At 32.1% G+C, this 144,179-nt stretch overlaps 12 protein-coding genes across 17 annotated transcripts in view; 3 read left to right on the top strand and 9 right to left on the bottom strand.

Annotated features, from left to right (window-relative positions):
* Positions 1 to 4,192, top strand: part of LOC117906394 — a 5,134-nt gene extending 942 nt beyond the window's left edge. The window contains exon 2 of one of the 2 annotated variants that reach the window (XM_034819400.1): positions 4,167 to 4,192. In XM_034819400.1, the coding sequence (XP_034675291.1) occupies positions 4,167 to 4,174 (8 nt within the window). In that variant the 3' untranslated portion in view covers positions 4,175 to 4,192. Of the gene's footprint in view, positions 1 to 3,202; positions 3,543 to 4,166 lie in introns of those variants that run through there. The other variant, XM_034819399.1, reaches the window with a different exon arrangement.
* An 11,821-nt stretch (positions 4,193 to 16,013) lies between these two features.
* Positions 16,014 to 21,632, bottom strand: LOC117905325 (probable sucrose-phosphate synthase 4). The gene is made up of 13 exons (XM_034818235.1): positions 21,494 to 21,632; positions 20,781 to 21,004; positions 20,565 to 20,628; positions 20,201 to 20,400; positions 19,625 to 20,105; positions 19,307 to 19,435; positions 19,069 to 19,200; positions 18,782 to 18,958; positions 17,926 to 17,979; positions 17,726 to 17,788; positions 16,727 to 17,563; positions 16,512 to 16,639; positions 16,014 to 16,438 (listed from the first exon to the last, which is right to left on the bottom strand). Exons 1-13 carry the CDS (start codon positions 21,533 to 21,535, stop codon positions 16,255 to 16,257), a joined length of 2,715 nt encoding a protein of 904 aa, XP_034674126.1. The 5' UTR covers positions 21,536 to 21,632; the 3' UTR covers positions 16,014 to 16,254.
* A 1,217-nt stretch (positions 21,633 to 22,849) lies between these two features.
* Positions 22,850 to 23,335, bottom strand: LOC117905830 (probable sucrose-phosphate synthase 4). The gene is made up of 2 exons (XM_034818694.1): positions 22,978 to 23,335; positions 22,850 to 22,859 (listed from the first exon to the last, which is right to left on the bottom strand). Exons 1-2 carry the CDS (start codon positions 23,250 to 23,252, stop codon positions 22,850 to 22,852), a joined length of 285 nt encoding a protein of 94 aa, XP_034674585.1. The 5' UTR covers positions 23,253 to 23,335.
* Positions 23,336 to 34,757: 11,422 nt separating this feature from the next.
* On the bottom strand, positions 34,758 to 35,896 carry LOC117905829 (probable carboxylesterase 18). Its single transcript, XM_034818692.1, has one exon. It carries the CDS (start codon positions 35,894 to 35,896, stop codon positions 34,898 to 34,900), a length of 999 nt encoding a protein of 332 aa, XP_034674583.1. The 3' UTR covers positions 34,758 to 34,897.
* A 9,975-nt stretch (positions 35,897 to 45,871) lies between these two features.
* LOC117905828 (probable carboxylesterase 18) lies at positions 45,872 to 46,729 on the top strand. Its single transcript, XM_034818691.1, has one exon. It carries the CDS (start codon positions 45,872 to 45,874, stop codon positions 46,727 to 46,729), a length of 858 nt encoding a protein of 285 aa, XP_034674582.1.
* A 2,872-nt stretch (positions 46,730 to 49,601) lies between these two features.
* Positions 49,602 to 50,728, bottom strand: LOC117907498 (probable carboxylesterase 18). The gene has a single exon (XM_034821046.1). It carries the CDS (start codon positions 50,712 to 50,714, stop codon positions 49,752 to 49,754), a length of 963 nt encoding a protein of 320 aa, XP_034676937.1. The 5' UTR covers positions 50,715 to 50,728; the 3' UTR covers positions 49,602 to 49,751.
* A 7,624-nt stretch (positions 50,729 to 58,352) lies between these two features.
* On the bottom strand, positions 58,353 to 59,352 carry LOC117905827 (probable carboxylesterase 18). The gene has a single exon (XM_034818690.1). It carries the CDS (start codon positions 59,350 to 59,352, stop codon positions 58,363 to 58,365), a length of 990 nt encoding a protein of 329 aa, XP_034674581.1. The 3' UTR covers positions 58,353 to 58,362.
* A 5,368-nt stretch (positions 59,353 to 64,720) lies between these two features.
* LOC117907503 (probable carboxylesterase 18) lies at positions 64,721 to 65,757 on the bottom strand. The gene has a single exon (XM_034821051.1). It carries the CDS (start codon positions 65,724 to 65,726, stop codon positions 64,734 to 64,736), a length of 993 nt encoding a protein of 330 aa, XP_034676942.1. The 5' UTR covers positions 65,727 to 65,757; the 3' UTR covers positions 64,721 to 64,733.
* Positions 65,758 to 67,032: 1,275 nt separating this feature from the next.
* On the bottom strand, positions 67,033 to 81,400 carry LOC117907921 (eukaryotic translation initiation factor 2D-like). The gene is made up of 9 exons (XM_034821601.1): positions 81,171 to 81,400; positions 77,611 to 77,722; positions 72,830 to 73,020; positions 72,626 to 72,720; positions 72,119 to 72,538; positions 71,259 to 71,367; positions 68,990 to 69,635; positions 68,112 to 68,246; positions 67,033 to 67,339 (listed from the first exon to the last, which is right to left on the bottom strand). The coding sequence occupies exons 1-8, from the start codon at positions 81,303 to 81,305 to the stop codon at positions 68,125 to 68,127; spliced, it is 1,830 nt and encodes a 609-aa protein (XP_034677492.1). The 5' UTR covers positions 81,306 to 81,400; the 3' UTR covers positions 67,033 to 67,339; positions 68,112 to 68,124.
* Positions 81,401 to 92,274: 10,874 nt separating this feature from the next.
* Positions 92,275 to 110,091, top strand: LOC117906745 (dynamin-2A-like). The gene is made up of 22 exons (XM_034819917.1): positions 92,275 to 92,765; positions 97,017 to 97,067; positions 97,169 to 97,289; positions 98,357 to 98,449; positions 98,958 to 99,019; positions 99,575 to 99,692; positions 99,771 to 100,113; positions 100,943 to 101,090; positions 102,006 to 102,107; positions 102,207 to 102,326; positions 103,537 to 103,620; positions 103,750 to 103,877; positions 104,284 to 104,368; positions 104,590 to 104,728; positions 105,423 to 105,499; positions 105,652 to 105,708; positions 107,195 to 107,342; positions 107,449 to 107,609; positions 107,908 to 108,021; positions 108,109 to 108,176; positions 108,432 to 108,607; positions 109,340 to 110,091. Exons 1-22 carry the CDS (start codon positions 92,616 to 92,618, stop codon positions 109,588 to 109,590), a joined length of 2,796 nt encoding a protein of 931 aa, XP_034675808.1. The 5' UTR covers positions 92,275 to 92,615; the 3' UTR covers positions 109,591 to 110,091.
* Positions 110,092 to 111,522: 1,431 nt separating this feature from the next.
* Positions 111,523 to 117,040, bottom strand: LOC117907944 (SUN domain-containing protein 4-like). Of its 4 annotated transcripts, none has more exons than XM_034821628.1 (5): positions 116,915 to 117,040; positions 115,613 to 115,833; positions 113,387 to 114,651; positions 113,211 to 113,296; positions 111,523 to 111,814 (listed from the first exon to the last, which is right to left on the bottom strand). In XM_034821628.1, exons 2-5 carry the CDS (start codon positions 115,770 to 115,772, stop codon positions 111,565 to 111,567), a joined length of 1,761 nt encoding a protein of 586 aa, XP_034677519.1. In that variant the 5' UTR covers positions 115,773 to 115,833; positions 116,915 to 117,040; the 3' UTR covers positions 111,523 to 111,564. The 4 variants fall into 4 exon arrangements, with proteins under 4 accessions (XP_034677519.1, XP_034677520.1, XP_034677521.1 ...); XM_034821629.1 differs by lacking the exon at positions 116,915 to 117,040 and adding an exon at positions 116,707 to 116,830; XM_034821630.1 differs by lacking the exon at positions 116,915 to 117,040 and adding an exon at positions 116,225 to 116,653.
* Positions 117,041 to 129,849: 12,809 nt separating this feature from the next.
* On the bottom strand, positions 129,850 to 139,842 carry LOC117906899 (disease resistance protein RPV1-like). Of its 2 annotated transcripts, none has more exons than XM_034820169.1 (7): positions 139,178 to 139,842; positions 136,677 to 137,763; positions 136,207 to 136,518; positions 134,803 to 136,113; positions 134,126 to 134,720; positions 132,137 to 132,336; positions 129,850 to 130,424 (listed from the first exon to the last, which is right to left on the bottom strand). In XM_034820169.1, exons 1-6 carry the CDS (start codon positions 139,675 to 139,677, stop codon positions 132,203 to 132,205), a joined length of 3,939 nt encoding a protein of 1,312 aa, XP_034676060.1. In that variant the 5' UTR covers positions 139,678 to 139,842; the 3' UTR covers positions 129,850 to 130,424; positions 132,137 to 132,202. The 2 variants fall into 2 exon arrangements, with proteins under 2 accessions (XP_034676060.1, XP_034676061.1); XM_034820170.1 differs by having other exon boundaries at positions 136,677 to 137,627; positions 139,178 to 139,261.
* Between the last annotated feature and the right edge of the window lie 4,337 nt (positions 139,843 to 144,179).

Genomic DNA, 144,179 nt, shown 5'->3' with positions numbered 1-144,179 from the left:
TTCATGTTACCTATGACAAATCTCTTTTCAAGACCTTTGAAGATGCAAAGGGAGATCAAGAGGTTCAAATGGGCAATGAAGGAAGATCCAAGGTGCTTGGCAAGGGCACTATTGAAGTTGTTTTTACCTCCGGCAAAAAGGTTACCCTTACAAATGTATTGTATGTCCCCGATATGAATAAAAATTTGGTTAGTGGGGATTTGCTTGGCAAACCGGGTATCAAAGCGGTGTTTGAATCCGGTAAGCTAATTTTATCCAAATCGGGGAACTTTGTGGGAAAGGGGTATTCTTGTGATGGGATGATCAAACTTTGTACCAATGACAATATCAATAAAATGGCTTCTACTTCCGCTTATATGTGTGATTCAAATTCTTTATTTTTGTGGCATAATAGACTTGCACATGTTGGTTTAAGCACTATTAAAAGGATTGTGAAATGTGGTTTGATTACTTGTGATACCAAGAAATTTGAAAAGTGTGAAATATGTGTTAAATCAAAGATGATTAAAAAGCCTTTTCATAGTGTTGAAAGATCATCTAATTTGCTTGATTTAATATATAGTGATCTTTGTGAACTTAATGGCATGTTAACAAGAGGTGGAAATAGGTATTTTCTTACATTCATAGATGATTGTTCTAGATTTACCTATGTGTTTTTGTTGAAAAACAAAAGTGAAACTTTCAATGCCTTTAAAGTTTACAAAGCCGAAGTTGAAAATCAACTAGGAAAAAATATTAAGGTGCTTAGAAGTGATAGAGGTGGTGAATATTTCTCTAGTGAATTCAATTCTTTTTGTGAAGAATATGGCATAATACATGAGTGCACCGCACCCTATACACCTCAACACAATGGCATAGCGGAGAGAAAGAATAGAACATTCTTGGAAATGGTTAATGCTATGTTATTGCATGCTAAATTGAATTTCAATTTGTGGGGTGAAGCTTTATTGACTGCTTGCCATATTTTGAATAGAATTCCTATGAAGAAAAATGAGATATCTCCATATGAGTTATGGAAAGGAAGGAAGCCTAATATAGGTTACTTCAAAGTGTGGGGGTGTCTTGCTTATTGCAAGAAAACGGATCCAAATAAAACAAAATTGGGTCCAAGAGCCATTAAGTGTGCATTTGTAGGCTATGCCTCAAATAGCAAAGCTTATAGGCTATTAGACTTGGAGTCTAATGTGATAATTGAATCAAGAGAAGTAGAGTTCTTTGAGAATTTGTTGAGTGATAGCAATTCTCAAGTGCCTACTAGTGTTGGAGAGTCTCAAGAGGAGACACCTTCAAAGGTTGTTGAGCAACCCATTGTGCCTCGGAAAAGCCAAAGAGCTAGAAAAGAGAAAGTGTTGGGATCGGATGAGATTGATTCTCAAAGAATTTCCTTTTACTTAGTAGAAGGAAATAGAGAAGATATTATAAGAAAAATTCCTATAGTACTTCAAATAGAGGAGGATCCCAAAACATACAAAGAAGCTATGGCTTCTAGAGATGTTGCTTTTTGGAAAGAGGCCATCAATGATGAAATGGATTCAATTATGTCCAACCAAACATGGGAATTGGTAGACCTTCCACTAGGATCTAAACCAATAGGGTGCAAGTGGGTATTTCGAAGGAAATATCACACTGATGGTATGATTCAAACCTTTAAGGCTAGATTAGTAGCTAAGGGGTTTAAACAAGAGAAGGTATTGATTATTTTGATACCTATGCGCCGGTGGCTAGAACAACATCGATTAGGATATTGTTTGCTTTGGCATCAATTCATAATCTATTTGTTCATCAAATGGATGTCAAAACGGCATTCTTGAATGGGGATCTCAATGAGGAGGTCTACATGGAACAACCGGAAGGTTTTGTTCTACTAGGGAATGAAAACAAAGTGTGTAAGCTTGTCAAATCATTATATGGTTTAAAACAAGCTCCCAAACAATGGCACGAAAAATTTGATCATGCTATTCTTTCGGATGGATTTAGACACAACAATGCGGACAAGTGCTTATATTCTAAGACTTGTGATGACTATATGGTCATAGTGTGTCTATATGTGGATGACATGTTAATCTTGAGTGATGACATGAAAGGAATAATAGAAACGAAAAGGTTTCTATCCTCAACCTTCAAGATGAAAGATCTTGGAGAAGTTGATACTATATTGGGTATCAAAGTGAAAAGAAATAGTGGGGGTTATGCTTTGAACCAAACCCACTATATTGAGAAAGTAGTTAGCAAATTTAGTCATCTCAAGATTAAAAATGCTAATACTCCATTTGATTCAAGTATAAAACTTGAAAAGAATGATGGTAGATCGGTGGCTCAACTTGAGTATGCAAGTGCAATTGGAAGTCTTATGTATGCTGCTCAGTGTACTAGGGCTGACATTTCATTTGCAGTTAGTAAACTAAGTAGGTTTACTAGCAATCCAAGCGTGGAACATTGGAAAGCTATTGGTAGAGTTCTTGGTTACCTAAAGAATACCAAAGAACTAAGCCTCCAATATTCAAAGTTTCCTGCTATACTTGAAGGGTATTCAGATGCAAGCTGGATATCGAGTGTGGGAGATAATTTATCTACCACAGGTTGGGTGTTTACACTTGGTGGTTGGGCTGTCTCTTGGGGATCCAAGAAACAGACTTGTATATCACACTCAACCATGGAGGCAGAGTTTATAGCTCTAGCTGCAACTGGAAAAGAAGCTGAGTGGCTTAGGGATCTCATGATGGACATCCATTTTACTGCAAATAATGTGTCAACAGTGTCGATACATTGTGACAGTCAAGCCACTCTAGCTCGTGCGTACAGTGGAGTGTACAATGGGAAGTCTAGACATATAAGCATTAGACATGATTATGTGAGACAATTGATTCAAAATGGAATCATCTCAATCTCATTTATGAGGTCAAGTGGAAACTTGGCGGATCCTTTTACTAAACCTCTTACAAGAGATTTAGTAAGGATAACATCTAGAGGGATGGGACTAAAACTCCTTAAATAAAACTCACCAATGATGGTAACCCAACTTAATACTAAGAAATGACTAGTCTTAAGTTCAATGGGTAAAACAAGTCATTGATAAGTGGGTTGTGGCAGCATTAGAACATGTGAGTTCCATCCGTGATGATTAATGCTGGTTGTTACCGTTGGAGGGTTAAGCTTAAAGCTTTTAATGAAATTCAGTCTATGTGTGACAAGCATCTTAAAGGTAACAAGGATGCTGGAAGAATTTCACCTATGTGAACTTAGGGGTGGTGCCGCCTCTCATGAGAGTTAGAGTTTCTTTCAAGAAAGTTCATGAATGGATTGAGCACATGGCCATAAAAGTGCTAAGCAAGAAAATAATGGGCACTCGTGTGGTTAGTGGAAGTGTGTGTGTTGTTACCGGTTTCGTTACAAGGAATAACTGGTTCAATGCTACAAGCAACCTGGGATTTCAACGGAGCTTTGTGACAATTACACTAAGGTAAAATTCAAATCGAAAGATATTTTATTTTATGCATTTTCACTGTTAAGGTTATAAGGGTTGATGTTTATTTTTAACCAAGTGGGGGATTGTTATATTTATATAAATATATATATTGTTGGTTAAAAATAAAGTGTAAGAAGAGTTACACTTTTGAAGTGTGAATTAAACACATGATTAAGTTTTGAAATGTTACAAAACTTGAAAGGTTAAGGAAGACAATGAGTCTTCTCATCTTTGTAACTTTACAAAACTTAAGAGGTATTTACGCATATGATTAAGTTTTGAAATGTTACAAAACTTGAAAGGTTAAGGAAGACAATGAGTCTTCTCATCTTTGTAACTTTACAAAGCTTAAGAGGTTAAGTGTAAGAGAGTTACACATTTGAGATTAAATCATGTTTAATGTGTGAATTAAACATATGATTTAATTTTTGAATGTTACAAAGATGAAGAGATTGAGGAAGACAATGAGTCTTCTCATCTTTGTAACTTTACAAAACTTAAGAGGTTAAGTGTAAGAGAGTTACACATTTGAGATTAAATCATGTTTAATGTGTGAATTAAACATATGATTTAATTTTTGAATGTTACAAAGATGAAGAGATTGAGGAAGACAATGGGTTTTTTCTCATCCTTGTAACCTTTTTTCAACCCTAAGAGTGCTATATATATATGACTTTTCTTCTTTTGAAATCTTATGCAGAAAAGTGAAAAGGCTTGATCAATCCCAAGACTATTTCCATTAGTTCCCTAAAGATTTCTAGAGGTGGGAGGAAATAGAGTCTTTGGACAAAGTTCCAAGAACTTGTTTGAGCCTTTTTTGTGTTCTTCTTCTTGTTGTTCTTATTTTGTATCTTTGAGAGTTTCATTGTATCAAAGTGAGTGTGTGAGATTGTTTCTTTTCTCCATTGTATCCAATTTTTTTCAACAGAAAAGTACCATTCCAATCAGTTCAAGCACGTTCAGGCTTCATTTTGTGCTCACACTGTTGGTGATATCAAAAGTTGCGGGATCCATCTTATATACTCTCAAGATCATCAACAGAAAAATACCGCATTACTAGATTTTCCTGCCACTCAAGATGATGATCTTCCCGACAATTTTCAGGACAATACTGAATCGATAGCAGAAGATTCAAATGGTAATGTTGAGAGAAGCCGTGATGATGTAGAACAAAACCAAGCAGAGGAACCACCCCATAAAAGATTGAGAACATCCATAGTTAACTCCTTCACTCAAGCTGTCATGAAAATTTTTCCATAAGTTATCTTCCTTTCTGTTCTTAGTTACTAGAACATACCAAGTTCTTCAAATTTAAAAATGGGAAGTTCCAATAGGTACACCACAAAGGTAAATATTTCCATTTTATATAGTTTGAATGTCACAAAGTGATTCGAAGGGGTTGAAGTTCTTTACCATATCTTTTTCTTATTTTTCTTATTTATTTTATCGTAAGATTGATATAAAAATATTTTAAAGGACTAAGGCCAACTAAATTAGAAACTCAAAGGCTAAAGATATACATTTTTTTTTTTTTTTTTTTTTTTGCTTTCTTCTATTTTATTATTATTTTTTAAATATTTTTGGAACCTATTTTTAGAAACTCATATTTGAAATGTGTTATTAAACTCAAAAAGAAAAGCATATATAATTTAAAATGCAAATTTGGAATATATTTAGGTTATATTTAGGTTATGTTTGTTTCCTACAAAGTATTAAAAAAAGAAAAAAAAAATTAAGGAAAATGATTTTCTTGGTTTGGTTATTCTGTGAAAAATATAAAAAAAATAAAATATAATTAATTAAAATTTATATATTTTTAAATTATTTAATCTTTATGTTAAAGAGTTAAAATAAATTATTGACTTTAAATATAATTTTTATTTTCCTTCTACTTTCCTTTTCTATTTTCATTTCTAGAAACTAAACATAGCATTAGAATTAGGTATATATCAATCTCCACCCACTAATCTTAGTTAAAATTTAGATGATTGATCTTGCTCAATCAAAACTTTTATCTATAAAGATTTTGTATTAGTAGTTAACAACCATGACATAATTATTAAATTTCTTAGCATTGCTTTATAATTTAAATATGTTTTAATATATGACTTATATGATCTAATAAATATCAATTAATTCATACTCAATTTGCTCTTATCTTTATCCACCATTAGGATAAAAAAAATGTGGGATCATGATTATGATCAAAGTTTTTAAAGACGAAAGCATAAGGCGAGGCGTTTTTGTGTTCGTGAGGCGAGGCGTAAGCCTCGGGACGTTGAGGCATAAGCTTTTTGAGCCTCACATTATATAATTAATTAATATTTTTAAATATATAAAATAAAATAGCATAAATAAAAACATGAAAACAATTCATTAGAATCGTAAAAAAAAAAAAAAAAAAAAAAAAAAAAAAAAAAAAAAAAAAAAAAAAAAAAAAACATACTAGTTCCTTACTTTCACAAAAAACCATAACAAAGTCATAAAATAGATTATAGATTCAACTATACTAATAGTTTCAAACTTTAACAAAAAGTCATAACTAAGTCATGAAATAGAAAATAGAGTCAACCATAATAATAGTTCTAAACTTTTACAAAAAATCCATAACTAAGTCATGAAATAACAACTAGAGTCAATTGTTTCAACTTAAATCCTCATCTCCAAGGTCATCATCATCCTCATCCAATGTATCAATAGTAGGAAAATGTCCACTATCATGTATCCCCATTTCATGTAAATCTTCATCTTCATCTTCATCAATTGGTGTCAAATTCAACTCCTTCTCTTTGCCTTTGCCTCCACTTGTACCTAGCATAAAGAATTAATTAAGTGTAAATATTATAAGTTTTTTTATTAAATTTAATCAAATTTATGACTTCAATTTTTTACTACTTACTTGGTACTTCATTATGTTTCCTTTTGTAGGAATGTAAAGAAACCATGTGATCCGATGATGCTTCAGTCTCTTGGGAGTTGGATGACATAGCTCTAATAGCATAAACACTGAATAACTCATTATCTTGAAGCCAACAAAGATCAAGAGGGAGGAGGGGATCTTCTTTCTCCGAAATCCATTCATCATCCGAATCAATCTCCTCTACCAAAATCGAATCAACATTTTGTTTCCTTTGTAGACTTCACTATCTCAATCTAGTGTTGTACCTTACATACACTAGAGCATTCAACCTTTGATGTTCAAGTCTATTTCTTTTTTTTGTATGGATCTACAAATAATAAAAGAAACAAATTTATGTGTTAAAATGAAATAAGGTTCTCTAACATTGAAATAGAAATATATGTATAAAAATTAACAAAAATAGAAATATTACTGACTCAAATGTGCTCCAATTTCTTTCACAACCCGAAGCACTACAAGTAAGGCTAAGGACTCGAATAGCAAACTTTTGCAACTCCAGTGTTGAACCCCCAAAACACATCCACCAACTTGTAGGACTTCTTAATGTTCGAGAATCAATTGCAATACGACTCCCAAATTCACCCATTGCTTGGTCATACGAGTCCAACTGAATGTCAGCTTTTAAACGTTCTTGATAATCCAACATCCTATCCATGCATTCAAATAATCCCTTCCTCACCTCATCAGCATTAGAGAACTTATCTCCATACCGCAATTGAGGATTAAGATAATAACCCGCTGCATGTAAAGGTCGATGAAGTTGCGGAGTCCATCTTGCATCAATTTTTCTCCAAATTGGGCCATATTTCCTCTCCACACCCCGACAATTAAATGCAATCTTCTCCTTGGTTGAATCCATCAACTCATAAATATAACCCATGGCTGGTATTTCCTCTGAATCAACCTCTCTCAAGACACTAACTAATGGAACAGTGGTCTTTATGCAAAAAGCAACATGAGGCCAAAAATTTGGATCAAACAACACTGTACTTCGAGTTTTCACACCTTCTACCTTTTTAGCCCATGTGCTTGAACACCATTTTTCTGAGGAGAACATTGCTATAAGAGCTTACTTTTGCTTATAAAGACTTTGGAGAGTAAGAAATGCAGTAGCAAATCGTGTAATTGTTGGACGAAGAAGTTCATGATTTTTTGTAAATGTTCTCATCAAGCTAAGAACCCAAGTATGCCCATATATGAACTTTACTACTTGCCTAGCTCGAGAAAGTGTAGTAGCATGAACATTTAACTTTCCAATATCCTCCAACATCAAATCAATACAATGAGTAGCACAAGGAGTCCACCACAATTTTCTCCTTTTTTCCATAAGCCTCATTCCAACATTCACATAATTAGAGGCATTATCAGTGATGACTTGCACAACATTGTCCTCTCCAATTTCTTCAACCACTTCATCAAAATATTTGAACATCAATTCCCCATTTTTTATTGTATCAGAAGCATCAATTGATTTCATAAACCAAGCGCCAGCAAGACTATTCACCAAAAAATTGATAAGACACCTACTCTTTCCATCTGTCCAACCATCTAACATAATTGAACATCCATATTGTTTCCAAGATTTTTTGTGATCTTCCATAATGATACTTAGGTCATTCACCTCTTCTTTAAGAATCCATGTCCTCAATTCATGCATAGATGGAGGCTTAAACCCGGCCCCAAAATTTGCAACAGCATCTATCATAGGAAACCAATAAGGATCATTCACAGTGTTGAATGAGAGACCTTTTGAATACATAAACCTACCAATTTTTATGCACACTTCCTTTCTTCTTGCTTCCACTTTGAATTCAAAGTACTTTGTCCAGGTTGTGAAGTGGTAAATTTATCCATGGGTCCCCTAGGAATAGGTTCCCCACTCCCACTTACACTCTCACTCCCACTCCCTAATGTCCTTATTGTTTTAGACAAGGCACTCTCATGCATTAAAGTTGGATCCATACCAATTTCTTGGAGCAATTCATTTCTTTTCATTTTTTCATCTTTAAAATTGGTCAATGTCTCTTTGCATTCTAATCTAGCATCTTCACTAACTTTGTTGCATGATTTCATACTATAATGAGTTCCGGCTAAGTGATGCTTGAGTCTATTCACCCCTCCCGTGCATCTTTGATTGCAAAATTTACATCTTAAATATTGTTCCCCGACAACTTCAATAACATACTTCCACACAAAATCTTTTCTTGAATTTTTCGAATCGGAGGAACTCATTCTAAAAAAAACACCAATAATAATATTCAAATTTCTATATAATAATATAATTGACTAAAAAATAATAACAAGACATAATTGAGAGGAATTTAAAATGAAATACAAGATTTAATTCTTTTAAATTAAAAAAAAAAACCAATATTTTTTTAGAGGAATTTAAAAATTATACATATAAATTTTAATTGGAATTTAATAATGAAATAAAGAAAATTTGGGTGAAAATTAAAATTAAACCAGAAATAAAAAAATACTTTTAAGCACCCAATTTACCGAAATATTTAGAAAAAAAAATGGATGAAGGGAGCTTACTGGCTTATGGCGGAGACTATAGCATGGTCAAAATTGGTTGAGAGCTTGGTCAAATGATTTAAATATATATAGTTATATGCATATATATTGGATGAAGAGGCATTTGATTAAAAAAAAAAATTGATGAAGAGGGAGACTAACCGACTGCCAAAAGAGAGACCAGCCTCTCTGTCGACTCTCTCAACTACCATGGAAGATGGAGAAAAAGATGAAGAGATGAAGCCGAGAGGGGGAAGCATGGGAGACGCGAGTTCGCGACATACCTGGAAATGAACGAAAGGGATTGCCGCCGAAGAAGATGCTCTGCAATTGGTCGCCGCCTGAGGTTGAGCTCTCCGTCGCCGCTTCAGGTAGGGTTTCCTTTTGGAGTTTTTCTCCCAATTTCTGTTTGCCTTCAATCAGGACTCGGGTTTTGCTTTAAGGATTAGTTAGGGTTTTTTTTTTCCATTCATGGCCACATCAGCTCCTACAAGGCGTGCGCCTTCTTCTCGAAGCGTAAAAGGTGTGATCAAAGCGCGCCTCAGACACGCCTCACTGGAAAAGGTGTACGTCTTTCAGGTGTTGCGTTTTTTTATTTACACGTCAAGGCGTTTTTGGCCCGCCTCGCCCTAAGGCGCGCTTCAAGGCGCGCCTGAGATACGCCTTTGAAAACTTTGATTATGATATATGCTCATTGAATCTTGGATGATCATTGGTCAAGGGTAGAAGATGCTAATATTAAAAGCTACTACAATGACGCAAGTTCTAGTGGAATTGGAATTGGAATCGAAAGTGGAAGCGATAGCTGCTATGAGGAACAAAAGGACTCATCAATTAATGACACTTCGCTTAAATTCAAGCACTTACTACTACATTCACAATAGCATCACACAAGTTGGTTTTGATTTGCATGCATCTTCCGACCATAGAGAATTTTGCATGTTTCAAGTCATTCACAAGCTGTGCCAAGAATGTCTCCAAACGGTATCCTCAAAAGATTCATGGGTATGTCAACTTCCCTTCTTTAAGTTTCAATGACAAAGGGATTAAAGTAGTATAATTTATTTATGTATTTTCATTACCAAATCTTTCTTTTTTGAACTTTTTTTATATTTCTTTTTAGATTAAAACACATGCTTGCTACAAAAACCTTACTCATGTCACCAAATTTCTTTCCCTAGCCACCCCTTATGACATCTTAGATTTTTAGATAGGAATTTTTATTGATTTTTGAAAAAATACATAAATAAATAAAATAGTTTAAAAAATAATTAAATTAAAAATAATTAGAAAAATTAAATAACCTCAAAATTATACAAACAAGCTAGAAAATTAAGTTTAACTAATTTCGGAATGTACTAGAAGTGATGTCACACTTAAGTTGGGCACTACAAAACAATGGAAGTATACCTGAAATTTTGGTAGCAACAAGGTATTTGGTTACATCCTAATATAGATAAAGGTAGTTACATCAACTTATATTTGAACAGGAAATATAAAAGTAGGAAAATATAAATAAAATCATTTCTCTTCATTTTCCTTAGGGTTCTTCGTTCTCTTCCTCTCTCTCCTCCTCCTTCTCTTTCTTTGAAAATATATCTAAAAAAAATGATGTAGAAGTTGGGTACAAACATCAAAGAGTAGAAATTCTTATCTCTACTTAAAGGAGACAATAGAAGTAAATAATCTCATATTATATTTTTTCTTCTTCTATTTTTTTCTTCTTCTTTACCTATTCCTTAGGAAGTGTTGTTAGAGATTAGGTTTTTGTATGAGTGAAATTTTTTAATATTTTTAAACCATTTTTCTTACTTTTTGGTGCCAAGAAAATGGAGGAAAATATTTTATTTTAAGTTTGATTCACATATAAATTATTAGGAAGTAAATAAAAATGATATCCTATGGTGTTGCTACTAAGGGGTATTTAGTGATACCTTTCAACCCATAATACATTAGAAAGACCCAAATCAAGCTCAAACAATCTAATATAATAAATTGATTTGGGTTTATGAAGGTAACTTCATGGAAAAAAAAAAAAGATTTCCCGAGAATGAGGAATACCCTCTTTTTTTCTTTTTTAATATTCTTACTAGTTACCGATTTTATTTTTGGGACTATTTGAGAAAGTATTAAAATCATAATTATTTTTACCAAACAGTAGACTTGATAATGAGTCTAAACACCGTTCAAGTCTTATTAAATTTGAATCATATTTTCCCCATGAGAAAATTTTGAAAAGATTGGGAAACACGAGGGAATGGTTCACAAAGACAATTTAGATTAATCATGTTTCTCAAAATTTTTGTGATTAGATTTGAAGAATATTATGCTCCAATTTTTTTTTATATAATATTAGACTCCATAAGGAATCTAACCTATAAATTTCACCTCATTTAGACTTTGATTACTTAGTATGAAAAATTACAAAGCAACTGACAAGAAAAAATAATGATTCAATAGGTTTCTTAAAATTTTGGAATATTTTGACCAAGTATCATGATTCTTAATTATTTTTATATGTTATTGAACTCGGAAAGGAAACTATAGAGTTTAATTTCATATGATTCCAAATTTATTTTCATAGGAAAATAATTAAGTAAACCTTAATGTATTTTTAGTTGGGTACGATGACATAGTTTTTATTCAATTTATTTAACTCCTTTATTTAATCTTAAAATGATCAAACCAATTATCTCCTATTTAATTTATTATTTTTATATTTAAAATTAATATATATATATATATATATATATATATATATATATATATATATATATATATATATATATATATATAAATTAATTAAAATAAAATTATTGTAAATAAATTAATTTTAATTATCTTATTACACCTTTTATATAATAATTAAATATAAGATAAATATAAATTTATAAATAAAATAAAAAAATTAAATATATATATTTTTTTATGTTATTCAATATATCCAAACTAAATATATTATCATTTAATTTTAATGTATTTTCAAACTAAATATATTATCGTTTATTTTAATGTATCTTAAAACTTCTATCTGTGAGTTATTGTTTCGCTTCTTCTATTATTTTTTTAAAAAAAATTCTTAATATATTAATAAGTTTAGATTAATTTTTGTGATCCTAATACTATCCCTAATATAGATGTTTTCAATTATAATGCAATTAACATTATTTTACTTTTTTACAAAATAAATAAATATAATATTATCAAATTACCCGTTAATCCTTATCGCATGGTATAAAGAGAGTTTAACTCTTTTCACTAATCCAAATTTGCTTTCTCACCATAGTGATTGGAATTGCTTTTATTTTTGAAAGTGTTTTTAAAAATAATTTTAAATATTAATTTTTGAAAAATATGTTTAAAATTTATTTTGTGATATTTTTATTGAATAAAAATATATTTAATAATTTGAAATGTTATTATCTTATTTCTAAAAATAATTTTTATGATTTTATTTTAATTTTAATTATTTTTTTCATTTAAAAAATAACTATAAACGAAAACAATTAAAATATAAAACATGGTATTTTTTCCTCTTCTTTTTTTTTTTTTTTTTTTTTTTGAAAATTGAAGACAGTAGTTCATAGGTCTCTGGTGTCCTTTGTTCTCCACAATGACACTCTCGTTTCTCTCTGTAGCTTTGTAGAATTTTCGTTCAAATCCTGAATTTGCAGAAGAATCCAACCACGTTTCTCTCTTTCTCTTCAGGTTTCTCAGGAAACTTGGAAAGTGAGGAGAATCGATGTGCATTTGCAATATCAAACGGTACATTTCTCTCCATTTAGCTTTGCCTCTCTACAGTATAACTTGATTGGGTGAGTGATCCGAATTTTTTAGTGATGTTTTTTCTGTCGGAATGGCGCAGATGTCGGGACGAACCCGTGAAAAATCTCTGTCGGAGAGCAGGTGCGCATTACCGCCATTCATGCAATCGAAAATGACGTTGTCGCAGGTTCTCTCTGTAGCTTAAGGCTGTGAGTGTGATTTGGAAAATAGTGATTTTCGAATTTTGATTTATTTGGCCTTTTTTTTTTCCAATTTTATGATTTGCTGCAATTTTGTGACTCTTCCTTCAATTTTATGAGTTACTGCAATTGTGTGTTTGGGTTTTTAATTATGTGATTTAGATTTTAGGCAAATGGAAAGTTGTGAATTCTGAGTTCTTTTCTCTCTCTTTTTCCCTTCTTGAATCGTAAAGAATAGCTAGAATGTTGTTCCTGACTTCAGTGACCTATTAATTAGGGGCATCCTCTCTATGAACATAGGGTCTGGCAATATCAAATAGGCAAAATCCTTGATTTGATTAAAAAAAAAAAAAAGAAAAGAAAAAATTGCAAATAAGGAGTATTATCCACATGATAGTGTTAAGTTGTTCAAATTGCAGACTACAATGGATTAGCATAAGGACATTGAAGCTTATTCAACAAGAAAGAGTACCCGACCTGTTTGCCCACTCATTGAGGAAAGCTGATTCAAATTGCAAACTAAAAAGATGGAAGTGCACGTAGTCTTATATATACCAATCAGCCTTTTTCTGCAATATTACTTACTATAATATGGTGTGGAGACAACAGATGGAAAATTACAAGAACAATAGGTTTAATTCCCAAGTTTACTTCTTAAATTTTTTGGGTTTTGTACGTTAAACATTTCTGATGTTAAAATAAGGGTCTCTTTGCTGTTTGTTTTGAGTTGCAGCATTGGATCAGTACTCACAAACTTAGCATGGATGTCAGAGACTGTGAATTGGTATTTTCTTACCTATTCCACCTTTTCCTTTTTAATGAAAAATGAAACTTCAATGTAGCAATGGACTCTGTAGCTAGCTGAAGGTGATAAACTCCAGAGAACTGGATATTGTCTATTGAAAATTGTCCATTCTATATCACCTGTTTGGGTTCTCTTGCACATATTGTCTTGTGTTCTTTTTAAATGCTTGAATTAAAGAGCGAGGCTGAAGAATAATATTTCATTCTTCACTGAATACTAGTCAACAAGTATTTTAAAAGTGACAAGCTAATTGGATCTCATGTTGTTTTTATGTTAAATGTAATCCAGAATTTCCTTTGGATATTTTGCTTCCTCTGAAGTTAAATTATTAATAACAAATTCCTCTGATTTTGATGTTATTTAGACTGCTGTTCCATCAAATAATATCATAACCCACTTACCGTATTCTTTTATAGAACCATTGGAGATTTATACTTTCCCTATAATTTGGATTCAATCTAATGTCTGCCTAATTGGCTCTTGAAATAAATATGATCATTTAGGTATTTACAGTGCATTATCTTTTTGTTGCTCTTTCATAACAATTGAGTTCTTGCTTTTTACTGAAGAAGTTCCTTTAACTTGCTGACTAGAATTTCACACAGGTCAAGGATAAAACTGTTGAGTCAATAGGTGATACTGAAGGTATGACCTCTAGACTTCTTTAATATGTATTTCTTCTGTATTTCTTAATTTAAAATGGCCTTTGCAATCAAATATTTCTGTAAGGTTTTATAGCCATAGTTGACGGGGCATCTGATCTTTAATTTTGGGATGCATTTGCTAAAGCAGTTAGTGGTTTCTATTGCCAAGAGGAGACTTGATTCATGCATGCACATATTACTTGGAAAAAGGGAATTACCTGCATTGACCTTACCCTTTTAACTCATCAAAAGGACCTTTCCCTTTTGACCTGCTATATGTTGCACTCATCCCAAACTTTCAAGATTTTTAAAAACGAAGAAAGAGCTTAAAGCACCATATATTTATTTTTCTGCATGCATATCATATCCAAACTTGCTAGAGGGAGGACATGAGAGAACCTATTCCAACATACAAGACCATTTTATATATCTTTCTTCATTGAGCAAAACACTGCAGTGAAAATCCGGATCGTCCAATCATATTAATTTTAATGAATAGATATTCATGTGGTCCAAATTGCAAACTAGGACATTCTAGTGTTGCTTTTACAAATGTGCATGCACAGTATGTACCTATGACTTTTTCCCTATAAGTATTATTTTAAATGGGTGTGTAACTGTAGCCTAAGCTTAAGACAATGGAAAAAAATGAATATGGAAGAGGAACACAAAGCTGTCTTATTGATAAAGCTGGAGAAGCTGAGTATTTGCACTCTCTGCAGGGCCAAATTGAGAAAGCTAACATAAATGCATTTAGCTACTTGACTAGATAGATGTTTATAGAATTGACTTGGACAGATGTTTACAGAATTGAGAAAAAGGCAAACTAGCTGGGTTCCTAGTAACAAAGATCTTGACTAGACAAATGTTTATAGAAGTGATCCAGCATTGTGCTTTATAATGACTGAAAAACCATTACTGAGAAACAACAAAAATTGAAATAGCTTAGCATTGCGCTTTGCAGTGATTGAAAAATCATGACTATGATCAATGAAAATCGAATAGTAAGCTATATCAAGTATAAATTCATTGATTTCTCCAAATTTATATGTTCATATTGCAAAAGACAGTTGTGCACACATGTTAATTTGTCTTTTCCATATGGAAAATGTCCCACTGATCCATGGATGCCTCTTCTTATTTTCAATGTATTTTTCACATGCTTGAATGTCTTTGTAGAGCTAAACACAAGGTAGAATTGGATCTTTGTGCATAAAAAAATGCCGATCAGTTCCATGATCTTGGACTTCTCCAAAGGGCTGGAAGAAAACTAGCACTAGTAGTTTGGAATCCATTACATGAACATATGGAGACACTGAATGAGTAAATGTTTTACTCAGATGCTCAACACTAATAGATGCTCAACAAGCATGAAAGAATTGATAGACAATTGGAGTAACTTGTATATTGTTTCCATGAAAACTATGTTAGGCTTGGTAATGCCCTTATCTGATGCTATACATATGCTGATTGAAATAGTGCATACATACAATTACCTTTCCGTTGTTATTTGGTTTTTAACTCTAATACTTGAGGCTGAAATATATTAGATGTGCTAACTTTTATGATTCATCACAGAAAAAATATCATATGAGAGTGTACACACATCAAAGCACAGATTACCTCCTGGAAGTTAGACATTTCATTTTAGGTGCCTTATAGTCTGAGGAATGATGTAAAAAGTATTTCACTATGCACAACTTGTAATTTTATACACAAGTTTAGATATATATATATTCTTCTTATATCAGGTATTCAGATTTAGGCTTTTACAATATATATGAAATCTACATGCATCAAAACATGAAAAAGGAAAAAATGTAGTATAAAGGGGAAAACAGATCACTTGATCCCGAGAGTCAGTAGAGCTGCTGAGATATTAAGAGCCTCGTAACCCTCCTCCACAAAGGCAATGTTCGGACTATCTTGTGGGATCATGTCCTCCCTTTGAAACTCTCTTCATTGCGAAGAAGCTTCTCACTGCCATACTCCACTAAACCTCTGAGAATGATGGTCTTGTGCAGGCCAACAAGCAGATCTTCATAATCTGTATCCCCTTTTTCCCCAACAAACACCACCATTTTAGAAAGGTCAATTCCCCATCTAACTGAAAGATACCTGCAGAAGACATAAATGCAAAGAGTCATTAGTGTTTTTTATGTGTGCCATATGTATGGGAAAAAGATCTTACCTTAGTGCTTGGGCCCTTGATGCAAATAAGGGTACCACATTCAACCTTGATGTAGCATGCGTATAGACAAGGTTGCAACGGAAGCCTCTCATCCGCATCCTTTGGCGCAAGTCATCAATTCTCCGAGTCTGCCATTCATTTATTTAAATAGGATCAAGCAGTGCATACTAGCCTCTACAAAAATTTTCATAGGAAATGGTTAGCAACAATCTTACCTTAGCTCCTGGTTTCACTCCATAAGAGTAGCACCTAGTACTACACACACCTGCATACTCCACAATGTCATCCTCAGCCCCCCCTTCTCCCCGAGCAAGCCTCGTCACTACTGATCTAACATTCTCACCAGGCCACCGATACTCCACGTGGGCTTCATACTCCAAATCAGCTATCAAATCCCTCCATGGATAGTAAATTTCACTCCCACTATTGCAAACCAATGCATCGATTTCTTCTAAGTTCACTTGGCAACACCTTAACTTCTCTAATATCTCCTGTAAACTCAAACCGGTCAACAATACAAATCCTATTCGGTTTAAACCAGAGCTTGTAGATTTCATCACATTTTTTATAATTGCTGGTAATCTCTCAGTGCAATCTCCATTGCTATCATAACAATCTGCTGCTATTACAAATAGCCCTTGCCTTCTTCCTGAATGATAGCTAACACTAGAATTGCCATTAGAGGAAGCCATGCGGGTTAGAGCTTCAATGAGTTCTTTCTGTCTAGTTGCTACATCAAGCTCTCCATTAAGCTTGAAGTCTCCATCAACAGAAAACTTTAGAGAAAGGTCTTCTAAATCCCTTAGGGAGTCGCTCATGGGTTCTTCAATACTAGGTATGATCCCAAGATGGGTGTTGGGGTGCCGGTTCCGGCAATGCTCAACATGGGACAAGTAGTTACGACAGTGTTCCGGCCATGAAAACCGGTGGATGTTCTTTAGCCCATTTTTACGGCACTCAAACCATAAGTTCTTATCAGCAAGGAGCTTTAGAAGGGCATCTGCTATGCCTTTCTGGTCATGTGGGTCAACAAGGAGGCCATTGTTGAGTGCCTGGTAGATTAGAGTCCCTTGTTAGATAAAACAAATAGGTATGTAGAAGAAAACTAGTGAAGGTCCAATATATAAATTCTAATGACCATGGGTCAGGATCTAAACAAGCAAAATCCACAGGGTTGCTAGCCCAATAATTACCTATACTAGTCTAAAATTTACCTTGATAATATCCACAGGCCCACCGTTTTTTGTAGCAACAACAGGTAAACCATAAGCAGCTGCCTGTAAGGCAATAAATAGATTAGAATAGCAATCAGGAATTCATTATTATTCTTCTGTTAGAAAACTTTATATAGGTCAGAATGTTGTAGATTCATTATTATTTAAGCTAATAGGCTGCGAAGAAACTCAAGCTGTACCTCTATAAGTGTGAGACCAAATGGCTCCACAAGAGCAGGGTTGATAAAAACTCCCTTCAAAAGAAACCCGCCACAGAAGTGTTACTGTTAGGAGTTTGTATATCACAATGAAAAGACAAAACAAGAAGGTTAAGGCATGGAAAACCATAAGTAGGAACCTAAGCGATGATATGTGGGTAAAAAGCTAGAATGTTATGGCTTCTGATCTTCTCCCTTTTTGGGGTGCAATGGGTGATGCACTCCTCTGTGAAAGAAACCTCCTGGGTTGGCATGGTTCTTTGTGGGCAAGAAAGGGAGAAGCTTGGAGAGCTGCCCCCTCTGCCTAATGTGGACCATTTGGAAAGAAAGGAATAGAAGGGCTTTCGACGGTATTGAGAGGAACGATCAAGATATTAAATCCATTTTTTGTACACTTTTGTGAATTGGGTTAGGGTATACATAGAGGAACACACATTGTCTTTGATTTCGTTGACTGGCTAGCCACCAAGTAAGGGTCAGGCTTGTCCTTTTGTTTTTTGCTGATTTGTACTTGGTATACTACGTGTATACCCTTACTTTAGCCTTTTGGCTCTTAATGAATTCTCTTTACCTATCAAAAAAAAAATGTGGGTCTTGCTATTGACACAAAAAAGCTTAACCAAGCCATTTACACATAGAGATGATGGACCTTAGTTTTTCCGTTATCTTCTCCATCAATTCATATTATAAACTTTTAGCTAACCATTACCAACATCAATTGTTTGGATCGTAGTAGCTCTATTTTGGATCCTAGTCATCACAAAGTAAACCAGGGCCCACTACTGTTCTATCATAGTTCTCAGTGTGTTGAATGTTCCACAGGGGTTATGAAATTCACCTTGGTTTTAGCAGCCAACCTATATATCTCAGGAACTTCAGACTGTTTGTGATGCTTGGGATAGGCCACTTGACCATACAAGTCATACTTGTCTATGAACTTGAGTGCTGTTGTAAGAACAACTGAGCTGCTGTTTGACATTTCTTCTATGTCATCTCTGTTACCTAGAATCAAAGTCTGCAGAAACAAGACGAAATCAACAAGAAATTCAGCTCAGAATGAATGTTAAAATTGTATTTATTTTATGTTCGGATAATGAGAAAAGGCTTAGAAGTGAAACTTTTTACCAAGTTGGCTAGCTCTCGGAGCTGTCGACACTCTCCAAAAGCCTTGAGCAGAGTGGTGACATTTTTCTTAGGATCTGGCCGGGACAGTGCAAGTATCATGGGCTTGTGTGGATTTGTGAAAAACCGCATAATCTGCATCATACTCAATTGAATAATTTCTCTTCCAGTTCAAGGGATTAACAACAGAGGATGCAAAATAAAAAAAATAAAAAATAAATACAACTAAAAGAATGTCTACCTCAGACCAGATTGGAGGTAGATGCCTTTTGTTTTGAGTTTTGTCAGAGCCGATTAAGGACTTGAGGTCACTGTCACCTTCTGAATCTTGGATTTTAACATAGCTGAAGTCCATCCCCGGTGGAATAACCTAATTCCAGGAAGGTTCGTACCATTTGGTTTAGTTAGTTAAGCTATGGTTCTGAAGGGTTATCCAATTTTAGTAAAGCGATGCCATTTTAGAGCTCGTTTTTCTCTACCTTAGGCACAACTAGGTGCAGTTGGTTTTGTTATTTTAGGTCATTGTTGTGAGCATAAGAAGTAAAGAGAATGTCCATACCACCATCCTAGGCATGTTCCTTCCAAAGCAACTCACTCCTCGACGTCTCCTAACCCGAAGCTTCCTCTCCAACTTGAGATCAAACCCATCATACAGTCCCCATTGCTCTTCAATCTCTTGCCTTGTGCTAGTCACCACCATTTCAGCTGCATCCAACCCCAGCTCCTCAGCCTCAATTCTCCTCATTATCTTGTAAGTTGAATTTATGTCCTCCCTGGATAGCCTCCCTTGTTTGAGTAATTGCTCAAATTTGTTCCTACCCAATGAATGTCCAGTTAGCACCATTGGCACATTCAAGGCCCCAGACAAGTGTGCTGCTACCTCCCCAGCATCAGCATAGTGACCATGAATGACATAAGGCCATATCGGCTTCCCTGCATCCACTTGTTCACCCAAAGCTCTTGCCATGTTGACAATGTGGCCTAGAGCCCCATCCACAAATTCAGGTATGTATGGCCATAGTGACTCTTTTGGTATGTACCTACATCAAAGTTCTTCTCATTAAGCCCATGTTTTCACCTTGTAATTACTCTAAAATCACAATGAAAACAATGCCAATATTGATGATATAGTTACCTATCACGAGGACCACACGGGATCCGGATAATATACGCTCCACAACTGCCCCCACCATCTGAGGGGCATGACAACATCTCAATGGGCTCACCATAGCTTGAGTCAACCTCTGTTGAGGTGATTTGTCTAGTGAGGAGGTCCACCCGATACACTCCCTTCGTATTTGCCAGAGCCCTTGCTAGTTCTACAACATACTTCACCTGGAAATTTCAACAAGACACCAAAGTTAGATTCATTTTTAGGCTCCAAACTGAGATAATTTAAACACCCTCTGGACTCAATTTGCGTGAGATTGGCCTTGAGTTATGTGAAATAAAGCTTTAGTTATTTCTATGTCACAGAAAAGGACTCTTATACAACTTACTTGACCACCTGTATCTGAATCTCTTCCAAGTTCCATGTTTTCTCCACGTACTAACCCATGAATACTACACAAACAATAAACGTTATTTCTCAAAATCACATCATATTCAAAACTTTTGGCATTGTACGAGTATAGAGAGTATCTCATTTATATCACCATCATGATTCACATTCCATTTTGGTGATTATGCTTATGACAAAATACTGTGTAATTTACCTGATTAAGATAATATATAAGTGTCTGGACTTGTCATCATCTGACCATATATGCATATCGGAATTGATTCTGGTCATTTGCTCCTTGACTGGTTCTATTTGGTTGGCATCTCCTTTCTCCTTTTCCCCTTCAGAGAGCTCTGAAAGGTCATCAGCAGCATCATGGCGACCTTGCTCCCGCTCAAGACGCCGCTTTGTAAGCCTCTGTGCATCATCCCATGCAATCTACAAAACATAATACGTACTTCTTAATTCAAAAAGTACATAATTTAGAACTAAACTTATAGACACACAAATACAGAAGATTAATGTGGAGGCACTATAGCTCTTTAATACCAAAAGGGGTGATTGTTTTAGAATGAAAAATGGTGCGTGTAAGACTTTGTGGTCCTATGTTTTGTCAAGTTTTGAAGCAGCCCAGACCAATGGCCTGTTAACATTCAATTTCATTTGGTTCATGGCCCGGCTCATGCTCAACTCTGACAAATTCTAGGACAGTGAAGCACCTAGAGAGCTTGAGACAAACCTTGTCAGAGACAAGGATTTTGCTAAATTTTCTATAGGGCTATGCCCAACTGTGGGCCCAAATTCACCAATTGAAGCCTTTTTTTTTCGATAATTCAATGAAATTTTGAAGCTAAATATTTATATATCGTGATTGGTCAGATATTTCTTAATATAAAGAGCAAATGGTAAGAAGTGTGGAAGGGGGACCTGCTTCTTTTTGCGAGCAAGATGCCAAATGCGCCAGCACATATTCTCAAGCCTGTTGCTCCTATCACGTGAGTTCCTTGTTGCTATCACCTGTCATTCACAAGTTATTTCCTTTCATTTCTCCTTTTAATTAAAACTTCTTAATAACATCAAAATCCACCCCCCACCCCAAACCAAAAAAGAAGAAAAAAATCCTGGATGATACAACTCCCATCTCTATTATTGATGTTTCTTTCCCTTCCTTGTCAATTTTCCATGAGTCCATGTTCAAACACATTTTGTTATGAAATTTGTGCTATAAAGCATAACCCTAAATCACAATTTGTTTATTTAGAATCTTTCTACTGCCAAAACTTAGAATAGGTATAGATAAATGTTTTAGACCCCCAACTTTCCTATAAAAGGAAATGACCTGACTTGAAATAAACCTCTTACTCTTTCCCCCTCAATAAATTTTCAGCAGATTATGTTTACTCTTTTGGAATGAAGTACTTTTTAACTGTTTTATTCAATAACACAAATATAAAAAATATACTTAATTATAAAAAAACAGATTCTTTTCTGGGTCAAAAAAGGACAAGCTTTACATCAACCTCACTATAACCTTTATGTATATCATATATTTTTCTTTTTTTCTTTTTTTTTGTGGGGTGGTGGGGGGTATGCATAATTATTTACTTTAGATGGGATGAGACACTTTTAAGGATAAGAAAGTTGAGTTTGTTTTGAATAAAGGAGAAGATATGATGCCCATGCAATCTCATAACAACTGTAACCAAATTCTACGTGTATGTATTCTCACTTGAAGACAGTGTAGGTCACTTTACAAGGTGCTAAATATCTTGATATAAGTATCTTCTTTTTTAGTACCATAAATTTAAATTAACATATATTTTACTTTGATGAATGAAAGAATCTAAGGGTCGTGATAGTGGTGGAGAGTGGGGACAAACATGGTGATGCAAAGCTATGGATTCTCTCCATTGCATTTTAACCATCTTTGGCTTGAAAACAACCCACCCATAATTTGTCTACAAATTAAGGGATTAAAGTCAATATAACTTAACATACAAACACTTCATTAAGGATGATTTTGAGTTCAACAAAAATCAAATGATTAATGTCAAAGCTTCGACCTTAACGATATAATACAATGTATAAATATTCTTGATTTTATGAAAGATTATATCCATGTCTATTAATTTTTTTTTCTATTCTCTTATTATGTTTTAATAAAAAATATATATATATATACTAAATTCCATAAAATTAGTAAAATATTTTGGTTAGATTCTCTTAAGTGACTTTCTAATAAAGTATCATGAATAAGTATTCTTAATTTTGAAAAAAGTTATATCACATCAAACTTCAATTATTAAAAAGGAAAGGAAAAATAGGGAAGAAAAAAAACAGTTAGAAAAAAAAAAACCAACAAAGGATTATGGAATTGAAAAAATAGGTGAGAGGAGAAGCAAGGAGCAAACCTTAATCCATGTCCTTGGAGATCAGATTCATCAAAGCTATTAACAACTTCTTCTACAAAGTACTTGGTGGGATTAAACACCTCCTCCTTCTCCTTCTCCTTCTCTTCCAACCTTCCAATTCTCACCTTCCCCTCAACAAATCTTCTCCTCCTACTACCATTATTCTTGCTGTTGCTCTTCTCATCACCATCTTCAACAACTCTCAGCCCATTTCTGCTACTTCCGGCATCCAATATCGCTTCCAAGTACCCGTTAATCCATTCATTTCCAGCCATTTTCCCACCCCTTCTCTGCTTCTTGGTGAGAAAGAGTGGCTTTGAGAGTCTGCAGTGCTTTCAAGAGAGGTAGAAGAGAGCGTTGGCTCTTTATAAGGCTTGAAATGTCTATTTTACTATATATTGTGAAAAAAATTGACTTAAGATGTGAAGAGATTAAATAACTTGGATTGGGTTGCTTTGGTTCTCTGTCTCATCATTTTTTTTCCTCCCTTGTAGAGCATATTACTCAAACATCCTTATTCTTGTATTATTCTCTACAAGACACCTTATTCTTCTAATAGCCTCCACCACCCACCATACCTTTCTTTTTAAGAAAAAAAAATTATTTGAACAACTTTTCAAAAAAATAAAGGGCAAAATTAATTAAACACATTGAACGGTTCATGTGGTGGAGAAGGGTTAGCCTCTTATATTTTATAATAACAATAATAATAATAAAGCTAATATGGAATATTCTGTGTATTAAGTGTGTTCAAAATTTTTGTGGTTTGACACCAGTGATTTGTATGCGCAACAAAGTAATAATAGTGTCATTGTTTTTTTGGTGGTGTTAGACATGGCATTGTAGTGTTATATATTCTTTGGGATATCCTTGGATGAGAATAGAAGAATAAAAACAATTTTTCCGTGGTGTATTCTATTTTTTTTAATTATTTTTTAGTCTGAATATGTTTAAATTTACCTTAAATTTAACTAAAAATTGATATAAAAGTATCATTGAGATGAAGATTTTAAATGGAAGTTAAAATTTGAATATTTGAAATATATTTTAACTTAAAAAAAATGAACAATAAAACAATGAAATTGATTAATAGTTTAGATAAAATAAATAAATAATAAATAATAATAAATAAAAATTAACCTAGTAACTATTTATGGGAACAATTTCTATCCTTCGGAATTAAAAAAAAAAGATAGGAAAATATTATTAACAACTAGAAAACAGAAATTATGGTATGTTCATATAACACTTTATTTGTTTTTAATTATTTTAACTTATTTTTTATGATATTTTTAAATAATTATATAAATATGATTAAAAATAAATATTATATATAAAAATTATTTTTAAAAATATTTAAAAATATTTATATTAAAAATATTTTAAGCTCTATTAAAATACAGTTTAAAAATTATTCTTAAAAGTTGGTTTTTATAATTGCTTTTAAAAATCTTCAAATTAGTTTTTTTTTTTTTTTTTTTTTGGTATGCTACAATGCATTTCAATGAAAATAACAAGCTTTTATGCCTTTTCAAGCCCCTAAAACCCAATTTTCTTTGCTTTTGAATTTCTTCAAACTCCAAACGATAACTATATATGATCTCAAAGAACAACAATTGTCTATAAAAATTCAAAAGTCTCAAGTTTAAATTATGGAAAAATTGGAGGTGACAACAAAAAAATGTAAGAAGACATTTTCACTTGTGGGAGAGCCCATGATAGATGGGCCCATCCTCCAACAACAATAACTAATTGAGAGCACCTTTCGGTTGTACATGGAGATGTATCTTTTCTTTTTGTTTTTTTTTTTCCCTTTTTTTCTTTTTCTTTTTCTTTTTCCTTTTTAATGGTTTAATTGATCAATAATAATGAGATTATTTTTCCTTAGCAAAAGATAATTTCTCATAAACGGATGAAATGTATAAAGATCATAAAGAGCTCTAACAAAGAAGCAAATTCATATCAATACAATCTTCATTCATTTTATTTATCAATATTTTATTCGGTTTTAGATTTTTTAAAAAAGCTAAATCAATAAAAGAAAATATACACAACGAAACCAATTTTATTTTTTTTTAAATATATATATATATATATAATGTGAATAAACATTACATCAATGGTTCATTGGAATCTATGGTATCATTTGCACATTCATTTTCATGGGCTTAAGTCTACATCAAAAGGAATATGTAATTTTAACTAGAAGAGGAGGGTCCTTTTAGTACTTTTCTTAAAGTATTGTTTTGTTTTTTCTACTTTTCATAGTTTTGCAAGTGCTTGCATGATGCATACAAAAACACATTCATTAACTATTCTTGTCCCAATATTCATAAGAGGACAACTCATTTTCTTGCCAAGTTGGTTCCATTCTTCTATGATCATTTTTCCCTACCATCATGGCAACTATTAGTTGTTACCAATCAAGAAGAGTGTCATTTCACATTATGGGGACTTGCAACTAATTTCACAAATCTTAGCTGTAAAAATCCATAAATTATATAGCAAAAAATGTATGTTAATTTATGGGATGAACTTGACATTGAAGTTTTCTTTTATTTGAACGAAAACCCCATTCATTAATACCGGGTTTGGTTTTAGTGATTTATGTGAAAAGTATTAAAAAAGAACAAAAAAATCGAACAAATGAATAGATCTTCAAATTCTCTAATTTGATCTGTCTTTAAAAATACAAAAAAAATAATAATAATAATAATAAAATATAATAAAATTATTTTAAAAAAATGTTCAAGCTTCAATTGTATATTAAATAAATTTTTAATTTCTTTTTTCTCTTTTGCTTCCCTCAAACTTTCCAAATTCCAAAGGGGCTTATAGAATTTGGCATGGAGAGTGAATAGAATTTGTTTAGCATGATATTCTAGTATCCTTCCATTGAATATGTATGGCTTGTGTTTGAAGTATACCAATTTGCTTTCAAACATGACATGCTTGTGGCCATTCACATTCGCCAAATAATGCAATGCTCCAGCCAAAAGAAAGAAAGAAAGAAAGAAAAAGACTCACTCAAACGGCAGTAGGAAGGCCCCATCACCATCCATGGACCATGGTTGAATAACCTCTACATTATTCATTATTATTGTTATTTATTTATTTATTGTTGGAATCAGATACCTACAAGGCATCACAAGAACAACCCATTTGGGTGATTATGACAGGTCAAGGAAAAAAATAAAATAAAATAAAGGTTTTGCCAATAATGATTATCTAGAGAAGATAGAAGAAAAGAATCTAAGGGAAAGAAAGAAAATGATAAATTAAAAGGGAAAATGTTAATTAGACACGTATAATCCTTCTTTATTCTTGCTTATTTTCATCTCTTTTTTTTTTTTTTCTTCAAATAAAAGGTTATGTGGATGGATTAAAATATCTTTCTTTTTTTCCCGAATTTCCATCAAAATCGTACTCAACTCACATGTTCTTAGTTTTCCTTTTTTGTTTCTCTCATCTTCTTCTTCACATTTTTTTAATTAAAACATTAAAAAGAAATTCGATCACAATACTAAATTGATGTGCATGGAAAGGTGTAATCAATTTGGTCATACCACATATATATTTTGGTTTCATTTCTTTGTTCGTCATATTATTTATGCCTAATAATCTTATTGTTCATGCTCTTATACTATAGTCTAGATTTTATCATGGCTTTAATAACCCAAATGTAAAATTTAGTAAATACCTTTTTGATAATTTAAAATTTTTCTAAAAACTAAATTAAAAAAGAGAGAAGAAATGGGGGTTCAGACTAGTTTTTACCACCGGTCACAAATATCTAAAAGTAGAACTTAATTTGAAAAAAGAAAATCTATTTGGATTTATTACTATTATTATTTTTTGTTTTGGCATCAAATGCCGAAAGGCAAACCATGTGGGTAATTAAACTACGAAAACGTACACATTCTTTCAAAAGGATTATATAGAAGAGATAGAAGAAATGAATCTAAGGAAAGAGGTTGGATAAAAACAAGAGAAAATCAAAGGCTATGGTGAGAGATTTTGGTTTATGGACATGGTGGGTTGGGAGGATTACATCATGGGGTGTGCACATAGAAAATGAAGTAGGCATCATTCAGAATGGGGATGAATTGAGGGAGGGCGAACACAATGGATATTTCAAGGAATATCCAATTTGGTATAGACTCTTATCATCATATTTTGTGGTCATTCAAACCCCTTTTCTTTTCCATGTTCTTTGCCACCTTTTTGACACTACAACCACTTGATTTGGGATTTTTTTTTCTTTGTAAGTATTATTTAAAAAATAGTTATTTAAACAAATAAATATAAAAATATAATATTTTTCACAATTTGTTATATTTTTACATTAAACTTATCTTTTTAAAAGACGAATTTACTTTTTTTATTGAACTCATCTTTTAAATAAACGAGTTCAATTTTTGTATTAAATTTGTCTTTGAAAAAATCGAATTCATTTTTTACGAATTTGCCTTTTAAAAACATGTTACTTTTACGCTAAACTAATTTTTTCAAAAAACGAGTTATACTTGAAATTAAAAAATGTAGTAATTTTAGAATTATTTTTTATAATACAATAAAAAGCCCCTAGGCTCACAATCCATGCATTACTTTCTATTATTATTATTATTATTATTATTATTATATAATTGAATGAGTGTCAGGTCAAAGATGGATATTTTTATTTATTTATTTTGTAAAAAAAAAAAAAAAAAAAAACAGACCCAAAAAATTATATAGAAAGCTATTTCCTTCTCTCTTATGATCTAGGAATACTTAATATTATTATACTAAATGATATATTATGGAATCACTAGGAAGCATTGATTTCAATAGGGGCAGAAAGCGACTGGAGATTAATTGAATAAAGTATGGCTTCAAAAGTGGCCTTTCTGAAGTGTCACAAGATTTCTAGAGTAACTAAGAATAAATTTTAAGGAAAAAAAATGACCAAGGGTTTAAACTTAGGTATAATCTGATTCCTATGCACATATATAATTAGGAACCCATATGGACCCCAAAACATATGCCAAAAAATTCCCTAACAGATATATATACCTACCCCATGAGGAGAGACGCTCTAACGATATGTTTGGTTAATAAGAAAGTTGAGGGAAAATGTAAGAAAAGGAAAATAAAAAGAAAAGTAGAATGAAAATAAAAAATAGATTCAAAATCGATAAATTATTTTTATATAATATTTTAAATTCATTTCATTTATTTTAACTATTTAATATAAAATTAAATAATCTTAAAATACATAAGTTTCTAATTAATTATAATTTTTTTATTTTATATTTTATATTTTCATAAAATAATCAAATATGATAAAATTATTTATTTTACCATTTTTTTTCTTTCCTTATAACTATCCAAGAACCAAAAATAACCTTAGATTATGTTTGGTTTTATAAATTTGAGGCAACAAAATCAAGAAAATATATAAAATAAAAAGTAAAAAACATCTATAAAATTCTCTCTTATTTAATTGTTTATAAAAAGGTTAAAAAATATACATGTTGTTTGAAAAGTGTTTTAAAAAACAATTACCTATATAAAGATTAACAAATAATTTATTAAAAAATATAAGTTCTGTTTTGGAAGTATTTTAACAAATAGTTTAAAAAAAATGTTTTTAAGAACAATTTTTAAAAATTGTTTTCATGTTTTATGAAACAAATGTTTACTTGGAGACATAAAATGTTCTTAACTTATTTTTTTATGTTTTTAAATATATTTTAAAAATAATTTTTATCTATAATATTTTATTTTTTATATTTTCATAATTATTTTTAAAAATAATCCTTAAAAAATAAATAAAAACAAATAAAAGAATTACTCTCAAAATACATTGTTTTCTATATTTAAGCATAAAAAACTGTTTCCATATTTTTTCCATGACACCAAACATGAAATTAAAGAAAATGTTATATTTTTTTTAACTTGAGGGCTTTTGAGGTTGGAAACGTAGCCTGGAGAACCTTTAGTTGAAGTGTGTGAGAGAATTTTAGAGCAATAGACTATTGCAAAACGGCATACATGTGAAGACTGTCTGGTGGCACCCAATAGAGAAGTTGTTGTAAATGAGTGAGTGGGCCACTTGCATATGGAGAACCTATGTTCATGGAGACACCACCCTTTATGCCTTACACTTTATATAGTAAGTTCTTTCAATTTGACAAATGTCTTTCAAAATAGGGAAATATATGGATCTTCCAAGCATCTACTAAACATCAAATCTTTAATAGTTAAGCTATATATATAAAATATTTTTTAAATATGATTAAGAATGTGTTTAATAGTGTTTATATTGGAAGTATTTTTTCTCAAAGTATTTTTAAAATAATTTCTTATCAAGTATTTCTATTAAAAAAAGAACATTATAAGTGATTTTTAAATATTACAAGTAATTTTTAAAATTTTATCAAATACCTAAATTTTTTTTTAAATATTTATTAGGCTAAAAATGTTTTCTAGAATTACTGTCAAACGAACTCTAAGAATTCATTTGATAGTCTTTTGAAAAGCACTTCTAATATAAAAAATATTCTTGAAAAAAATCAAGTGTTGGATAAAATTAAAAAACACTTTTTAAAAATTTAAAAATCACTTGTAATATTTCTTAGAGAAACGATTAATAGGTAATTTTCTAAGCAATATTTGTAGAGAATAATATTTACATTAAAAGCATTTTGAATAGAACATCTAAATTACTTTTTCAGTTTCAACATGATTGGGTTAAGATATAACACTATGAAACACATTGTGTAAAGTAATTTTTAGGATTAATTTTATTTTCAATCTCAAAGCTTTAGTGTAAATGCACTAATCCACCATTGATTTTAAAGTTCCTCAAGTGGCACCCTAATAGATTATGAGGTTTAGTGTAAATACACCTTCTTCAGGTAGCATCCTAAAATATTATTTCATATATAAATTTATTTTTTTAAATAAAATTTCTTTTCTAAAAAAATTATTTTTTTTAGAAAATTATTAAACATGTTTATCTAAAATTTCTTTACGAAAAATTTTTATAAATGAAATAAATTTATATATATATATATATATATATTATATGTTTACAGACAAAATTTGAAATCAGTAGTAGTTATTTTACAAAATCTCAAGAGGCTTGATTGAAACTAATCCTTAGTTTTAAACACTCGAATCTTTTAAGAAGTACCATCAAAATTTTCAAATCTAGTAATAAATTGTTCATTGATGATGAATCCTGCAAACTAATGTTAAAAAAATTAGTATTGTAGTTGTCTCACAAAGGCTAAAAATGTGGTAAGAGTTAGTGGCCTAATGCAGACTAACTTATTTGTCTATGAGAAAGGAATAAGAACAAATGCTTGATTCCAATCCAATAGCTTGGTTCTAGAAACAATTAGGTCAAAAAATTTGGACGGTAGTATTTCATGGAAAGATAGATATAAGTTAAGGTGACAATTTGAGGTTGAAGTTTGGCTTGGGAACATATAATTCAATGTACAAGAATTTGGGTGGAAAAAAAAAGCATATAAAAGGCATATTTTTAAAGAATGTATGAAACATCTATACAATAATTTGCTCATTCCAAGGGTTTTAGAATCTCCAAGAAGCTGGCAAAGTGGAGAGAGAGATCATGTGTGTTATTCACTAATCATCAACTTAATTAGATGTACATTCACTCAAACTTAAGATACTAAACATTATGTTATCTTAGTTTAAAAAATTAAATGTATTGTGACATGTAATTAATGACACAAAAAAGTATTAAAAAAAACCCCTAAAAATGACTATGCAAATACATTACAATAATTCAAGTTGGAGCATTGGCTTTGAAATTTTCAAGGACAAATTATGGGACTTTATTTAGACTATGGAAGGTATAAGGGAGAAAAAGGAGGAAAAAGGAAAAATGGAAGAATATAATTTATAATTTTTTTTCTTATACTTATGTGATATAAATCTAATTAAATCTTAAAATCTTGTTTGATAACTGTTTTTTAAAACTATTCTTCAAAATAATAAGAATAATAATAATAAAACAGGTTTGACAATAAAAAAAAATAGAAACTATTTCTTCTTCTTAAAAATAAAAAAAGAGTGTCTTTATAAAATATTTTAAATTGATTTTACTTATTTTCTAAAGGTTATTTTTAAATATAATTATACATATATGAAAAATAGTTAAAACAATTTTCATTTCAAATTGTTTTTTTTAAAACAATTTAAATATAGTTAAAAATCAGAAAAATTATTTTTTAAAACATATTCAAAACATATTAAGAACATTTCAAATTCTCAAAGTGATTTTTGTTTTACAAAATATCATAAAACAATTTTCAAAAACTATTCTAAAAATTATATATAAAATTATTTTTGAAAATATTTTCTAAATAGAATCTAAATTTTTTAACTTATGGTTAAAGTTCAAGCTTAGTTTAAATAATTCATAGATATAATAATAATAGTAATAATAACGACAACAAAATATGATGCTACTATTTTTACTGTTCTTATTCATCCATGGAAATTTCTAACCTTAAAACATATTTTGCAAGCATAATAATCTATGTTAACAACCAAACAAACCTAGGAACCAAAATTTATTTAAAAAAATGAATAATTAGAGAATAATTTTGAACCCATTTGTTAAAAAAATAAAAATAAAAAATAAAAATAAAAAGAACAAAGAAAAAACATAAATAGTATAAAGAAAGGGAATATAATGGGAAGTCACAACATGATTATATGCCATAGGCCAAGGAATAAAATTAAAATATAATGTGTGACAAAATATTAATAAGATCATACTAATACAAAGGCAGCATTTGAAGTTGACCTCTAATAAAGAGACTAATTAAATCTATAAGTACTACCTGCAGAATCTCTGATATATTGGAGCATATATTCCATTGATTTGTACTTCAAGAATCAAGAATATGCCTGAAATTGAATTCTTGAGTGTCATTTCAATACATGGAACATTGATTTGGTCTGAAATCCTGGAAGAATTGGAATAATTTTGTTGATGGTGAATCACAAATATGATGGACTTTGTCTGAAAAAGCTTGGGGGGTACCTGTATGATTGACATGGAGCACAAGCTTTTTCCCATATGAAGCTTATCTTTAATTTGTAGGGTGCTATGTTTTCATTAAAGTTGACATGTAAAACTTTATCTTCAAGTTATAGTTTCATAGAAATACTAACATGTTTTTCAATCAAAGTATTACCCTCCATAATTATTTTAAAAAAAAAATAAAAATAAAATTGGAGGAAGTTTTTTGTATGGTCTCTAGTTGATAACTAATTTTAATTGAAAATAGCTAAATTAATTGAAAGTATGAAAGCATCTAAAGACTATTGAGAGTATGTGTATGGTTATGGGATGTTAAAATAATTTTTCAAAATGGTGGGTTTCATAGATAACAAAGATGAATTTACAATGATATTGATAATAGATTTTTTTTTTTCAATAAAAAGCTTCACCACTCACAACTTATTTACATTAGTTGTTTGAAAAAAATCCTAAAATTTATTTTATTATTTAGAAAGATTAAGATTTTTTTTCTATAAAATTTATTAAATTTATTGAAATTATTTTGGAAATGCTTCATTGTGTTTGAAAGTATTTTCTTATAAAAATTAGGTGTTTCATGGATTTTTGAAAATTACTTTAAGAAATATAGAAGTAATTCCTAAATAATCACCTAGTAAATTATTTTTCCAAAAATATTTTTTTCTCGTAAAATACATCATCAAAAATTAGGTTGGATTGATCGATTATCAAGTCAATTAGTGGAATGCATTGCATCAACTTGAGAGCATTAGTCAATCTCATACATCAAAACAAGTTCTTATGCTCATTCCAATCTAGTCTAACTCTACTAACTCCCCCTTCTCAACCCCTATCTTGTTCATTCTAGAAACACGTCTTCCTATTCCCTCTTTTCTCAAATATCATTTAACAAAAGAAATAGGGAGAATTATGTTTTAGGGGTAGATGGCCCCCAAATTAATAAAAGGTCCATGTAACTCTCCAAATTGAGCCCAAGACTCAATGAAAGTATGGAAATTGAGTTGAAGGATATTATCCTTCAGTATTTCCAAAAATGCCTTTGTTGATTTTGAGAAAAAAATTAATATTTTTGAAAAATACTTTTATTTAATTTAATATTTTTTTAAATATTTTTTATTTAATTTAATATTTTTAAAACATACTTTTATGTAATTTAATATTTTTTAAAAATACTTTTATTTAATTTAATATTTTTTAAAAATAAATTTATTTAATTTAATATTTAAAAAATTATTTAATTTAATATTTTTGAAAAAAAAATTATTTAATTTAATATTTTTGAAAACCATTTTTATTTAATTTAGTATTTTTGAAAAAAAATTATTGAAAAAAAATTATTTAACTTAATTTTATAAAATATTTTATATGTGTTCTTAAATGGTATATTTGTCTGTTACTATTTCATATCCTTCAACTCAATTTGAAGAGTTATATGAACCTTTTGTTAATTTTTGGGCTCATCTACCCCCAAAACATAATTCTCCCAAAGAAATAGATACTTTAAAAGGAATACCAAAACCTAGTTCACTCGGTGAGTCTCGTTGCATTCATGGTTGAATGGTTAAAGCGTCCAACCTAATAAAGGGGAAAATTCCTAAATTCGATTCTTGGTGGATGCACTTGGAAAGTTTTGTTCAATCACAACATGAGTAACTTGAGTCAAACTCAAATTAAGAAACAATCAATTTAGTTTGAAATACTCAATCCAATTTTTTTTTTTTTTAATGTCAAGTTGAGTTGAGAAGGTTGTATGATTCAAATTTCGTTTATAATATTTATAAAAAAAAAAATTTTAAATCTATATTTTTTAACAAAATTTAAATTGTAAATTGAATAAAATTTTAAGATTGTAACCAAAAAACATAAAAATAAATTTATATATCTTTCTAAATAAAATGAAAAGGCATATGGTATAATTATGGTTTGATTTAATTTTTATTTTTTGGTGAAAATCTAAAAAGATAATAAATATTATTATTACACAGGATAATATACATTATAATAGGGTTTAAGTTAAGTTTGGGTTGTTTGAACTTTGACATGAGCTCAACTCAAAATAATTTCGGGTTGATAAAACTTAACTTAAACCCAACTCGAATATTAAAAATAATTGCACGAGTCTACTCAAACATTAGGTTAAGTCAAGTCAACCCATCTAAGTTGCATCCCTACCAAAAAATACTATTAAGGCATTTTTTTAAGCTATACTCCTACCAAAAATAGTGTTAAATCATTTTTTTAAAAGATTTATATTTAAACTAAGCGATTTTCTTTAAAACATTTTCAATGGAACGGCTAGTAAAAAAAAACGTATTAATTGTAATAACTCTCGGATGAGTTCTAAGCGATTTCCTTTAAAAGTGTTTCTAATGGAGTCGCTTCAACAGAAGTACTCCCAAATAGATTCAATGCAGCAATGAAAGCTTTTTACCATCAAATTTTCCATTTGAATTGTTTGGATACAAGGGCCCAGAGGGGCTGCCTAGGCTGAGTTTGCGCTTAGGCCTCTCGATCTAGGCCATGCTCCGCCCTTTAGAGCTGGGCTTGGCTCGAGCTGCTAATGAGTCCAGAGTTAAGAGGTCGGGCCGACTTTGGGGCCACTGGAATACTACGTACAAATTCAACATATAGGGTCCGAAAAGGTGCTACCTTTGATTAATTTCATGACCTCTGCATTATTGATTGAATCTTCCATATTCCCTTTTCCAATCACTTTCTTTTATTCATCAATTAGAAAAAACCATAATTCACCCAACACCTCCATGCATGCTTGAAAATGAAAAAAAAAAAAAAAAAATGAAAAAGAAAGCAAAAACAACCATAGCTCCTCCTCCCTTCGATTGCTAACTTAAGTCACTGATCCCCAAATCCTGTTCTCTCCTTCATAAACTCCCTCACCTCCTCCACCATCAAGCCACTCTCCGGCAGCTCCGGAAATACATAAAACCCATGAATCCCATTTCCATATTCCACCACCTTCACTTCATTCCCACTCATCTTTAGTCCTTCACAATACCTCTTCTGCCACTCTTTTAACGGATCGAAACCTCCTATAAACACCAAACTTTTCGGAAACTTCACCCCCGATATGCCGCTCGATTTCGGCCCGAATACATTCGCCGCCGCATGGTCTCTGTCCGACCCCTCCGGCAAAAACGCCCTCCAGTACCAGTCAGTGAGCTTCATTGAAAGAACCGGAGCTCTGGCTAGTTGGGTTTCCGATTCGGTTCTCTCTTCGCCGCCGAAAAAGGGTTGTATCGGTATGAGTCCGAGGATTTTCAAGTTCCGAAATTCGAACTCGCCGGCTCTGGCTGTGACGTGGTGGGCGAGGTTGCCGCCAGCGCTGTCTCCAGCGATGAAGCACCGGGTGAGATCGGAGTTTGCGGGAGGGTTGTCGTCGAGAAATTTAAGGGCGTCGAAGCCATCGTCGTATTGGGATGGGTAGCGGTGGTCCGGCGAGAGGCGGTAGTTGACCGAGACTACGATGGCGGGGAGTTTTCGGGAAAGCCTGAGGCAGAGGTCGTTGTACGGCTTCGAGTTGGCAGCGAGTAACGCGAAACCGCCGCCATGGAAGTAGACGATCACGGGGAGGTTCTCTCCGGAGGCGGCCTCGCGAGGCCGGTAGGCGCGGAACCAGATGTTGCGGGAGGAATCGACGGTCGTGTCGGAGGTGGTGACGCCCTTGATGGGTTTCTTATTGGTAGAGGATTTAAAGTCAACAAGGCTCATGAGGCAGCGGTTGACGGTACCGTTGCGGCGAAGAGAGACTTTGGACACGGCGGAGAATATGGCGAGGGACAGCCGGAGCTTCAAAGGTAACTCCGGTGATGTACGGACTTCGCTGCCGGCCATCTCAGTCTATGCAATGTTGGAGGGAAAAATCAAAGGTAATAATGTAAAGACGGCATGTGGTCTCATAATATTAACAACAAAAAATAGTTATAATATTATTATCATTTTATAATTATAAATGATAATTATTTAATAATTAATAACATTATTGTAATAATTCTTATTATTAGTATAAGAGAGCTTAGTAGGAGATGAGGATAACAATGATACTCTACTAAGAGATTCTTGTCATCAATTGCTTCTTTTTAAGTTATTATTATTTTTATTTTTTATTAAATTAATCCATTAAAATACAAATAATTCTTATATTTTAAAGAGTAATTAATTTTTAACATAAATATTCTTAACCATTTAAAGTATTTATAATATGTTTTAAAAGAAACAGTTATTTTTACGAGAAAACAATGAAGGTATTTTTATTAAAATAAGACTAAAAATGATTGAAGTCTTAGATTTCTAAAATTGGGTTTTTTAATAATTTTTTAATTGGATAACCTTTTTTTATTTGATAAAAGGAAAAATACTGAACTTTATAAGTTGGTATTTATAAACGATAGATAAATTTTGAAGAAAATAAAATTATTTTTTATTTGAATAGGTTGTCAAGAAATGAATTAGTAACAAAATATAATAAAATATGTTTTTGATATAAAGCCTATAAAATTTCAAAACTGATTCCATTTATGCTAAGTTAAAATTAAAATATTTGGGAAAAAAAAACTTTATACCTTACCCAATTGAAATAAAATAATTTATTAGGGTTTACTATAAGGGTTTAAATTCTTGAATTAAATTATTGGGTCGGTTATTTATTTATTTTTTGTGATCAATTTTATACATATAGTTGCTAACCAAAATATTCACCCATCATCATTTATAAAAATTAAAATTAGCGATGAATTTAAGAAATTAATGGAGAAGTTTCCACTAATAAACTTCTTAGAAATATAGGAGAGTAGGCCAAATTCACAAACAAGAGGCCGGCACTATGTTCCACAATCCCAAATTAACTAAATTAGTGCCACCCCATAATCATCCACCTATGTCTATATATATTTGGGTTGGGTCCATATGAGTGATTTTGAGAGGACGGAAAGTATTTTTTATTGTTGAAAATATTTCTTTTATAAATTAGATATTTAATAATGTTAGAGTTTGGTGAGTGGAAAAAAATTTTTGAAGTCCGTGGCGGTAACAAAATGGACATGCTTTGTTAATTACTTTTTATTAATATATATTACAAGTGGGATATATATATATATATTTACGTCTATGCAATAGCCGCTCACATTTTTCCCCTCTTGTAACAATTTTTGACATAATAAATATTCTTCTCCTCTACCCGTGATTTTTCCTATCAAAGGTTTTCCACGTAAATCTATGTATTCTTATTTTGTTTTTCCTATTGTTTATTCTCGTTTTTCGTAATAAATAATCTTTTAGAAATCATTGTTATTATTTTTTAAAGGAATTGTGATTAAAATGTATTTACTACTTTGATAAATTAACTTGATATTGATTTAATAATTTGATTTAAGTCGTTAGATATGTTAATAATGTGTTTGAGAGTGTTTTATTCAAAATGTTTTTAATAAAAGTGTTTTTTATAAGGCTATGTTCCGTTCTCATAAAATTTAAAGGAAAATACAATGGAAAGAAAATATAGTAGAAAAGTAGAAAAAAATGGAGGAAAATAAAAAATAAATTTAAAGTCAATAAATTATTTTTATTTATTACTTTAAACTCATTCATTAGGCCAATCTTTCACCTCTCCATGATATGCGGTTTCCTTATGCACATTCAATCTCATCATGTGTCATGGTTCATTTCATACACCATAGTCATGTCGTGCACCACTTTTCTTTCATTTCTTGTATCACTTTATAAAGACAGAATAATTAACTCTACCTTAACAAAAAATTCATTTTCCAATTCTCTTGTAGGTTATGTTCTTCTTTGCTCTTCTTGAAATCTTTAAACAAGGCTTATCCAAACATATTCAACCAAGACTCTTTCAAACATTTTTAATCAAGGTTTTTTTTAACTTTTTTAACCAAAGCTCTTATGGATATCTTCAACTAAGGCTCTTTACAACTTATTGTACATGTGAAATCTTTAATGCAAACATAAAAATAAAATCATCAACACATAAAAGTATGTGAGGTTTTAACATAGTTCTACCACATCTACCTTCATGGATGAGAGATAATATTCCACTATATGATGGAGAATATTATTGAGGATATATAGAAACAAATATATTAACATTGGGTCATAAAACATCTCATGTTTCTCCGGTCTTTGCATCTTCATCCTAAATCATGTGTCCTTTTGCTCTAATCAGTTTCTCACTATTTCTCACATCTACATCCTTAATCTCAAACCTACTTACTCCATAAGATGTATCTTCATCTTCCTTAGTCCTCTATCCTATATGGATACTCTTTCCAAGTTTATATCTTTCTCACAACTTTTTCCCATCATGACCTAGGATATTATATAAAGAATCTAATTACAATCATATATGAACTTAAGAAATAGTCTATATAACATTCCTTACCCAAAAAGAAATATATTTGAATTAGGAATTTGTAATACTTCATAACACTTTCCACCTTGAATCAAATTCTAGTAAGTTAATTTTTCACCTCTATATGATATATGGTTTCCTTGTGCATGTCGCTCACCTAATGTGCCATGGTTTGCTTTATGCACCACAGTCTTATCCTGCACTATGATCCTCTCATTTCTTCTATCACATTCTGATGAGAGAATAATTTTGTAAAAAGAAATATACTCTAATTAAGAGATTGAGATAGTTTCCAACAATTTTTAAGTAAAAAAAGATAAATGTAGAATAGCTAATTAACTTTTCGTTAATTTTTTTTTTTTTAAATTTTGCTTTGGAATGGAAAAATTAAAAAAATATGGAATAATTTATAATGAGTTTAATAAAATATTTTGAGTTAAATTCTACTTGATAAATTTCTTAAATATTAAGATGTCAAATTTTTAAATATTGAAGCAGCCATAAAAACATTTCTTACACTTTTTTAATATAAGAAAATTGGAACAAAGTTAATGCAAGATATATATATTTGTCTAGTTAAAATTTAGAATATAGAAAATAATCTTTTATTTTTAATCAAAATAATTTAAACATACAATTCCTATATATATATATATATATATATAGACACCCAGGACAAGGTCATATGCAATGAAAACAGGAATTATGCCATGATTCAAAACAAAGAAGAGGGTTAGAAAATACAGAAGATATCCAACCAGAAATTTAAAGAAAAGGAACCAAAAACTTGTTAGTTCATAATAAGCTTAAAACCGACCATGTAGGCGGTATAAAATAAAAAACATAAAACCGACCATGTAGGCAGTACAAAATAAAAAACATAAAATAAAAATCAAAGCTTAATTAAAAACCATCCATATATGAGGTAATCAAAACATACTTATATTATACATAAGGAGAAATATCTTACAATGGACGAGGGTAGGAAAGCTTGAAGAAAGCTTGAAAGCTTGAAGGGCTTACATGATGAGAGAGAAAGAAGAGAGAAGGGAGAGCATAAGCTTGGGAGAGAAAATTTAAGTGTCCTTACAAATGAGGCCCGAGCCTCCTTAAATAGGCAAAAAGGAATCTTGAATAGTAATAATGAACAGTAGACCCGTGCTTGAATAGTGCTTGAATAGTAAAAGTGAACAGTAGAACTTCTGATTTTTGACCCGGAATCTTGCTTTCAGCTGAAATGACTTCTGACAGGCTTCTTTAAACTGTGTGAACACATGCTTGCTGCTTTTGGTGCAGAAACTGCAAAGCTTGAAATATTCTTAATGGAAGACATAAGGCTGATGATTACTTAGATCTTCTTATTGGAGGAAGGATTCCTTCACAGTCATCACCATTGTCTGGAAGGTAGCTTGTTGAATCATCAGACTCTACATAAGAATTTTCTTGGGAAAAGCTTGAGCTTCCTTCTTCAAGGATTTTCTGGAAATCTTGAGGGGTCTTAGCTGCTGCGAGCATGGCTTGTAGTTGTTGCTTTTTGAGGAGAAACTGAGACATATCATCACTGGCTGAGACTTGTTTGGGGTTCTTGAGGAAATACTGCTTGACTGCCTCAATGGATGCATCATTTTTCAAAGCATCCCACCATTTAGTTTTAAAAGTCCTTCCCAGAGATGGAAAGGCTGTTGATTCGTCTGTAATGATAATATAGTCCCACTGGACTATCCAAGCAAGGCCAAAACTGCTGAAAAAGAATAGTAAAAGGGGAAAAGCTGAAAGTTCTCTAGGGATATTAAAAGAACTTTTGAATAGTTCAAAGCCATCCAGGATGGGTTTAGGAAGAATCTTAATAGTCGGACCATAATAAGTCCACCAACTGTAAAACCAAAATGGGAAAGAGGAAAGCTGATTCTTAGATGGAAAATAGAACATCCATGAATGATGGAAGTCCCTATTCTGGATCAGAAAAGCATTAAACCATGCTTTTTGATAATCCCAATAATTAAAAAACCTTGGCTTTGATGGTTCAGAAAATTCCCTTGAAAGATTAGGATTTCCACCCCATTGCTTGATAGTAAGAATCTTATAGATATGGCAGGTGGAGAATGCCAAACCCATATTGCTGAATTTGTCAGCATTATGCTTAATTTTAACAGAACCAGTTTCTGTAAGGACTGCTTCATGAAACTCTCTTGTTTTTAAAATATCACCAGAGGGATAATGAAAATTTTCTTGAAAAGCTTTTGCAGCAATCTCTCTGGGGTTTTCAGAGAAAAATTCTCTTTCAATAACCAAAAGAGCTTGATTTAAATCATTTTTCCAATATCTTGATTTTGTTGAAAGAGGTGTGGGGTTGGCAACCACCACAATTTGCTTGTTTGAAAAAGAGGAGCTTGATGCTAATTCCTTTTGAGAGGGATTAGCCTTAGTGACTTGCTTGAAGGTCTGGGACCCTGAAATAACTGGGTACTGGGTGGCCTTGACTGGATTAGCTGGATCAGAATGATCATAGTACAAGGTCATCATCTTGTTAGGCATAGGGTTAGAAGAATGAAGTCTTGCTTCTTCTTCTTCAACTTGTTGGCTCCATAGCATTTTATGGGGAAAAGGAGCTTGACTGGATTGGGTTTTCTGGTTAGGAGCTTGGGTATTCTTTTTAGGGGCCATGGTCTCATGAACCCTGCAAATTCCACGAGTTGAGTGATTAGGAATGGAACTTTCTCCTTTAATAAAATTAGGGTTTAAAATAATCCAATCAGTTGAATTATACTTAAAAGCTATATACTTAATTGTTTTCTCAGATGTGAAAACAACTTTTAAAATTCCTTGATTCAAAATATCAGTTTGAAATTTTGAAATGCATAAAGGAATGCTTAAAATATCATTTATAATGAGATTATGAATGAACTGGGTACCTAATATCTTAGGTGGATCATCTATTCTAACAAGATTAATTTCTTGATCACAAAGAGTGATGTTTTCAACAGGATTGGCAAATTCAAAAAGAATTTCCTTATCAAAAAGCTTTGTTCTTATACCTTGGTTATCTACCCACAAGGGATAAATAGAGCTTAAGAAGGGTATTCCTAGGAGGGCTTTTTCCTTAAGATCCTTAACAAGGACAAATGTTTGCTTAATACAGATGTCATGGTTACGGATATGAACATCTGTTAATTTATACTTAATTGCCATTGGCTCCAAATAGAGACTGACTAGTCTCTTCGCATAAAGGAATAGGTACAAGACTTTCTTGAAGGCAATTTTCAGCTGCTCCTGAATCAATCAAAGCAATAATATCAAAGACAAATTTATCTTTGACTACTATAGTAAGGGAGATTTCCCACCTTTGGAAGATAACCCTACTCACAGTATTCAAAAAATTATCTGTCTCATTATCATTAACATGAGAAGATTCTGGAATATCCATGAGGTTTCCTTGGTTGACAATTCTATTGATTTGATCTTGGAGATCAGAGACACCTAGACTTATGAATTGTCTTAACTCCTTAATCTCCTTTTTATGCTACTTAACTTCTTCATGAAGTTCCTTAATGTTGACTTCCTTGGGAGACTGTTGGTCAAACCTGTTTAAGATATCATTAAGGTTATAAGGATTAACAGTCTTCTTGGCCTCTACCTTAACAACAGATTTTTTAAAAACTTCATAAAGATTTTGCTTAGTCTTTTCATCTTCAACCTTTCTTAAAGTATTTAGGATGAATTCCTGATCTTGGCTTATGACATTTATAGTTTTAGGACGGCAATTACAATTACCTTTAATACATTCAGCTTGGTCACTAGAAGATTGGCTAGAAACTTCACCACTACTGTCTAGTTGATTAATGTCATCTTCATTATCTGAATCAGTCCTTGATTCAGAATCTGTGGAGTTTAACATTACCTTACAAAGCATATTTTTTAGGTCATCTGAGACACTTAAGTTATTAATCTTTTGTTTAACTCTACAATCTTTTTTATAATGGCCAACTTTGCCACATTTAAAACAGATAATTGGCTTGACATCTAAAGGAGTTTCTACCTTTTTCTGGGTATCTTTGTTGACCCTTCTTTGGACGTGCCTTGATTGCTTAGTATCATTCATCCTATAGTTGTCATAGGTACCTCTCTTACTATGGTAAAACTTATCTTTGCTAGGCTTCCTGCTTGGTTTTTGCTTAGAGGGAGGCATAGTTTCCTTTTGGCTAAAACCAAACTGGCTACAGAATGATCCAAATTCATTCTTGTAGATTTTTTGTTCATTCTTCATGTGTTGCTTAAGCTTGAAGTCATTGCACAACTTAATCCCTTCAGCTGTGACAATGCTTATAATCTCACCATAGGTTAGCTTATCATAAGGGATTTGACCATTATAATGTTCCCTTATCTTGATCCTAATTCTCTCAGAGAAAAGCTTGGGCAATCCTGAGATGAATTTTTCTTTCCAAAAAGATTGGTTACAATCTGACCTTAGCATGACTTTGGTTAGGAAGACTTCCTTATACCACCTAAAATCATGAAGCTTAGGACACTTAAGGTTGGTCAAGAGATCTGCAGTTTTATCCTTAATTTTTGCAGGATCTCCAATGAAGTGCTTGGATATTGAGTAGATTAGAGTAGCCACTGCATCCTCTATATCTTGGCCATCTTCTTCCTTAACAACTTCACTATTCTCATTAATCCTATAGGCTTTAAGGATACTATTTCTATCGTCGAAAGTGAGATAATTATCCCACCAACCCTTAAGCTGACCTGTAAACCCAGCAACAATGGTTTGAGCTACAGCATGATCTGGCAGTCTATTGTTTAACTTATAGGCTGTACTTACCATGGTCATTTCTTGAAGCTTAGTGAGTATGTTATACTCGGTCATACCGTCTATGTTCCATTCATAGATAGTACCACTGGTGTATGAGGCTTGAGTATACTGATTTCTTTCTTCAAACTGCATGTCAGGAAATGTAGGTCTAGGATAGTAATTCCTAGTCTTAAAGGTTTCTAAATTGTTAATATCCTTTGGAATAACTTGATTATGGGGTTCCTCAAACATTTTAATTAGTTCATCAGCTTCTTCTTCTGAACTAATATCTCCTTTAACCATATTAATTCTCTTATGAGGCTGAACAGTCAAAGGGGCAACAAGATTATCCTTAATCTTCTGATTAATCCTATCAACAAAGGCTTGGTTGATTTGGGGATTTTCTTGGAATTCCTTAGAAAATTCAAAGGACTCAGTGCTCTTATGCTTACAAGGATAATCTGGATATTCCTCTTGTTTGAAGAGTTCAAACCAAATCCAAAACTTAATATTTTTCTTTTCTTGTCTTAAGTAGGCATAGAATTCTTCTTGGTAAATGGTTCTAATGACCTTAGGGACAGCGCTAAAGAACCAATCATTTCTTTGCTTATTGACTTCAGAATAGAAGTCTTTTCTTAAGAGATCCTTGTTGATCTCAAAGTCTTCATCACTTAGGCTTATTGTGTTAATCATCTGGGAATAGGTAGGAGACATAACAGGGGACTCATCCTGTTCGAATTCCTGAGTAGACTCATTTTCCTCAGTGTAAAATGGTCTAGCCACGTTGGTGTGACTTCTGACACCTGTTAGCTTAATATTCTTAGGATTTTCTGAGCTGGAACCTTCTTCTTCCCTAGTGGTTCTAACTGGGATGGAAGAGCTTGAAGCTCTAGAGGGTTCATAAACAGAAACTCTAGGGCTGCTGGAATGTCTAAAAGAGTTGGAGAAAACCAGTTCTCCTCCTCCATCAGGATATTGAACAATTTGTTTTATACTTTCAGAACGCTGTGCTATGGCTGGAACAGCATTAGCAAAATGCCAATTTTCAGGAAACTCAACATCTTTCCACAAGATCTTCTTGGGGATGATGAAATCTGACTTATCTAGCATATCTGAGTGAAAGTAAGTGGTCTCACCTTTAGGACTGGTGCAAAGAGCTCCAGATCCCACGCTTGTGTTCATGCTCTTATAGGCAAACCTGGTTATGATTGAAACAGGATTGTTTCCTGGTTTGATCTTAAAGCCATGAGTCTTAATATGCAGGACAACGGAATCTAAGATGTCTGCATCTCTTATTCTAACTGTGAAGTTAGGATAGCACTGGAAATAAACTGGGCCATCATTCAGTCCAGCTTGGACTGCACCTATAATAGAATCTCGATATTCGAGATGCCTATTATCCCTTAAACACATGACAATAGAAGTGTTTAATCTTAATCTTGTCAAAGGCTTAGCTGCTACTTGAATCATACCAAAGTGTATGAAATTATAGCCATCTCTCTTATGCTTTTCAATGGATCTTTTATCTAGAAGTCTTATGACTTGGTCGTCTTGTTCTAAGCTGACTGACATTTCAGAGGTCTTGATGGTATAATCTGTGAAGAACTTAAAGGTTCCTTTCTTATAAATTTCTTGATTAGACACCTTGGGTAACTTCCAATCATCTAAATCATTTTGGATCTTAGGATAATTGATCTCTTCACTGTTTACAACAGTATCTTGAGAATCGCTGGATCTCCTAGACATGGTTCTGAAAATTGAACTCATTTTAGGGTTTTGATCTAGAGCCTAATAGCAGATTGACAAACCTTATGAGACGTCACCCCAACCCTCTTACAGCTTAACAAACGCCTATCCACGGCTAACAACGGCTCAACCGGCAGGGCTCGCGCTCCTAGGCACACTGCTACCTATCCTAGGATAGGCCAAAAACCCCCAAAACAAGACCCAACTTCCCTTCCCCATGGCTCTGATACCATAGACACCCAGAAATTTAAAGAGAAGGAACCAAAAAACTTGTTAGTTCATGATAAGCTTAAAACCGACCATGTAGGCGGTATAAAATAAAAAACATAAAACCGACCATATATGCGGTACAAAATAAAAAATATAAAATTAAAATCAAAGCATAATTAAAAACCATCCATATAGGAGGTAATCAAAACATAGTTATATTATACATAAGGAGAAATATCTTACAATGGATAAGGGTAGGAAAGCTTGAAGAAAGCTTGAAGGCTTGAAGGGATTACATGATGAGAGAGAAAGAAGAGAGAAAGGAGAGCATAGGCTTGGGAGAGAAAATTTAAGTGTTTTTACAAATGAGGCCCGATTCTCCTTAAATAGGCAAAGTTTTAAAAGTCCTTCCCAGAGATGGAAAGGCTGCTGATTCGTCTGTAAGGCCTTTATTTATTTATTTATGATAAAATTATTTCTTCATAAATGATTGTAGGAGATACTAATCTATATCAAATCCAAAATAGATTCATTTTATTTGTATATATCAAAATTATATTCCCGTAAAAATTAAATTATTAAATTGAATATGATTTTTTTTTTTTTTTTTGACATAAGGGAGACATTATCCGTTTGATTTGTGGACTGGTAGACTGACTGCCTTCCATTTCTTCCACTTCTCTCCTCCACAGGAGAAATGTCCGGTACGTCCGGCAGCGAACTCCGTACTTCTCTGAAGCTTCCATGGAGGATCCGGTTCATCCTTGCCGCCTTGAACGCCATCTGTAATGCATCTATTCGCCGTAATGGCTCCGTCAACCGCTGTCTCATGACACTTATTGACTTCAAAGTGCCCCCCTCCGACAAGCCAGTTAAAGGCGTTACCACCTCCGACACCACAGTCGACCCCTCCCGGAACCTGTGGTTTCGCTACTTCCTTCCTCGTGGTACCACTTCCGGGGAAAATCTTCCGATCATCGTCTATTTCCACGGCGGCAGCCTCGTGTTCCTTTCCCCCAGCTCCAAGTCCTACGATGACCTCTGCCGCCGCCTCGCTGGAGAACTCCCCGCCATCGTCGTCTCCGTCAACTACCGTCTCGCTCCGGAGCACAAATTCCCCTCTCCGTACGAAGACGGCGTCGAAATCCTCAAATTCATTGACGAAAACCCCCCAGCCAACGCCGATCTAACCCGCTGCTTCATCGTAGGCGACAGCGCCGGCGGCAACCTGGTCCACCACGTAACTGCAAGGGCCGGGGAGCACGACTTCCGAAACCTGAAAATCGCCGGAGCCATACTGATACAACCATTTTTCGGCGGAGAAGAGAGAACAGAATCCGAAATTCAGCTCGCTGGAACTCCGCTATGGTCCGTGGAGCGCACGGACTGGTGCTGGAAGGCGTTTCTGCCGGAGGGGTCTGACCGAGACCATCCGGCGGCGAACGTATTCGGGCCGAAATCGAGCGATATATCGGGGTTGAAGTTTCCGAAAAGTTTGGTGTTCATGGGAGGCTTTGATCCATTAAGAGACTGGCAGAAGAGGTATTGTGAATGACTGAAAAGAAATGGAAAAGAAGTGAAGGGGGTTGATTATCCAAATGCCATTCACTCCTTTTATATCTTTCCTCAATTGCCTGAATCAACTCTATTTCTCACGGAGCTTCAAGATTTCATTTTTTTCTCAATAAATTTTCTTTTGATTTTCCTTGGATTTTTCTTTTGAGTTTGCTTGTTGGATCAATTTTAGTACTGTGTTTTGTTCAATAAATTGTGAGTGAAATAAATTAAGCAAGGTTGTTCAGTTTTTATTTTTTATTTTATTATTATTATTATAAAAATGAGATTTTTTTTTAAAATTAATTTAAGGGTAAAATAAAAGTACATTTAAAATAATTTATTTTAGTGCTTTAATTTTTAAATGCACCTAAATTATATGAATTATAAAGTATATATAGATTATCATTAAAATAGATATTAAATTGAATCATAAAATAATTTGAATGAGAATTTAAATTAATATGTCCAAAATAATAATATGATTACAAAGAAAAAGATAAAAAAAAAAATGAAATATACATATTTTTCAAATTATATAATAGCTTAAAAATAAAATAGAGAAAACAGGAGAAGACGTTAGAAAAAGACATGAGATTTATTATGGAATTATAATCATTTATTGATTTTAACCTATCATAAGGTGAGATAAGGCTAATTAATTAGGTGTGGTTTGAATGCAATTTTCTTATATATATATATATATATATATACACTTTTAAATATTAATATCAAATTTTAAATGGAAGGCAAATGTAGAATAGTTAATCTACCTTTTTTTTAATGATTTATTTATGAGTTTGCTTTAAAATGGCAAATTTATAGTTCATCTAGACCATATCTTCATCAAATATTTCAAAGGTGTTTCATTAAAATATTTTTGCTTGAATCCCATTTGATTGATCCTTTAAAAATTAAAACCACCTTTACAAGATGTGTGAGTGTGATTCTGAATTTTGCCAATGGATCATGATAAGTTTCTATAATACAACAAATTCTCATCTTTTATAATACTTTCCCTTCGACAATCATAAGAACATGTCTCAATTAAACCTTAGTAGGAGAACAAATAGGAAAAACTCTAACAAAGAAAAAAAAAAGTAGAATATTCACAATATTCTTTAAATGATTTCACTATTAGGACTTATTAAAAATCCTACTAGCAAAAGCTGGTGAAACAAAACTTGGATGAAGGTAAAATAATAATAATAATATAGTAGATGATAACATTTTTATGAATAGATCCGCTCAATAATCACACGATCGAGTCTATTGAATATCAATTTCATTGTGCTCTTAGAGCTTATGCGTATAAAAAAACTTGTGAAAGATATATTTAGTTCTATCACTTTTTATAAATCCTCCTTTAATTTGTGCAATACAAGAAACATTCTTTTTATGTAACTTGGTTGTATTATCTTTAATGGAGGATAGTCTACATGATTCCCAAATATATATATTAGATCATTGACCTTAATCATGCACATTCACGACTTCATGAATTACAAATATCTTTAAATGATTTGAAGATATGGCTAATATCGATTATGTGCTAAATTGATCTCCATGATATTGCTACTCTAACATAGGTAAATACATATTCTATTTGAGATTCGGTTTTGTGAGGATTTAAAAGATGGAAAACATCCCCATATCAAAGCAATTGAGATTTTACTTCTTTCAAATAAAATTAAATCACATCAATTGTTCCACAAAAATATCATAGTACATATTTGATTTCATTCTAATGTCTTCGAGTTGGTGCAAAGCAATATCTTGCAAGCAAGTTGACAAAAAATGCTAGATTTGGTTGAGTTAAATTTGTAAAATATATTAGTATAATTATATAGCTTCTGACTATACATAATTTTGTTTACAATAAAAAAATTGCTATACAATATTTGATTTTTTCATAACTTTTGCTTATGAATAATAATAATTATATAACTTTTAACTTTACATAACAACAAAATATATTGGCAAAACTTATAACATTTTCATAACTTTTGTCATGATTAATACCAATAATTGTATAGTTTCCTATTATGCATAATAACATAATTTTTTCCTATATAGCTTCTTACTATATGACTTTTAGTATTTAGTTTTACATAACTTCGAACTATGACTAATTAAAATTTGTGTCGTCTTCCAACAAAGTAAGACAATAGACTATTATAATAATTATGGAAAAATTTATATTGCAATGTATCTTCCCATATAGTTTGAGGTAGAAATCTTTAAAAAAAAATGATATTTCAAACTATTGGTTAAAGTATCATACTTATAACATGTAAATAAAAGAATTAAAAGAAGAAACAAAAGGGAAAATTTTTTAATACTCAAAGAAAATAGAATAACATTTCTTTAGCAAGTCTCCCTTTTTTTATAGAGAGTTAAGAATAAATTAGTTTACATTAGTATAAAGGATCATTCATCATATAATAAATTCTCATATTTCATAATAATTTTAAGCCTTTTTAAAATAATTATTTGAAATCATTTTTAACCGCTTAATGTTTTTTAGAAAAAAAAAAAATCAATAGAAGTCATTTCATTAAAATTATGAAAAAAGTGAAGTTATTATTCATTACTTTTAATAAAAATATAATGATCAATCACTTTCATCTATTTGAAAGTAGAAATTAGTAAAAAAAATTGAAATATATAATCAATTTGAAATTATTATAATTATTATAATCATCATCATCAACTCCTCTCATAAAGTAAAGATGTTATATTTTCTTACAATTTATTACAAGGTGATGACAAATTATAAATTTTTAAATACTAATTTTAACTCTAATAGAAAAATCCTATTTAATAATATATATATATATATATATATATATATATATATATATATATATATATTGAAGAACCTTCTTAATTTATTCACTCAATTTATTGAACAAAACACAATTGTGAAGTTGATCCAAGAAGCACACCCAAAAAAAAAAAATTGTACAGGCAAAAACGATCCTAGAGACAAACTCATCCAAGAAGCAAAATCAAAAGAAAATTTATTGAGGATAAATGAAATCTTGAAGCTCCCTCATAAATAGAGTTGATTCAGGCAGGTCAGGGAAGGCATAAAAGGAGTGCATGGCGTTTGGATAATCAACCACCTTCACTTCTTTTCCGTTGCCTTTCAGTCCTTCACAATAACTCTCCTGCCAGTCTCTTAATGGATCAAACCCTCCCATGAACACCAAACTTTTCGGAAACTTCAACCCCGATACATCGCTCGATTTCGGCCCGAATACATTCGCCGCCGGATGGTCTCGGTCCGACCCGTCCGGCAGAAACGCCTTCCAGCACCAGTCCGTGCGCTCCACGGACACTAGCGGGGCTCCCGCGAGCTGAATTTCGGATTCTGTTCTCTCTTCTCCGCCAAAATATGGCTGTATCGGGATGACTCCCGCGATGTTCAAGTTCGTGAAGTTGTGCTCCCCGGCTCTGGCGGTCACGTGGTGGGCGATGTTGCCTCCGGCGCTGTCGCCAACGATGTAGCAGCGGGTTAGATCGGCGTTGGCCGGGGGGGTTTCATCGAGGAATTTGAGGACGTCAACCCCGTCTTCGTACGAAGCTGGGCAGCGGTGCTCCGGGGCGAGGCGGTAGTTGACTGAGACGATGACGGCGGGGAGTTCTTTGGCGAGGCGTCGGCAGAGGTCGTCGAAGAGCTGGGAGCTGGGGGAGAGCATCACGAAACCGCCACCATGGAAGTAGACGATGACGGGAAGCTTCTCGCCAGCCTCGGCGGGGCTAGGAAGGAAGTAGCGGAACCAGAGGTTCCGGGAGGGGTCGACGGTGATGTCGGATGTGGTGACGCCGTTAACTGGCTTGTCGGAGGGGGAGATTTTGAAATCAATGAGGTTAATGAAACGGCTGTTGACGGTGCCATTACGTCGGAAAGAAGCGTCTGTGAGGAACCCGAAGGCTGTGACGAAGAGTCGGACCTTCCATGGAAGATTCGGCGGCCACATTTCTGTGGCAGGTGGAGACAGGATGAAACCCTTCTGCACCTCCACAGTCTAAATATAATGGCATAAATTATTATTTATTTTGTCAAATTTAATTATTTTTTAAAATATTATAACGACTGCACGTGGTGGAATAAATTATAAATATTTTAAATTCTATCCTTATGGTCGGTGGAGGCACAGACTCCAATGAATGAATGTGATTTTTTTTTTTTTTTTTTTTTTTTTTGAAGAAAAGGAATGTAATTTAGTGATAATTTTTCCACTGTGTCCAAAATAAATAAATTTTTTTCATATCCCATTAATCTGATTCATTTTAACTTCATAATTTAACTCTTAAGAGTCTTGTCTTTGTTGGAATTTTTTTCATATTAATATTTATCTACTAATATTCTCATAGAGAAAGAATTTTCCTTTTTTGCCACAATTACAACTTAAAATTAAAATCAAATTTATAATTTTAAAAGGGTAATTATTATTGCCAAATCAAAAGAAAATTTTCTTCTATTCTTCACTAAAAATATGTTTGTGGTTGCACATAACTTCTAGTTTTGGTAATAGGAGCGTCTTTTCACGTTGAATTTATCTCAAATTTTCCTAATAGGAAATCAAGTTATGAAAAATAAAATTCATAATTTTAAATATTAATTTTTTATATTTAAATATTTTTGTTATAGAAATTAAAGTCATATTTAATAATATATCATGAAATAAGATGAGAGAGAGGATAATATTCATTGATATATGATCTTAATTATATGAAATTAAGGTCATTGATAGAATATAACATAAGATATAATAAAAAAAAAGGATAATATATTTTATCATATATTTGGTTGATAAGATAAAATAAGTTATCCCACCACTGATTTTATTTTATATTCAATCAAATCTAAGATAAATTGTGAAATGTAATATAGATATTTTATTTTATTTTTTTATTCATTTTATAAAATATATATAAACATAACATATCATATTCCATTGGATTTATTATATTAGAATATCATTTCTATTGAATATAATATTTAAAAATATCATATCTTTTTTAAAATCATATCATAAAATATATATTTTTTATTCAATGGTATATAATATCTTATAATATACATATCATATCCTATTTTTATTCTACTAATTAAATATAACTTAAGGGTAAACATGCTACGGGACTAAATAAAACATTCTCCATACTATATCAAAAAGACATCGATACCAATTAGATGGTGTCATATAACATATTCAAGTTTTAATAGTCAGGTCTTATTTTGTGTCATATAACGTATTCAGGTCTTATTTTTTTATATTTTAATTATATTTATCTCAACCTTTATACCTTAATTTGATTTATTTATACCTTAATCCAATAATATAAATTTTATCATGCAGTGGCTCAAATTTGAAGTTTTGAAGGATATAGATTCTATATCTTAACATTTTCCCGATATTAAAATAAATAAAAAATATTTAAAATGCCACTTTTAATGTTTAAAAAGTTTCGTTACATAAAATTAAAATAAAAAGTTCCTTTGATCGATAAAATTACAAGAAAAGCAACCTTTAAAAAATGGGGTCTTCTCAAAAAGCAAAGTCAAAAAAAGTTTGAATTTTTTTTATCTTAAACTTGATTTGAACACGAGTCAAACTCCTTTCTAACACAGAGGTCAGAAAAGATACAAGGAAGGAGGGATGGAAGGAGTCTCCCACTACACTTCTCTAAGGTGTTTTTTTAGAAATTAAAAAAAAAAAATGATTGACATTGATGATCTTTTCCTCCAATGTGACAATGTTATATTATTAACTTTAACTTTTGTTTATGTTTAAATAATAGACGAGCTTAATCATGTGAGAAATTTAATATTATTTTATCAAACTGATTTAATTCCTAGAAAAAATTAAAAAATTGCGGGGCTTAGGAATGAGTGCAGGTGAGAATAAAGACATTTTTATAATAATAAAAGAAATCTTCTTGATACTTGATCTTCTATCATATGTTACATTTTTTAATTAGTCAAATACTCATTGGATTAGTTGGGTAAATTGATATGATTTAGCCATTTAATTTAAATTATTAGTTCTATTAAATGTATTTGATGAAATAACTTAATAATGTTATTTAAAAGCTAAAATTAAATTAAATTAATAATTAAATTAAAAATAGTATTATATACTTGAAATATCAAAAGAAAATTTCTTTGAACTTCCCTCAAAAAAACTTCTTTTGATTATTTTTTTTTTCCCTTTTTTGAACAATAAGATTTAGATGATTCAATCAATAGACACTACTTAGAGTTAAGATTGTATGTTGGAATAATTACTGATAGTTGACACCCATATTTATTTTATTTTCTATATCTTTGGTTTATCATTTTATAAAATTTATGTGTTTTATATTAACGTATAATAATTTCTTAAGTATCTAAAAATTCAATATTTCATGGGTGGCAAAGCCATTTTACTTAAGGAGGCAACCATTAATAATAAAAATAATAATATTTATAAATTATAAGTACAAAACAATTTATTGATCAATAACATTTTAATTGAATATATTTTATAACTGTCTTTGATGAGTTTTTATATTTTAAAAGTTTTGCATAATAGTTTCATTATCATTGTTATCAAATATATCTTTCTCTACATATATAAGTAAATGATTGTTCATTCATTGATCTCATATTCGATTTAGCAATCGATTCTTTACAATATTCATAACAAAAAATATTTTCTTCACAGTTGCATTTGCAATAGGTAGAATTAGATCCAATGCGAGTTTTGATAATAAGTGAGAAGATAAAGTATAACCTATTTCCATATTGGTTTTTTTTAATTTAAAAGGAAGGAAAATGGTGTATTTATTTATTTATTTGGATTATGAAAAGTAACTTTTTTAGATATGAGTACAAGTAGGATGTTCAATATTAATCCCAACTAACATACAATAGTTAATAAGTATTTGAGAAGTAAATTCACCAACATTATCAAGATTATTAACTTGATTCGATAATTTGGAAATTGTTCTCACAATCAAATTATTTATTTAACGAACCTAACAATGGCAACGTTATGTGTAAAAATAAGACAAACGTGCGACCGCCTAGTAAAGGCACCAATTAAGACCATTAAATAAATGAGTTTGTCTGAATGGTGGGGTGGATAGGCCCACATATGTCCTCATGTATTCTTTTTAAAAAGATTAGTAACTTGAATACAACTTTAGTAAAAGATAGTACAATTATCAATTTGCCTTATAAGTAAGTAGCATATTGAATATTCATTAAGGAAAAAAAGCCTCTAATTTTTTAATAAATACACATGTGAATGTCCTACTATTTGACGCATCATTGAGGACCCCAGCTGGCTTAACAAGTCATGATAAAGTATAAAAATGTTTGCCTTTGTGAACTTATGGTTCACAATAACATATGATTCAATAAGTTTTTATGGTTGTATGATATAAGTTAGAGGATAAAGTTTATTAACTAATTGTTTTCTTGAATATGATAGGGTGCGAGAGCCTTGAGAGTTTTCCTGCAATCAAAGGAGATATGAGTAAGCTAAGAGAGATTGATTTGAGTGCTACAGGAATAGAAGAGCTTCCATCCTCAATTGGACATCTAAAGGCTCTTCAACACCTAGATTTGTCTTATTGCAAAAGCCTAAGAAGTCTTGCGGAGAGCATTTGCAATTTGAGCTCTCTTGAAACTCTCATCTTGGAGGGGTGTTCATATTTAAAGGGCTTTCCAGAAATCAAAGGAGATTATGAGTAAGCTAAGAGAGATTGATTTGAGTGCTACAGGAATAGAAGAGCTTCCATCCTCAATTGGACATCTAAAGGCTCTTCAACACCTAGATTTGTCTTATGGCAAAAGACTAAGAAGTCTTCCGGAGAGCTTTTGCAATTTGAGCTCTCTTGAAACTCTCACCTTGGGGGAGTGTTCAAATTTAAAGGGCTTTCCAAAAGCTTTTCCACATGCTTTTAGGTAGAAATAATAGGAGTAATGTAAATATATTCTATAGTACATTATTCATAATTTCAATATGATACACATTTCTATGGATATCTTTAAATCTGAGAAATTTCTTTTGGATTTGCTCTAATATAAAACATCATTTATATAAAATCTAGTCTCATTTGATATTGTTACATAAAAGCCAAGAGCTTTTACACATGCTTCTAGGTAGAAATAATAGAAGTAATGTAAATATATTTTATAATACATTCATTGATAGTTTCAATATGATACACATTTCTATGGATATCTTTAAAACTAAAAAAAAATTCTTTTGGATTTGTTATAATATAAAACATTATTTTCTATAAAATCTAATCTCATTTGATAACATGATATAGTACTATCATTAACCTTTGCTAATCTTAGATTGAAAAAAGTATATTTCACCTTAAAGAATTATGTGAGTGATTGCATAGTCTACAAGACACAAATCTTTCTCGTTTATCTTGAAATAGCATATGTAATTTCATATAGGACTAAATACATTGTATCCCTTTAATTTTTTGTATCTTTTACACTTTGCTCCCTCGTATTCAAAATCCAATATTTTACCTTTCAAGGTATTAGAAGTAGTACTTTGCTCTCAAAGGTGAATGAATAATTTGTTAAGTGAAGAAATAAAGTTGAAATACAAAGAAAATCACTTGTTGTCCAAGTTTGAAGATGCCACACTACACACTTATATGCAAAAATTATGAATAGTCATGAGAATATTTCTCAAAAGTCAAAAATCAAAACTGGTGGCTAAAATATTTCATAAGTGTTTGGGAAATTCTGCTTCAAGGCTACTAATTCAAATTTGGTTATACCCAAATACGAACTAGTGTTCAAATCATAGTGAGAAAGAGATTAATCCCTTTTATAATCTATGAAGGGTTTGTAAATAATATTGAAATGTTACTCTTTAACAAATTTAGGGGCATAGTGTTGGATTTTCAATGTGAGAAGACAAGTAAAAGATTGGAGGAATAAGGTGTATTTAACTCTTTCATCTATGAAAAGTATATGAGAAAAACATAAAACATATTTCGCAAATTAAAATAATATAATAAATGTAATTGAAATATATAATATAACATCAATTAATAAGAATATGCTCATCATTTTCTAGAAAATCAAGTTTTCATAAGAACATTTAAAGAAATCCCTTTTCATCTTCTTTTTACTTTTTTTAAGACCTTGTAAAAGTCAACTAATTATTTAGGTGTACGCAAGATATATGACCAATACTTTGTCATATTACACCCATAATAATTCTTAATATTGTGTCACTTCTAGTAATATGGTGTAATTTATTTTGTTATGTCAAGTTTCACTTTAATATTAACAATTAAGGAAGGATATTTGCATTCATTTCTAGGAAAAAAATTACATTTGCTTTAGGAAATGAAATTGCATTCAATTCAAACATATATTGACTTTAGCCTTTGACTATTAACAATTCTTGTGTAGCTTCAAGTTATACCAGTATAGTTTTTTGCTATATAAAATGCATATTAACAACTTTGACATATCTCTTAACCAGTATGAAGAACGTCATTATTATGTTTTTTCATAACTTCTAATAATGAATAACAACAATTATATAGCTTCTGACTATGCATAATTTTAATTATAATAATATATTTTTTATATAATTTTTTATTTTTTCATAACTTTTAGTTATGAATAATAATTATATAGCTTTTTAACTTTACATGATAACAACATATTTTGATAAAACTAATAACTTTTTGTCATGAATAATACTAATAATAGCTTCCTTTTGTGCATAATAACACAATATTTTCTATATGGCTTCTTACTACATGACTTTTAGTATTTAGTTTTACATAGTTTCAAATTATGAATAATTAAAATTTGTGTGATCTTTCAACAAAATAAGACAATACGATTATAATAATTATGGAAAAAAATTTATATTATGATATATCTTCCCATATAGTTTGAGACAAAAATCTTCAAAAAATAAATGATATTTCAAATCATTGGTTAAAGTGTTGTACTTAAACATGTTGTAAGATAAAAGAATTAGAAGGAACAAAAAGAGAAAGAATTGGAATACTCAAAGAAAATATAATAATATTTCTATAGCAAGTCTCTCCTTTTATAGAGAGTTAGGGAGAAATTAATTTATATCAATAAAGACAACCATTCACTATATAATAAATTATCATATTTCATAACAATTTTAAGCCTTTTTTAAATAATTATTTAAGTTCATTTTTAACCACTTAATGTTTCAAAAAAATAAAATAAAGAAAAGTCATTTCATTAAAATTATGAAAAAAATGAAGTTATTCATTAATTTTAATAAAAATATTTTAAAAGGATAATGGTCAATCACTGTCATCTATTTGAAAGTAGAAATTGGTAGAAAAGTTTGAAATATATAATCTTCAATCACTTTCATCTATTTGAAAGTTGAAATTAAATGGAAAGTTGAAATTGGTAGAAAAGTTTGAAATATACAATCATCAATCACTTTCATCTATTTGAAAGTTGAAATTGGTAGAAAAGTTTGAAATATATAATCATCAATCACTTTTGTCCTTTTAAAAGTAGAAATTGGTAGGAAAGTTTTTTTTAATTATTTTGAAAATTTATTATTTTTAAAAATCTAATTTTCCACTTAATATCCAAAATTGTTGTTGGCTCAATTAGAAAGTTACAAGTCTAAAAACGTTTATTTAGTAGCAAATTCGGTAACTAAAGGCTTAAAGTGAATTGATATTTTTTTCTATGAACTAAAAATTGTTGAATTAATGTTTTGGAAAAAGTAGAGGATGCTCAAGCGATGAAACCAATGCTCAAACATTGGAACCGCTCAAGTGCTTATCCAACGCTCAGCCGCTCAAGATGCTTGAGCAATGGTTAATTGTGTTTGACCAATTATCTAGAATTTCTCATAATATAGCAAAATTCATCTTTGAAAATTCATGAATAATTTTTTTGGTAAATTCTAGATACTGACCTCTTAAACCTATATATCTATATAAACCTTCCCTTAACCCATTCAGGATTGGGCACCGAGAGAATCAACTAACTTACCCTACTATCCACAATATATCAAGAAAGAATTCATAAGATTGAATGTTGGATTGTTGAGAGGACCAACATCCCTTTAGAGGCTGAAAGAAATCTATTGGAACAATGGAAGTATTGTGTTACGGATGTGGATCAAAATATTGGTGATTTTTTATTTTCTTTCATTTTTTTCTTACCTTCTACTTTTCCTTTCTATTTTTTTTTTAATTGTATTTTCTCTCAAATTTTCCTACTAAACGGTATGCTTTCTAGAATATCATTTTTCATTGGATGATAACAATTTTGAAGTACACATCACTTTCCTACTTCAACTCATCTCATAATAGTCTCTCCATGTTAGAAGAGAAGATGTTATATTTCCTTACAATTTCTTACAAGGCGATGACAAATTATAAATTTTTAAATAATAGAAAATTCTTATTTTTGTAAAAATAATAATAATAATAATAACAATAATAATGATATAAAATATCGAACAACCTCCTTAATTTATTCGCTCGATTTATTGAACAAAACACACTAGTGAAATTAATCCAAGAAGCACGCCCAAAAAAATAATGTACAGGTATGCAAAATCAAAAGAAAAATTATTGAGGATAAATGAAATCTTGAAGCTCCCTCAGAAATAGAGTAGATTCAGGCAGTTCAGGGAAAGCATAAAAGGAGTGCATGGCGTTTGGATAATCAGCCTCCCTCACTTCTTTTCCGTTGCTTTTCAGTCCTCCACAATACCTCTTCTGCCAGTCTCTCAATGGATCAAAGCCTCCCATGAACACCAAACTTTTCGGAAATCTCAACCCCGATATATCGCTCGAGTTCGGCCCGAATACATTCGCCGCCGGATGGTCTCGATCCGACCCCTCCGGCAGAAACGCCTTCCAGCACCAGTCCGTGCGCTTCATGGACACTAGCGGAGCTCCCTCGAGCTGAATTTCGGATACTGTTCTCTCTTCTCCGCCGAAATATGGCTGTATCGGGATGACTCCCGCGATGTTCAAGTTTCGTAAGTTGTGCTCCCCGGCTCTGGCAGTCACGTGGTGAGCGATGTTGCCGCCGGCGCTGTCTCCTACGATGAAGCAGCGGGTTAGATCGGCGTTGGCGGGGGGTTTTTCGTCGATGAATCTGAGGACGTCGACGCCGTCTTCATACGAAGCTGGGCAGCGGTGCTCTGGGGCGAGGCGGTAGTTGACGGAGACAATAACGGCGGGGAGTTCTCTGGCGAGGAGGCGGCAGAGGTCGTCGAAGAGCTGGGAGCTCGGGGAGAGCATCACGAATCCGCCACCGTGGAAGTAGACGACAACGGGAAGCATCCTGCCAGCCTCGGCTGCGCTAGGAACGAAGTAGCGGTACCAGAGGTTCCGGGAGGGGTCGACTGTGGTGTCGGAGGTGGTGACGCCGTTAACTGGCCTGTCGGAGGGGGGGACTTTGCAATCAATGAGGTTAATAAGACAGCGGTTAACTTTGCCATTACGTCGGAAAGAAGCATCTGTGAGGAACCCGAAGGCTGTGACGAAGAGTCGGACCTTCCATGGAAGATCCGGCCATTTACGGACTTTGCCGCCGGCTGTACCGGACATTTCTCTGGTTCGTGGAGACAGGATGAACCCTTCTGCACCTCCAAAGTCTAAATATAATGGCATAAATTATGATTCATTTTGTCAAATTGCATTATTTTAATTAATTTCTAAAATATGATAACGAATTCACGTGGTGGAATAAATTATAAATATTTTAATTCTATCCTTATGAACGGTGGAAGCAGAGGCACCAATGAATAAATATAATATTTTTTATTTAAAAAAAGGAATATAATTTAGTGATAATTTTTCCATTGTGTCAAAAAGAAATAATTTTTTTCATATCACATCAATCTTGCCACAATTACAACTTAAAATTAAAATCAAAATTATAATTTTAAAAGGGTAATTATTATTACCAAGACAAAAGAAAAAAAAATTTATATTTCTTTACCAAAATATTTTTTTTTAACATTGCATATAACTTCCGGTTTAATTTAGTAGTAAGAGCAATAGACGTGATTATTATTATTGGGAGAGTTAGAATGAAATTGTAAACACATCTTTTCACATTGGATTTGTCTTTCAAATGAGAAATCGTGCCATGAAGAATAGAATTCATAATGTTAAATTTTTTATTTAGGTTTAAAAGTGTCACAAATTTTAAATTAGTAAAAATTTCTTTTTATAAATAATATTGTATAGAATATTTTCTAAATTGATATATTATTATAATATTATATTTTCTCATAGAATAAGAAAAATTGTTAAGAATATCTTTATAAATATTCTAGAAAAAGTTATAAGATGAAAATAGTCTATTATGGTGAAGCGAGAGGGGCTCGTGATAGAGTATAAATACAAAAAGTAGGGAAACATGAAATATTTCGGAAATCTAATAGTTGTATTTGGTTTTGCACTCTGTAATATTCTTTATTATATAGTGAAATAATTTTCTCTCATCCGTGAATATAGATATGATTGATCGACATTAAAACCTCATATGGTATAGATTTCATATCTTAACATTTTCCTAAAATTAAAATAGTATTATATATACATATGGTTTTCGCATCTCCCGAGGAAAAGTATAAAAAGGTGTCTTCCTTACATTTTGAAGGACTTGAAATATCAAAAGAAAATTTCTTTGAACTTCTCTTGAAAAACTTCTTTTGATTATGTAATTTTTTTATTCTTTTTGTGTACAATAAGATTTAGATGATTCAATCCATAGACACTATTTAGAGTTTTTGTGGACGATAATAGTATTTACTTTATTTTCTATATCTTTGGTTTATCATTTTATAAAATTCATGTGCTTTACATTAACGTATAATAATTTCTTAACTATCTAAAATTTCTATATTTTCATCTTTAAGGGAGCTAGCATTTTACTTAAGGAGGCAACCTTTAATAGTAAATAAAAATAATATTTATAAATTATAAGTACAATAAAATTATATTAAGCCATAACATTTCAATTGAATACATTTTACAATTGTCCTTTTTCATATTTCAAAAGTGTTGCATAATATCTTCATTATCAATGTTATAAAATATATCTTTTTCTATATATATATATATATATAAGTAAATGCAACTGGAATTTTATTGGTCATATTGCACTATGATCCTTTGGGAAAATGGTGGCATGATTTAGGAGGTTAGATGGAAGTAATTTATAAATAAATGATTTTACCACATTTGGAATAACTTTCCTTTTTCTAATTTTGGCCAATAGTTGTACGTAAGGCCAAAACCAAAATTTTTAAAAGAAAGTATTAGTATAATAAATGTTTTATTAAATATAAAAGAATTTTTTTATAAATAAAAATAGAGTTTTTTTTTTAAGTTATAATCTCCTTAAATAAAATTATTCAAATAGACATTTTATGGAACTTAAAGAAAAAAACTTTGAACTTCCCCATAAATGGATCCAAATATCATTGAATGAAGAAGAATGGATTATGTTTCTAAGTTGGCATTTTGATTTATAACATCATGTTAATGATGAGAATAAAAAGCTCATTTTAAAAAATAATTTTCAAATAAGTTCTTTGATTTTATTCACCAATTCACTTTTCTAAAATTCATAAGATTTTAATGTATGAACCAACATAATTTTCTCTTACCCAAGTCTTTCAATATAAGAATTTCCTTTATTTAGGATCTTTTCAAGTTTTATATTTTCATATTTGATTCCATATAATTTTCTTGACTATGATGAATTCATTTTGGATCGATACTAAATTATATTTGATATTTGTTTGGAGAAAAACATGAAAGGAGGAGAGAGAATTTGGTAAAGACTAAAGAGGCTCAATTCATTATTGAGCAGAGTAGGAAAATTTCTATATAGTTGGTAGGTCTATACACGTGTAATCATCAAAGGGATATATAAACCCCTGAAAAAAAAAAAAAAAAGAGTAAAAGATTATTTATAGTAGCTCAATATTCTAGCATAGATTTTACCACATTTGGAATAACTTCTTGTTTCTGGTTTTAGCCAAAAGTTAAAGGCAAAACCAATATCAAAATTTTAAAGAAAAATATTAGTATTCTAAAAATTATATTAAATATGAAATAATTTTTCATATAAGTCAAAATAGAATTTTTACAACAACAAATATTTTTCCAACTTTCATATTATTAAACCATTTTATTTAAATAAAATTAGTTAAATAATTATAAAAGCTTCGTATATAATTTGAAAAAGAAAAGTTTTTTACTTCTCAGAAGTTCATCTAATCATTGAATGGAGCAAATTGAATTATGTTTCTAAAGTGGCAGTTTGATCTTAAACCCATCAATTCATGTTTACATGTAATTAAGAGTGTGTTTAGTGGTGTTATTATTCAAAGTATTTTTAATAGAAATATTTCTTTTAAAATGTTTTTGGGAGATTCATGTATCAAATATTTCTCCAAAAAATAGCATAAATGATTTTTTAATATTATAAGCGATTTTTAAAATTTTGACAAACACTTTTTTTTTTTTCAAAAACATTTTCTAGATTAAAAAGTGCTTTCAAAAAACAGTCAAACCAACTCCATCTTGATTGGGCCTGGGAGATTGGACTAGTGAACTTACAGAAAACTATGGGTATGTTTTGATCTTTTGAAAAACACTCCCAGACTCCATTTCCCCTTCAATCTCTTGGGCCTGTGAGAAAATATCTGCACCATAACTCTAATCAAAGTGGATTTTTGTGGGCGCAAATGTATGTTATAGCCCGGAGCCCATCAAGTTACACCCAGCACTCTGATATCCTTGGGTCATTAATGAAGGATTCCTAGATTGCAAACTGCTTTTGAAAAATCTGGGAAACTAAAATGGGCTGCAGATTTCTGGGAAGAAGAGGATTTTTTTTTTTTTTTTAATTATTGGAAAGAAGGGGATGTGGGATTTTGTGGGTGACATTTTGTTTGTTTTTTTGTTGAGAGAATAGCAGCACTCCGTGAGAAACAAGTGTATATATATCAGAAAATTTGATAAAGGAATTTCTAAGCAGGATGAAAATTTGTTTATGTTTATATTTAAAAATTTTAAAATTATTTATTTACAACATGTAAATCATGAGAAGAAAACACATAGCTTATGTTTGATTCTAGGAAAATACAAAGAAAATAAAAAAATTGTGAAGAAAAATTATTTTTTCATATTTAGTTGTTCAATTAAAAATATCAAAGAAAATTCAATTTAATTAAAATTAGTTAAAAATTTATATATTTTTAAATTATTTAATCTTTATATCAATTAATTAAAATAAGTAAAATGAATTTAAAATAACAAATAAAAATAAGTTATTGACTTTTAATATATTTTTTATTTTTATTTTTTTTCCTCCTACTTTTCCTTTGTATTTTATTTCTCTTACATTTTTTTTAAAATTTTCCAGAAATTAAATATAATCTTAATATTTAAAAAAATTTCAAACAAGCATTTTTATTTTACTTATTTTATAGAATTGTTTTTATTAAGTCCACCAAATATGTTTTTAAAAGAATAATACTTTTCATAATTTAATTTCCAAAAGTAATTTTACTTCTATAAACAACATAAAACTATTTTTAAAAACAATTATTAAAATTTAATTTTTCATAATTATTTTCAAAAACAGTCGAAGAAGAACCTCAATATTCCAATCATATTACAAATTTCATTATTAAATTCTTTGATTTTATTAGCCAATTCAATTTTCTAAGATTCATAGGAATTTAACAATGCAATTTTTTGTAACTCAAGTCTTCAATATAAACTTTAAATTTTTTGTAATCATACCAAACTCAAGAGAAAATTTTGGAATTTTGTAAACTTTTTCTTCGTATATAGTTTTTTTTCCCTCTATTTTCTTCCCCATAATTAACATAGTCTATAGGTTTTCAACATTTTCCAAATTTTTGTTTCTCAAAATCAAACATGGTCCATAGGTTTTCAACATTCTCCATCAATGATATATTACTAGTGAGTATAGAAGTCAAAATTAGTACCAATAGTCATGGCCAAATGCCACATAAATTGACCATTATTGAGAAATGTTGTCACCTAGTGCTTGTTATACCAAATGTTAAAACTAACTTCAAATTTTTTTAATATGTTGTTTGGAGGAAAAGAAAGGAAAAAAACACACACACACAACCCATCAAAGGACTTTTTTAGTATTGTATCAAAAGAAGATAAAGATGGATGAGTCTTTCAAGAAAAATATAAAATATTAATTATTTTTAAATAACGGTTTAAAATTTATATTTTATAAATTTATAAACTTATATTCCTATAATTTTATTCATATCAGGAAACACACTTTTCCCTAAAATTAATTTTTTTGATATTTAGAGAAAATTCTCATGATTTGTATCTTAGTAAAGTATTAAAAAATTGTTCTCAATTGCTGTCAAAAATAAAGTTCTATATTTAAAAAAAAATATTTTTTAACATATACTTATTAGTAATAATATAATTTTTTTTTTAAATATTCTCTATAGTTTCAATTGTGCTTTATAATGCTTTATGAAAAAAATACTTTAAAATACTTTAAAATATCTTCAAAATTTTTAAAAAATGCATGTTTTATAACAATTTTTCAAAAACAATAATAATTAAAAATTGATCAAAAAATATTTTTTATTCTAAAAAACCAAAGATTGTCAAAAATAAGAAATAGTTCTCATAAGTGTCCTTATTCTTTTCCTCCAATAGAAAAAATATTTGATTAAAATTTGATAAAATATTAAAACTACCCTTATTTTTAGCCCCAAAAAAATAATACAATCCTCACATAGCAATGATAATTATTTCAAATTTTAGAGTTTTTAAGAATTTAAAAATAATATTATAATTATGAATTCAAAAAAATAAAAGAAAAAACTTATTTTAAAAAATACTTTATTCTAACAAAACCCAAAACTAAATTTGAGGGAAAAATGAATTGAAAATAAAAATTATTCAAAATAAATGAAATTTCTAACCTCCTTGATAAACAAGCGTGATTCAGGCAATTGAGGAATCCCATAAAAGGAATGAATAGCATTTGGATACTCAATCACCTTCACTTTTTTTCCATTGTTCTTCATTCCTTCACAATACCTCTTCTGCCAATCTTTTAACGGATCAAATCCTCCGATAAACACCAAACTTTTCGGGAATTTCACCCCCGATATGTCGCCCGATTTCGGCCCGAATACATTCGCCGCCGGATGGTCTCGGTCTGAACCCTCCGGCAGAAACGCCTTCCAACACCAGTCTGTACGCCACACCGACACGATCGGAGATCCGGCGAGTTGGATTTCGGATTCCGTCCTCTCTTCTCCTCCGAAATACGGCTGTATCGGTATCAGCCCAAGGATTTTCAAGTTCCGGAATTTGAACTCGCTGGCTCTTGCAGCCACGTGGTGGACGAGGTTGCCGCCGGCGCTGTCACCGGCTATGAAGCAGCGGGTTAGATCAGAGTGCAGTGGAGGATTCTCGTCGATGAATTTGAGCACGTCGAAGCCGTCGTTGTACTGGGAGGGGCATCGGTGCTCCGGCGCGAGGCGGTAGTCGACGGAGACGATAGCGGCGGGGAGTTCGCGAGCGAGGCGGCGGCAGAAGTCGTCCATGGGCTTGGAGTTGGCGGAGAGGAACACGAACCCCCCGCCGTGGAAGTAGACGATGACGGGAAGATTCTCGCCGGCGGAGGCGGCTTCTCCAGGGAGGAAGAGGCGGAACCAGAGGTTCCGAGAGGGATCGACTGTGGTGTCGGAGGTGGTGACGCCGTTCACTGGTTTGTCACAGGGAGAGATTTTGAGGTCCAGGAAGCTCAAGAGACGGCGGTTGACAGTGCCGTCACGGCGGAGACAGGCGTCGGAGATGGTGGTGATAATGGCAAGCGAAAGGCGGAGCCTCCATGGAAGATCTGGCGATGCGCGGACATGGCCGCCGGCGGAATCTAGCATTTCCTAGCGGGAGTGAGAAGAAATGAAAGATGATACAAAAACAAGTTCGGAGTAGATTGCGATATATTTGTAATTAGTGGAATGTGTCCCACATTATTAATTCTTTTTTAAAGAATGTTGTATTTGTATATATATTATTATAATATTATATTTCCGTATAGAACCAGAAAAGTTGATAGGAATATCTTGATGGAATACACGGCAATGGGCTTGTATCGTGGCCATACGAGGTGAACAGTGAGGGAGAACGAATAGTGAGAAAGATATTTGTGAAAATATATTTTTTTAAATTAACAAATTATTCTTATATTCTATTTCAAATTCATTTCATTTATTTTTTTTATTTTATATAAAAAAATTAAATAATTTAAAAATATATTAATTTTCTTTCATATTTCTTATAATAAAATCAAATATGAAAAAAAAAATCATTAGATAATATTAGAAAGTGTCTCAAATTTCAAATTAATAATGATTTTCATTTTTTGTAAAATATATTATATATAATATTTTCAGAAAAATTATTAGGAATATGCTTATAAATATTTTAGATCATAAAAAAAAATTATGAGATAAAAATAGACTTTTATATGAATAGAGATATGACGAAAGACGCTCAATGAATTGAGAAAACTTATGATTTAAAGTATAGATACAAGGAACGACAATATAATATATTTTAGAAACTTAATAATTGTATTTTATTGCATTTTCTGTAATATTTATTGGGATATACATGATTGATCACATTACATCAAAACTTCGTGCATAGTAATTGTTTTATCTTTACATTTTTCAACTAACATGTTTATATTAGAACTTCCACTAGCACATAACAAATTGGTATTAGAGTCTTTGTTCACTCAACAAATAATAATTCAAATGGTTAATTATTTAAAGATTAAAAACATAATACTCAAGATAAATTGAAAAATAAATATTTAATAATTTAAATTTTCTTGATTCACGCATAATATACAAAGCAGTCCTCTCTCTATGCGCATATAAGACAAGTGGACAAAAAAAATGGCTTTGACACCATTCCTAGGAGGCTAGGACGGAAAGCTTTTGCTTTCTAAATTTTTAGTTTCCGCCTCATGATAGTTCTTATTTGAGGGGAAAAAAAAAAGTATAGATATTGCTTGGGAACATGATTAACTTGAGTGTACAAAACCCTAGAACCCTCTATATAATACATAAACCCTAATAATCCAATAAATCAAGTAATGTAAATCCCTAATATACAAATTCAAAGATGAAATTCTTCACATTGAATCAGTTTTGTAAATTATAAATGCTAAAATACTAAAATAGCATGTCTCAAAGTCAACTGCATTAATTAAATAAAAAATAGCAACACAATTCAACCATATTAAGATACAAAGGAAAACTGGTATAATGACAAGCCAGGTCTTTCTTTTTCTTTTACGAGTAAAAGCCAAAAGGTAAAATGTGATAAAAGCAAATTGAAGAAAGATATACCGACTCTGCAATTCTCTTTTCTGGGCTAATATCAAGCATTTCAATGCAACTCCAGATGGAATACTTGACAGGATATTGTGATTTGATCATTGACACTCCTCCAATCAAAACCTCCCTGGGAATTTTCTTACCTGAAAGTGCATTTTAAGAGTGAGGAGCATTGGACTTCCTTGCCTTTCTGATAAATATATGAAAACATCTAACATTTTTTCAAATGAAATATTCTGAGTATACTTTCATGGAGTTTAGGAGCTAAATCTATAAGTTAAATATCCCACAAGATATGATCTGACCTAGCAAAGTAAAGGGAGGTGGAACCCTATCACACATAATCTCACTTTCGATGACAAGAATCTTTTCCTCATAGTCGATGTAATTTTCTAATGGACATGTTCTAGAACCCCCAGAAGCTCAAGTATCCAGGGGCTTTCAATTCTCTTTGGTAAGGAACATGGCATATTGACCATATGCTTCTACATTATTTCTGTTACTAAAATACTTTTAGAATGGCCTATAGCACTGTGATGAACTTAGGCCACCATTTTTTCATGACTAAATGTTACTGTAGTGCTCAGTGCAGATTCCAGCAATGGGCAACATGACTAGAGGACAATTAAAAACAGAGTGAAATTATCCCAGCCTGATATTCAACATCAAATCATGACAGTTGAAGAAGTATTAGAAAATCACAGTAAATGGGTGGCATGAGGGCCCCTTGTATGATCACTATAACATGGAGTCCTTAAAATAGATCAAATTATGTATCTCATTTAATTTCAAGAAGAAAAATAATAAGAACAAAAATTCATATGCCTAATTTCATGAAATAATGAATGGTGAGATGTTGAACCACATGGTATTCAAGAAGTTTGTATGAAAGATTGATGGGAGGAGACTACAAACCGTGTCCAAGTCCTCATTTCTTAGTTTTATCAAGCACTTCAATGTATCTCTTTGGGATTCCATATTGTTCAACTAGATGTTTTGCCAGATCTTCAATCACACCTCCTTGAACCAGAACTTCATGTCCTTTCTTACCTGAAAGGGGCAAAATGAAAACAACAATCTCAAATTAACATAGAACATATATTTGAGGGGACATGTAGCAGATTAGCTGAATCCAAGAAGATAGCAGCTAAATGTCAGATTGAGCTCCACAAATATCTCCAGGCCACAATTAATACAAGATGCATACTACAGGATAATTTAAAAAAAGAAAAAGAAAAAAGAAAAAATGTATATCAGAAGACCACGTAATGAATTGATCAACTTTCCAGCTCCCCTGGTGACACAAGATACATATTACAGGAATTTTTTTTTTTTTTTTTAAATGTGTCAGTGTAAATTCATAAAAACTTATGTGTGCTGCTAAAGATGGATGACTAATGAGGATGACATTAGCAAACAATTATAGATGGGATTTTTACCATTTGGTGAATACATACTTTTTAGTTTCTAACCATTTTTCTCTAATTTGGCTGAGCAAAATCGTGACGAATGCCAAGTGCAACACATGGGCACATTTAATCTTACTAAAATATGGGAAATTACCAACAAATTTGAATTCCTATATTACATGCCATAATGATATGTTCAAATCCTTAAAAAGCTATATTGTAATTGGGAACAAAGAGGACCAAAATAACATTTCTAAACCCAATTATAAAAAACAAGGCCATCTTAAGAGTAGGGATTATTTCCTAAACAACGTTCATGCAAATAATAATAACAACAATACAATAATGATAATAATAATAATAACAAGACATTTTAGGAAATACCTGGTAGTTCTGCCACTGATGTACTGCAAGCAAATTTCTTCTGCAACTCTGATGCCAAAGCTTCAGCATCCATCAAAAATGATTCAAACCCTGAGACTTTAGTCACCTTCTTGTTACCCTGCCTCCGTTCTGTCATTATCTGAATATTTCTAAGGGCACCTTTGCGAACAACTGACTCACCTCCTCTTGTCACTACATGATGAGCTTGCATGCGATTCACGAAGGTATGTCCTAAGTCCTTCTTATAAATCGCAGTTGGGTAAGTTGATCCCTTTTTAATAGCTCCTTTGAACAAAGCATCGCATAATATTGCATCTAATACCACCATGGATTTGTCTGTTGGTTTGACCAGATTTTCTTTCTCAATATATCTGAAGACAATATCGGTGGCTTCAGAGGCACTGAACAGTTTCCCCGTATCAACTCCCACAGAAGCAAAAATAGGATTGACATGCACACTCGGTTTGTATATCTCAGCCACTTCAAGTGTTTTATGTGATCGACTTTCACTAGCAGCATGGTCACTGGTCTGATCACTTTTTTCCGCTTGCCGTTTCTCAGGCCTGAAAGATGTGTACTCTGGATGATTGCGGTTGACAGAATTTAATACCACCTCTTTTTTATGTTTATCCTCTTTTACTGAAATCTGTCCATGTGGTAGAATCAACAGAAAACCAAAATAAGTTCACTAGCAAATTCAATAAAGATAAGTTACTAATCTTGATTTAGTGGTACTAACCCTCTCTTAAAGTGTGAACAAGATTCGGAACCACACATTTATTTTCATGCATAAAACGTAACCAAACTGAGAACCAAAAGCATCTCTCATTAAAATTTAATACAATTTTAAAGTATCAAAGTCAAAGCTTTCTATTCTCATCATCCATTCAATTTTCTCATAAGCTCATCCATTCATAGTTCTAAATCTTACCAAGGAACCAAACAGAACTTCAACCTTTTCAGAAAGGTGAACATTCAAGATGATCTAACAGTCTTAATCCTAAAATTTGATGCCTCAATAAGCACTTCTATTTCAATTAAACTCTCAAGAAATGTTCAATAAGAATATAGCAGTATTTGAAGATTGCCTCTGATTAAAATTTGGAAGTGCTCTAATGAGCGGCTTGATAGTGCTATAAAAGAGGTAATAGTTTCTCCTGAGTTGGAAGGCAAATGTTCCTGGGCCTATTTAGTACTTGTTTGGCCAGGTAACAGTTTGTTAGCCCACCTACTTTTAGTTGTTTAAACCACATTGGCTATAATCAATAAAGTGCAGATAATTCTGGTCATATTTCTATATATTCCAACTCTGTGCCAGAGATGAACAAAACTAATGATAAATTGTGGGCTGCAGGTTTAGGTAAGGATCCACTGAAACAACTTTTAGTCAAGAAATGGAAGATCCCAATTCTATCTAACTTCAAGCCTCACTCAGTTCAGTAAGGCTTTCTTGCAAGCTGATGTAACCTGAACAAAATACCACACCTAACCTGAACTGTTACTCCACAATGTCCTTCTGACAGCTAGGAGCTAAAACTACTAAATTTAACCTACTAGGTCATGTCATATCAAAAATGGCCAAGTATGATTTCACACGTCAATTAATTCTAGAACCTTGTGAACCAAAACTCCAACTTGATGTGCTCCACCCATATATAAAAACCACCAAGCTATAAGCCATCTACAAAAACAACCATATCTATAACAGAGGAAGCAAAAACTTCAGCAAGCCCCTGTCAATAGTTTGCTGGTTGATCAAGAGAACCACCAAACTAAGGTAGCTCAGTTAAAGAGTATTCTCTATCATGTTGGTTTTTTATTCTAAAGTAGTTTGCATAAATACATGCAGAGTCTTGAACATGTCTAAATTCTCAATCGAAGAAACATCCCAAGTTATTGAGCAGCATCCTTGACTTCAGTTTATCTCCTCTCACAACTGGACAGATGCAAGACTAAGAGGAAAATTCACAATCATCCAGAACCACAGAAGAATAAAGGCGAGGCAACTGTTATCTATCATGAGTGTGAAAAGTTTTCCTTTTTCGAAAAACGAATAAAAGGTTTCCATGCCAAAAATCAAAATGACCAGCTTGACTATAGATCTCACTTTATCAGAAATGAAATATGAAAAAAAAAAAAATCCCAACCAAACAGCATTATATGATTCCATTTCACAATCTTTGGTACAGAACATACACACTTTATATGTTTTTTTATTGTTATATATTTTATATCTGAACGAATTTAAGAGAAGAGAAAAGAGACACACCAATGTTGTGGAGGATTTAGCCTGTAGCCACTTTGATAATTTCTTGTAGGATGACTTTTTTATATCAAGTGTGATGCCTGAAGGCCTACAAGGTAATACATGGCCTGCCCTGCAGCAGCACCACAAACAAATAACATTATTTCTAAAAAACGTAAATGAAATGTACTCAAATGAACTAAAACATTCATAGATTTTTCTTTTTTAAAAAAGTAGTTTCTAAGATTCAATGATTTCCCAACCCTAAGTTTCCATATTTTAATGTTATTATACCTACTATTTGTCCAGTTTTCTTTATGGTGGTTTGGGTTGTAACAATTCATAATCAACAAAAAGACATCATAAAAAATTGCTTCACCAGGAAAACAGTCTCTGTAAGATTTAATCAAGATTAATGGTTTCTGATTTGTAAATGAAAGGGACACACACAGAGTTCATGTATTTAAGAACATGTTATCAGACAGCTTGGGGATTTGAACTGGCAATCAGCCACTAAAATGGTACAGATCACACTGAAAGCATTTCATTAATGTTTTACTTCAAAAAGAAAATTTGAAGGTCTGAAATGTGAGTCCAGCTTGGAAACTTTAATGTGAAAATTAAGAATGCAACCTAATTCATGCTTCTATTACATGTTCAAACTTTTCTTATCCATTTCCTTTTAATACAAACTGGATCAACCAAGCCAACTCATGGTTGGACTGGTTAAACCTGTGATCCAGTCATCAAAACAGCTTGATGGTCAATCCAAGTTTAATTCCACTAGGAGATTTTAGCAATAATATCCAATTTCATCTCCATAATAAGGTCACAGCGCCACCCCCAGGAGAATTCATGCACAGGAGTTGCCATATGTAACATACCACAATGTGCTTCCAGGCATTGGAAGGTCTTTATCTTTAACCGTTGTATGCAAGGCTTGCAACAGACATTTGTCTAAAAGTGCATCCACATCTTCAGTGGATAGAGTGTGATGAACCTCAACATTTGACTCCTCATCAGTTACCTTCAGATCATCCACATTGGCAGTTATTTGTTCAGCAGGATCATTGCTAACATCAAGCAGTGCTGTTGAAGATGGGTTAGCTTCCGAAGTTAGATCCAAGACATCAACAGATTCACCCTCTTTTTTATTGCTAATGTCATTTTGTGGATCACTTGAAGCCTCATTAACACCTTCGCATGAATCAGAAGCCTGACAAGCTGATGACAAAGAAGGATCTTCAAACACAACATCTTCTAAAAATCCTGCATTTGGCACGTAATGGCCCTCAACTAATTCCCTGCAAGAATAATTCCCAAGCAGAATATCAATCATAGAACAATTTAAATCATTAATTGCAATCAAATCCAGTTTCCCCTATACTTGCCAGAGTGAATCTCGATAGTAATGAGTTATTCTCAAAGCTTTTCCACGCAGACCAGCTTTTAATGCTGCAGTGTTACTCATAGTTGTGGTCCCAACCTGCAAAAATTTCAAAATTCAGCGGTAACCTACTAGTGAGCTTATCCAATTAGATCACCACTCAAGACAGATTGAGATGTAAAAGCAGTCAAAAATTGAATAAACATACAGCAATTGGAGCCAGATTGCCTGGAACTTTAACTGCCCAAGGCTCCCCCTCTGCAAATGAAGGTAGCCCTTCAGCAGGAATGCTAATACCAGGGAACATCAGATCAGCACCTCCAATGACAAAACGAGAAACCTCACCCCCCTTCAGGATGAAAGCAGGCAAAAGATCAGGAACCTTCCAGAGGGCATAAACTACAATAGTGGAAAAGGAGTACAATCAGGACCGATAATTATGTCAATTTTCAAGACATAATTGAATTAAGGTTCTAAGTTAACAAGAAAGCACAGGCATCCGAGTGGGCAAGGTTTATTTTCAAGCTATCCTTCAAATGACACTTTTTAGAGGGCAAAAAATATTTATTAAATGTAAAAGTGACAAAGAAAAGAGAGCGTCCCACAACATTTTTCATACATATACAGGCTTCCAATAAAAGAAAACCCAAACACAGATAGGTCATATGAAATTGCACTAATATCTATGTATTATAATCCTTGTCTTTAAGAACCAGAGAAATTGTCCCACCAATTTCAAGGAACTTCCACCCAATATGTGACTTATATAGCAGCAGGATGTTATTGTTAACTTACAAGTTTCTCGCAAGCTATTATTGAGAAGCTAGAGTATAAAATAAAACAAAACATTAGGCAAGCTTCATAAGTTCCAGGAAGAAAATGGCAAGGTAAAACCACACAAAGTATAAGGGGTTAATGGTTGAAGTCATAAGGAAGTTACCCTCAGGAATGCTTCCTTTTTAATCTGATAGAGAATGGGGAAAGTGAAGGAGAAACAATAGATGGATGACTAGTATCACACTAGTGGGACTCTAAGAATCACTCTTCTTACACTTTCACGCATAGCTTCAGTTTAAATCACACAAACAAGATAACATTAAGCAGTAGAATGTTCCATGTTTTTCATTCATTAATTTAAAGTTTGACCAACTTCATACACTAAAACTCTAAGACTCAACTATTTGGAACAAATCACAGTAACAATAAAGCTTGTTAACTGATAGACAAAATCAAAACACTCTTGAAAAATTAAGACATTAATGACACTGAAAAGAACAACACTTATCACCCTCTAACTAGACTTGTAAAAACTCTTGGGCCGAGAAACGATTTCTGCAGAACAGCTATGGGTTGAACTCCACATTAAATTACAGAACATCTCAACTAAGCCCATTATCATCCAAAGTATGCCAAATCAAAATTTGGGTCTTAGCTTTCTATGCCTTTGGTAAACTTTCATAGGTGGTCGTTGCCACTTGTCTTCATCAACTCTCCCTGGCTTAGGAAAACTCAACCCAAAAGCATGGAATTTCTCATAAGGAGTGCAATTCAATTGCTGAAATTCATTATCTATGATCTGGGTATAATCAGGATGTGATCGTCCCTACTATTTCACAAGATACTTTTGATAACCCCCTCCTCTAGTTGAAGCAATTTGGTATGAACATCTTCAATCTCCTCTTTCCATCAAGGGGCTGGTGGGAGATGAGCATTTTGATCATCATTTGATATAGCGGTTTCAGAGCCATGGTATAGGGCAAAGGCCTACATATTGAAGATGTTACTAATGCACATTTTTTCTAGCAAGCCAAGTACATAAAAATCAGAGCCTATTTTCTTGAAGAATTTTGTAGATTTTGTCTTAAGCATCTTCAGGATATTATTCAGGCCTTGTTCACATTGTAACCCCATTTTCCTTGCTTTCCAGTTGAAACTTCTTAATAAGAATGTGAAGTGAATTCTTCATGACATGCATAACCTATATCGACTTTCCTACTTAACAATGGTTCATTTTAGCAACAGTCATTGGCTTCAGCACAACTTTTCTGTTTTTTAACATGAAATTATACATATTTTCTTTCCCACAATGATGCACATCCAGATCATAAAGTCAAGGACAATCGAGAATGCTATAGAGCACTTTCATAGCAAGAATGTCACACCAAATAGAATTGCTAAAGAGGCCACAGAAAAGAGAAACAAGGTAGCATTGGCTTACAGGAATAGAAATGTTGTTATCCATGCTACCTTGTATGGTTGTGGTTTAGTTCAACAGGAAACTAGAGGTGCTAGATTGTGGATGTTGAGACAATGTTAATGCAACCGTCAGTGCCAATGACTCAATAATAAGTTTGCATGATTGGTTTCTGCGCCAAACTAACATCTAAAAAATATAAATGTTCACCTCTAATCTTCTTCCTCAATTTTGAGACTGCTAGAATGCGCCTGACAAAAGAACTAGTGAACCGTCTACTCTCCACTCTTCCAGGTAACCAAGTTGCTCCATCACCCAAATTAGCAGTATCTTATCACATTGACTATCAGATAACCTTCCTCTAATAATTTAATCATCATCCAGGCTGCTCTGATACCAAAATTGATGCAAACCAAAAAAGTAAAAGAGAAATGATAGATCAATGACTACTATGACACTAGTGGGACTCAAGGAACCACTCCTGAAAACCTCAGGCTTCACACCTAGGTTCCGCTTTCATTAATTTTCATATGTTTGACCAGCTTCATATGCTACAATCCTAAAACCATAAGACTCCTTCGAGTAATAATAAAGCTTGGAAATCAACATAACCAAAACAAAATTAAAAGAATTTTCAAAAATAAGAAATTGATGACATTAAAAATAAGAACACCTATGATCCTTTGACAAGACTCATAAGCAATTCTTGGTCTAAAATTTAATCAAACCCTCAAACTCTAAAAAAAGTTAGCACTACTTTTATTCACCAATACAAAGAATCTAGCATTGAAATATACTACATAATCCAACCAATCCAAAATCCATCTTGCTAAGAGAAAATCCCAATTGGCATGGTCATAGTCCTTCTTCATATCTAGTTTACAAAGACACTTTGTTTAGAGCTCTTCAATCTTGAATCTAAAGCTTCACTTGCAATGAGCACAACATTCAAAATTTGTCTTCCTTGAAAAGCACTCTAAATATTGGATATCGCTCCTCCAAAAACCTCCTTAGCTTGAAGAAGTTTGTTGGAATAGCGATATTAGCCCATTTCTTTGCTAGAAGTTCATACAAGATGTGCACTAAGCTATTAGGTCTCAAGACTTCTAAATCTTCCTTCCACAAAGATGGTTGCCACCTGTCCCCATCAGAATCTCAGAGGAATTTTGTGTCTTCAATAAGCTAATAAATTATGATGAATTCAAAAGGCAGGTTTCTAAATATGATTCAAAAGTTCCCCCTTGCCCTACTTCTAACCGTAGGTCTCCCTCCTTTCTTAAGCTTCTTTAAAAAACAGTTGTTTCTCTGGGTTGCGAAGCTATCATGTGGTTGATTAGGAAAGTTTCATGCTTAATAAGAATCTTTTGATTTAGAATGAAAAAGACAAAAAGCAAAAACTAAACTATGAAGGCTAAACCCAACCCAAAAGACTCAAGGAAGAAGGACATCCCCTACAATCTTAGCTAAGATAGCAACCTCTAAATTAGCTAATCTAGGCTTCCAAATGAACGATCCTTAGATAAGTCCAAAATCCTACTTCTACCCTAATTTTGCTACAGGGATCCTCCCACCCTGGATCACCACCAAAGAATCCCATTCCATCAAGAGGTCCCTTTTACCATTGGTGAAGCATCTTTTAGACCTTTCAATGGAAATAATAGTTAGCTTAACAAAGCTTCAAATCAGCTTGCCCTTCCAATCTCTAATAATGACACACCTACACAACACATTACGCATTGCACTAATTGAAGCAGAGATCAAGGCTTACATCTTAAGGAAGAGTCCATTAGGTATTACTAACCCTTCTTTGAATACCTAAACAACAAGCCCTCACCCTATAGAACAATCCACAGGGATAATATTGAAAAGTTCATAACCCACAATGGATTTGAATACATCATCCATAACCTCAATCTTATCAAACCATAATGAATGCAATCCTCATTTTTTTATTGACTATAATAAACATAATACTCATATAACTTTGTTCCATTGTTTCTTTTAAAAGGCCAATTGAAACAATAGAATAAGATAGCCATTGGTTTCTAGGATGAGTCCAAATCTGGTCTTTTGCCATATTAAAAAGTGATACAGTTTGAAGATGTGCATATATGCATCACATCTCTTTTCACAATGCCGATTAAAATTGTGAATAGTCAAGGAATTCTAAATAGACTTTCTCTTTAGGAAATTTAAATCCAATGAGAAATTGGGAGTATCAGAGGAACCTTATGAGTAAATTGGCTTTCTGTAGGCATGATAGGTTTAGAAATATCATTAATGCAAAGTACACTCATTAGAAAATCTCCAGTCATTCCTCTATGCATAAGGAGGGTAAGGAAAGGGTGCTACGTCTGGTAGTTTTGAGAATGTTGAAGTCATTGCAAGAGGATGGACAAGAAAGGGACCCTCTTATTAAGCATAAGGTCTTGTAAAGAGAAAATTATCCGATTAAAAGAAATGTTAGACAAGGGCATTTTTGAGAGAAAGAAAGGATGGGGCTAAATGCCTCCTAGGATTGTGGAGTTTAATTCATGAATGAAAGACATTTCGTTCTAATTCAACTTTAAAAGGAATGAATTCTGGAATCAAGTTAATCTTCGTATAGGCAACTTGTTTTCTATGAATATGCATCATAGCAAACAATGCAGAAAGAAAGTGGCTTTCAAGTTAGCTTTTCAATGGTAGCATCAATAATCTATAACAAAATAAAAGAGCAACATTTTGTAGCTAAAAGAATGAATCAAGAAAAGAAGATATAGAATTTAACCAAGAATTAATAAATTGTCAACCACCTGTTGGGAATATTTCTGTTCCTCGCCCATCAATGTCAAAAAACATAGGAAAACCACCTTCCACACCATACAAATGAACTCGATTTTGTAACTTCACAATTGTTATCTCAGCCTGAAACATAAATGACACATCAATGATAAGCAGTCAATCATTTGGCCAACAACAATTCAGTGCCATAAACATTAAAAGAATGTTTCCCATTAAGCATCATAAAGATGTGTGACACTAGAACATCAAATAATGACTAAATTGCAAACTACGGTAGGAAAAACCATCTAGGCTGTGTTTGTCTAACCAAAATTCAAAACTCTCAAAATCATGTGGAATATAGCACATGCTTGGTTTTGATCTTCCATGGAAAAACTTCATTTCCTTGGTGCCTATGCTTAATTCAAAGTTTGAACTTATCTATATTCAAGTTAATTTACTGCTTAGTTGCTTCAGGTTGTAGTCCATGATTTTTTTCTTTATTCTACATTTCTTAGGTGCCTTCTAGAACTTTGAAAGAGCTTCTTCTTTGTCGGCATGTAAATGCTATCAAGAAAAACATATAATCATCTTCAATGATAGTACAAGTGCAGAGGTATGTCTTTTAAATAATTTTTTGCATTTCTTTTCGCATTTTTTGAGTTGGAAGAATCAGGTATCGCAGATGGCATTCAATGTTACAAGGTCAAATGTTTTATAAATGTCAAGCACTGTACTTCCAAATATACTTAGAATGTTTGAAACTGTATGTCCTGACAGTTTTATAAGCATCTGGAACTGTACATCTGGACACTCTATCTACCAAACAATTGAACTTTGTTCGCCCTTTACATCCCAATATTTATGTTGTGTCTACCCTTCCAATATCAGACATCTCCTCATTGTCTGGACCTCTCCACTGTGTCTGGCCTTCCAAGTTCAAACACCACGAAATGAGGTTTTTTTTTTTTTCATTTCTATTGCACCTTTTCACAATTTCTCACTTCTAAATTATTGCAAAATTCTTCCTAATTGTTTTTCAACTATTTTTACAACAAGCTTTTTGTTAAAAATTACATAAAAAAATAAGCTCAAAGATATTTATGCGGTATATTATATGGATTCAAACAAAATGTATTGAAGAAAAAATAGATTTCTCTTAGGGTTCATGGTTGAGAAAAAATAAGTTGAGACAAAAAAGAAAGAAGAATATTGGTGCGAGAGAGAAGAATGGGAAAGGAGTTTTAGGTATTTTAAAATTGTAGGTGAATGTATTAATAAGATAATTATTTTTAAGTGGACGTGTAAATAGGGTGGATGCAAATATAATTCCCCTTAAAAAAATAAAAATAAAAATAAAAGAAGCAGTTTAAATAATAGATGATGATATTAAAGATAACAAAAGAAAGGATGACAATGATGCTAGAGAGAGGGAGAGAGAGAGAGAGAGAAAGAGGAAAATTGTACCAAGTTTCATAAATCTCAAAATGTAGAGAGGTCTAGCAACATTAGCTTTGGAAAAATAAAATAAAATAATTTAGCTAGAAGTTCTAAATGCTTTCAATTTTTGCGGAAAAAGATGGATATGAGAGAATTTGAAATTTAAATAAAATCCCAATTTTCCAAACTACCACCACCATTCTTTGTTTACCTAGGTTCGTAGGTTTTTCCTCCCTCTCCGCCATCATCTTCTCTATCTCTTTTGATTTATCATGCCAATTAGCTGAATTATGATCTATTAGATTTTCTTCATATTTTAATTTTTTTTTTTTTTCATTTAACAGATTTTGAAGCTCCATAGCTGGTGTTCCGAGTTTTGCATAAACATTGTTTGCAATGAAAAATGCATTGTTGCCACTAAGTATCACTTCCCATGAATTCAAAAATCAGTTTGACTTGATACCTTGGACCGAGAAATTAAATAGGATTAGGGTTTGTTCCTTCATTTAGGTGGTGTTTGTTTCATTGTCTGAATAATATATATGAATTTGACTTAAATCTAAATAGAACTAAACATTAAGTATTTAGACCGTTTGATTTTTACTAATGTCAATGTTGTTAAATGTTAAGTTGTTGACTTTTATTAGTGTCCAAATACTGTGAAGTGTTAAATATATTTATTTTTACATGTTAATTTATTTTGGTCTTATCGTACAGCAAGAAGTTGAACTTTGAAAATTTGTAGTAAATTCATTTCTAAACAGAAATTTATTATTTCTAGTGTTGTTTATTTTCATTTTTGAATGAGAAGTCTACATAGATTTATGGAATATAATTTCATTGAAAATTGGATGAATTTTGAGCAAAAATAATTGCTACAAGTAGTAGAATTTCTGTTTTGATTTGGAATTTTGTGACCTTTAAAATTAATTTGAATTTTTAGATCCAATTTATTAGGAAACAAGAGAAAAAAATAAAACAAAAATAAAAGCTATTTTCATTTTCAGTTTTTTTGTGGATGACAATTTTGCTAATTTATGCTAAATTCATTTTTTATTCAAATTGCAAGAAATTAAGGCAGATTAATTAGTTTTTAAAACAAGAGTTACCCAAAATTTTCAAAAATGAACCCAGTTTTATTTTATGTGAGAAATTGGAGGGTATTATAACAAAGTTAAAGGTTGAAAATAGAAGGGAAGAAAAAGTAACTTCTTGATCAAATTATTAAAAAAAAAATCATTTTTTCTGTTAAAATAAAATTGTCTTGAAGAAGTGATAAGTAAAAAAAAACAAACAACTCTAAAATGTCTCAACTCTTAAGCAATTTGCTTTGATACTTGAGTAAAAAATGAGGATATTTTAGGCATTGCTGCTATTTATAAGAGTTAAAACGAACAACTCTAAAATGTCTTAACTCGAGCAATTTGCTTTGATACTTGAGTAAAAAAATGAGGATATTTTAAGCATTACTGCTATTTATAAGAGTTTATTAGTTGATTGCAAATAATAGTATTCATGTTTTATGATAGCTATGTTGATACTCTTAACTAACTAATAACAACTATTTAACTTATATAAATATTTTTTTAAAGTGTATAAATTATTATTGAAAATAAATTGATTTAGTTCTTCTACATTTATTCAACAATAGTGCTTCTCAAAGGTAGAGAATAATGATTAAACAAGTATTAAAAAAAAAAAAAAGCATCTTCATTTCAGTCTCCTCTAGTGCCAATCAAGACGAACATAAAGAATCATTCACATTTCAGTTTCATCAAATGATAAGCAATCCAATTGATCTCATTTGCCTTCCATTAATTGAATTCCTTTCTAACAATCATTCAGTTATATACCACAATGTCAGAAATTTGGTTCCAAATCCTCTCCAAATTCCCTTTCCTTTCCTCCATTCAAACCACGGTGTAAGCTACCAACAACCCGAGTATCCAATTCAGTCATTATTCAATACTTAAACACCACAAAACGCATAATCCAGTTTCAAATTCAAAGAAACGGTAGTTTCCAAATCAAAAATAAAATATTTTCACTTCACAGCATTTTCTGAACAGCCAAACAGACAACTAACCACTCTAACACATCGAATTGATCAAATAAACCAGATACAAAACCAAATAGAAGCAATTTCGTATACCTTAGGAGGAAGAATCGAATCGATTTCAGAATCGGAGGCGTTACGAAATCGCTCTTTGATTGTTCGCTTCAGCTTTTTGCGGTCTGCGCCGGACAACCGCTGCTGCGACTTCGCCTCCAACGATTTCTTAAACATAGTGTGCTCTCCGCAAAACGTTTCGTTTTGAGGACTCTATGTCCCTCTGAATCGATTGAAGGCTTGCAACGAAGTCGAAGGTTCTGGAAATTTATACGGGTTCTCCAGTGGCGGTGGGTGCTGATGGGATTGGACGTTATAGTGTTGTACCTTGTAACCTGGTGCTTGTTTTAGTTGTACCTTGAGAATATATAAATAAATTTTTATTTTATTTTTTTCATTACGGACTATAGCATGATTTAGTATCCACAAATGAAGCAATTATATTATTGGTTTGTTTAAAAGAATAAAAGATTACAGATATTGATTTTTTTTATTTTTACTTTCATTTTAAATTTAGCTTACTTTTGATTGGATAATCAAATTCTAAAAAGAGAGCCATAAAGAAGGTACCCATTTTTTAAAATTTATTTTTAAAAATAAAAATAAACTTAGATGAAATTAATCAATTTTTAATTTCATGATAGGTGAATTTATTTTTATGGTAGCTTTTTAAAAAATCACTTTTAATGGTATTTAAAAAATCAATTATTTCAAAAAGTAGTTCAATATTTACTCATTTTGATTCTAAATTTAGATTGTCTTTCACAATGATTATAGGAAGCGCGTTTAAATTAAAATTTATTTTTTAAAAAAAGAAAATAGAATATATTTGATAATGATTTTTGGAAGTATTCTAATTTTTATAATATTTGCAAAATAAAAATTCTTAAGTATTACAAATGTTAAAAGTATTTCCTAAAATTACAATCAAATAAATTTTGAAAATACGTTTAACAGTGATTTTAGAAAATATTTCTAATTTTCTAATACTTTAAAAAAATTTATCTTTTAAATATTAAAGATGTTAAAAGCACTTTTTAAAATTACGGGTAAAACATATTTTACATGTTTGATAAAATTTAAAAAATATTTTTTAAAAATTGAAAAATTAATAATAGAGTTGAAAAACCATGTATAATAATGTTTTTCGGATGTAACATCGGATGGATGATACTTTTAAAAACACTTTAGAAAAAATACTTCCATCAAACCGGAGGTTGTTAAAACTATTTTTTGAAGTTTTGAAAACGGGATGTTCTTAGTAGTTCGGTTTACAACTTCAAAATGTTAGTTTTGAAACCTTGATATTCAAATAAGCCTCAATGGTCACCTAATTGCATGAAGACTAACTAGGTGATTAACCAAGAGGATTGATCGGAGTTTAGGGAAATTGTTTCTAATGATTAATTGACTTTTGTTTTTATATAAATTTCTTAACTCTTATTTATTAATCTCCAACAATCCAAAATTGAATCTTGTCCCTTATGAGAGTATCAAAATCATAAAGGAGTGCATCTAATTTCAAGTTTGCAAATCATTGATTACACCCTTCAGATCCTAACCAAGTTCTATTATGATATTCCATTTGCGTAAGTGTTAAGTCTCGTAAAAATTACCTTGACTTGACTTAATTTTCTTTGTATTAGCTTGTGTTAGGATTATAAAATAATAAGTTGTTAACTGTTAGTTTACTAAGTTGTTAGTTTGTTAGCCGTTAAGAGGATGTTAGATTGCTATAACAAATTGTTAGTGTTGTACACGTGTAAGCAAGTTAGTTAGTGAGAAGAAACTATTGTAATATAAATCTTGAGGTTTGTTCTGTAAACCAAAACAGAGGATTTCTTCCATATTGAATCTGAGCCCTTTCTTTCCCTCTTTCTCACTTCTTTCTCTCTTTATTATCTTAGTTCTAACATGGCATCAGAGCTCTCAACTTCAGCAATGGAGAAATCTCAACAAACCCTAGCTTCTTCTTCCTCTAGTCATTTTGTCCCTATTTCATTCAATCATTCTACCTCAGTTAAGCTGGAAAATCATAAATTTTCTGATATGGAGAAAACAGATTTTCTTAGCAATTCATGGTCACAATCTTTAGCACTTTGTCACTGGAGTTCATGATCCACTGTTAAAATTTCGAAGTTCAGAAGATCGATCTCGAGGAATAGTGAATCAAGACTTTCTTGATTGGGAACGACAAGATCAGCTCTTAGTTTCTTGGCTTCTTTCATCAATGTCTAAAGGAGTTCTTTCGAGGTGTGTAAATTGTGAATCTGCTTTTCAAATTTGGAAGACATTGGAGGTATATTTTGCTTCTCAAACACGTGCTAAAATCTCACAATATAAAACCTTGCTTCAGAACACCAAAAATGAATCTTTGAGTATGAATGAATATTTGCTTAAAATTCGTGGTTTTGTTGATCTACTTGCTTTTGTTGGTGTGAATCTCTTTGTGAAAGATCACATTGATGCTATCACAGATGGACTGCCTAGTGAATACGACACATTCTTTTTCACAATTAATTCTCGAACTGAAGATTATTCAGTAGAGGAAATTGAGTCTCTTTTACTAGCACAAGAAGCTAAGATTGAGAAACACAGCAAGAGGCTAGACTATGAAACTGCTTCTGTTAATATTACACAAGGTCCGAGTAACTTTGGAAGAGGCAATTTTTCTCAAGGTAGAGGTTTCACTAGTAACAATCAATTTAGCCCTAATTTTGGCAGAGGTAATTTTTCTCCTAGAGGAAGGGGTGGTTTTCAAGGTAGAGGTGGTTTTAACAATGGTGGTCGGAGATCTTGGAACACTTGGAATAATAATGCTACTGCTAATGCTGAAAAACTAGTATGCCAAGTGTGCATGAAGATTGGTCATTCTACAGATAGGTGTTACTACGGATACGATCCTAGTTTTCAGGGTCCTCATACCCCTGGTTTCACTCTTAGTTTTCAAAAGTCACCTCAAACATAGATTCAGGGTGGCAACAAGCCTAACATGCAAGTCCTGATGGCTACACTGGAAAGCATTTGTGATACTAATTAGTATCCAGACTCAGGTGCCTCGAACCATGTGACTGCAAATGCTAATAATCTGGTTGAACACACACCATAATATGGCAATGAGTAAGTTCGTGTTGGCAATGGTATGGGAATCTCTATTAAACATATTGGTCTGCAATGGTATGGGAATTCAGCTTCAAAAATCTGCTCCATCTCAAGTTTCTCTTTCACAAAGTGTCACTTCCCATCAATCTGGTCCTAGTGCAAACTGTCAAGTGTCTGTACATGTTTCAGATCTCAAATCTCATAATGGTAGCTCTACAGTTGGTCTTTGGCATGACATACTTGGTCATCCATCTTTCAAGATTGTACAAACTGTTATGAGTCTTTATAAACTTTCCAAATTCAATAAAATTCTACCTGATTCTGTGTGTCAAGCTTGTTCTCTTGGCAAAATACATATGCTCCTCTTTCTTACTTCTATATCGGAATATCAAGAACCTCTACAACTAGTGTACTCAGACTTATGGGGACCATCACTTGTTCAGTCATCCAATGGCTATAAGTACTATATCTGTTTTGTGAATGCCTTTTCTAGGTATACTTGGATCTACCTCTTAAGAAACAAATCTGATTCGTTTCAAACCTTTCAGAATTTCAAGGCTTAAGTTGAATTACAATTAGGGTTCAAAATTAAATGCCTACAATCTTATTGGAGGGGTGAATTCCGTGTTTTACTGATTCCCTTACTATAAATGACATTATTCATAGGATTTCTTGTCCTCACACTCACCAACAAAACGGTGTAGCTGAAAGGAAGCATAGACATATTGTTGAAAATGGTCTTACCTTACTTGCTAGAGCCTCAATGCCTTTCAAATATTGGGATGAATCATTCAGAACAGCTATATTCTTGCATAATAGGCTGCCCTCTCCAGTTTCACATGGTAAGTCTCCCTTACAACTCCTTTTTAATCATGTTCCTGATTACAAGGCTCTTAGAATCTTTGGTTGTGCTTGCTATCTCAACACTAGACCATATAACAGCCATAAACTTGCCTTTCGGTATGTACAATGTACATTTCTAGGTTATAGCCTCACTCATAAAGGCTACAAGTGTTTAGACCCCTTCAGTAAAATTTTCATATCCAGAGATGTCATTTTTTATGAACATCTATTTCCATTTTCAGAATCTCTTTCCTCTCAACCTCAACATTCTTCCATTTCTCAACTTCTCTCCTTTAGTCAATCACCACCAATTATTTCTTCTAAACAACTTGTCTTTTCTATCTAATGCTCCCATTGTATCATCATCTATCCCAAGTACTACTGGAAATACACACTCTATGATCAAGGGCATATTTAAACCAAAAGTATACAGTGTTACCAAAGAACTTCAATCTGCTGATGAAGCCTTGCAAAATGAGAACTGGAAAATAGCCATGATAGATGAATATTCTGCTCTCTTGAGAAACAATACGTGGTCTTTGGTTGACCTTCTAGCTGGTAGAAAAGTAATAGGATGCAAGTGGATTTTCAGAGTTAAAGAAAATCCAGATGGTTCTATTAACAAATATAAAGCTAGACTCGTTGCAAAGGGGTTTCACCAAACAACTGGATTTGATTATACAGAAACATTTAGCCCTGTTGTGAAGCCTACTACAATCAGGGTGGTTCTCACTATAGCATTATCAAGGAATTGGAAAATTCAACAACTTGATATCAACAATGTCTTTTTGAATGGAGATCTACAAGAAGAAGTTTATATGGAACAACCTAAAGGCTTTATTGAAAAGTCCACTTCTAATTTAGTATGCAAGCTCTACAAATCTCTATATGGACTCAAACAGGCACCACGTGCCTGGTTTAAGAAACTATACGAAGCACTTGTAGATCTTGGTTTTACATCTGCTAAATCTGATCGGTCATTATTCACATGGTTCACTATGGATCACACTACCTTTCTCCTAGTATATATTGATGATATACTGGTTACTAGCAGCAATCCTTGTGTAATTCAACAATTAGTCTCACAATTAAACAAGAGTTTTTCTCTTAAAGATCTTGGTGAGATAAACTATTTCTTGGGCATACAAGTGAAACATACCACTAAAGGTCTACACTTGTCTCAAACTAAGTATGTGCATGATCTCTTATGCAAAGCCAAAATGAACAATGCAAATGGCATGAATACTCCCATGATCAGTGGTCAACAACTTACAGCGTCTGGAAGTGGTACTATGAAAGACATTCAACTCTATAGGAGTGTTGTAGGTGCGCTTCAATATGTCACTATCACCAGGCCAGAAATTTCCTTTTATGTTAATTGAGTTTGTCAATATTTGAAAGATCCACAAGAAGAACACTGGCAAGCAGTAAAAAGGATACTTAGATACTTGAAAAACACTATTCAATATGGACTTCATTTGACCTGTTCAAGTACTTTAAATTTGGTGGGATTTTGTGATGCTAATTGGGCATCAAGTCCAGATGATAGAATATCTACATCCAGTTATTGTGTCTATCTTGAAAACAATCTAGTTTCTTGGTGCTCAATGAAACAACATATTGTCTCTAAATCATCTACAGAGGCAGAATACAGAAGCTTAGTTGGAATAACTGCTGAGATCACATGGTTAACTGCCTTACTAAGTGAATTGAGGATCACATTACCAATAACTCCAGCAATATGGTGTGATAATCTGAGCACAGTATTGTTATCTGTAAATCCAATTTTACATGCGAGAACCAAGCATATTGAGCTTGATTTGTATTTTGTGCGTGAGAAAGTTATTCAAAAGCTTATTGATGTGAGACATGTTCCTTCAAGTGGCCAAACAGCAGATCTTTTTACCAAAGCTATACCCAGCTCTAGATTTTCTCTACTTAGAAGCAAACTCAGAGTTCTTGATTTAAGTACTCTGAGTTTGAGGGGGTATGTTAGGATTTTAAAATAATAAGTTGTTAACTGTTAGTTTGCTAAGCTGTTAGTTTGTTAGCTGTTAAGAGGATGTTAAATTGCTATAACAGATTGTTAGTGTTGTACACGTGTAAGCAAGTTAGTGAGAAGAAACTATTGTAATATAAATATTGAGGTTTGTTCTGTAAACCAAAACAGAGGATTTCTTCCAAATTGAATCTGAGCCCTTTCTTTCTCACTTCTTTCTCTCTTTATTATCTTAGTTCTAACAGCTTGCATTAACGAGAAAGCAAAAAGGGAAGTGAGAGATATCCTATAGTGTAATATAGAGGTTCATTGAAACATTAAAATTCAAGCATAAAGAACGTGAAAACTCTCAAAGTTGGATGAAGTGGACGTAAATAAATTATCGAACCATTATAAATATCGTTTATTCCTTCTCATCTCCTATCCTTATTTATTGTTAATATTAATTATTGCATTGCATTCATCTTATTCTTAAGTTGTTAAAATTGATCAAATTTTTTAAAATACAACCAACACCCAATTCGCTTTCCCTCTTAGGCAAAAACTTAGGTTAAATTAGTTTGTGTTCGCGATATTTATAACATTTTTTATTTACGTTAATAATTGACAATATAAAATAAAATATATCAAAATACATTTCTAAAAATTAGTTTTGATCTCACTTCAAAGTTGGATTTTTTTGTAATTACTTTTTATTTATTTTACTAAATACTTTAATTATAAAAAGTCATTATAAAAGTGATTACATGGGACCTAAAATCAATGCCAGAAGTAAATGCTATGATGGTTATATCACCATTTTGGAGAAAACAGATTAGTTGATATGGAGGGCATGAAGCGAGATGCAATCGATTAGGAAGAAAGTAATCAATTTGCAATTAAATATATTTTTAATGTGGATGAGAAAAGTAAGATAAGGACAGACTTAAAATTATTGTTTATTGTAACAAGGATGGTTTAGAAAATCCGTTTATGGATTCACGGAAAGTATGATAAATCATAATATTTCAAGAATATAAATTTACACAAGTAGATGGTAAAAAAGTTATCTTGTTGATAATTGTACTATTCATCTAAAAATTGAAGGATTGAAAAATATGGAATTATTTTTTTTACCACTCGATATAATATCAAAAACTTAACTAACAGGGATCATAGAAACTTTCAAGATGTATCATCTTCGTCTTTGTCCGAATCTTTTGGAGAAATATAAAGTATGACAACCAAATCCCAAAAAAAAAAAAATGTTTTAGATGTAATAAATTTTACAATTTTGGTTTGGACAATGGATGTTCTGACAAATACAATTGCAATTTTTTTTCAATATCGTAACATTAGATCCATGGATAACATGATTTCAAAGAATTTGGGTAAACCCTTAGATGGTGAAGACATTCGAGAGTCGAAAATACCAATCAAAGAGTTGCAATGGGTTAATGGAATGAACTTTAAGCACCTCTTCAATTATCCCAAAGAAAAGGATACAACTTCAAGTGTGTTTAATAGTGATTTTAAGAAATGTTTTTAATCTTTCTAATACCTAAAAGATAAAAAGTTTTATCTATTACAAAAATTAGAAATACTTCCTAAAATCACTATTAAACGCATCTTTCATAGATTTTGAATAATAAGCATATTATTAAGACTCATAAGAACTGGGGAGGACAAAGTTCAAGATAATACTTTTACTACTAAGTTTGTTTTGTGTAGAGAAACATTCAAAGTGATGATGACATTAAATAATATTTTGTTGCAATGTGAAGATGTTGTACCAAAACTTTTTTTCACATTACGAAATGTTAAAAATGGTATCAAAGTTGACATTAATTTCAATAAAAAACAAGCAACATTGGGCATTTTATGAGGGCCTCTAAGACAAATCATATGAATTTAATTTCTAATATTATGTGATAATATAGTCACTAAAGTTTGTGATGGATTTAGAATCAGATATGCAAATTATTAAAGTTATTCCTATATTTTATGACAAAGCCTTATTTTTTATCACATAATATTAATATTATTTCCCGATATAATAATATAATATTATTATTTACAAAATTTAAATAATAGTCATAGGAGGTAATTAGCATTAATTGATTTAGAAAAAATTAAACATTTTTTTTATTTCATATATGTATTTTCAAAAAAATTATATAGTGTTAATATTTTTTAAAATTATATTCACTCATTTAATTAGTTAGTTTGAATTTAATTAGAAATTATATTTCATTAAAAAATTTAATTAGAATTATTCAGGTTTTAGTCATGATTCAAGTAGTCTTACTGCATTATCAAAAAACTATTTTCAAAATTAGAAAAATGTATTTTCTTCGTTTTTTTTTTTAAGTTAGAAAAATGTTTTCAAAATTAATTCCAAACATATATATATATATATATATATTAAGATTATTTTCTATTTGAAAGAAGAAAAATATATTTTAAAATTTTTTTTAAAAAAAAGACAACAACAACCATGTTTTTCATCATCCATTTTGGCTCAACTCCATTGTTTTGGGGCCAAACTCAATGATATAAAATTTAAATTCAAACAGCTAATGGGTTGGGCGGCTAGAGGCCAATTCCCTTTTTAGATCTACACCCAATTTACAAAGTCACTTTGTGACAGGGACAAGCAACCAACACTATTTCAGGTGGTCCCTCGATATTTCAAACACCGACCTTATTGAATATCACAAGGAACCTTTGAACCAAAAGAACCTTCTATCATTATTTCTTGGCACCTTACCAACTCATACATACTCATATATATATATATATATATTTGAAAATTCTTTCTTTGATTTATTCTATACCGGGGAATAGGAATATAAGGTTTTAAAGGTACTTTCCTTTTGTAATAATAATATCTTTGTTTATAGACTTGCTTTCTTTATTAGAAACTTATTGAGATATAAATTATTTTTGAAAATAATTTTCTATTTTAAGGAATAAAAAATTACTTTTTATAATAAATTTGAAACGTTTTCAATTATTTTTAATAAAATGCGGTGAGTAACAATCGAAAATAAGAAGAATATTTTGAAAAAATTTATAGTATATAAATAAACCATATTTTTAGAAAATAAAGAGATAAAATTGTTTTTTATATTTGATTTATTGAATAAAATATTGTTCTTATGAATAATTGAGAACCATTTTTTTATAATGGTTTTCAAATGTCTTATCAAACCCATCTTATATTTTTGTGCAATTTATTTATTTATTTTAGTTTGGCTAATTGCTCTTGCATAGTATTTAGATGGAATGACATGTGGTCAAAATGTACAACTCCATCCTATAGAAGATTCAATTTAGCCATCTTAGAGTCACTGATTTTATCTTGCATCATGTTTCTTGTGTGCATGATATGTACTAATCAATTTGATCGTTAGAAGTTGATATTTCAATTATCCTTTAATTTGTATACTTTTATTTTCGGGAATTAATTTAATTAGCATACACATTATAAAGGTCTATGATTTGAATTTCACTATTATGATTTTTACGATATACAAAATTTGACGGATTTGGCTTCACGTTATCTCACTAGGGTTATGTTTTTGGATTATCGACGTATGAATGTCTAAATTTTTTACTATTTCACCCTACATAAAAATAAAAGAGTTTAAATTTTTTTCTTCACATATTCGATATTAAAACCTTAGAAGTTTGTCATTTTGCAAATAGAGGTTAAAAAAAAAAAAAATACTTCATTGAAAATTACAACTATGTTAAATCTATATCACATGTCTAGTAGAAAGTTATATTATTCCATATCATCACAAAAGGGTAATGCATGAAGAGAAAAATAATTGTTAGTGAACCAAAGGAAAATGATTATAGGCAAAAAAGAGTTGAAAAAGGAACTTGATATTATCAATGGACCATCACCATATATGATTAAGATTATTTTATTTTATTTTATCTTCTTAGTAGGAAATAATTATTTATGTTATTTCCCATTAGGCCTCCACTTGGGTTTCATCCCCTCTTTCATTGTATCTTTTTCCATCAATTATTGGAAAGAGGCATTTACACGATCACCTCTCCCTATATCAATTCGCCTACTAAAACTAGTTCTATAAAGTAATTACCAATTTTTAAGACTGTATTTCATAATGTTTTTATTTAAAGTATTTTTAATAAAAGAGTTTTTTTTTTTATAATTATTTTTAAAATAATCATATAGCATTTTTTTTATAGTATGCCATATAACACAAAAAAAAAAAAAAAGAGAGAGAAATAATTGCTTCTAAGTAATTATACATGGATGAAGCTTTTAAAAATATATTAAACACATCATTTGTATAACGAAACAGTTTTAAATCTCTTAAACAAAAAAAAACATCTTCTCCATTTGAATTGCAAGGTTGCAACTCGTTTCTATGAAACTAGAATAGTTAATAATTAGTGATCAATCATACAACGATGAAATCATTATCCGACCTTATACAAATCATTCCCCATATTATGACAGCTGACCATACTCAAAGTTGTTATCTTAATTATATAAATGAAAATGCTCAAAACACGACTAGTGATTGGAGTGATATGATGGGTAACAAGTCAACAAGATAGTCATGAGAAAACTGTACTCAAATATGTAATTAGATTTACTCATTTAACTCTTATGAGTAACTTAAAGATAGTTGGATAATGTTTTTAAAAAACACTTTTTTAAAATAATTAAATATTTAATAAAATTTAAATAATGCTTTTAAAAAATTAAACATGTAGAGATAACTTAAAACACTTCCAAATACTCGTCAATGCAATCTTAATATATTATCATTTTTCGTGACCTTTTTAAGTTAATTAATAAAATATGGTAATAATAAATGAAAAATCCATTAACCCATCCGCGTTTTCTCCATGTACAACGTCAAAATTAGTTCCTTTTTACTATTAAAGAAATTATGTAAGACTAAAAACAGCTGCTCATAAATTTTAGAACGTTAGCGAAAAAGGATAAAAAGGAAAAAGAAAATAATAAAGAAAAAGCCAAAATATATGAACGTTTAAACACTATACATTCTTTTGGTATGAGCTTGGGCTTGGGGCTATAGACTTGGATACCATTTCCTTAACGACAAAGGAAAATCAGTGAAACCAAAACCAATAAAGAACAGAGAGTTGAAAAAGAGAATTTAAAAAAAAAAAAAAGGAAAGGAAAAAAATCAAAACGAGTTAGACAAAAATACATTGAATTCAAAACGCGAGAGAGTGGAACAAACATTCAAATCAAGAGAGAGAGAAGGAGAGGAGAGAGAGGGGGCTTCTTCGTTTACGTTTAACTTTTTTTCTCCCGGAACCTCTCGATTCTCTGAATCTCAAAGTCTCCCAATCTCTCGCGCCTCGATCCACGCAGATCTCCGATTTCTGCTATTGTTTTTTTTTTTTTTTGTTTGTCTTCGTTGAATTTTCAACCTAGGGTTTTGATTTTGTCTGTTCCGGTTGTTGCTTCGATCTCCTCGATCTCGGTTTCGAATTCACCCAGGGTTTGATCGATTGTTGGATTGTTTGATTGTTTGGTTGATCTCATGGAGGCGATCGACGAGCTCGTGCAGCTGTCAGAGTCTATGCGCCAGGCCGCGGCGCTGCTGGCGGATGAAGATGTGGACGAGAATTCGAGTTCCAGTTCTTCTCGCAGGGGTTCGACTTTTCTTAACGTTGTTGCTCTTGGAAATGTCGTAAGTTAATCTGTCCGTTGGTAGTATCTGTCTGGACTGTGGATTTGTATTTGTGGATGTTATTATTGATTTAGTGTGATTTTATTTTGGTGGTTGAATTTTGATTTATGTATTCGGAGTGATGGATCTTTGGATCTGGCTATTTTTTGGTTGTTGATGGCGTTGGTATTCAATGGGATTAAGTTCTGAAAAAGAGAGATGTTTTTAGCTCTATTTGGTTGTTTGAAAAATGGGGGGAATGGAATTTAGAATCTTATGTTTTATGTTGTATTGGTTTCGGATACAAAAACTAAGGTGGAGAAAAGAAGAAAAAGTCATCTCATTATATGAGAAGTTGAGTTCTAAATAAATTAAAATCTAGGATTCAAAACTTTCATCTACTTTATTTTTTCATTTCCTTAATGTTAAGGACAGGGGAAGAATGCGTTTTTGGTATGTGAGAACGGTTAAAGGTGAGAAAGAAAACGTTGTTTGCATTATACTCCGTTAACTTCTTGACACTAGCTTTTGGACGAACAATGGAATTTGAATCTATAAATTGTGTTCTCCCTAGGGTTTAGGGTAAAATGATAGGACTTTTGTGTTTTTTTTTTTTCCTTGTTTCTCAAATTTCCATTCCTATATGTTCTTTAAGCATTTTGTAATTTTATTTGATGCTCCTCATGGTTGGACCAAGTGGCAAGGGGTAAGAGTGGGGATATGGGGGTTCCATGCTTGTTTGAATTAGCCAAAAAAATGTTACCTAAAAATTTGATAAAGTTCTAGTTGATGAACCTTGAGAGGGATGCTTTAAACATAAAGGCTTATGGTTAAGCAGGACTAACACATGATTTTATATGGAGTATTGGAGCAATTTCATGACTAGAAGTAGAAATCAGGATGTATTGGAAATCAATGGAAAAGAGATGGCCAAAGGTGGCCTGTTACGTTGGACAGATTGTCTAGAAGGGTGGGTTGTTTGGGACTTTGCTCGTACAATTAGAGAGTAGGATGAATGAAAGGTAAGAATCTTCTTAGACCACTATGAGGCCACTGATGGGTTTGGACACAAGATTTTAGTCGGGTAGATGTTCAAATTTCCATTCGTCTATGTTCTTTATGCATGTGGTGCTTTTACTTGAAGCCCCTCATGTTGGATCAAGAGGCAAGAGATAAGAGTGGGGATATGGTTCCATGCTTGTTTGAATTAGCCAAAAAAACATTACCTAAAAATTTGATAAAGTTCTAGTTGATGAACCTTGAGATGGATGTTTTAGAACATAAAGGCTTATGGTTAAGCAGGATTAATGCATGTATTTATGTGGAGTATTGGACCTTAATTTCACGACTAGAAGTAGAAATCAGGATGTATTGGAAATCAATGGAAAAGAGATGCCCAAATGTGCCCATTTTTGTTACATTGGACAGATTGCCTGTCAGGGTGGGTAATTTGGGACTTTGCTCATACAATTAGAGAGTAGGATGAATGAAGTGGAGAACTGCGTCTGAGAGTAACTGGTAATTGAATGTCTATCTAGTTAAAGGGAAGAATCTTTTATCAAAAAAAGGGGAAGAATCTTCTTAGACCAATATGAGGCCACCAGTGGGTCTGGACACAAGATTTTAGTTAGGTAATCACTAAATTGTTCAAGATATGAATGTATCCAATGTGAATGCGTTGAAATGGATTGACAGAAATGCAAGAAATGATAGAGTTGTGGTGATGATCTTGATACAATTTATTCCTTGAACTGAGAAAGGTAATCCACACACACACACGCACACACACACACATATTGAAATGAAAAAAATATACGAAAAGCCCTAACTGAAGGTGCACCAAAGAACATTGGCCTGCCAAAGAACCCACATATTATTTCCAAAAAGTAATAGTTTGAAGATTAGGAGAGGAGGAAGATATGAAGTGAACTCCTACTTCATTGTGAGCCAACAATAGGATGTAGGGGCCTTCTTGATACCTTCTTCCCATCCTTGTCATCAGAATTCCCCTCTGTGTTAGTCTGGGATATAACAAGTGCCTTCTGAGTTGAATCAGTAGAGTACCATATAACACTTGCGCTTTATGCTTAGCTAAACTGGGTTAGAAGCTGGAGTCATTTATTGGAATCTACGTTCATAGTTCATCATATGGCCTTATTGTCCTACATACTGTTGTTCCTAGTCAGCTTTACTATAGATGTAGGAAGGTTAGAGGAGAGGAATTATTCATCAGACTAGCCATATTGTTGGCCTGACAAGATTAGATGTAGGAGTCCCGTTTTTAATTATTTTTCACCTATCATGATGACTACCTTTTTCCTCTCAATTAACTTGGATCTGAGAAAGGCCTTGTAAGTAAAAAAAGCCATAGCTTGGATGGTTGCTTGTGGCAAGCTTCAAAGAAAGAGATGCCTAAAGCCTTTTTTCTGTAACATGTCTGTTTTGTGACTAAGAGAGTTCATCATTTGCTCATAGATTGCCTGGGGCATTTTTCACTTAGTGGTTAGTGATTACTAGAAAAAGATAAAAGCATTTTCCATTTGGAAAAATTTATTCAAGCAAGCCTTAGTATGCCCTCTTTCACATTTCTGCTATTTTGGAAGGTTTTATTGCTGCATTTTTTGATGATTAGGAAAAGGCATCATGAAACCTTTCCATTTAGGGGGTGTTTGGTACATGGGAATAGGGAGTGGGAATAGACATCTCATTCCTTTTCTCCCTTATTCCTATGTTTGGATAAATGTTAAGAAGGCGGAAATGAAATAAAAAATTATTCCGGCAGAAATCAAATCCAACTTATGAGTCGGATTTGCATTCATTAAAAGTAGGTGGTATTCTGATTCATTAAACCTATTTGATAATATAAAATAACCTAAATTACTATTTTACCCTCTTATCTTGTTATTCAAACCCGATGTTTATCTTCTTTGTAAAGGTAGAGATCCATTCATCATCCACTTCTTATCTTCTTTGCAAAGCTAGAGACCTACTCATCATCCAATTCTCTGCAACAAGTGATTCTTCCAAATTGAATCAATTAAACCTGCCACGATATTTAAAAAAAAAAAAAATCAATTTCTAATTTATAGGGTTTTGGATGTTCATTTTGATTGTTGGATCTAGGATTCGTCATTGTTTGCTGCAACTAGGTTCTGCAAACTCTCTTCTACATCTTCGATCAGGTTTACCTTATTTTCTCTTTCTTCTTCTACTTCTTTATACATGTTTCTTCTTCTCTATGAATCGATTAATTTTTTTTTTTTATTAATTTATGTTTGGAATCTTTGATGTTTCTTTATCTTGTATTAATGGAAATTTTTTAAGGTTAGGGATTTTATCGGATATGATACTTGTTGAAAATTAGAATAAATTTGAATTCTTTTACTTCCTCTTTTGAAAATAGGAAAAACATTTGCTAGCTTTGAGAATTTAAATATTATAATAAATAATTTTTTTTTGAAAAATATAATTTTATAACTACTTAAGCATGACAAATTATTCAAATTTTTAATAAAAATAATAATTGAATATTTGTGCATTAGGGTTATACAATTTTTTATGGTTAATTTTTTATTTATTGAGTATATATATATTTTTTAGTCTTATTATTTAATAACAAAAACCTCTCAAATTTTATTTTTTTTAAAATAAAAGTAAAAATAAAAAAATATTTTAAATTATATGTAAGGATATTATTGTAAATTTATTTCTTTTTCATTTCCATTCCTATTATTGTCAAACATTGGAATGGAAACAAATAATCATTCCAATCTTGCATTCCTAAGTTCATCCAAATGCTAGAAATGAAATCATCAAATTCATTCCATTCCACTAAAAAATAGGAAAGGAAACAAAATATTATTTTCATTCCCTATTCCGACGTACCAAACACCCCCTTAAAGGTTATTGTTTCATCAGGTAGAAAGAATTTTAGAACTTCCGTGAATGAGCTTCATGAGATTTACTCCATTTTGTGTGGACTTAAAGTCTTTTCTCTCTTGATGGTTTGTTTCACTACTGAATCCTCAATCACGATAATGGTCCCCAAGAATTTTTATCAGCTGACTAGGAGGTGTGAGAGCCTAATTAAGGTAGTATGGCTTGATCATGTGGTACTTGTTTTATGAGTGTTGAAATTGATTAATTGAATTGCTGAATGGATCTTATTTTTCTGTTTTTTGCTTCTTAAGTATGCTTGTATTATGCAACAGTAGTTTTTGGTTCTATGAAGATCCTGATAGTTTTTTCCCTGTTTCTGCACTAATTACTTAGGGTGCTGGTAAATCTGCAGTTTTGAACAGTTTGATTGGACATCCTGTTTTGGTAAGTTACATTACTTTGTGTGATTTTGCACATCTTTACTCATGGGAATTGATTAAAGTTTTTTTGTTTATCCTGACATTTCTTTCCTTTTTTTCATCCAGCCTACTGGAGAAAATGGTGCTACTCGGGCTCCAATATGTATTGATTTACAAAAGGATGGTTCCTTAAGCAGCAAGTCGATCATCTTACAAATTGACAACAAATCTCAACAAGTTTCTGCAAGTTAGTACTTTTAATAAACTCCATGTAACCTTTGTCTTCAGGGGCTTAGTGATTTAACATGGCTTATTTTTTCATTGAACCTTAGTATGAGAAATCTTCACTGGTCTTATGATGACATAATGGAATTCTGATTAATTTTTTTTTTTCATTATTAAAACTTACAAAAAAAGAAAAACCATGAATTTTAAGCACAAGCAAAGGATGAGAAATCCTTCCAAAAATACAAAGGATGATAAAAAAAAGGGAATACCTAACAAAAGGAGTAAGATAGCTATACAAATCAAGGATCAAACTAGAAACTGTACATAGTATGCCAACAATATGCAACTCAAAGGAGTAAAAAATCCCTTACAAAAGGAACCATTTGGTTGGCTCCACGTTCTGTCTAATTGATCCGAAATATCATTAACTGAACATAGGGACCAAGAGAAGGAACAACCAAAGGTGCTAGGTAGATCTAGGATTCAAAGAAGCCACATGTTGTATTTCCAAACCTTGGCTTGTGACAACCCTCCAAAGGAGCTAAAATCTCTATCTCAGCCAATCCCTCTCAAACTGGTTTAGAGAAGGCTTTCAATACTTTATTATGGTGATCCCAAATCACACCTCAAATTCCTAGCTGGCTGGGGTTACTTAGAGCAAACCTATCAAAGTGTAACTTAATCAAACCCATTGAATTGAATTTCATTATTTATAGTTATTTCCAAGTTTCCTTTAGGTTAACTTTATGATATTGGTATCACTTATGTAGTGATTTGAGAAAAGTTGACCATGCGATAAAAATATAATACTATTTTCTGCTTGTTTGAAAAATTAGGGACAATAAGAATGTTTAAGTGCATGAAGTTAAGGTGTTAAAGGCTGTTAGATTTGAAGGCAAAAGCATACTGACATAGAAGGTCAGGCATATAGCCAGTAGCATGAGGGGAGATTTCTGAATTTGCACCATGGTTGAGTTTAATAATTAGCTTTCCATTTGGATGCATTCTTGATTTATGAAGAACCTTGAAAATGCATTATTGGATTGTTATGGTTGTTATTTAACTTCTCTGTTTGTCTTATTGCAGGTGCTCTTCGACATTCTCTCCAGGACAGGCTGAGTAAGGGTGCCTCAGGCAAGAGCCGAGATGAAATATATTTGAAGCTACGGACAAGTACAGGTTGGTAATATTGGATGGTTTGGAGTCTTTTCTTATTAATCATTGGATAGATGTGTGGGTTCTATAGCTTAGTTTTCTGAGAGATTGCATTATTATCAAATTGGAATTGTATATAAACTTTTGTAAGTATTGCATTAATAGCATTTACTTATCTTAGGGATATACATGAAAATTGGAAATGCAAGTATATGGAGTTACCTTCTGTGGAAGCATGTGCAATTAGAGTAACATAACTACAACTAGATAGTTTAGTAACAAGAATTATTGTCTGGTAAGCCCTGAATGCTGATATGGTCCTTTGCATTGCTTGCCTTATATAGACTGGAAAAAAGTTTTAGCAACGTGCACATGTAGGCAGTCTATTGTTGATTGCATTTTCTTTCTTAAAAAAATGATTACAAGTTAACTTCAACTTTAGTTTGAGATCATTGGCTTTTTACATATAATTTTTAGTTTGTTCATTTTGGTCTAGTTCTTTAATTTCTAATCTAACACGATTTATTCACAGCACCTCCTCTGAAACTGGTTGATTTGCCTGGATTGGATCAACGGATTATGGATGAGACATTGGTAAGTGGTGGCTATTGTTCTATTCCACATCACAATTTAGAGATTTATGTATGGCTGAGCATTTACGTAAGACGGACAAAAGTCTAATGTCTCACATCAGTTGATTACCAACGTTGGTTGGACGTTATATGTGGGACTAATACCCCCATTAGCTTAAGCTTTTGGGAGTGTATGTGGTCCCATATCATTTGGTATTAGAGTGAGTTTTGGCCAAGCTCACCTTGTGCTTGCTGATGTGGGCTTCAACAATTGAGTGAGGGTGTCTGATGTAGGACAAACGGAAGTCCAATGTTCTACATTAGTTAATTACCAGTATTGGTTGGGCCTTATGTGTGGGGCTACCTCTACCCCCCATTAGCTTAAGTTTTTGGGAGTGGATGTGGTCTCAATTTATATTAGGCATCAGTTTATCAGTTTATCTTATTGATTTCTCTTTAGTATTCTTGGTGATATGATTATCTAGTCTACTTATTGTATATGATGGATGCTAAATTTGTATGCTCAAAGCCATAAATAATAGTGTTAATAATGCTTTGGCTGGTCCTCTTGTTTTAGGTGAGTGACTATGCTCAGCACAATGATGCCATTTTGCTGGTTATTGTACCTGCTGCCCAGGCACCCGAAATTGCTTCATCTCGAGCTCTCAAAATTGCCAAGGAATATGATGGAGATGGTAATCTCAATATTTTTTAAAATGAGTTTTCTATTCATTTTTTTTTCTTATCTAATTAATTAATTTATTTGTATGTAGGTACAAGAACAATCGGTGTAATTAGTAAAATAGATCAAGCTGCATCAGACCAGAAAATCCTTGCTGCTGTTCAGGCTCTCCTGTTAAATCAGGGTCCTAGAAGTACATCTGAAATGCCATGGGTTGCTTTAATTGGGCAATCTGTTTCAATTGCCTCTGCACAGTCTGGATCTGTTGGTTCTGAGAACTCTTTAGAAACTGCTTGGAGGGCTGAGAGTGAGAGTCTTAAATCCATACTGACTGGAGCCCCTCAAAGTAAGCTTGGCAGAATAGCTTTAGTGGATGCCCTGGCTCAGCAAATACGCAGTCGTATGAAAGTCCGACTTCCAAACCTCCTTTCTGGGTACATGTTTTTGAGAAATTGTTCAATATATATTTTTTTCTTTTGTCTTTTCTACTGGTTCTCTTCTTTTTTCTTTTCATGTAATGTCCCTTTCCGTCATTTTTTTTTTACTGAAATATGGTTACTTTGTATGATAAAAGCATTGCCTCTATATAGTTTATTTTTTTAAAAAACAATTTTTAAATAATGGATTTAGGATGTAAGATAAGTGACTAAAAATTTCTTCATAGACATCTTTTCAAAGACAATGTTCACCAAGCGATTTTGTGTTTTAAAATATGTAAAAATGATAAAACAAATTTTCTAACTTACTGAAATATGGTTACTTTGTATGATAAAAGCATTGCCTCTATATAGTTTATTTTTTTAAAAAACAATTTTTAAATAATGGATTTAGGATGTAAGATAAGTGACTGAAAATTTCTTCATAGACATCTTTTCAAAGACAATGTTCACCAAGCGATTTTGTGTTTTAAAATATGTAAAAATGATAAAACAAATTTTCTAACTTACTGAAGCTGTAAGTTGGTAATCATATTTGCCTCTCTTGTACAATAGTATTTTCTGATTCAAGTTCTGTGAGTATTTGCATTGTAGAGTGCTGCTCACATCCCACTTGACCCATTGCATCGGATAGGTTTTCATTTGTTAACAATTCCATATCTCAGTGTACTACTACAACTTTGATATGATACCTCATTTCTAATCAGTTGGTCATAAACTTCTTCTGATACCACAGCTCAGGAACACATATAGATTTTTCGTCTCCGGACTATGACAGTTATTCTCCTTGAGTTCCTAATATCTCCATTTCTTTACCCTTCTGTAGGTTACAAGGAAAGTCCCAAATAGTTGGGGATGAGTTAGCAAGGCTTGGTGAACAAATGGTCCATAGTTCTGAAGGCACTAGGGCTATAGCTTTGGAACTTTGCCGTGAATTTGAGGATAAGTTCCTCCTGCACATTGCAGGGGGTGAGGTGAGTCAATTTTTTAATGTGTGCACATTCTCTTGCAAATACTAATATTGTTATATGCAAAACTAGGGAAGAATATACCTCCTTACTGCCAAAAATGCTCATACAAATCTGTTAATGGATATTAAAATGAAAGAGGTTAGAAAATGTATAGATGAGATGATCTTTGGTTTTCAGAGTATGAAATGAAGAAAATTGCCCATCAGAAAAAAAAAAAGAAAAGAAAAAGAGAGAAAAAAGAAGAAGAAGGAAGGTGGTTTTCAGAGAATTCTGCTATTGCAAAGGAATGCTTGGTTAGAACAAATACCCCATTTTCTCAGTATCGTTCAGTCAAAAATTGAGAAGGAATGAACAGTTTAGGAGTAGTGGCGCATAGATTGTATTTTTATATCACATGTTTTGGGATTTCTCAGATGTATGTGAAAAAGAGTGGTAGCATTGTTGTAACTATGAAAGCATATATCTCTTTCTTCTGTTTTTGCATGGAATATGGTTTTGAGCTGCCATGTTTATATCACATATTTTGGGATTTCTCAGATGGATGTCAAAAGTGTTTTTGCATTTTTTTTTTTTTGATAACCTGTTTTAATAAGAATGAGATTGAAAAAAAGAGGGAGGCAGATGAGCAGGTTAGCCTCTTTTTTGTAACTCTGCCTGACTAGAAAATTTCTGACCTTGAGTTTCTAGGATTATGAGAAATTGAATTAGTCATGGTGGGAATTTGAATCATTCTCACAGTATTATAAACTGCTCAATGGCATTCATAGCACGCCACTGTCCTATCATTCTCATAGTATGATAAACCCTGCAATGGAATTCAATATCATAATTCTTTCCTATCCTGTACTTATAGTTATAGCAATATTTAGTGCTATGATTATTCGTTCTTAAATTTTATATGTTACATTTACGTGGCAGGGTGCTGGTTGGAAGGTTGTAGCCAGTTTTGAGGGGAATTTTCCTAACAGGATCAAGCAGCTCCCTTTAGACAGGCATTTTGACATCAACAATGTCAAAAGGGTATCTATCATTGTGTTGTTCGGTCTCAATTTTATACTATATTTTGGATTATTTTTGAGGTCTAATTACTTTGAGTGATTTTCCCCCATTTGGTCACAGATTGTGTTAGAAGCTGATGGTTATCAACCATATCTTATATCTCCTGAGAAAGGTTTGAGATCGTTAATAAAAGGTGTCTTGGAGCTTGCAAAAGAGCCATCACGGCTTTGTGTTGATGAGGTAAGGATAATTATTCATAAGTTCTGAGTTTCCCCTTCTTTTGAAGAATGGATTTGAATAGCCTTGCAGAGTTGCTTTTGATATTTCAGATGCTTTGCTGCTTCTGCCTTCTTTGTGTAAATGTTCAGTCTTCATGCTCCTCTTTGATACCATAATTCAAATTTCACCCCTGATAACTTGATGATACTGCCACAACCCTCTTTGTTCTAGAAAAACTATAGCCATTCTGGAGGGGTAATTTGACAACTTTTTTTTCTTTTTTTAATTGAAAACAAACATATTCATTACATTGAATGGAAAATAAAAGTTGGATGTATAAACCTTCTGGAATGTGCAAGCTAATCAGAGAATAGAAATGTATGCACAAACTATAAGCAGAAAAAGAATATGCGCACATTACAAATGCTCTATGCAATTAGGGAGGAAAGAAGCCTCCAATAGAATAAACTAACTGGTTTGCTCCTTGTTTGGGTAATTGTTCTAGCTTGATTAGCTGAGCAAAGGAACCCAAGATAAGAGCATCCCATTTTGTGAAAACAATCATTTAACTTCTATGAGCCTCTCTTCTAACAGGCGGCCTAAGAAATAACAACAGAAAAATCTCTTTCTAAATTGAGGTTGGATTGACACAAATATTTACCCTGTAAGCCCCCTAGTAATGTTAGTATCTTTGCCTTTGGTAGCTAAACCCAGTACAGCAGGTTTAGATAAGCCCTTTGTACTGCACCATAGCTTGTATTCCTAATTGTTTAGGATTACCTAAAGAATGACCTTTAAAATTTAACTTAATGGAGGTAACCAATCATACATAGTCTTCCCAGGTGATCTCTTGGAGGAGCAAACATTTTTCCTATCTAGCAATAGAAAGTTCAAAGAAGTACTTGCAAAAGGATAAGTGACAGATGCTCAAAAGGAGGACGAGGAGTAAATTATTTCAAGTAGCCTCCATGGACCTCCATCTATCCTCAAAGATACTAGCATTTCTCTCTGCAGTTTTACCAATGAATCTTTCATTCTTTATTTCGCCACCACCTTTTTTACCGTCGTATGTATTTCCAAATAGGAAACCCTATACATACTTTTAATGATACTCAAACCTTTGCCTAATACTTGACTTTTCCCTTTGTTATTTGATGTCTATGTGGCCCATTGAATGGAATTCTTTAACCACCTGCTGTGTTTGTTGCATATTGATGACTATGAAACATAGGTGCACCGTGTCCTGGTAGATGTAGTTTCTGCTGCTGCAAATGCTACGCCAGGTCTGGGGAGATATCCTCCTTTCAAGAGAGAGGTATATTTTCTTTGATTGCGCACCTGTTCTTGTGCTGGCAGTATTTATTTATATATTCAGGATTGTGCGTAATTTTAATCCTTCATACCTAAAAAATCTATTTGATTTTTTATTTTTTATTTTTATTAGGTCGTGGCAATTGCAACTGCTGCACTAGATGTGTTCAAGAATGAAGCTAAGAAAATGGTGGTTGCCCTAGTGGATATGGAGCGAGCTTTTGTGCCCCCTCAACACTTCATTCGTTTGGTGCAAAGAAGGTACTGGGAATATGATATAAGCCTATATTTTGGATCCATTGTCAACAAGTAGAAACTTTTGAGCTATTATTGTTACTGTTTCAGTAAACTAAAAAAAAAACATTCTTAGGCCATATCTATGTTTTAGACTGTCGAACTTAAAAATCATAGAGTAGCCATTTCATGTTTACAAATTTAATACATCCTATTTGATGGATTTTCACCTCATGTTTAGGAATTAAAAATACCTTGTTTGATGGATTTATTCATCTCTCTCTCTCTCTCCATCTCGCCATCTCTTCCTGGTTTGCCATTGTCATATGCTGCTGTTTACATGTATGCTATAATGCCAGTGATCTCAATATATTGAGTGGCTTATGTTTGCCTACGGTTTATCTATTTGATTTATGTGCTTAATTTATATTAGGATGGAGAGACAGCGACGGGAAGAAGAGCTGAAGAACCGATCCTCAAAAAAAGGACATGAGGCAGAGCAATCGATTTTGAATAGGGTATAATATTTTTCTCTAATCCAAATATGAGTAAGAATTATTTTAAAAATATTGCTGAGTTACCAAAGTTGCATGAGTGGTCATCTTGTTATGATGCAGTTCTTTTCTTTGTATAAATCATCGTAGTTTGATGGAGTTAATGCCTCCTTTCTCTTAGTTCCTTTCCAATCATTTGTCAAAAATAATCCCCTTCTTACTGTCTACTATGGCCTTATACTTAGGCAACTAGTCCTCAAACTGGTGGTCAGCAATCCGGAGGAAGTTTGAAATCAATGAAGGATAAATCTGGTCAGTCAGAAAAAGAAACACAAGAGGGCTCAGCTTTGAAGATAGCTGGTCCTGGTGGTGAGATCACAGCAGGTATGCTTCTGTACAGCTCAGTATTAGGCTAGTAATTTTACTGATAGTGAGTTGCTTTTGTCTCTACTTTTGAGGATCCTCAGTTCAGTGTTTTGTGGGGTGTGTGTGTTTCCCTATATAATGGCTAGACCCCTCTTAGGATTGTGTTAATTTTTATAGCATCAAAGATCCCAAAAAGCAATAACATTTGGGGATGTAACATTTCCTTAAATGGTAGTATGTTTCTATATGGTAGCTTCAGCTTTTGAGGAAAAATTTTCTAGTTACAGAGGTTCTAAGTCATTTCTATACCTTTCCTTTTTGGTCATGTTTAAGTTTTCTTTGATTGGTATTTCCTTATTTGTTTGTCAATTGAAATGATCTGTGTGGGCTGAGCACATGGATACCTTTTTGATATTTGTTGTGGTTGTCGTATCTGTACAGGCATGTGCAGAACTTGATGCTTACTGGTACAACTATATATTTCTAAGGAATATAATATAAAATAGAATCTGTTTTGATAATTTACAATCTGTGTGTATGAACTTCTAGCCAATTCTTGAATCTGTTATATCACGTTATCAAGCTTCCAAGGATATCTGAAGTCACCCTTACATGTATAATGGCATGTATTGTGCATCTTCTCTTGTATCAACATCTCTCTCTCTCTCTCTCTCTCTCTCTCTCTCCAACCTTTTACTTTATACATATACAGGCTTTCTATTGAAGAAAAGTGAAAAAACTAATGGATGGAGCAGGCGATGGTTTGTTTTAAATGAAAAGACTGGCAAGGTTAGTAAAGTATCAGTTCATCACTGGATGTACCCTTTTTGTATTCTTTCATTGGTTGTTTGCACCATTTTTGTCTCCATCAAATGTATCATTGAATTTTAAAATGACAGAGTGCCGTATTTCATCAATATGGTTGTCTTTTTGTTTCACAGCTTGGTTACACCAAAAAGCAAGAGGAAAGGCATTTCCGTGGTGTCATCACTTTAGAGGTATGGATTGCAATAAATACCAATAACCAGAATTTTTTGTTCTGTTGTGGCCAAAATTTTAACCATTGTAAATATTGAAAGCAAAGTTGGGTTTATATTGGATGCTAATATATCTGAGTGTGTATGCCCACTCCATTTTTTTTTGAATTATAACAAGTGAATGTTTTCTACAGCTTTTTTCTTGATTGCTCTTTGGAAATTTAATTTTTTAAAGTAGTATCTAGGATAGAAAAGTTTCGGAAATGACCTTACTTGAATATTCTTGAAGAGTTGACCATCATTTTGGACTTTTTGTATCATCTCTGTTTGTTTCTTGAAAATAGTGGCACTCTTGTGTAATTGTTGTTTACATTTCATAGTTTCTTGATTCAAGTGTGCACAACTGCTTGCTCCCTGCCAAAATGATTTTGAAGGAAAAGTTTCTTCCTCAAGTGTTTTGATTTGGTTGAGAGCTCACGATGAGGTGAACATCAATTCAATGCTTTGAGATTCAAGAGAAAGGAAACCTCTCTCTCTGGATATTTGCTTTTTGTGCAAAATGAGTGACAAGACTGTTTGCCTCTTTTTCTTGCATTCTTCTTTCATCATCACACTATGTCATAAAAAGTGGTACATTGCAATGAGAAATCCTTTCATAAAGTATTTCTTATAGCTAAGAAACTAACAGTGGGTGGATCGTTTTGAATTTCATTTTAGTGGTTCCATTAGTTAAGGAAATTAGGGTCATTATTGGTACTCTCTATTTTCTTATTGTATTTATATACATATTTTTTTGATAAATTTCTTATTGTATTTACACACACACACACACACACACACACACACACACACACACACACACATATATATATTTTGTTTGTTTGTTTTCATTTTGGTTTTTCCCTTTTTTAAAGGTTTGCTTTGGCCTATGTTGGGACTTTAACCTAGAACCTCTCACATCCCCACCTCAACCACTTTCCTTTATTCCTATACATCTTACCATACTAAAATTTATTTTTATACTAAAATTAGTTATGAGCCATGGCACCAAGCTGGAACCTTGAAAGGTTATGAACCATGGAACCAGGTTGGTTCCTTGAAAAGTTTACTAGATACCGGAGAACCTTTTCCTTTATATTTATCTACGTGCACAAATTTGAGACTTGTCCCTATTTTAAACAGGCAAATAGGCTCCTAAACGTTTTTGAAAATTGGGTCATAACCTTTTTTTTTTTTGATAAATTGGGTCATAACCTTCCTTATCCAAACACTAGGCATGGATGGAAAACCAATTGTGATACACTGTATGCTGGATTTTGTTTTCAGTAGGAGTGTTTTAAATAATTTTGATTTATTTTACATTGCCTTTGTGACTACCATGTTTTGATAAGAATAATTATATTATGACCATAAAAATGCATTCTTGCTATAGAGTGGATTATTATTAAAATTTTGGATTTCTGTGCAAGTTATTGAACATGCCTCATTTCATTTATGTGCCGTGCAGGAATGTAACGTAGAAGAGGTTTCAGATGAGGAAGAACCTCCCCGAAAAAGTTCAAAGGATAAGAAGGCCAATGGGCCTGATTCAGGAAAGAACACCAGTCTTGTTTTCAAGATAACGAGCAAGGTTCCATATAAAACAGTTTTGAAAGGTTTGTTCTTGTCCTAGTTCATTGTGCTCTACTTAGGTGGATAGTCCTCTGGTTTTTGTTTTGACTTACAATTTTAAATAAAACAAATTTTTAATTAATCTTGCAGCCCACAGTGCTGTGGTGCTTAAGGCAGAGAGTATGGCAGATAAAGTTGAATGGGTAAACAAGATAAGCAGTGTTATTCAACCTTCCAAAGGGGGTCAAATGAAAGGGGCATCCACTGAAGGTGGTCTTACCATGCGGCAAAGTCTTTCTGATGGTTCCCTGGTGAGTTTTTCACTTGTGCCTTCTGCCTGCTGTCTCTTGTAGTGTATATGCTTCGGCTTTGTGAATTGTGTTTAAATGCTAAAATCTCTTGAAAATTTAATGACACTTGTGCCTGATGCGATTCTAGTTATTGGTAGATTAACTTTTGAAATTTCTTTAGTTTGGGACTGCTGTTTATCTTTTGGACATTGAAGCTCCTATTGACATTTTTTTTTTTAAAATTATGCCTTAAATAAGCAATTTAGTTCCCCTATATTATGGTTCCTTGTATGATTGTTGATCTGAAATTGCTTTTCAGGATACAATGGTCCGAAGACCTGCCGACCCAGAAGAAGAACTTCGATGGATGTCTCAAGAAGTGCGTGGCTATGTTGAAGCGGTTTTAAACAGTCTGGCTGCTAATGTCCCTAAAGTAAGCACTTGTCCCTGAATTCTCATTTTTGCATCTTTACATCTGGTCACTTACAAATGCTTGAATATGTGGTCGATTGGTTGGCAGGCAGTTGTTCTTTGCCAAGTTGAGAAAGCTAAGGAAGACATGCTAAATCAGTTGTACAGCTCAATCAGGTAAAGAGATATTCCCATATAAATAAACAATCCATACACAAACTCATCCTTTACTTTTTATTTGTATAATGTAAAGGTGGAATTTGATCCTAGTCAGTACCATGCACTAGCAGGCCTGAGAGTCATTTTTTCTGCTCTCCCCTCTATGCCAATGGCATGAATTCTCTTTGTGTATGCAATGATTGATCAAATGAAGTTCTTTATTATAACTGTCCTAGGAAATATATCATGTCTCCTTTCTGTTTGTCTGGACAGCGCACAAAGCACAGCAAGGATCGAAGAGCTCCTTCTAGAGGATCAGAATGTAAAGCGTAGGAGGGAGCGCTACCAGAAGCAGTCCTCCCTCCTTTCAAAACTAACTCGCCAACTCAGCATTCATGACAATCGGGCAGCTGCTGCCTCTAGCTGGTCAAATGGTGTTGGTGGAGCAGGTATGAAATGGGAAGTATATGAAGTTTATGCCTCCATTGCCTCTTTTTAAACACAAATTCCTAGCTCTCTCTTTGCTAATTTCTGCATCAAGTCCAAGAATTTCAAACTATTATTAGGATAAGGAAGAAAACACTGACTTTTTTTTGTCTTCGGTTTGATAAAACTTGTATACAAATGTGGCTGATTTCAGAATAGATCAGAACACACAGGGATCAATGAATTAATGCTCGCTCTTACTGCTTTTGGAAACATATACAGAGAAACTGTTTTTGGAAAACATAATCAAACAAGTCTCTTGGCTTGAAGAACTTTATTCTCAATTCTAGAAAAAAATGAATTTTGTAAAATGAATGGTATCTTTTTGTGTTTTTGGATGCTGATGAGTTCAACGAGGACGGCTTTTGCTAGGAACTTTAGGTCCATTTAATAGGAAGATAGGGTTTGGCTTGAACATCTAATCATGATTGTAGCTATTGGACCTAGGATATCTTGATCTGTTCGAACTTAGTCATTTCTTTTTACTCTTACAACTAATATTAGGGAAGCAAATCTAGCTATCATTTTCAAGTTAGTACAATTATGTTAAAAGTTTCATTTTTTCCCTTTCTCATTATGCTTTTCAAATTTCCGTGTCTTTTCCTTTTTCATTTTACGAACTCTCCATTTCACTGTGGTCCATGGAATCCCCCTATTTGAAATTCTGAAAAATTTGGTTTTTACTTCATTTGCAGAAAGCAGCCCAAAAACCAGTGGTCCATCCGGTGGTGATGACTGGAGATCAGCATTTGATGCTGCAGCCAATGGACCTGTTGACTACAGCTCTGATTTGTCTCGATCTGGTTCTAATGGTCACAGTCGGCATTACAGTGACCCAGCACAGAATGGTGATGTCAGCTCCGGCTCAAACTCCAGCCGCCGTACTCCCAACCGGCGGCCGCCAGCACCACCCCCGTCAGGTTCCTCAGGTTACAAATTTTTTTAGAAGTCGGACCAATCAAATTGACCATTCATATATTCAACACATTCCTTGTGGCCAAAGATCTGCTCTTTGCACTTCATGATCCCAGCATTTGGCCAAAGCTCAGATTCTATTGCAGAATCTACAGAGAGTAAAACAGGGTGCTTGTGTACATAAAAAGGCTACAGTCCCATAATATCAGTTTTTTTTACGACGTGCCCACATTGGATTCAAGGCATACTTGAAATCCATTTATCATTATATTCCTCTATTCAATATTTTTCTTTTGGAGGTTTTCTTTTCTATTTTGGGGTTTCACTCATTTTTGGAAGCTAGAGATGTAATTTGCATGTATTCCATTCTCATTTCTGTAACATTTGGATTATGGCCTCTTTGAAGGCGGGACACACCCATATTACCACTTAAAAGTCCCTTGTTTTGGTACTCAGAAACCAATTACTTAATGGTTGTTACCCTTTGGGGGTTCAGATTCTTAGTGTGATGATGATAATCTCATTTATTTTCTGACCGCTCGTTTTATTAGAATCCAAGCTTTATAGCCGTTTGTTTCATGCCATGGAGTGGTTGGTATATTCAGAGTTTCCTTTTTCTATTGATCAGTGTTCAAACAGAACAGGCGGAAGATGAAACAAATGGAGAAAATGTTGAATATTATAAAAATATTGAAGAAAATAATACTATCAATATTTATACAAATGAGAGAAGTCAGGTCTTTTTTTCTGCACATATTTTGCAGCATTGTCCTCAAAGAACTTGGAATGATTTTGAAGGAGGTTGAAAATATTTCATAATGGGAATGATTTTCATTTTTGTAAAAACTAGTATGGTAAATTATTGGTATGATAAATTTCTGAAAATCAATATAAAAAAAATAGAAAAAATCACATTTTTATTATATATTTATGTTTTTAAAAAATCAAAACATTTTTGTACTTGAGTTAATTTCATGGGGTTTAGTATAAGACAATTTGCTTCAAATTTCATTAATTAACATTCTTATAAATATTTCATTTTAAAAATAAAAATTTATTTTTAATTTTTCTTTTGGTAAATGTGTTTAATAACCAAAATGTTTTTATATCAAAAATAAATTTTATAAACAAAATATCTATTAAGGTACTAACGGAATAAATTTAAAGCCATCAGTGGGTTAATGTATCCCGTTAAACACCAGGAATATAAATAAAATTAAATTTTTTTTAGAATGTGTTTAACAATATTTTTATTTAAAATATTTTTAATAAAAATATTTTATCTAAAAGCATTTTTAATAAAAATCACCTATTAGATATTTCTTTATAAAATATGATTTTTCAACACTACAAATAATTTTTACTATTTTTAGAAGTATTTTCTAAATTTTACCAAACATTTAAAAAAAAAAAACACATTTTAGTTTAAAAACATTTTTTAGAATCACAATCAAATGTACTCTTAAAATGTATTTGACAATAATTTTAATAAACATTTCTAAGCTTTCAAAATATAGGTTTGATAGTAATTTTAAGAAGTGTTTTTAACTTTTCTAATACATGAAAGATAAAATTTTTCAAGTATCAGAAAGTTTAAAAGCGTTTCTTAAAATCATTGTCAAACGAACTCTAATTCTTTAATGACAATTTTTTTTTTTAAATGTTAGAAAGGTTATAAATACTTTCTAGAATCACAATCAAACGGGCTCTTAGTTCATATCTAAACATTAATCCATCCACCTTAAAAGCATTTCCAAAGAAAATACATGTAAATAAAAGCGATGAAACATTAAAACCTTTCATCCAAAATCACGCTCAAAGAGAGACTCCAAACCCACCCCCCAAAGCCCACACTATGGCATAGTTATCAGAAAAATATGATCATTATTCAAGGTACCCATACCATCTTTTGATTCAACCCATGATCCCAGATCATAGTCACATATAATTTTATAAATAAGGCTGAGGAAAATTGATATATAGATATATAAATATATTACCATAATTATAATGACAGGATCACAATAATAATGCTACAGCTCAATAGCAGGAATACCCAGGAAGAGCTCGTCCCACAAAAATTCCTGGATTTATCTGATCTATTATTAACACTCACCGCCATGTAAACACTCAACATCATATCTACCAATAGCCTCGCAAAAGCCCAGAATCCGAAAATTAGGCATATAAGAAACACTGCAATACCCTTATTCTCCATGTGTGTCTGGTCCTCCTGAACCTTTTGGACCTCCGCTCTGCAAGTTAATTCCAACAATTAGCACCCAAAAACACCCACAAACCCGACACCTAACAATAAGCGACAATTTGAGAAAATCAGGAAGTCGTTAGGCTATGTTTGGTTCAGGGAAAGTGTTAAGGAAGCGAGAAGGGAAAATGTTAAAATGATTTGCCTTGGAAGAAGGTGAGGGAGGTCTAGAGAAAGCACATTTTTCATAAATATAGTTTTCTTTTCTTCAAATTTCCATTCACAATCAAATAAGATACAAATTTTATAATTTTTTCCTTACCTTTTTCTTTCCTTCAAACTTTCTAGGAATCAAACATAGCCTTACAAATCATTGATTAAGCAATAATAGTACCAACGTATATTTACAGAAGAAATAGTAAGGGAAGCAGTTCAACACCTAAAGAATTTCTCCTCTTCGTCTCTCTAATGATTTTGAGACAAGCGTTTTATTGAACACAGCATTATATCCTCAAAAGCCTGGGCTTCTCTTATTTTATATGCAAAAACTAATGACAAATTTAAGTTCAAACCTCTTTTAATTGGAATGTTTCACTTCATGCCTCTCAACATCTTTTAAATTTCAAATTCAATGGGACTAAGTGTAAGAGCCTTGTTAGGGGGTTTTCGAGTTTTAAAGCCATTCTTTAGTAGAAACTAGGGTATCCATTTTTTATTAACTTGATAGGATACATGCATATTTTGAAATAAGAATAGATCAACTACACGGTTTTAGACTTTGTCATTTATTTATTTTTAGGGTGGCATTTCCCCCAAACCAAAATATGATGTCTTTGAGCATATTGACATATATCAGAGGATCATTCAAGCTGGTTTTATCCCTAAAAAAATATCCAAGCACTGCACATCTAGAGGCTCAACCTTTATCCCATGTGCTTAGGCATTAGGATATGAGGCTTAATATAACTTCATTTAAAGGAGTGTTTTACGCTGTTGAAGTTCATTGGTTAAGTTACATCATTTCTTTGGAGCATGATTAGAAACTTGGCACTAAAAAGTCTCTCTTGGGCATCAACCCTAGGTAAGAAATTTTATAGAAAAATTAGAATTTAAAGCTCCATAGGAGACAACCCCAACAGAAGAAAGACTAGCAAAAAAAAGATCATTTTGCCTAATTTTGAAAATTATGCACTTCTATGTAATGAAAATTTCCGAGGCCAAAACACCCACATGGTAGCAAAAATCACTTATAATTATAAAGTAAAATATAAAGAAATTTATTCAGATAAGAGGCTTATAAATTTTCTTATCCAAGAAATTAACCCCCCCCAAAAATTAAAAAATAAAAATAAAAATAAAAAGCTGTAAGGTCATCAGGCAAACTCATATTATAAAATATAATAGAGTAAATGATGAGATGTATATGGTGAGGGAAGGAAACTGACCTGAGAAGAGCATTGTCCTTGAGTAGATTATCCAACTGTAGGGAAACAAGGGATTTCCATGACATAAGATCACTGACATCTTTGGTCTGCAAGAGCATGAGACATTGTAGGAGTTAAAAATCAACCATCATAAAGAAATAAAGCAATTAAAAATGAAAAGGTAGTGAGTTACATACAATAATCTCCTTGCTATCAAGGAAGTTCCTTATGTCTGATCTTATATTCTCCAGAAGAACATCTTTCTCCTCAATTTCTTTGTCAAATTCTTTGAAAATGTTACCATATCTGGAGTTCAAATCCTCCAGGTATCGCTCCAAAACAGACAAACTTAAATCAAGTGATTGAACTTTTTGCATCAGTATCTTAAGAACAGTGTCCCCAGGCATCCTTCCAACCTGTTGATGACGAATTTCTTCAACTGGATCTGGCATGTTACTTTTAATAGCTTCAGGTTTGTCAAGTAGAGGGTCAGATTCTGTTTCACTAACAGGTTTCTGATACAGATTATTACCCTCAGTGGGCTCCGGCTGGGAGGGAATTGACTTTTTCTCAGCAGTAATTTCCTCAGGTACAAATGGATTATCTTGAACAGAGATCAAATCCTCCAGCATTCGCTCAACAGCATCCACTCCATATACTTCCACAACACTCAGTGTGCAATAGAATTCTGTACCATGATGGCTCAGTAGATTTAACTTTAGATATCTCACCCATTTTGGCTCGTGAAGAGCAAACCTCTGAGCATGCTTCACATTTGCAGCAGTAAAATTCCCAAGCTTGACCCACTCATCTGTTGGAAAAACCGAACTGCCCAGCAACTCAAAATCTTTTGGATTAGAAGAGTAATGCTCAAAATTTGCAATTTCAATAGTATCCACCAAGGTTTCTTCTGAAAGTTCAATAACGACAAATTTCTCTTCAGCAGAACAGGGATTTCTAAGGTACTTGTCCTTGTCTTTGCCTAAAATATTTGAAGCACCCTTTGCTTCCTTGTTAGAAGCCAAGACCTTCGCTCCCTTTGAAGCTGAAGCATAATTGTAATCTGCACCCCCAGGCTCTACTCTATGTATGACGTTTCCAGCCTGACCAGTTACAGATTTACTTTTATAACTAATTGCCTTGCTCTTGAATTCATCAAGGCCCGGTGGCACAGCACGGGATAGCCTGTCATTCTTTGGGGTATCCTTTTCGGATTTTACATCTGAACTGGATTTCTCCACCTCAGATCCCTCCTCAACAGGCAACGTAGATTTTACATTTCCTTTGCTATGTAATTCATTGGTGAAATCCTTAGTTTCAGCATCATTTCTGGAACCTTCATAAGAATTGTCAGAATTGGTTTCTATCAAAGAATGTTCATCAACAGAACAAGAGCCTAGATTAAGGCCCTGCTTTGCTTCATCCCAAGTTGATATGCCAGTGAGAGGCATGCCAGATCCATCTAAAACCATGCAAAGAGCAGAGAGTGGCTAGTAAGAAAAGAATGCATACAGATATTAAATTCTTAAAAATTAAGATATTGTCTTCCTAAAATAAGACTAACATTTAAAAATGGTGCATTCTAGAAACGCCCAAAGATTCACTTAAATCCAAAGAAAAGATATAGAGTAGCTAGTGAGAGAAGATATGTACACATGGTGAATTCCAAAGCAAGACCAATTTTATGTATCATGGAGTATGTTCTTTTTTTTTTGGGGGGGGGGGGGGGACAGATACTTGCTCTTTCCTTTTTTGTTTTTGGTACATGGAAGCTCCACATCCCCCTCCAATGTCTTGCCACTTGAGCCAGGCTCAGTAGCTTCATGGAAAAATAAGACAGAAGATGTAAAGTTCTCGAAACACAGAGTACTTGTGTTAGTTCAAGCATGTCAGCTGACAGAAAAAACTACTTTAGATCCAATCTTCTACTATGTGTGGCATCTGGGAGCAATATTTAGGTCTGTTTGAAATTTGAATCCTATTTCTCAGAAACAGTTAAGCTCTTCTCATAATCATGCCTACAGAATAGTTAAGCCTGATTGGTGAATCACAACAACTAGTCCTCATAATTGAGAAGCAATCACTCAAGCAGTACTTCTATTCACTATCAAACTGATCCAAACACAGTATTGACTGGTTTTATGAATTTGATGAACTGATCAAACTTGTCTACAACATAGTGATGATCAATGTGAGAGATGTAACAATAATCTTATATGTGAAAATGCTAAGCACAGGCATTGAATTTGATTGCCTAAATACTGTTACAACTTAGAAGCAGCATAGAAACTCAAAACGTATAAATCTATATAAATCATCCAATACAACATTATAAAGAGAAGCTTGGGTTCAATTGGTATATATATTCAAACAATTTTCCAGAATTCAATATTAACACAAAGGAAATTCAAATGGAGACTCACCTTGGTATCCATCACCATGACTGATCCATAAGCTCAAAAGGAAGACAAGGCCCCACAACACAAAGACCAAAGACAATGAAACCTTATACAACCGACTCCGGCCAATGATAGCTTTCTCTAAAGCTCTTCGTTGCAGAAGAGCTCTACGTGATCTCTGCATCGTACATCAATTCATACTACTGCTGAACCAGAGCAGGTAAAAGAATGAGAAACACCTCCACCTACACCAAACAAGACAAAGGACTCAGCCTTTATTTCGTAATTCCAACATGTATGATATATAATATACTCCATAAAAATAACCCAAAAACTAGAAGTTCCTTGGTTGCAAATTAAGCTCTAATCCAGGTCAAATTCAGTACATTGAAATGGGCATTCAAGCATACATGTAATGGATATCCTTTTCACACACACACACACACACACACACACAAAAGTATCTACTCTTTGAATGAAGGAAAATACTGCTAAAATTCAAATGCATATATGTAAAGGGTATATTTGAATATTACCAAAAAGACATTCTAAATATACAGAAATGGGCATGTTCTCCACATAATATAAAATGCATTTGGTATGTCATTGAAGCTAAAGACTTTTGAATCTGCTTACACAAGCAATAAAGAAAACATTTCCCGAGAAAATACAAGTATGTAGCTTATGAATGAAGCTCAGATCCACACCCAATTCAGGGGATTTCAAATGGGTATTTTTCAATGCAAGCAAATTCACCCTTTGTTCACAAGAAACACTGTTTCACCAAGATTGATGGTAAAATGACTCAAATTGACCACTTTACTTCCATTACAGACATTCATTTTAGGTGTGATTGGCTTCTGCGAAATGCAAGAAAAACAAAAAGAAAATCAATTCAGTCTCCAAACCCATCATATTCTTTCTCGACTTGGAACACAACACACCCATATCCTTCCCCCAACGAATCTCCCGAATTGAATCGACAACCCCAACACCACCAAACAAAAAGAAATTTAAAAAATAATTCTTTTCTTTTTCTTTCCTTTTCCTTTCCTTTCTTCCCTCAATTTTCCCAGCACCCAAACACAACATAAATCAACAATTCAAAGATTACCCACCTCCGAAAACCCAAAATTCTCATATGAACTGAATTCTGTAGAGGAAAAGAAACAGATCTCAATCGCAGAGAATCCGACACAAGCGTCAACAATCTAACAACAGATCTAATAAAAATGAAAAAAAAAAAACCAATGCCCTTTCCTTAAAAAACCATAAATTAATAAAAAATTACTCCAAATTTTTTTTAAAAAAACAATCCATCACCACCTGAACGACTGTACACAGAAAGCATTGGGATCGCCAAAAATGACTCAAGGAATTTTCGAGATGAGCAGCAAAGGAGGACTGAAACGACGTAGTTTCGAGAAATGTTCCGCGTTTGCTTGCCGCTTTGAGGGCTTTAGGCTTTTGAATATGTATTTAGTTTCATATAGTTTTTATTATTATAATTCAATTAGTTGTCACTCCACCAACGGCTCATTTTTTTCTTAATAAGTTAATAAAAAGATAAGATGAAACAATTTCTCTCTCTAAAATTTTTTGAAATCTTTCCACTATTGTCTTGGTGGAGTTGACTTGGGCTCTTTCCTTTCTTACCACCCTAAGGAAAATAAAGGTAAAGGGATTTTTTTTTTTTTTTTACATAATATTTAAATTTAATATTTTTAAATTATTTAAATTATATGATTAGTGTAAAACTTGTTTTAAAAACTATTTTTTTAACTTAAAAATAAATTTTGAAAAACATGACTATAAGGTTCATATTTTTCTTTTGTTTTAAAAAAATGTTTGAAAATAATTTTTATTTATTCTTTAAAAATTATTTTCAATTTTACCTTATTTTTAAAAATTATTTATAGAGAATAAGTTGAAAACAGATTCTAAATTTTTTAATTAATCAATTTTTTTTATTATTATTACTTGTTTGTTGGTGATATATTATAAAATAAAAAAAGTGATTTTTTATTTTTTTTTTAAATTTTAAAAAATATCAAGTATTTATTTTTTATAAGGAAAAAATACTTGAAGACGTAAGAAATTGTAAAAGTTGAAGTGATTAAATAATAGGTATAGTTGGATACATGTGTAAAGTAATATTATTAGTTTATTATATTCAAAAGTTGAAAATTTTAAATAATAAAATGAGATTATTAATAGATAGAGTGATGGAGAAAGTAATAAAAAGTGATAACTAAAGTATGGAGGAAGAAAAGTATGAGTTGGATGGTTTTAGAAGCTTATAATTAGTATTTGAATGATTATTTATTATAATTTAAAAAGTAATTTAGAATTTTTTATTTTTTAAAAATGTAATAATTAGTTTTTTCAAATTTGTTGAATAGCTTGACTTCACCTCATATTTTTAAATGTATAAAAATAAATGCCGTTGGAAAAAACATGGAATGTAAAAATTTAATAAATTTGAAAAATAAAGAATTAATTTTATTTATAGTGTTGAGGTTTTGATTAAATGTATTTAATTTAAAATAATTCAAAATCTTATTGAATATTTTTCTATTATTTATTTATTATTTTTATTCATATTCATTCTCATAGAAAAATAGGTATTTTGAAGAAATTTCAAATTAATTCTAGAGGAGATGTGACTTAAATTAAGATGAGGAATAAATTAAGAATTGTTTTTAAATAAAATGAGAAAAATAGGAGGATAAAATATAATTAACTCTTTTTATTTTTGTTATTATTTGTTATGAAGTTAATAATAAATTAATTTTTTTAAAAATAACTTAAAAAGATTTGAATAGATTTGAAATATTTACAATTTTTTAATTTTTGGGTTTTAAAGTACTTGACGGGGAGACCCAATTGACAGAACGGATGACGAAGTCGACGAAGAGAAAAAAAAAAGTCGACGAAGTGTCGTTCACGTGGAACGGATGACGTGGTGGGAGGCAGAAAATGACAAAAATGGAGAGACTCGAATGTGGTGGTGCCCACATGTATGATGAGGTGGAGAATGCTAGCAATTGCCTGGTTCCACTTATAGACGGTGGTATTAAGTTTTCCTTGTCATGTGTGGGTCCCAGTGTTGTGGAAATTTGGTAGGGTGATGTGGCTTGTCTAGATTTCTCGTCACGCGTTTCGATAAGGGATGCCGACACCATTAGACACGACTAGATCTCAAAGGTTTGGATAGAATTTTCACATAAATTTATTTATTTATTTTATTATGAATTACAAAACAAAGTTTACCATACCCCGCCTTCATTTAATTCCTAAATTTTAAATTTTATATAGTTATAAAAAAATGATTTTATTTAAAATTTTCATAAAATAAATAAATAAATCCAAAATTTTATATATATTGATGAATTATGAAGTTTTATATTATGAAGTTTGAATCAGTTTTATTGCGCTTTGGGATGTGGAGATTGAGCTTCGATGGACTTTTGAAGAGATCGAGTTGCTCAATGAGCTCGGTTGAACAGACAATAACCTTAAATTTTCTTTATGTGGTGAATGACGATTTTGCTCATTATATATTTAATCCTATTACAATTTTTTGAGTTTTTTTTCTTTCAGAAAGCGCAATCGTAATTGAGAGATTTTTTTTTAAGAACTTCACCATTCCAATCATTCTTTTCTTTTTATTAATGGATTGTTGAGTGTTGATGTACTTCATAGACGTAAAGATCATATTAATCGACAAACCACGTTAAAAATTTCACGTTTTTCTTTATTTTATATTCATGTGGTTTTAGTTAACATATTTGTCACATAGGTTTTTTAATCAGTATCTCACAAAAAATTTTAAAATAATTTTAAAAGGAGGGATGGAAATTTAGACATAATTTATTATTGATATTGCTTAGAAAGAAAAATAGATGTTAGATTGAGATATAAATCAAAGTATAATGATGAATTTTACAATTTATCATTTTTAAAAATTTGGATTTAACTTGAGCTACCACTAGTCAAATCCTGCTAGAGCTAGAATAGATTGAACTTACTCCAAATTTATTTATTTTTTCTCTAAATTATTTCATTTTTGAAATTTTATTTCCTATATTTTTATACCAAAATTTAAATAATAATTAAAATAGTCTTCAAATGGACTATAATACAAAAAAAGCAATAAATTGAATATATAAGGTAAGATAATTTACTTAAAAAAATTATAAGTATATATATAACTAGAAAAAAATTAATATTATACTGTTACTATGTCTGTTTTAGAGAAGCAGTTTGATCGGTTTCAAGAAAACAGTTCATTGTCTTGTTATTTTATTTATTATTATCATTATTACTAATTAATATGAATGTTGATAAAATGCTCTTTATTTCTTTTTATTATTGATTTTGTTCCTTTTAAGAGTGTTATAAATGAACAAAAATTTTAGTATGAATAGCGAATAATTAATTTCTAAGTAAAGTATTTATTACATAAATAAATGGCTAATATTATTTATATCGGCATGATAAGTTAAATGAAGGTCTTATTTATAATTTTTCGCCTTAGCATATATATAGCTTGTTTTGAGAAAATTTGAAAAAAGAAAATAGAAGAAAAACAGGGAAAATAAAAAAAAAATTATGCAATTCCAAAAAGATGATAAGGAAAGAATAAAATGCTAAGTTATGTTTGGTTTTGGGATAGTACTAAGGAAAGAAAACAAAATGTTAAGAAAAATAATATTTGATAGTAATATGAAAAATGCCGATGTTATGTTTGTGTGGACTCCGCATTTCGGCTCATGCGTTTCCCACTCGATGGCGAGCTCCATTTTTATTCGAAAAATTGATTTTTATTAATTATTTGAAAATGACTTGAAGTCGCTTCTTATTTTTGTTTTATTTTTTAAAGGGTAAACAAAATAAGAAAGAAAAACCCTAAGGGGGTGTTTGGTACGTCGGAATAGGGAATGAAAATAATATTTTGTTTTCTTTCCTATTTCTTAATGGAATGGAATGAATTTGATGATTCCATTTCTAGCATTTGGATGAACTTAGGAATGCAATATTGGAATGATTATTTGTTTCCATTCCAATGTTTGATAATAATAGGAATGGAAATGAAAAAGAAATAAATTTACAATAATATCCTTACATATAATTTAAAATATTTTTTATTTTACTTTTATTTAAAAAAAATAAAATTTGAGAGGTTTTTGTTATTAAATAATAAGACTAAAAAATATATATACTCCATAAATAAAAAATTAACCATAAAAATCGTATAACCCTAATGCACAAATATTCAATTATTATTTTTATTAAAATTTGAATAATTTGTCATGCTTAAGTAGTTATAAAATTATATTTTTCAAAAGTTTTGTTTTTGTTTGTTTTTTTCTTTTTATTTTTTTCCTAACCATTAAAAATTTTCAATATTGTAAACACATGAAATCGAAAAATCTTTTTCCAACCATTTCAATTTTTCTCTCCAGTTTCCATTAATACAAGATAAAGAAACATCAAAGATTCCAAACATAAATTAATAATAAAAAAATTAATCGATTTATAGAGAAGAAGAAACACATATAAAGAAGTAGAAGAAGAAAGAGAAAATAAGGTAAACCTGATCGAAGATGTAGAAGAGAGTTTTCAGAACCTAGTTGCAGCAAACAATGACGAATCCTAGATCCAACAATCAAAATGAACATCCAAAACCTTATAAATTAGAAATTGATTTTTTTTTTTTTAAATATCGTGGAAGGTTTAATTGATTCAATTTGGAAGAATCACTTGTTGCAGAGAATTGGATTATGAGTGGGTTTCTAGCTTTGCAAAGAAGATAAGAAGTAAATGATGAATGGATCTCTACCTTTACAAAGAAGATAAACATCGGGTTTGAAGAACAAGATAAGAGGGTAAAATAGTAATTTAGGTTATTTTATATTATCAAATAGGTTTAATGAATCAGAATACCACCTACTTTTAATGAATGCAAATCCGACTCATAAGTTGGATTTGATTTCTGCCGGAATAATTTTTTTATTTCATTTCCGCCTTCTTAACATTTATCCAAACATAGGAATAAGGGAGAAAATGAATGAGATGTCTATTCTCACTCCCTATTCCCGTGTACCAAACACCCCCTAAGTGTGACTCCTTATTTTGGAAAAGGCGATTTGCGAAAAATCGAATCAGGTCGGGGGTCAGGTTACTTATCGGGAAGGTACGGTAAAGACCGTAGCACCCCTCTAAGTCCCTAAAGTCGGGTCTCTATTAATAAAATGTAGCTGATGTGGCAATGATGAGGAAATCAATGAGTACTCAGAGCGATCATGCACATATGAGAATCGAAACACTTAATAAAGAACGACCAAAGTGAGAACGGGGCATACCTTGGTGTTAAACGATCAATGCGCTATCAAGAAAGAGGGTTAGCACACAATTAAAGAATAATCTCAAGTATGTCATAGAGCAGAATGAATCAATCGTGTGTGATAATCAAATCAATCAATCAATCAATCATAAAATCACTTATGTAGGGCCCCCACCAAAACCCGTTTATTTTTGCATGAATTAATTACATAAATTCCATTATTCGGAATTACGGAATTTAATTCATGCTTATTTAAAAAAAAAAACATTTTTAAACAAAACAGAAGAGTTGTGAAGATTGCTTGTCAAAAAGAAAGATGATAGCAACATTTTATTGAAAATGAGATTTTGGAACCTAAAAACCCTAAAGATGAAAAACGAGAGAGTTGGAATTATTTGAAAAGCTAAATTTGAGAAGATATTTGCAAAATGTGATTTGGAGCAATTGTTTTTCAAAAACAGAGATGAGAAGACAGGAAGTGATATGCAGCCCAAAGATGATCGTTCCAGGCCCTTCAGAGTATGCCTTTAGGAACTCTGATTTGAGAAACTGAAGCTGCATCTGTAAACCATAGTTGCCAGCATTGACACTCTCAAGGCATTCAGAGTCAGATGAAATCTCTCCTTTGAATGATAATTCCAAAACGGAAACTGGGCTTGGCTAATAAGCCTCCTCTAAGCTCATAAAAGATTCTGGGTTTGTTCCGGCGCAGCGTGAGGAAACTGAACCTCCACCAGAGGATCCAATTGATGCTTCTTCTAGAATTGAAGCCATTGAGTCACAGCCTAGCAGAATCTCCATTTCTCACCAACAAGATGTCGGCTATTGGTTTAGACTGCTGCTTATTGGTGATTCCAAATGACAAACCAATATCCTCAGTTTCAGAATCAGCTGCAATGTTGGCAACGACACCTCAGGAACCCCATAACTTTGTTCAGACAGATTATTCTCCTCAATTTTGTGCTTCAGTTCACTCAAGATCACACAAACTTCTTGTGCAGTATAATTATTTCCCTGAATCCAAGAAAGGAATGGACGTAGACCTTTGAGAGCCTAGTCTTGAGTTTTTGGGTCCTGAACATACTTGCAACCTCCTTGATGTTTTTATAAGCTCATCTTTTACACTTCCCGGAACAAGTCTGCGAAGAGCAATGCAAGGATGCTGGGATAGGCCTGACTCCTGAAGCTTCTAGAATTGGGTCTTCCCACTTGAGATTTTGAAAACAGTCTCCTCTGAGAAAGGAGTTAACCAAAGCTGAAGGAAATGGTTTGAGGTGTTTCGACTGAGGGTTTCAGGTTTGGGAGATGATGAAGGTTGGGTAGTGATGGAAATGATACGAAAGATAACAAATAAGGTTGGTGATGGATATCAGGGGCATGAAGAGCGAACAGTGGCGTCATTCCTATGTATACGGGTAAGAAATGGGTAAGAAATAGGTATTGACAGATGAAGGTTTAAAGGACATAGGTGTAATGATACGGCTAGGGAAATAATAGACGCCAGTGGTAGTGGGTATGAATTATGGCTGTTCCAACAGACTCTTCAAACCATCGTCCAAGTGAGTTTGCAGAAGGTGGTGAATTCAAAACATCCATGCAACCCCTCCAGTTTGGTGCAGCACTGCATCTATTTCATCACCATCCTTCATTTCAAGCTCATCAGGAGGCTGCTCTCCACGGAGTTGGCGACCATCAAATAAGAATGCAATGGAGTTTAACTCCACTGACTGTCGATCATAGTAAGCAGTCATAAGTTTCCGTAACTGGGTGCTTCTTATGCACCTTTGGAGGCTCCTTCTCAGATTTCTTTGGGGTGGGATTAGCTCGTATAGAGGCATAGACCTTTTTGTACATCTCCCATATGCCATCAGGTTCAATACCTCTCTTTATGTACTCACTAAAGAGTGAGACCGATGCTTCTCTGGTTCGTCTTGATCTTCTGGTTGTGCACCATGGGCCCCATGGCAAGATTTAGCATTGGCTTCATGCCCAGATCCTATGTAAGCATGTGTATCAACAAGCTCTTCACCTGGAACATTAACAACACTTTCAGTGACTTCAATAAGATGTTCAATTACAAGGCACTGCTTAGGGTCATTGTCCACTTGTGAACGGTGTAGTTCAATCTGCAGCTTCTCTTTCTCTTCTTGGAGAGCCCCATGGAATCTCAAATCAGGATACCGACGAGACAGTGACTTCTCCAATACGTCTGCATCCTTCTTTGTACGATCTCGTTTCAGAATAACATTCTGGGCCATCATATCCTCACTATCAAGAGTGTATTCTCCATGGTCTGCATCAATGGCCTGCAAACCTTCCTTCAAGTTCTGAATCTGATGGTCGTGAACCATCGAAATCAATGGCACGAGCTTCAGATACCTATCGATCTCATCCTGAACTGTGCACGGACCATTGCAGCCAATCTTTCAACAAGTGGAGGACGTGAATAGTGGTAAGCTGAGTACCATGGATTTGTATTCATAGCCGACAAATTTTCTTCCTGCAGTTTCACAAGTCTAACTTGAAGTGCTGCAGCAGACTGTTTGTTCTCATGATAATCTAGATTCAAAGCTTGAAGCAACTTTGACCAGGATTCTGGGATTCCTTCAGGAAGATCAAACTCTAGCAAACTTTCCCCAACTGCGGTAGAAGCCATCCACAGACAAACTCGTTGCATTGTATACACGTAGTCGTGCCTTAACAACAGCTTCAGTATCATCAGAATGGGTAATAAGCTTCGAAGCACAATGTGGAAGAGGGGGAAGCGGAGCTATGTATATTCCAAGAAATGGGTATCAAAAGGTGGGGATATGGTGGTGAGGTAGAAGACGGGTATGATAGGCATGAACAATGAGTGGGGTGGCTGAAAAATGATTTAACAAATGAATGGGTATTAATTTATGGGATGAGTGACAGAATATGGAGATATAAAGGGCATGAGGGATGGAAGGTGATGAGAGAAGCATGGGTATTGATTAGTTGGATGAGTGGAAGTGTAGTGATAGAAATGGGCTTGATAGGTGTGAAAGAAAGGATGTGAACAGCATGGGAGAATGTAGGCGTGGAATCAATGGATTGGATGAAGGAGGTTAGTGAAAAATGGGTATAGGGGAGGGGTAAAATAGGCTTAAGAGGTGTAACTGACACCATTAACGTGAGGTGAGTGATTGCAAGGCTGAAGAGTACCGAACCTAGAAGAGTGTCTGAACTTCTCAAAATCACCCTCTAGCTGTTAGTTGGTATTATGATTTCCTCATTTGGTGAGCCTAAGGGTGAACAAGAAGACAGAAAACCAGGTCTTAGAGTGTTTGATCCAACTGTGATGATCTCATCTCTCTCATCAATGGTTGATTCAAGTTGAGCAGATTGACCGTGTAGCTCTGGAGTTCATAGAGTCACACCTAGACCTCTTTTTGCCTCTCTTACACCAGCTGTGTAGTGATTCTCTTACACTTTCAGCAACTAAGGCTTTCTTGCATCGAGATCTCATCTACGTGATAATTATGTTCAGAGGCACAGTGCAGTAGCTACGCCAGAATTGAACAAAAACCCCAGAAGACAATCGGATGATTATCGTTACATGGTTCTTCATGAAGCACGACTACTGTTTAAATCCCCACTGAGACCAGATGAATGCTGCCATCTCAAAGGCATTCTGTGTAACACTTAAAGAAGGAAAAACATTAGAAGGAGCTACTCCTCTCATGCCAGAAGTCTAGGATGTTTTGCTACAATATCAGCAATCTCCTCTAGGAGTTTCTTGGGATATACAGGCCCTGTTGGATTTGATGGTGAACAAAGAATCAGCACCCTTGACTTTTCACTGATTGTGGACTTAAGAACCTCTGGATCCAAGAGAAAATTGTTGGAGATGAGTGTAGGAAGAATTACAGGCGTAGCATCAGCTAACCTTGCCACTCCAGGGTAGCTTACGTAAAATGGACCAGGAATAATAACCTCATCACCTGGTGAACAAACAGCAAGCACAACTTGAAGTACAGATTGCTTGGCTCCATTGATTGTATAACCTTCACGAATCGCATTTATCTCGGCCTCAGCAACAATAGTAAGGGTATCAAAATCAGGTTCCCCTGCTGCCAACCGTATAACTGGAACTCCAACTTGCACAAGTGCAGTTGCCAAATCAGTTATAGCAATTGTTTTTTAAGGCTTCACAGAATTTACTCTTGGGCTCAATGAGATGTCAACCTCCACTTGCTTGGTTATGCCCTCTGCCCTTACATTGGTACCCATTCTAAGGCGCTGCACATGAAACCTTTTCTCCAATGATTTGGAGATCCTCCCTTGTCTTGGCTTCAAGCAATCCCCATCATATCCAAAATCAACAAAACCAATGTGCCAGCTAAACCATCCTCCTCTGATCTTCTTCTGCTGTTCCTTATTTCTTCCTCTGGAAATCAGAATCCTCCTTTTCTCCTACTCGTCTAACTTTACCTCATGGAAGCATGCCAACCAAAATAGACAATCCCAACCAACTGAACCCCAGCTCTGATACTCAGCATCCTAAACACAGCCACAACAGAGGAATAAAAGCGGAAGAAAAGAAAGGAACTGGAGCACAGACGCATAGAACCCAATGATATGGGATCGTCATTTGACCTCATGTCCCTTCTACAACGTACAGAACCCTGTCTTAGTAGCCCATCTCCTTGTATAGACTTCGTGAATACCTTTAACAGGATATCTTATAAAGTGTGACGAGAAGCTCATAGTATAAGATCCTTCTGTTCTTTTTCTTGAAATCTGGACTAGAACAGAGGAATTTGAAGAATGATTCAGCTTGAATTTGACAATTTTCCAGTTATCACAGAGCTCAACTTTTCTATAACATCTTATTCTCTGTTGACACTCTCAGTTGAACATCCAACCCCTGTTCCTGAAGAGACGGTATCTCATGTCTGATGGGTAGGCAACAACTTTGCCCTTGTTGAGGCTCAAATAAGTATCCCGAATCATCAACAACTGAAAGATAACATTAATGCCCTGCTATGACAGTCATTATTTCCGAGCAGAGCGACCAAGCAACTCCATGAGCAAGGCAATATTATCTACTCAAATCCAGAAACCGGGCTCATATGAAAACCAATGACCATGCCAACCAAACCCTTATTTCCAGTCCAAATAAGCTTGAGTGACAATCATCTTCCAGATTAGGAGCAGCCAAAGCTTTCTCAAAGGGTGATACACAGTCCAAGGCATTTTCACAATTCAACACATGTGAGCACAAAAGTATGGGGAATGAAACAGATAAAACAGAGCAAGAACTCAAGAAGTTATCAGGCAAAACCTCATTTCATGAGTGATGAGTGAAATGCCAACTGGTGGGACGAGCAGTAAGCTTTTATGTATTTAATCAAACATCAAGCTCAAAGAAAGTAAACCACATCCCAGTCATTTGAGAGAGAAAACAGAGAAACCAGAGAAAGAACAGAGTAGAATGAACATAATAACAAAACCCATCAAACTATGCTTAAGATCAATGATGTCAAGTGTGGAAAATCAAGAAATGCAAAGTGAAAATGCTCATAATGGTCATACCTGAGCTTCAAGGGAAGATAATACGGCTTGCTTTCCGCTCTAACTCTTTCCGGACACCTCTAGTTTTCAACTCAAAGAACCAGCTTGCAACCTCAAGCTAAAGGATACACCTCGAGAATTCCCATCTCCCCCCCCCCCCCCCCCCCCTAGCTTGCTCTCAAGGCTTAAGAATCACTCTTCTCAGTTCTCTGCTGCTCCTCTCCAGCTCACCCCTCTCTCCGGAAAAGCACCACCTGAAAAGCACCCTGGTTCCTGCAGCTCCTCGCTCCCTTGCAACGGCCTACAACTTTTCTTTGGAATCTTATTGCCACGTGTCGACCTCTCATTGGTCCTCTAAACCACTAGCCTGATTCCTCACCAACCAACCATGAATGGACACGTGGCTCCTTGAGATCGTGACACTTGGCAAAATTGAGCTGCACAAAAAGGAGCCCCAAATGGGGGTCTAAAGTTTGGTTTTCCGAAAATTTAAGGGAAAATACGCAAGAAAGAAAATAGAGAGGAAAAATGAAAGAAAAGAAAAAGTGAAGAAAAATAAAAATTAGATTTAAAGTTAATAAATTAATTTTATATACTTTTTCAAACTCATTTCATTTATTTTTTTCCATTGCATAAATATTAAATAATTTAAAAATATATAATTTTTTAACTAATTTTAATAATATTTGATTTTCATTCTTATTTTGTGTAGTGAAACCAAACATGGGAAAACCATTTTTCTTAATATTTTTTTCTTTTATTAGTATTTTTTGGTAATCAAACATAACATAAAGAAAATCAAATATAATTAAGAGTTCATTTGGTAATGCTTTTAGGAAGCACAGTTGACTTAAAAAGTGTTTTTGAAAAAAAAAAATTAGGTGTTTGACAAATTTTAGGAAACATTTTCAAAAAATTGAAAAATCACTTATAATTATAAAACATCACTTATATGTTTTTCCGAAGAAACACTTGAATGACGATTTTCCTAAAAACATTTCTAAAGAAAACACTTGGTATAAAAATACTACCAAATACATTGTAAAATTAGTTGGAAACTTATATTAGTTAGAAATTTATGCATTTTCAAATTATTTAATCCTTATGTTAAAGAGTTATTGAATGAAATGAGCTTGAAGTAAAGAATAAAAATGATTTATTGATTTATTTTTTTCAATATTCTTTATTTTTTCTTTCCTTCCCATTTTGCCTCTCTTTTTTTTCCCTTACATTTTCCCTCAAATTTTGGGAACCAAACATAACATAAATAAATTTATTTTTTCATATTTGATTTTACCATAAAAAATATGAAAGAAAATCAAATACAATTAACATTAGTCAGAAATTTATGTGCTTTTAAATTTTTAATCTTTATATGGAAAAGATAAAACAAGTTTAAAATAAGATACAAAAATAATTTATTCACTTTAAATATGTTTTTATGTTCCTTCACTTTTTCTTTTTTTATTTTTGCTCTTTAATTCTTTTCCGCTACAATTTCACTCAATTTTTTTGGGAATCAATTATTTTTATTTCTTCAAACTCTGTTCAACTCTATGATATAACATATTAAATAATTTAAAAATACAATTAATTTTAATTATATTTATTTTTTCGTATTTTTAATAATAAAACATTTCCCTCCATATCTTTTTTTTCCTTAATAATTTTCTTGAATTAAAAATAGCTTTCAAGTATTATTTATAGTATTAAATAAAACAAATGTGTTTAGCGTGGATGCCATCTAATAACAAGATTCAATATCAATTAAATTGTTTAAAACATATGCATGACAAAGATTTCCTTGGTTATGTTGTTGCTTCCTCGTCTCGTCTCTCACTCTATAAGTGCCTTTGGAGGCCTTGGATGCCTTCCAAGCAAAGTCCCAAAACTATAGTAACTCTTCCTTGTTGGGGGAGCTCTCCCTTCCTCATTTTTTCTTTCTTCCTTCTTCCTTTATTTCTCCTCCTCTTCCGAAGCTTTCTTTTGTGTCATCTCACTTTGTAGCATCTCCTACTTATATATATATTTTTTTGTGGGGTGAGCTCTCCCTTCCCATTTTTTCCTTCATTTTCTTCCTTCTTCCTCTTGCTCTCCTCTTCCTAAGCTTTCTCTATGGCATACTTGGGCAAGTACTTCAAAACAAATTTTTTACTAAGGTCAAGTGCTTGGGTTGATCTTGACAGTCAACGCAATATCAGTTGGGCAGGTTGCAACTTTGAGCAACTCGTCATCATGGCAATTCAAATAACTCAAATTTCGAACACCAACCACCCAATCAATGAACTCAATGTTTAGCAAGTATGAAGAAACCCATTTCACTATTTATCCGTGGGTTTAAAGATCAATGACATGAACTAAGAAACTTTGAGTAAATGCTAAAAGAAGAATCTCAATAAAATCTAGAACAGAGCAATATATAGGATAAGCTTCACATGAAATCAAAGGATATGAAAGAAGAATAAAACAGTATCAAAACCACAAAATAGTCTAAGATCATCAAAACATGCATGTGGCCTTAGTCATCCACACCCAAATAGGTCAATGACATTTAGAGATCAACATGAAATATAGAAGAACAATAAGAATCTGAATAAGTAAAAAAATCCATAACATTCATACTTGGAAAAGCTCATTTCCAACTTGATCATCCGAGCTTCTAGCTCTCTTCTTTTGTTCTGCTCTTGAAATCTTCTCTTCCAGAATCCGCCGACCCACAAGCCCCCTCATCTTGCTCTATTTCTTCCTTCTCCTATAAGCTTCTACCAGCTCCATTACTCACCCTTCAACGAAGATGTCACCACCCTCAACCACCACCATCGCAAGTTGGTAGTCCTTGCCACACGTCCTAGCATGCAACTCACCTGGAAGCCGTCCCCCATTCCTCCAAATAAAAAAATCCCAGCTATTCCCGGGTGGCCAACGAATATCCCTTGGTTTAAGAGGGGTCTACAGTATACAATGAGAAGTAGATAAGTTATGTAGCTAGACATTTATGTTAGATAAAAAAATCCAATAATTTTATTACTAAAGTTTTAAATTGTTTCAATAACTAAGTTTATAAATTTTTATTTAAAATTTATCCCTAACATGATAACATGATAATGCAAGCAACCATCCCTAAACAAAATTATTTAATAAACATATAAAATATTAAAATAAAATTCAATTTTATAAAAAAAAAATTAAATAGAATATACCTTAAATAATTATGTAGTTATTTGTAAATTATTACCTACTTAATCAAATTTAAAATCAAATAAAAGATATCCCACTACTAAAAATATTTATTAAAATATCAACTACAAAATTACAAACAAATAGAATTTGTTTTATAATATGTATAAGGGTCTAAATAAAATTAATTTTATAAACATGAAATAAGATTAAAACTAAAATAAATAAATATTTTATGAAACATATTTAGTATCTATTTAGTATTTATACTTCTCGCAACCCATAACTTATATTGAGAATTGTAATTCAAAATTCTCATATTATGTTTTAAAAGAAAATATTTTATACACTTTTTTTTAGAGTGTGTTTAATAGTGATTCTAGAAAGTATTTTTATTATTTCTAATATTTGAAAATTCTTATTTTTCAAGTATTAGAAATATTAAAAATACTTCCTAAAATCACTGTCAAATACATTCTTAATTATCTTAACAAATATACCATATGAGAGCAAAATAAGTACTAAAATTTATGCTTCACCTAATTTGACTCTTTAATTGAATTAAGTAATCTAAGAAACATTCATAAATATAAAAAGAATTTAAATGAAAATTTGCCCTACAAAATCAATAACCAAAGAAAAATGAGCTATGGATTATCTTGGAATCCATTAAAATGACATTACGATATTTAATAAAAACCTACCAAAAAATGAACAATTTTCTTATGTAGTATAGTAATACATTAAATAACCATTGTAACAACTCTATCATATCAAGCCAAAGGAACACATCCCAAAAACAATTAGTATGATCCATCTCGTTCTAACGTTAGAAGAGACAACATATACTCAAAGGGCGAACATATTTAGTATATGAGAATAAGAGTGCGTTTGAGAGTATTTTTACTTAAAAGTGTTTTTAGTAGAAGTGTTATCTTGAGTAGTGTTTTTAAGAGAATAAACTATTACATATTTATCTAAAAACAGTACAACTGATTTTTTTTAATATTATAAGTTTTTCAAAATTTAAAAAGTGTTTCCTAAATTTTACCAAATATCTAATATTTTTGTTAAAAATATTTTATAAGTTAAAAGTGTTTTCTAAAATCATTGCCTCTGAGAATGAAAATAAGAATATAAACAAAGACAAATCACAATAGGATGTGGGAAAGAAAACGCCACATCTTGTCAAGAGTGAGTTTCTGTTGCCATTGTCATGAATTTGTCAATTTTATTTTCATTTGTAACAAGTAGAGCAAAAGAAGAAACCACATTTGTCCGAGGCAAATTAAAAGCATAAACCAGCAACAACACCCAACATCTATCAAACTTCAAAAACTCGTTACTAACACCACTAATACCCAAACCCAAAACACTTCTAGAGTTATGATGATATGTTTCCAAAATGTTAGAAATTAAAGTATTGTGGTAAAACAACTTGAAATCAATTTAAGGAAAAGAAACAAAGGAAGTACACAACTCACCAAGAGTTGATATGAGAAGATTTGGGTGCGTATCAAGCATTTGTGTGGCCGGTTCCTCCTCAGCAGTCAGCAGTCAACAGTGGGGTCCCCTTCGTCAGCAGAATAGTAAATAGAGTTCTCTGATTCTGAGCCATCTGTATTAGAGCACCCGCTTCCACTAGGCCCCTCCTTGCGGATTTCTTGAAGAACAACATATTTCCCTGCAGGAGGAGGAGGAGAAAAGATAGAAGACTCTCTGATTCTATTTTATTTATTTATTTATTATTATTATTATTATTATCTTGGGTTATAACTTTTTAATTATACTAGACTAATGAGTTTATCATTTCTATTTAATTATTAAATTATTTTAGAATATTGAAATTTTGGTTTACGGGTTATCACCAATTTTAAACCAATAATCAACAAACATATTTTAAGACTTTGAGATATTTAGTTTTTAATATTTTATTTTATAATATAATTTTTTATACATATTTTATAATAAAATACAAATGATTTAAATGAAACTAAATTTTATCAAAAAAAATTTTAACTACTTCATTAAATTTAAAAATCTAAATATTTAATAAATCTCAAAATCAAATTGAAGATATTCATTCAGTAAAAGTATTTACTAAAATGCCAACTAAAAAAATACAAAAAGAATCATTTTTCAAAATTTATTTTATAATATATATTAGGATTAAAAAAACTAAGTTTACAAACATTAAATAAAATTTAAAATAAAATAAATATTTCATAAAATGTATTTAATACTGTGAGAGCAAAATAAGTAGTTAAATTCATGCTTCACCCAATTTGACTTATAACATAATTAAGCAATTTAAGAATCATATTATAAATATAAAAAAAATTCAAATAAAATTTTAGCCTACAAAATCAATTGCCATAATTTTCTGTGATGATATATACACATTCCAATTTTGCCTTCTAAACTGCATACTTATAATTTTAAAAAATATGAATATACAAGATGATTTAAATTACTTGACCATATCTAATACGACATTTGAGCTTCATATTCTCTTAGCCATGTAACAATATTGAAACTTGTTTAGATATATTTTTTTTTCACTAGTTCTAGTGAATAAAAAACAGAGAAGACGTGACTTGATTTTGTAAAAATATTTTAAATTCAATTTATATAATATTAATTAAATAATTTTAATTGAATTCTTGTTGAAAATGAAAATAATTTTGTAATTATAAATAAATTAAAAATATAAATTTTAGTAAAACATAAATAGTAATATTATAATAAAATCATAAATTACATTTGTAATAGAAAATATACTATTTTATTATATGTTATAAAAAAGGATATTTATAAATTTATAAATTTAAGTTTTAAATTATTTTTAAAAATTAATAAACTTATTAGCAAATAAAATACATTAAGTCTTATTTAGTTTGAAGTTAATTTGTCTAATGAAAAATAATAATAATAATTCTATGTAGAGGAGAAATAATATAATGTGTGTTTGTATATTATTTTTAAAAACCGATAAAAACTTTTACTTGTTTTTTAAAAATTATTTTCTATTTCACTTTGCTTTTAAAAACTAGAAATAAAGAACAATAACCAATAAAAATTTTAACGGTATTATGAATTTTTAAAAATTGTTCTCCATTTTTAAAAACTCCGTCCAACATACTCTAAATATTGCATTTTCTTCTACATTAAATAATTCATTCTGAAAATAAGGAATAAGTCCTAAGATATTTTTAAAATGCAAGATACTTTAAAAAGAAAAAAAAAATGGAGTTTCAGCTTTCAGGTAGATCGAAGTGTGCTGGTGTCAAAATTCCCTCAAAATTTTGGATAATAAAGAACAAATAATTATAATTAAGAGAAAAACACTCAGCCCATTTAAATGACTTGACCATATAAAACACCATATTGCTAGAAGTAGTCTAGATATTTGTTTTTCACTAATTGTATTAAATATTTGAACCTCCAGGAAATAAAAAAGAGAGAATACGTACGTTTCGGCCAATAGAACCTGTAGGGAGAAGCTTGGAAATCACAGGAGACGTCTTGATCTTTTCTGATGGCTTCAGGCCCATGGCTCTGATTCTGTTGGTGATAATTTTTGGAGTATATAAGATGTATCCCACAAATTTCCACTACAGCGACTGTTGTACGTCGTCTACGCTTAGCGTATCGATGCTCACTTGGAATGGCAAACTTAGGGAGATAGGTCACCCACAATGGTGGGTCCGATGTGCTAACATTGTCGCAGCATATACTCCCAGATAATAAATTAGTCAACCGTGTTTCAAAATGGAAACAACTCATTATTTTAATTACCCGTTCAGATTGATCATCATGGGATATCCTCAATTCAAATTGTAGAAAATGACCAACCCGGCCCAAATGAAAAACTGGATACTGACGGAAGAAAACAGCAAATCCCAAGAAATTGTTATCTTCATACCGATTCTTTGGGAGCTCTATTATTGCTTGGCGTCCCATACCCTGATGACTTATCCACTCTGGTATTCCACCACTTCCTGGAATAGCAACTTTAGGTACATGGAAGTACCATAAGGAGTTTGAGTCTATTTCGTATTCACAACTCTGCATAAAAGTAGCATGTAAATCTTATGCCTCGATTTAAAAATAAAAAATAAAAATTAAAGGCCATATATAGAATTCATACTTGACTACGAGATTTTAAGAGGTTGAGGAGAGAAGACCAGAGTGGGCTCGAAGGAGTTGATAAAGTTCCCAGATGTGGACAACCTTGTGCTTCTAAGAATTCTACCCTTGATGGAAGCTCTGGAATTTCTTCAAGCATCTGGCAGCGATTCATCCTAAGCGTTCTCAGGTTAGAGTTTTGGATTATGTTAGTAGGTATGCAAGGAATAGGGCTTTCGCTCACATCTAAAAATCTCAGTGAGGATAGGCACCATAAATCACTAGGAATTGCTCCTTCCATCAGATTGCAACCGCCCAGATCCAGTCCTTCTAAGCAACATTGCAAGCTTCTCAAATTGTCGGGCAAATTGTGGAGCTTCGAACAGTTACGAACACAAAGACTACGAAGATGTGTCAAATTACCAATGCTATCTGGAAGAGTCACAAGCTTCTCACAATTGTTCAATTCCAAGTGTTTAAGACCTTTTAGATGTTCAATTGATGGTGGCAGCTCTGTTATAGGCGTTTTACTTAAAAGAAGTTCTCTTAAGTGTTCCATATCCTCCTTGATTTCTGGAAAAGCCACCAGACTTGAACAGCCATTGAGATTGAGGACTCTAAGTGATTTCAACCCACAAATGCTATTAGGAAGACTCCTCAAATTTTTGCAATTTTCTAGATTTAACTTATAAAGTTTGGTGAGATGACCTATTGAGCATGGTAATTCTTTAATAGCAGTCTTCTTTAGATAAAGAAAGTATAGATTTCCCATATTTTGGATCTCAGGAAACTCCTCAAAATTTGAGCAATCACTTAGATCAAGAACTTCGAGAGCCTCCAAGCACCCAAACGCGTTTGGAAGTTCCTTGATGGCAGTCCTGCTTAAATTAAGACAACATAAACGTTTCAAAACATGGATCTCTAGAAAGTTCTCCAAGTTTGAGCAATCATCGAGGCAAAGATTTTGAGGAGATTCCAAATATCCAAAGCTGTTTGGAAGTTCTTGAATATCAGCCTTCTTTGCTTGGATGAACCTTAGATGTCTCAAATTCCCAAAATTATCCTGAAATTTGTCAAAATTTATGCACCACCAAAGTGAAAGAACTTCAAGAGCTGGCAAGTACTCAATACTGCTTGGTATTTCCTGAATTCCACTCTCACCTAAACGAAGAATCTTCAAACGTTCCATATTTCCACGGATCTCAGGAAATTTCTTCAACCTTTTACAACCCTCGAGGTAAAGCTCCTCAAGATTCGGCATGCTTGATAATTCTGGCATTTTGGTGAGCAATTTTGAGCCACTTAAGTCAATGATCTTTAACTTTCCAAGAACCTGTAACAAAAGGAAGTTTTGATTAATAAATAAATTTTCATGAATTTTAAAATCAATAGAAAGCAAATATATATAACTAAATTACAATGGTACCTTACGCCCTTTCCAAAGTTGTTTTATGGTGCTATCTGTCATGTGGAGCTCAACAAGATTCTCTCCATTAAACTTTGATGGCAAGGCTTGCAAAGGGTATCCATCCCAACAAAGATATCTTAACTCTTGAGAAGGAAACTCGAAGTCTTTGGGAAGGAACACTTTATATGTCTCCATCATAGAACCATAATAAACCCCCCAATGGAGTTTGAGAAATCTTAGTTTCTTCATACTTTCAAAAACCTGTTTATTCACCTGCATTTCTTTTGATCGAGACAAGTCATATGATATGGCTTCAACTTGTTCCATTCCCTGAAAAATAAAATCAGAGAATAAGAAAAGCAAAAAATATGTAAATCCTAGCTAAAGTCAAACAAACATGATTTTTTGGACAAAAAAAGCATGATATTATTGAAGTTTATATCTTCAACTAAAGCTTAACTAAATTCTTGCATTTAATTAAATCTTACCTCTTGTGCAGATAATGCTTTATGAATATCATTTGGATCCCACAATCTGCTCCATTTGCTTGGTTTTCCAAGACATTCTTCGCGAACAATTGTCCAACCCATTTGTTGTATCAAGTCATGCATTTGTACCTCGTTGTAGGAAACAGTTATTAGGCATTTATCATAAAGAACTCCTATGTCACATTTTGCACAATTATCTAATTTTCTCAATATAAAATCTTCAGCTTCTCCCCTGAAGAAGCATGCGATATCAAGGAAAACCTTTTTTTGAGAATCATCAAGCCCATCAAAACTTATTCTAAGCACATCATTAATTTTCCTATTAGGGTTTTTTTTCAATTTCTCTAATGCACTTTTCCATTCATCTAATGTCTTTTTATGAAGAGAAGAACCCAAAACTTCAAGGGCTAAAGGAAGGCCTTGCGCATAATTTACCAAAAGGTTTGACATGTCTACATAATCTTCATGTATGTTTTGTACTTTGAAGGCATGCCAACTAAAGAGTTCAATAGCATCTTCATAACATAACACCTTAGCCTCATATGATGCATCCACCCCATACTCATCTAGCAAATGTTTGTCTCTAGTGGTTATGATGATTCTGCTTCCTCGACCAAACCATTTATAGTTTGCAACCAATCTTTGTACTTGGTCCAAATCATCGACATCATCAAAAACAACAAGAACCTTTTTTGAGCCAAATCTGCCCTTGATCATATTCATTCCATCATTAAGACTTTTTACTTCTGAATGTTCACCCTCCAGAATGCCATGAAGAAGTTCTTGCTGTAATCGAAGTTGATTATTGTGACATTGGGATCTATTTTTGACACCTTCAAGAAAGCTAGCACCATTGAATTGACGTAGGTTATCATTATAAACCATCTTGGCAATAGTAGTTTTGCCAATTCCACCAATTCCATAGATCCCAACCATGCGAACATCATCCAACTGCATTTCTAACAATGATTTTAGTTTTGCCAAGTGAACATCCATTCCAACAATGTGCTTCTCAATAAACAAAGGCTTAGGATTCAATCTTTTGAGGATGTGGTTAATAATTTCCTCAATAGGCTTTGACTCATACCTACCAATTATAAAACACAATGAAAGATGATGTGAGCTATAATAAGTTGCAACAAATAATAAATATGAAGTAAATTTCATATTTTTTATTTTATCTATACAACTAAATTAGAGGTATATAATAGAATGTAATGCAAATGGATCAAAGCATATTTACTAAATTTACAAATCTAAGTAGCATTTCATTAATGTCATATCGATTGAGTATGCATTGGAAAGGAAAAAAGTGAAAAATAAAAAAGTGAAATAATATATCATTTGTGTTAGTTGTTTGGACGGTTCTTACTAAAGTCAACCTCTCTCAAACACAACTACCTTTTTATGATAATAATTCCAATCTTATTACATTGGTGGAGACAACTACTGTTTTGCCAAGTCTAAGCAACCAATTCCCATTCAAGCTTCCCAATCTAGTAGAGTATTTGTTAATTGTAGCACTTGTCACTATTATATGTGACCATATGACTATTTAATCGTTTATTTCACAAACTAACAAGTTGCTCATGATTCGCCTTCATGTCTATTGGTCTCCACGTTTTATCCACTTTCCACTTGTTATATAAACGAAATTGTTCATATCCCAATTTTTTCCTAAAGGAATAGAGTACAATTTTGAGGAAAATTTCTATAGTCCAATTGTCGACAAAAATTGAGAATGGTACTCAACTAGAAAAAAATATTGCAAAAGAATACTTTAAAAGGTAAAAATGCATGTTAAGATAAGGTGCTTCCATTGGAGAAATACAAGACAGATGTGAGACTAGATTTATTAATAACTTCATTCATCACTACAAACATTGAAAATAAAATTATAAATAGAAAGAAAAAAAAAAGAAAAAGGAAGCAGCAGATTTTAATATAGGATGTCCAACTTTGGTTAGCTAGAAAACCAATATGTTAATCCATTTATACACAGAAAGCAACAAGTGTTGAGCTTAGTATTAGCTAATTATCACTGCATTTTAGAATATTAGAAAATGCATCAATAAAGAATGCGAGTTTCATCATAGCACAAAATCAAATACCTTGATATTCGAAGAACCAATTGAACTAAACAAATTTGGCAATAGACAACTTTTCAAAGAAATTGTCTATAAAATTAAGGAAATGAGAGGCGGCCTAACTATAGCATAAGAGATCTGACCTAGCTAGACGGTCGAGGGAAATGTACAAGAATTTTTATATATAGTTAATACGAGATCCATGAGGCTCCTGAAAGAGCACGAATATCAACAGGATCCTATATTTTTTTATGTCGTACTTATTTCTATATTCCGTGTTACTAAAATTTTCGTTTTAACTCTTTTTTTCAAAAGTTAAAATCAATAGTTACAAGTAGCTAATTTAAGAATTCAAAATTCATAGATATACTTAATTATAATTAGAATCAAAAGTTCAAAGGAAGTTGAAATTACTCTTTATCCTTGATCACATGCCAACCACTTAGAGAGCCTGCTTCAGTCATGGCAGCCCTCCACCTTTTCACCTTCTCCTCATCTACAGTTGTTCCGTGCTTCGCAAATGCTTTTCCAAAACTCCCTGTTTTTTTCCGCACATCAGAAGGATTCACATGGTAGAAGACTGGCAGGACTATTTGATTCATTTCTTTTTTGCATTCCATGATCTTTGTAAGCTCATCCAGACACCATTTGGAATCAGCATACCTTTCCGAGAAAACAATTATGGAAAATCTTGATCCTTCAATAGCTCCCAAAAGTTCTTGTGCGATCTCCTCTCCTCTTTGAAGTTTATCATCTCTGAAAGTGTTAATGCCCACCCGTTTCAAATTTTGGAATAGATGATCCGTAAAATTGTAGCGGGTATCTTCCCCTCTAAAACTCAAGAAGACATCGAAGTTGAATTCTCCGGTTGGAGCTAAAGAAGAAGAGGGTTTTTGGGTGCTTGAGGAAGCCATTTTGGGACAGGGGTTGTGGGAACTGGGAGGCTACAAAAGAGTTGAGGATCGACTTGCACACAGTCACTACTAATGTCCCTGAAGAGGGTCTTTGAGTACCCCAAGAGCCTGCGAAACCACAATCACTTTTCACAGCCTCACGTGAAAAAAGCAAACTTTGCCTCCCAGTACTAAAAGCTCCCCCACCATTGTTGGTTCATGTGCTCAGAGGCCTTATTTGTAATTACGTATAAAGAATCACTTTAATGCACCCCCTACTCATAAAAAATATATAGTTAATTTTCATATAAATTATAAGCAATAAAAGTGTTTTTATTTATAATAACATACTATATCATACGAATCATCACGTGGAAATTATAGTGTGGAACTAAAGGTCTATGGATTATTTTCAAAAATAGTTCCCAAACAATAATTTTTTAATAGTTTTTAGATAAAAAATTTATTTGAAAACTTAGAATATTCTTAATCTATTTTTATATTTTTAAAATTTTCTTAAAAAGAATTTTTTATATGTGCAATAAGTGCAACATGTCTTTTTGCTATTGAAATTATGAGAGGGGAATAGAGGCTGAATCAAAGGGCCCCACCAAAGGACTACGACTACTGCATGCCTGCAATTCCACGTGTAGGCTTGTCCGTAAAATTCTAGGGGTCCTATTTAAGATGAGATCATTCAGACAAGAGGCGTGGGAGGTAAATTGTTTGACAAGGCTACAAAGTATAAGGGACCACAAATAATTGTAAAACAATTTTGGACATGAAATAATTCAAAATAATTTTGTAAAATATGATGAATCCCATAAAGACAACAAATATCCCATTTTGGATATGGAATCCCAATTATTGATTTTATAATTTTACATTTTAATTTTTTAATTTTATAGTCACTCCTTAGTATATCTAGATGCATCTTTGGATATTACACAAAGATTTCCCATTTTTACTTGGATTGGATTCGCATGTTAAAATCAAACATAGCCTATCTCTCCCATTGTATCCAAACATGCGATTTTTCAATCCTTTTTCCTTGTCTCGACATTTTATAATATTCTTTTATATTTTTTTACACAACTATGTTATAGATGTCACAAGTATATTTGAATATTTTAAAATCATAACATTAAACTAAAAAATTTTATCTTAAAAGAACGAAGCATTGTGCATAAAAGTTTTACAAGATGCACCTTAAAATTATTGTTGTTGTATTTACTAATTCAAATTTATAAATTTATTAATTTGTGATGTTTTTAAATCTAAGAATTTGTATGAAAAAGTAAAAAATCACTGAATTTTGTTTGTCATTTAAGCAGCTCAAGGCGTATTGGTTGAGAAAAAAAATATTTAAACTAAAACAATATTAATTATTAATTTATATAATAAATTTTTATTAAAAATTAGTTGTTTTATGAGATGTAAGAAGAGTCAAAAAGTAATAGAAAGAAGGACCCACCCAATGCAAAATTCAAAAGCACCTTTGTTCTTTCCGTTTGTACACTAGGAAATTTATCTCCTTCACTTTATTCCTTTGTGCCGTCCCATGGTTAACCTATCACATTGAATAAAAAAATATATGTTTTTTGAATATGACAATTCAAAAAATAGTTCAAATATACGAAAGTTTGAAATAATCTAATTAGAAATTATTTTTTGAAAATATAATTTTATTTTAATTTTGAAGTTGTATTTTAAAAAATCAACTTGAATATTTAACCTAAAATTATCTTTTTAAAAGTCAATTTCTAATTAATAACTTAAAAAAAATGTTTGTAGATTTTGAAATAATTTTTTAAATTATCATATTTTAATAGATAATAAAAAATGGTCTTCAAATAATTGGTATTCTACCATTGTTGTGGGTAAGATGAAAACACTAACATCATAATTCTAGTAAAAAAATAAATAATCCAATCCAATTATTTACACGCCTCCACCTTGTCCGAAGAATAAATGCATATGTCATAAAACAAACAAAAAGAATAATATCCTATTGATACTTACCATCTATAAAGCCTCTTTTTTGTTCTCAAATTATTTAAAAATAAATATAAGGGAATTTACAAAAATAAGGCTTACTTGGCAACTACTGAAAAACATCTTTTTTTTCTTATAATATTCATTTTTCTACTATCGTTATAAGAACAATATTATATATAAGATACTTTTATCACTGTTATGAAATTCAAAACTCACAATTAATTGGTATATTAAAGTCTCTCAAAGCAATATTCGATTTAACTATTTTGATTTATAAATTATTTAAAACTACTATCATTAAAGGAATTTATGAATTTGAAATTTATAAAAGTTATACAAAATTAATTATTATTTAAAATAAATATTTTAAAGGTAGGGAAGAGAGGGTAACACTATATATTAAATTCAAGAAGATATATGCGTATACATATTTTATTCTCCTTATTTTAATATTTATATTTATCATTATCCTTTATATATTAAATCAAATTCACAATAATAGTGCAATGGTGATGCCGTTATTTATCATTTATGAATTTAAATATCTCCATTTGAGTTAATAATCTTCGTTATCCAAACTAGAGGAGAGAATATTCAAAAGAGAAGTTTCTCATCTTCTTCTTCAATTTAACCTTTTAATTTAGATTTAATAAATATTTTTTAATATTTTATTAAATAAATATAAAAAATTTGTGAATATAAATAATATTGTTAACTTCATAACTTAAAAATTTTTGGAAAAGAAAGGGAAAAACAACTAGGAAAGTATTAAAATTACTTTTTGTACCATGAAAGAATTACGGTAGAAGATGAAAATAAAATATTTTTTTATTTATTTTAAAATTTTATTTAATAAATTTTTTTAATAATACTGTCAAATAAACTCCAAAATTATAACAAAATTTAAAAGGAAACAAAAAGGAAAAAACAGAAGTCTTTGGATATTGAAAGACTTCTCTTTGTCTTCTGAAACAAGTTTAGATATTGGTGAATAGACTGTCCCTATCCTCTCCGAATTATTTCTCATGAGCTGTATCCCTATAGCATTGAATTATAGCGGGTCCACATGTGGACTGCCATTGTTGACTGTCGGCCATTGTTGACTGCCAAAAGGGTCAAAAGTGAAAGTTCAAAGCTAGAGGGATACAGCTAAGCAGAAATAATTGAGAAAGGAAAAGCACATCCCACCACCAACATCCAAACTTCATAAAGGCAAAGGATTCAGCTGCAGAACGTGTTTGGAGATGAGATCAGGAGGCTCGGCGGTCTGACGAGGCTGTGCTGGAGTTGATTAAAGGTAAGGCCCATTAACATCTTAAAGTCAACAAGTCAACACATCAAAGATCATTTTGTCCTTGTAGTGTTTTTGTGGGGTTGGCTTTAGTACCAACATATCAATACTCGTTTTGCATTTACTTTTCTGTGAGTGGGAGTCAAGGTCTTTCCGTGGTTGTTTTCTACTTCTTGCTTTTGATTTTCTCATTTTCCACTCAATAACTATATATGTTCTCAAAATTCAAAAGAAAATATAAAGAGTAATTTCTTATTGATGTTTACCAGCAACATTATTTTTAATTTTTCTTTTTTACTCTCAAATTATTCAAAAATTAAGATCATAAGAGAAAAAAAATGATGTAAATAGCTTCTTAAAAAAATTATATAAAATTATTATTAGTGAAAAAAAATATATAGTTTATTTGTGCTCAAAGGCCTTATTTGTAATTACGTATAAAGAATCACTTTAATGCACCCCCTTCTCATAAAAATTATATAGTTTACTTTCATATAAATTATAAGCAATAAAAGTGTTATTACTTATAATAACATACTATATCATACAAATCACGTGGAAATTATAGTGTGGAACTAAAGGTCAATTAAGGATTATTTTCAAAAATAGTTCCCAAACAACAATTTTTAAAAATAATTTTTGAATATTTTTTTGATAAAAAATTTATTTGAAAACTTAGAATATTCTCAATCTATTTTTATATTTTCAAAATTTTCTTAAAAAGAATTTTTTATATTTTTAGTTTTTTTTTCATATTTATATAATTATTTTTTAAAATACTCTCCAAAAATAATTAAAATATATTATCAACATACACCTTATTTTCAAACCAAAATTTAAAAAAATCTGGGATCATCTTAGAGTGTATTTGATTATAATTTGTAAAATATGAGGAATAGGAAGTAAATGTAGGACTGGGCAAAATAACTATACACGAAAAATAAAATAGCATTTCCTATGTAAAAACAATGGGTGAGAAGAACTCAAGCAGACAGGGACATAACGATGATGACAAATGGGTATTGAGTAATCAACTATAATTCACAAGTACATTTGGATATTTTGAAATCATAACATTAAACTAAAAATTTTTATCTTAAAAGAATGAAGCATTGTGCATAAAAGTTTTACGAGATACACCTTAAAATTATTGTTGTTGTATTTACTAATTCAAATTTATAAATTTATAAATTTATTAATTTGTGATGTTTTTAAATCGAAGAATTTGTATGAA

This window comes from Vitis riparia, chromosome 18 (genome assembly GCF_004353265.1).
Source record: "Vitis riparia cultivar Riparia Gloire de Montpellier isolate 1030 chromosome 18, EGFV_Vit.rip_1.0, whole genome shotgun sequence".
NCBI classification, from domain to species: domain Eukaryota; kingdom Viridiplantae; phylum Streptophyta; class Magnoliopsida; order Vitales; family Vitaceae; genus Vitis; species Vitis riparia.
This window is presented reverse-complemented; position numbering and strand designations above follow the sequence as displayed.

Bases quoted from the DNA above. Each gene is read 5' to 3' on its own strand.
- LOC117905325 (XM_034818235.1), bottom strand. From the start codon at position 21,535: ATGTGCTGGCGCATTTGGCATCTTGCTCGCAAAAAGAAGCAG. The intron at 20,106-20,200 runs GTAACTATATCA...ACTTTGATGTAG, and splicing joins CCGTGTGGTCCTCGTGATAG to GTACATACCAAAAGAGTCAC. The intron at 18,959-19,068 runs GTAAAAAGTTTC...TTGTTTCTGCAG, and splicing joins TCCGAGAGCTAGCCAACTTG to ACTTTGATTCTAGGTAACAG.
- LOC117905830 (XM_034818694.1), bottom strand. From the start codon at position 23,252: ATGGCTGGAAATGAATGGATTAACGGGTACTTGGAAGCGATATTGGAT.
- LOC117905829 (XM_034818692.1), bottom strand. From the start codon at position 35,896: ATGGCCGGCAGCGAAGTCCGTACATCACCGGAGTTACCTTTGAAGCTC.
- LOC117905828 (XM_034818691.1), top strand. From the start codon at position 45,872: ATGTCCGGTACGTCCGGCAGCGAACTCCGTACTTCTCTGAAGCTTCCA.
- LOC117907498 (XM_034821046.1), bottom strand. From the start codon at position 50,714: ATGTGGCCGCCGAATCTTCCATGGAAGGTCCGACTCTTCGTCACAGCC.
- LOC117905827 (XM_034818690.1), bottom strand. From the start codon at position 59,352: ATGTCCGGTACAGCCGGCGGCAAAGTCCGTAAATGGCCGGATCTTCCA.
- LOC117907503 (XM_034821051.1), bottom strand. From the start codon at position 65,726: ATGCTAGATTCCGCCGGCGGCCATGTCCGCGCATCGCCAGATCTTCCA.
- LOC117907921 (XM_034821601.1), bottom strand. From the start codon at position 81,305: ATGTTTAAGAAATCGTTGGAGGCGAAGTCGCAGCAGCGGTTGTCCGGC. The intron at 72,721-72,829 runs GTATGTTTATTC...AAATTTTTGCAG, and splicing joins GCAATCTGGCTCCAATTGCT to GTTGGGACCACAACTATGAG. The intron at 71,368-72,118 runs GTATGTTACATA...GTGCTGCTGCAG, and splicing joins ATGCCTGGAAGCACATTGTG to GGCAGGCCATGTATTACCTT.
- LOC117906745 (XM_034819917.1), top strand. From the start codon at position 92,616: ATGGAGGCGATCGACGAGCTCGTGCAGCTGTCAGAGTCTATGCGCCAG. The intron at 100,114-100,942 runs GTACATGTTTTT...ACCCTTCTGTAG, and splicing joins CTTCCAAACCTCCTTTCTGG to GTTACAAGGAAAGTCCCAAA. The intron at 108,177-108,431 runs GTAAAGAGATAT...TTGTCTGGACAG, and splicing joins CAGTTGTACAGCTCAATCAG to CGCACAAAGCACAGCAAGGA.
- LOC117907944 (XM_034821628.1), bottom strand. From the start codon at position 115,772: ATGCAGAGATCACGTAGAGCTCTTCTGCAACGAAGAGCTTTAGAGAAA. The intron at 114,652-115,612 runs GTGAGTCTCCAT...GCATGGTTTTAG, and splicing joins TCATGGTGATGGATACCAAG to ATGGATCTGGCATGCCTCTC. The intron at 111,815-113,210 runs GTCAGTTTCCTT...ATTAACTTGCAG, and splicing joins AAGGACAATGCTCTTCTCAG to AGCGGAGGTCCAAAAGGTTC.
- LOC117906899 (XM_034820169.1), bottom strand. From the start codon at position 139,677: ATGGCTTCCTCAAGCACCCAAAAACCCTCTTCTTCTTTAGCTCCAACC. The intron at 137,764-139,177 runs GTAATTTCAACT...TATAATTGGTAG, and splicing joins CATGTGATCAAGGATAAAGA to GTATGAGTCAAAGCCTATTG. The intron at 136,114-136,206 runs GTACCATTGTAA...CTTTTGTTACAG, and splicing joins AACTTTGGAAAGGGCGTAAG to GTTCTTGGAAAGTTAAAGAT.